Below are 144,179 nucleotides of genomic sequence, written 5' to 3'. Positions count from 1 at the left end.
TGAGTGAGTGTGTGAGTGAGTGAGTGAGTGAGTGAGTGAGTGAGTGAGTGAGTGAGTGAGTGAGTGAGTGAGTGAGTGAGTGAGTGAGTGAGTGAGTGAGTGAGTGAGTGAGTGAGTGAGTGAGTGAGTGAGTGAGTGAGTGAGTGAGTGAGTTACATTTGTATGATTGAACACTACATATGTAACCAATACAAATGATCATTAAAATTTATAATACAAGAAAAATCAAGTATAGTTTAGGAAACATATTATTCACCTTCAGAATATTCAATCTTTCGGAATATCTTTAATAATTGACACTTACACAACATCGTATTGTATCCTTACAGTCTTTCTTATTCCGTATATCGATATTAGCCATAGATAGAAGTCATGTTGATGTTAAATTGTTGGTACTTTGGTGTAAAAATATTTTTACTTTTATTTTTGCTACAGCGTTTATTCCACCGAACATGGTGGGATTGTGTTGACATAACATCAAAGCATACAAATTGTACTTGCAAATATCGATTGATGACTGTATGTATATTTTTTGTATATACACACATTGCATGATTACGAGAGATGATATGCAATACCATACATTTATATAGCTTATTGATGATTGTGTAAGACTAACCCAGAACCTCCGCTCGCAAGAGGAAGTGTGACTCGGTACAGAATAGCAGTATCAAGGTGTGGGGCATCTTGTCAGACAGACAGAGCCCCAGGTGGAACAGAGCCTATCAAATAGCATATCATCACCTTCAACTAGTTTACAAGTACCTGTCTAAGTGACCTTCAGGTTTTTAACAATATATCCACGAGTCAAATATTTCGATTAATTGTCTTGAAAATTTTGTCATTCCGTTTATCGAAAACGTGTCAAAATACATTTACAAAAACCATCATACCTAAAATTATATCTTCATTAGATCTATTTTGTTATATATATATATATATATATATATATATATATATATATATATATATATATTATCCCTTCTAGCGAAGTAGTTTTTTATGACAATACTCCATTAACTGGTCTTTGTTATTCTAAGTACAGGTGATGAGTGATTTTGATTGGGCAAATATATAATATAATCATATCTGTTACGTCAAATAAAATGTATAATAGTTCATTTCTGCAGTATTGGTCAGACAATATGTACGTTTTACTAAAATAAAAGAAGAAAAATTACAACAACCTATTTACCATTTATACACAACAATATACACTCATGTTAAAGGGCAAAGAGGTTACAAGGTACTACATATAGCAGGCGTCCTATCGATTTCTATTCCTTACGTGGCCGTATGGTGTCATCATAACGGCGATCAAGGTAATTGCACAAACGAACAGTCATGCATATACTGACTAGTAATCGGAGAAACGTATCAGCGAGATATACCACTGACACACCAGGTAACCTGTGTCACTACTACGTCCTTCACACGTCCCGAAAAACTAGTTATATAATGAAACCTGTATCAACTAGTTCGTTTGATCCATAGACTAGCTGCCGACAGAAAAATGTAGGAAAAACTCGAGTGTTGCCATTTTCTTTTTTACGTTTTCTCTGTCTGATCTGGACAGACGATGAGCAATATATGTGGTTCGTTAGCTTGACACATCAAAGTTCTCGTAAATAAAATATCATGTACTGAGGTACCTAATTACGATTGTAAGTTCAAGTGCATCTTACCTGTAAGAAACAAAAGCGACACTGTTTGTTTTCTTATCCTATACACAGTAAGAAAATTTCAATTCTTAGTTTCGTTTATTGAATTTTTAATTTTTCTTAATTCATTCAATTTTTTCCCGCAATGACCTACAAGTTTGTGTCCTTGCAAAATATACATGTATTTTTTAGGGGTTCATATCATTCCAATTGTTCTGTTAAAGGGTTCGCAAAAACAAGTCATATTGCTACATTTAATTTGATAATCTAATATCATATTACATGGGGTCTTTAATCAAGATTAGTCAGACTAGCAAGCCATGTACAAAGTTGTTGAAAACATTATTACTATGTTTTCATTGGAATTACCGACTCAAATGTTACAATACCAATGTGGTTTGAAACACAATAAGCTGAGAATGAACCTAACAGTCAGGTTACACCGCATTGGCTGTCATTTTAGTTCTCCCAGTACCCTCAAATGACTTACCGAATTTAAACCATATAAAGCTGTTGGTAGAAAGTTGACACTAATTTTGCCGGTAATAGTAGAGTAAATGTCGTGATGACTAATATATTCACACTTATATTGCTTTTAACCTGCATGGAAACACAAATTGGTCAGGAAGGCCTGTATTACTATGGTAACCAGGGGTTCTTTACAATGTCATGGGTACGATGTATCTGATAAAATAAAAGGGATTTTTTTCAAGATGTGTCACATTAACTGGGAAAAGCAACTCACGTGTTTTTTCCTGGGAATTAATCTTGTGCAGTCGCTCATTTTCACCAAGTTTTATGCTGGTCTCTTGCTCGTTTAGGATGTGTTATATGCAGGTCGTCACTCCCATATCCTAATACAGGAAATACGTTACACAATATCGGCTATGTACACTCATAAAGTACATTTCGATGTTCTTAATAGCAAATTAATTAACCCGACGATGTTTAACGTTCCACGTTTATAACACATAATCGTGCTTATTGATTCATCAAGTAATTTTAACACGATTAATGCCCATCTAAATACTCACTTGATTCAACATGTTTTACACTCGGTTTAAACTAATGCCCTATCATTTTATTTATTTTATTACTAATTGTGTGTTAGTATTATTATTAGCATAACTCATTAAATGTTTTAGAGTTATATCTGAGTTCAAAACAAAACAATCCTGATCGGTCAGTCAGAGTATGAAAAATGATTTAGAATAAATTTAAATAATTTCATTCCATGCCTTGCCTTGTCTTGATTATGAGGTTTTTTTTATACTGATCAAGAAGAAAACATATTTCTTCACTAAATATCAGAAGATGTAGTCAATTGAAGATAATCAGTCACGAATTTAAAGAGCAAGTACATAGCTGCTGCCTTTTGTATGTATTCGACCAATTTAAGGGTTATGAATGTATACAAGTATAGGGTATCACCTTCCAGGAAAACGTTCTGTTTACAATAAGTGACAGATGCCATGTTGCCGTTCTACAATGGTGTCCAAGGTTTGTATGAGACATGGTTGTTTAAGTGTAAATATAAACCTGAGCAAGTAATCGCAAAAGATGTATTAGCCTCATAAAACGTAATTAGTTTGTTTATAGCCAATACAGCATATTCCTCAGAAACTGAAGTGTAATTATTCAATCACATCCGTTAACATTTGAACGTGTCTACATGCAAGGATACACAAAACGTAATATGGAAAATTACAAACAAACAACACGCCTCAAAAAAATGTAGTTCACTTTTTCTTTGTTTGAAAAGGTGGAGAGGAGAAAATTCTACACTAAAATGTAAAATAAAATGAATTGCTGTCAAACAGTGACTGCATATTGAATTCAACGTGATCTTTCAAGTACAAAGGCAGCAATAAATTGTTCTCATCCAGCCATGTATCAAACCATTCTTTGTCTCATAAACACATTTGTAAACGACATTCCCGTTCACCAATTTATTTCTTGAAAACTCCATTGAAATGCAGAAGGTGGATTAGCGTCACTTAAACACACAATGAAGCAGCCAAAAAGCTGTTATGACAGTAAAAAAGTAGTTTAAGACACCATGTGTTACGATTACATTTCTAGCAAACTCAGCCTAAATATGATGTCTACTAATTATATCATACAATATGATACTTTTGTAATAGCTGGAGGAATGCTAGCTAATGGTAATAATCATTTTAGGCAAATGAAACAAAATTCCTTGAATGAAGCTTCTGTCTGTAAGCTATTCCTATTATTGCTAAACAACAGAAATATAACTACCTTACAGGCGGCACAAATTTTCAAAGCACATACAAATATCAACGCAATCAATTTAAACTGTTGGAGACTGGGGAATCATTGAAATGTGAAGCTGCAGATCATGGTTAAAGCTCTAAAGAGAGGCAGAATCCAGGCAACAGCTTGCAAGACTATTATTTTACACCGGATTTGTTTTAGATGATACCAAAAACTATACTAATAACATTACCGCGCTGGTTTTAAAGAAGAAACTAGTTGAAGCAACGCCGATGACTGATACATAAATCTTATAATAAAGTATGACAATATAATAATTAATACAATTATTCACTCTATACTTCACAAGTTAAAAAATTCGTAAGGATTGAAATTCAGACAGAATTTTTTAAATAATTATTTTTCACTTGGTAGCGAATTTATTTCACACTGTTCACACACCGATCATCACGTCATTAACGAGTCGATACTCTACAGGTTTCTTTGAGACAAGCTCATCTACCACAAATAGCACGATAATTAAATAGATATTTCGAAATGGAATTTCTTCCTTTTTTATAAATACAATGTTGGTTTCGATATCTTCTCCATGAAGTATTGTACTATTGTCACGCACGTCTAAAGAACTGAACAATATGACGGAAACTAACCGGAGAAGTAACGACCTCTATCAGGAACGTGTTGACAATTACTTAAATTCGGAATCATGTGATTCTAAGCATTAACGGAACAAAATCTTATTGAATTAATCGTTATTTCATGCTAAAATGCCATTGTACCGCGAAATTTAACGGATTTCATTTTTATAGTAAAATCAATTTAGCACAATATGTTTTCAATAACATTGTATAGATATTGCTTGTTAATTCTCTTGGCAGGGCGGATGAATCCTTGTAAGCTCCCTGCTGCCTGATATGACAATGCTGATAGCCTGTAATCCTTTCGTTCTGTACGATGAGTTCAGAAACACCGCTTATCTGAACATACAATAATTTGCTTGGAGCAGCATATAAAGCCGTATTTGTCATATCCTTGATATAGCGAAGTTATTCTGTTAAACCAATACACTGCCTATACTAACTGTGCCCGACGTGGTATTGGCAAGTGTCGAGATGTTAGCTAAGGATATTATTTATTGAGGAAATTGTTGTTGTTTCACTGCATCAAGTATCGCACATCAGGATTTTGCGAGAGTTATGGAGTAATTGCCAATTTCGGAGATAATTTGCACCAAGTTGGCTATTCATCCAATCTCAATTCTGTCAGCAAGATGGAGTATGTTCCCAATATCAGATCCCTATCATCTCGCAGCATCTTTCTTGTTGCTGAAGTACACACAAGTTTCATTTCCGAGTCAGTATAAACGCTAAACTATCGAAGTGTATTGTAAATAATGACGGATGAGTACGCTTGTCCCATTATTTAAGCAAGAAAACTTACTTTTGAATTGTTTCGTAATATTTGAATAAATCATCTTAATCAATTAAGTGGCTGTCATTCGTCTATGAAAATGATTACTCTCCCCAGTGGAAGATCCATCACACCACTAGTGACTTTTATTGGAAGTAAAATTGTGTTAGATGAATTGAAATCGTATAATAACGATGATAAGTGTTAAATGGTACTCAGTTTTGAACAACAAAGGTTTCGAATTATAACAACTTTTAGATTTTATCATATGCAAGCTATGCTTTCTAAAGCACAAATAGTTAGGTTTAAGGCACCTGTGGGAAAATAATCGAAAGAACGCTCTAGATCTCATTTAGGGTCCAGCCAGCGATCAGCTTTCGGTGACGGTATTAATACACCGTCACATATAAACAAATCAATTGCCTCTATATGGTTAAGATTATGTGGGGAAACTAGGACAAGATGTAAACAAAACAAAAACCAAACAGTACATTATTGAAATAACATATTAAACGAATCCGTATTTTAGACAAAAACAATATATTAGCAAACAAAATCCTCCTTCTCGAGGGCAAAGATGAAAAGGCAAGTGTCTTCGTCTTCATCGACGATGCCCACTAGGTGAATTTAGGTAAATTCAACTAATATCACGTTGATAACATGAGAATCATGTCAAACAAACTATAAGATTAGTCATACTTACGAGCATTCTCCACAACCAACTTTCTGTCTCACAAAAAGAGGTGGCATTTCTACATCTATAAGAAAATTAGTGATATTAGGAACATGCTGATATCGAATACCAGTTACAATGTTAGGCATAGATCGCTTGTTTTTTGTTGATGAGAAATAAATCTTAAATGTATAAAGCGAGGATGATACCGAGAAAAATTCAGATAAGTCAAAACAACGAGAGGAACATGGTATACATTTGTCCATAACAACGGAAAAGAAACAAATAGAGGACACAGTCTTAAAATCGATAATGATTTGAAAATAAAACAGAACTATCTAAACCTTAAGTCGCATAGGAAAGACTTGAATAAGAACCATAACCACTACTTTCGAATCAGAAGCAATTTTGGTTGTTCGATAACTATATTGTTATAAGGTTGTTGCGGAAATTGAAATAGCAGGCAATTGATGAAGGCAGTCAGTTCAAGGCACCACTCTGTCATTATTGCTACTGTCTTGTTGCTGTCTTTCATCTGTAGTATAGTAAGTTCTTGTAAGACATTTCTGTATTGCTCCTCTTCTCATACATATTCTAAATCATCCGAGGCCTTGACCTAAGTTGTGGTTCTCCTCAGACCGTTTTTCTGACCTTCTTTAACAAAGATAGACAAGTATTTCTTTCTTTTAACTGGAAGTATATCCAGATGGCGTTAATCAATTTTCTTTTTCTTATCTATAATAACCAAGAATGTAGAAAATATATATTGGAGTAAGCCGCGTGGTTTAAAAAGTGACATTCATTTAATATTTTGAGCAATATGCCTCTTTTCCTTTATTATTTACCAGGTGACCTATTTAGAACATCAGAGCCTGTTATTACTTAAAAAGGAGCAAAACAGCATTCATAAGTGGCAATGCCGACATGTTTGTCTCTGCCTGAAGAAATGAAGTCATATAAATGAGATCAATCTTTAGTACAATCAATCGTACTTTCAGTGGTACTGGTGAAATCAATAATAGTTGATATGAAATCAAATGTACTGAAGAAAGGCGTTAAAGAATCACTTGTTGTCACTTCCAGCGAACATATTCTTATTGTGCTATATCCTCTTGTTTTGTTAACATGTACTGAATTAATTAAAACATTATAGTAACATTAGGAACAATATATATCGCTATAGAACAATCTTGAATACAATTTCTAGACAAATCAATTCGCTGTTCTTACGTCATCGAATTCAGCCCCTTTTATTGGACAAAAATGTAATACTGTTAAATGATATTTAGATGTCTGGTTGTCTCAGAGCTCCTTAGCCCTGACACGAGTGAGTGTTTGAAGTGAAAGGATCTTTAAATTAAATTCAACAATTATCACACATCCTCCACGTAATGTACTATTATCACACATTGTCGATAACGTTAATTTCACTAAAAACATTGGTTTCAGCAGTTCGACAGTTTTATTCATTTTCAAAACAATAAATTAATGGCATTGTCATAATCAATGTTAAGAATAGAAATGGAAACTTGCCAAACACTACAGACTTTACTAAGCGTTCAAATAATTATCAAATTTAAAGAAAGAACCTCAATTAAACCAAAGCCAGCTAGCGTTATTTGTGAATTTACAACGTCACAACATATTAGCTATATCCAAAACACGGACATAGTTCACGTAGTGGACGTAGTGGTTCACCTTTCTACTCAAGGCTTTTCTTAAGAGGGTTCGTTGGTTGTAACAATATTTCCTTTCTAATATACTGTTTATAGTTCAATATTTATAGAATACAATGTTAATGATCTGGTCATGAGAGTAGGCTCCCAAAGGTCTCCGTGGTTCGCTGTAACCTGCACGCTACGTTTTAATTCACTCGGTTCAGAATACACACATAAACTTGACATTCTTCTGAAATTATCAGACGTACGAATTTTACTAAATTTACTGAATTATGGGGCTAGTGTAACTTCCCGTCGAGATTTTGATATTTCGTTTGGTCACTTTGGGTTTTCCTCAGTCATCCACTAGGTTTACCATTTAGGCCCTTAGCATCACTGACGAGTCTCAGAAGGACGAAACAGCTGTATGATGCAGTTTACTTCATCAATAGGCTCTACTGTACCTAACTCTAAGTGCAATTCACTTTTGTACACTCATCTTGTAGTAAGTTATCTCACATAGCCATTTATTTCATGACTAGTTAATTCATCACTCCAGCACTGCATGTTTACATTACTTTCTACTTCTAACATGTAATAAATAACCATACGTTTTATATTAGGTTAGAAGAAGGGTACAGCAATATATGTAATGAATGTTAGTTTGGTGTCATAGTCGTTAATTATTCCATCAGCTAAACCAGCAATGCAAAACCATTATAATATCTGAACGTTTATCTAGCCTAGCTTGGACCTCCAAAAGATAAAGTAATTATGATATTATTTCCTGTTATTTCAAACATAGAAATGTATTAAACGGGGAAAGTGCTGTTAGTCTCATGTGTTTCGGTTTATTAAAGTTGTTAAATTTCGATTTATTATGTATGTGAAATATGTAAAAATTGTACTGAAGGAGGCTTTGATGCCCATTTCCCTCAAACATTTCAGTTCCATTTTTACAATAACTAATCAGATCAAACGTGATATATGTGTTTATAATTGTACAAAAGACACATAAATGATTTACACCTTCTACTAGACTTAAAATTTAACACAACACAGCCGAACAATGAAATAAATTGAATGTTACAGCTGTTTGTCCAGCCAAGACTCATTAGTAATATAAAAGGCCTGAATCCTGAACCCAAAGAGATAAATGAGAATAGTTGAAATAGACGATACCACAATATACATACATAAATATCCCGTTACCTTCCAACTAGGTCACTACATGGGTCTAAAATTTCCAGTTGAAATGATATTCCTCTGGTTTGCTCTTGTTCTCATTTAAATACAAACAATCGTTTATTGCCACATGACATTTGAGCACAAATCAATTATAATAGTTATTTAATTTGTACTGCGTGTTACATTATCGACATTACTACGGAATTGATAATGTTTTGTCTTAAAGCAGTTAAAAGAAATGTGATACCCCCTCGTCTAATATCCGCGGGTGTTGAACTATCTTTTTACATTCATCATTCTACTGAAACATGACTTTCCTTTTCAGAGCGGAGGAAACGGCCGTTAATATTCAATTGTTTTATTGATACGCAGAGCGAAAAAAAAAAGAAAACCCGAGGGAGCTATCTTCGTTCCTTTTGTCAATTTACTCAAATTCACTCAATTTTCAATTTCCCTTTTTTCCATTTTGACTATTTGAATAATTAATTACAGAGGTTGATTTATTCTCATTTTTTCCCCTTATAATTGATGATCACTTCACTATCTTGGTTTCGTTAAGCTATTCATTTTCTCTAGACATACAAAAGGCTTAACAAAGAAAGTATTCAAGGCTGATATGTTTAATGAGATGTTCTAAAATTAACTATACGTGTAATTAATGATTTCACGTCATCAAAACACTAGCTAAAGTCAATAAAGAAAATTGCATAGATGGGAGCGAAGGTTATAATTTGCACTTATACACTGTACAAATGATTTGATACACAATTTCATCAATGTTAGGGTATGTAGGTATACCGTGGTAATGATTAGCCAGAATAGGAAATATGAATCTTGGTTATGCGAACCAAAGTTCCTTATCTAAATCAAATCATTGCCGGAACGTTATTAAATGAAATTTCAAAAACGTTCCTTTGGAAATAACATGTATTGAATAAATCAAACCGCGCTCCAATTTTGACCCAGACGTCTTGAAAAAACAACTCTGATGACGTCAGAGTAGTTTTATACATTTTCACAAAAAAAAAAAAAAAAAAAAATTTTTCAAAATACCATTTGATCTTTTTTCATTTGATACAAATAAATATAATTATGCCTTCAGATATTCTATAAATGATCAGAATATTGGATTAGCAATTCTATTATGGGAAGGCATTCTCCGCACATAAGGTGATCGTGAGAGGATCGGTCACCAGCAGAGCGTCCTTTCACAGACTGGAGGTTAGAGTTCGATTCCCCTTTTAGAATGATATTTACTTCCTACTTCTGTGCTAGTATAATGACCGCCGTGACTTCACAGACCACAACACTTATGCTATTTCGTCATTAAGTTTACGTGCTTCACATCTTTCGACATTGTCTACATTTCGTCAAGCACTTGAATTGATATGACTAATGCACAGTTAATTTGATATGTTATAACTGCTGTAACCGTCATATTACAGATTAGTTTCGCCACGTTTCACTCCATTCGAACACCGAAAATACCTACGAAATGATAATAAAAACAAAAATTCGATGAAATAAGAGCAAAATATGAACAAAAGAAAAGATACATGGAAACCTTCTGAATTGTATGAGAATAAGACCAGGTGTCCCGGAGCAGTAACCGTTTTCTGCTTCAGCGACGAAACCCTCGTATAGGTATAATAGCGAGTATCAAACACCTCCAGCTTCAAATCGCACAAAAATAGAATATGACATCATCATCAACCTGCATCTCTCGAAACTCTGTTTGTTTGTGTTTGTCAATTGCCAACATTTTACACGAAATTAGTGATAATGGGATCAAACCCTATAATATCGAATCAATTGTGACATGAAAATACTATAGTCTTCGGGTACATAGATGTTGCTATCAAGAGATTGAAAATTAACAATAGGGATATATTCAGGCATATCATAGCTTGGTGAAAAGCTGTTCTTGTTAGTCGAGGTAAGCGACTGATATAGAAAAGTCTGCCTTGAATTCATATTATGTTGGGTTATAATGAACAAGATGTCATCAACATATCTGAAAGTGACATTGAAGTACTTGGCAAGTCCTTTGTGACCTATTATGATATCATATTTGTTAAAATAAGCTTCATGTCAGCCAAGAATGTGGCAGAGTATGTCTGGCGGAAGATCTTATCACCAAACTCGACGAAGATCAACCAGGATCTCGATCTTTTGTATGATTACGTCCTTTGTATACTTTTTCAATGTTTGGACGTGTTTGTACACGAAATCATTTCAGTATAGTTACCACCATTCAGCTTTCTTAGAAGAAATCGCACATAGACCAAGAGAACGAAATGTGTTCCTTTAGTTTAGAATGGGGTATGCTGGTGTACAAAATAGAAAAATAAAATTGCTATTCATGAAATCTATTGAAAACAGTGTCTATCATGACAAATTTTGATTTCCCTCTTATAAAGGAAAATAAACAGGCGAATAATGCAGTATATACTTCATTATACGGCTACGTTTTATCAAAATGTGGTATGCACTTACACTGTACATTTCTTTTGTAAAATGTAGACTTTTGTAATTCCACACAATATTTTTTATAAGGAGTAAATTAAGATTTGGCCTGTTGCTAGCATTCTATCTTTAGAAATATTTAATATTTAACAGGCAAAAATGTAGTTGTATTCATGTACACTTCCACAGCTTACTGCAGAGTTGAACCAGACCAATGCATACTGAGCCCCAACAGAAATGCAAGTCCGACTTAAGATGTTTTTGAAAGAAATCAAAAACAGGGACTGATTTTTTTTACTGATTTATTCAATAAATTCTTAAAATTGCAATTAAACAAAATGTGGGTAAATTTCATTTCATAAAATTTACAATTTCTATTGTCTATCTAATAAAGGTACCACTATGAAAGGAAAATTTTTGTTTCGGTTGAGCCAACGTTAACGGAGCTCCACCAGCAGCGATTTTTCTCTCAATTTCATCCCACGTATATTCTGTCAGTGCCATAACCAGTGAAAGAGACGGCCAGGGGAGGACTTTCGCATTTTCTGTGCAAGAAAAAAACCATAGGTACTCGAGCAGTTTGGGGACGGCGTTGTCCTGGTAGTAAAAATGTGGATGCGGCTGTGCAGCAAACAAGGGAACGACATAAGGCCTGAGAACGTCTCCTGTTACACGTTAACGGCAGATGTGAAGGGTTGTCTGATGGTGCTAACTGAAGGCTTCCCATACCATCACGTTGCCGCCAGCTCATCTGTTAGCCTGCAGAACACAACAAACGGCGTAACGTTCGTTTCGTCGACGCCACACACGCAATCGGCCATCAGCATGGAAAAGATGGAAAAGAGACTCGTTTGAGAAGAGAGCTTGTCTTCAGTCAACAAGATGCCGTCGTAAATGATGCCTTGTCCATTGAAGACGTTGCTGTTAGAATAAGCCTTATGTAATGACGTTGACAGTTAATGAAATGTTCACGTAGGCGACGCCGGATGGTCTCGGTGGACACTCGGCGTCTTCATGAGCATTTATTTTCGCGCTACCTTCACTGAATAAATATTTCTTGGACGGACCACTTTATAAAGACACGTCTCGGTGAAAACTCACCTGTATTGGCAACACCCGTGATTGAACATTGCGCATGTGTCGATGTGAACATTGTCGGGAGTGGACATAAAGCACGCTATATCATCATTTGCAATGACAACTTTATAAAATTGATATTAACAGTAGTATACAAAAGATCATAATTAAACATTTAACTTTTTCTGTTTTTATGGGAATCAGTACATAATACCATATATCAGTGATATAGTCATATACTTTTTGTATTTATCACAACCGCTGGATTACACCCACACGTACAAAAAAAATCCTTTACGTTAAATGTGCAAAATAACTAGTATATTTACACAGCTATTTCGGGGAATTGGTAACAAATAAATTTGAAAAAAGACAACATTTTGACCTGGTTTAATTTGTCCACTTGGATATCAAAATATGATCAGAATATGCGCTTGCAGTGCTGAAAAACCTATATAAAGGCGTTTCAGACGCCGATGTAAAAGCAACTCCTTAGGCAGCTGACACTTCCTTGCCGAGATAAAACTAAAATGTACATTAGTATTTGAAATATCGATTTCAGTCTATCAGAGTTGATTCGCTCAGATGAGTTAGAAATTACTTTAAGTGTTTAACACTCACGACGATAGCGTTAACATAACTCAATTTAATTAATTTAACGTGGTTTAAATACGTGCTTAATATCCTGTATAACTTTACTTGCTTGAATTTTATAAATGTACGTCAAGCGTGAGATTGGTCTGACATGCTGAGTGATATCGCGTCACGAAAAGATTACTTTCCTGTGCTATTCGCTGACTGATTCAGCTTTCTTTGTAGCTTCTGATCCGTCAGCATTCTCGGGATTTCTATAAATCTTTGCCGCTTAAGGCAATTTCTCTAAAAGGCTTTTGTCAAGAAGCCGTTGAAGATTTCATTTTGTAAATTAGCTGACAAGATTTTATTAGTTAATGAACCTTCTTGGAACATCTTAGGATGTACCATAACATTGCAATACAGCATATTTACTGACTGAAGGGCAGATGATAAGTTTCACACCCTAGGGACTCGTACAATGAATAAGCATGAATCAAGAGACACTAAAGATTTTACTGTATTTATATCCCTAGAGACAGAATTACATATGTCTATCGTTTGATTAGGACACTTGCACAAAAGTTGTTACAAATGCATTGTCATAAATTGACTTCTTCATGCACAACTTCATTGATGCAGTGAAAATTACAAAGAAGGATACTCCCCGCATCAGCGTTTTAACTACAATTTTGAACCTCAATAATCAATCCCCTTTTCAATGGAATTTTCACATTATCACCCAGCGGAAATCTTTAGTTTAATGATTTGAGATTTTGGAGATAAGGAAAATATCTAAGATATTATAGGTTGCAAATCGTTATTGTTATCTTTCTTGTTTTTTTTTTTTTTGGCATTTATAATAGCTGGCGTCCGGATTATCATGTTTACCTGTTAAGCACCAACATGTATTTGGTATGAATATCATCATTACAGGCTACGTGATTGTTGTATTCATCAGTTAAATACGAAAACAATATTAAAAGAAGGCAGCTGAGCTTTGAAATCTTGAGTCGTAACCGGTTATATCTTCCATGCCATTTCAAAGTTCGTCATTTATATCTGAATTTTGCGATAACCTGACTTTGTCATTGATGTACGTGAAACTCAAAGTCAATATAACTAGGACGAAATATGACAAAACAGAAGACTTAAACAAAGGTTCTTAATACAAGGAGAATAAGACCGGGATTCCGGAAGAGTAAACGCCTTCTGTTTCATCGCCGACACCCGCCATAGAAATCTTTGTCAATCTAGGTAAGTAATGTCACCTTCTCAAATGGGAATAATGTGTACAATGATGGAACCAAAAGGAAAACGTACCAGCATCAAACACATCCAACTTCATATAACACAAAGAAACATAGAATATTTCTCAATGAATTAACTACTATCAACAACTACTTGTAAACACCATAGATTGGGGATACAGGTGTGTTACTTTCTAGAAATGAGAAATTCATAAAAGGGAAATTGAAATAATTAAGTATATCATACAGCCAGATGGAAAGCTCTCAGTTTTGATTTCGTTATAGGAAAATATCATTATTTTCCCTAAATAGTGTTTTTTTGTATATAAAAATATCCGTTTTTTTGTTTTGTGTTTGTGGAAGAATTTAATGAAATGAAAGAGCACAATAAACAGTAGTTAACAATCGATAAAAGAGTTTATCTTCTAAATATGATCGTTTAGAAGCTTTGCAAAACTGACTCTTTCAAACGTTAAAATGGCGATGAAAGGAACTAGACGATAAATAAATTGGACCTGAAAAAACGTATGTTCAGCAGGTAAACTTTGTGCTATTTCCCCGTATGATCATATAATGATAGTTGCTCATGGTGTACTCAGATCAGTTGTTGTTTAGTCGCTATGGTCATTGACATAAAAATTTGAATTATTATATATATATATATAAGTATTCAATAATAATATTATTATATTTGTTGTTCTTATTCAATCTGCTGCTGTTGTTGTTTTTGTTGTTGTTGTTGTATTGTGATCCTGTCTGTGGATTTGGTTTTGCTAATATCTCCGTATTTCATAATTTTTACTTTTTTACACTTCTACCTATGCTATTTCCACTGACATATGTTTCAGTAAAAGTAAATTTATCGAGCTAGGTCTTCCTTCCGAAATCAAATGTGCACGAAAATGTAAGTTTTGAAAACAAACTGTAAAATAAGAAAACTCGAAAATTCAGGCTCGCGGAGATCCTTTACCTCACAGCATATTACTTCTAGCTATGTTGGCTTCGTCTAAAATAATCGTGTTTTAATAAATAATTTCAGGGTTCAGGCAAAGTGCATTTTTGTATCAAAAGCGAATTATTGTCCTAACGGGTAAAAAAAATTTCGTCATTTTTTACCCGTTAGGACAATAATTCGCTTTCGTCATTTTTTTAACTGTCAAGAAAATATAACCAAACTCAAAATATGCTGTCAATAACTAGTAGCTCCCAGGGTAAACCAATCGGAGGCAAAACTAAAATAAAATGACCAGGAATTTCTGCGACAAGATGGACCCTATACTTATCTTCTGAAAATAAATCACTGTCCATTCTGCGTTTTTGTAACCCATCATAGCGTATCCCGAAGACAAATTGGAAATATATGTTTAATAATACAACACAGTCAAGTCATCAAGTTATGTCGTCTATGCTGCTAAGGAGAATTGGCTACATTATACAGACGACATTCATGCTGTTAATATAGCTGTAGGCTTTGTTGTACCCATGCATGTCTTCAATCGCTGCACCTAAATCAATCATCTGTTCACGTCATTTCTTATTTTAATGAAAATTGTACAAATCGGAACAAAATTACGTCAAATGTGATAAGTGTACAGAATGATAGAGTTGTGTGTGTCTTATTTTGACAAACGGCCAATGTATCTTGCATGCACGAACAGATTTGGCTTCAAAAAGATGAATTAAAGACAGATGCAAATTGAACGCCGAAACCATTGCATTGGCGATATTATCAATATGCATGCAAACAGTGCAATACATGAGTAAGTTCTGTCAATTCTGTTGAGAAATGTATGACTTACTCAGCTCGAAGTAATAACTATAAATTTGTGTGATTTGACTAGTCGGAAAAAATACTAGTATTCAGTCTGGGGAAACATGATTATATCTCAATAGGAGCCAATCATTCCGACAATGCCCTAAGCTTGTGGTAGGAGTAGGAGATGCGACCGTGTGCAATGATTATTGGTTGTATTCTTTTTTCAGTTAAAATCTGCGTTTTTGTAATCTGTTTGTATCCTTAACGATCTTCTTCAAATCATTGTGCTGATTTTTTGTTAATTTTCTTCTATGAATTAAGGAAGTGGGCATTGTTACCCATCTGAGCTATTGCCACACAAACAACAATATATATTTCTATGTTATAATAGATTACATAATATAAGTGTATTTTTTGGTATTTTTTGGTATTATTCATTGGTATAAGATCCGACAGTCTTTGTAGCCTTACTAAGGTTTATTACAGATGGATTGCCACGGTTGGAATTTGATAACTTCGTCAGTGTGTGTCCGTAAGGTTCTCACAAGGTAAATGACTGTTGGGTGAATACTTCAAACTGTCTACTGTCTCGTTGGGATTGTACTTTCCAGCGCTAGTAGCTTCGGTGCGTAAGAATGAGACCTCTCGGTCATCTTGATAATATGTCAACCACACGACATGATAGCCGTAATGGCTACCCTCTTAGTTTCCTCTACCTCTCACAATCACCATTTCCGCAATGGAGAAAGATTATCAACGCGTGATGCTACAAAATATGAAAATAACCCTACAACACAATTATCCGACTTTTAAATCATCATATATTACGTATTGGCATAATAACAAGTGTTACTTAACATCATTATAAGATATACAGGTAACAGGCTATACGAACAGTTCACGGTGTGTTCCACAAACACAATTACAAGTCTAGCGAATTATATACATATGGAGAAAGAAATAAAAGATCGTTGACTGTTATTCACGCTTATTCACAATAATGGCACCTGCATGTCCATGCCATGTCTATCCATTTTACAAAGCCGGGTGGACTCTTCACTATGAAAGCCCTGAACATCCAATCGGACAATCACAAACGCAAATGTACATATTATACGTAAAATATGTGATCGCTCACTGCACAGATACTTACCCGTAAAATAGAGTCGGATTGTGACACACATAATCAGACGTGTTTTAACGATGTCACTTTACCTTAAACAGTCATAGGCTTATATACTTTACGATTGCTTATTGTGTTTTACATTCTATTTTCAACCAGGGTCATTTAAGGACATTCAAAGTTTGGGTGGTGGAGGAAACCCGGAAATCCCGGAGATAACACTGATCCTACTTAGGGTTCGAACCAGCGATCCAGGAGTGGAGGGTTAATAATAAAGACGATCAGACGTTTTAATCACTCGGGAACCGCGGTCCATTCTTTTACCTAAGAATGATTTGTTGAAGGTTCGAACATCAAGATATCTACGATATGTTTCTGGATATAATCAAGACCAGAATTGGTCCATATCAATATTTTTTGTTTAAATAAATGCTGTAATGATCATATTGAATTATTTCCCTAATAAAAGTTACATTGTCGTTTATTTCTACAGACGAGAATAAATATGAACAAAGTCATCACATCAACTATGAAGGGACGGCTTTCATATTTCATTTTACTAAAACGTGTTAAATTTACTACAGATGAATTGCACACCACTGTACATGTACACTGTGTCATTAAGAAATAGTCCTTTCCATCTTATATGTAGAAAGGTGACTTTAAAAACAATCAACATGTCATTGTGTCATATTTGTCGTTCAGTTACTACTGCAAAAATGTTTTTACAAAAGCCACATATGTCCGCATCAACAGTAACCGGATTTATGACCGATGTATTTTGTAGTAAGGATGAATATCTCTATGTATCCTTAGGTGACGAGGTTGTAAAGTTTGATCGGAGGACCCCACCACAAAGAAAAATATAAAATATAAATACATACAAAAAGAGAAAGAAAACAAATTAATACTGGTCTAGAAAAAGCTGTTAAAATGGAATAAGACAAACGAAAAAAGGAAGCGTCAATGTCTTTGACAAGCAAATAATATAATAAGACATACCAGATTTATTGAAGATCAAAAAATATTTCTAAATTATCGAGAAAAAAATTAGCTGTTCCGCTTTATACATGTGATTTCAATGTAATTGGGTGTTACAATCTAGCTTAGACCTCACATCATACACTTAAAACTACGGTCATTCGGGTACAAATCAGTACTATTCCATAGTGACATTTGCGTGACATTTATCGATAGACACTAATAAGAATTGTGATGATGTATCTTTAATGCAGGCATTGATGTCTATTCCAAGGGGAGGTCATAACACCGTTACAATAACGCTGTATAAATATAATATTCATCAAAGTAAATCTCTCGATTCTAGGTGACTGTTTCATACTATGTACTATGTATGTAGAGCATAAAATAAATACATTCCCGTTTGACAGTTACGATGAATTCCGTAAAACCGAGGTAAATGATATGGTTGGACTAAGTACCTGTATAGATTCAGAAACAAACCAACAGAGTTGAAGTTGCCGACGTTTGCTAATTAAGAGAACTGTCTCACCAACTGATAATCGTAAATCTTATATTTAACGTGAAGAATCGACCTGCATATTTTAAAATTTAATTAATAACTGTATTTCAAGCAAAAGATAAGAGGTGGTCGTATGGAATTTTAGTATTCAGTATTCAACGTGACATCCACTAGACCAAAATGAAAGCATTGCACACAAACATGTTTGTGCATACAATGTAGGGGTATATATTCCATACGACTCACATAATCAAATTTTAAACGGTCAAAAGACTATCGGTATGTGTTACAGACATGATAACATATCTAACATATGTCTGTTATCTGTTATAATGAATAGAGACATATTGGAACAAGAAAGCAGAAAGTTTTCTCCATAAAACACTATTGATGTGAAGGACTCAAAGTACAAGACGCAAAAGCCGTTTTTTTTTTTTTTTATTTTTGAATTCAGATCAAAGTAACGATAAAACACGACCTCATTAACAGCGGTATACACTTATGTCACAATGACAGCATGATTCAAACACAGCTCTATCTGATAGTCAAGGGCGTATCTTATAGATTTATTGACTAACAAAGAAAGAAAATACCGATATGTCAACAGAATCTTAATTCAAACTACACTTCGATGAAAATAGGGCAAAATATGAATAAAGGAATGATTTACATTAAGACTCCTAAACAGTAGCAAGAAGACTTAAGTCTTCCAGAAGACAATGTATTGTCTGCTTCATAACGACTCTCGCTTTGTAAATGTTGGTCAATATCGGAACCACCAAGAAAAATATGAATATGTTCTCAATATATTTGAAGTTCTCATTTAGCTACCAGTAAAACTTAAAAGAAATCGGTCATGTCTTTAAATTTAGTAAATTGTTTTACGGGTATGTCAAGAAGCGTACATTTTTGTATAAGGACAAAAATAAAGAAATACCAAAAGTAACGGCAAAAATGTGATAGTTTACAGAATGTTTGCATTACACAGAGCATGCCATACACTGATATTTTAGATCCTAGCTTGTGAATTCTCGATGAGATGACTGCTGCTCAAGCTCCTGTCTGATGTTCCATGTATGCTTTACACAGCAAGCCTCGCAGCGGATTACCGTCTGATATGTTCTTCCTTTTCCTCATTAAATTTCAATCAGACTTTATAACCCCTTTTATTATCATCTTTGCCTCTTAAACTAACACAAAATCTATCATAAACAAAATTCCAAACCTGCAGAAGATGAATTAAATCTTCGATATTGTCTCGGATCTTAGAATTCAACCATGGGACTAAAACTGAGGTTACGGCGCCCACAGTCCCGCGGAACGAGAAATAATCTAGTTAGACATAATGAGATAGGAAAGTATTTTGCAGGATTTGTCCGGGACATGGCAAAATGTATTCAATCTTTGGCAGCAATGTGATCGTTTGTCAAATTGTCTTGGCCACCAAATTCTGCAAGTGACAGTTGTTATTGCGGTGACTAATACAAGTCCCTTCCGAAATGATCAATTTGCAAGGCAAAATATACGGCATGTGAAAGTGCGCCGAGAATTCTTTCTTCCTATGTCTCCTTCATGACTATACGCTTGGGCGATAACGGAAGTGGCCGGTCACTCTGTAAGTCGAGAGGTCTTCTAACTCCACTGACAGTCTCAGAAACAGCTGATGCTTAACAGAAGGGCAATTCCTGTCTCCATTACGAGTCAACTTGTAAGCATTATACGATGTCACCAATGGATACGGATGTCAATTACATCTTTATAGACTCATCCAAATGTACACCTAGAATTACTGTGTTATGGACTTGCTGCAGCTCTGCCAATAGTGCGATACGTTACCCTGCTTTCCTTTATGTAACTCATATATAATCAATAGGCTATTAACAAGTTTTTATAGCCTAATGAATGATCTGTATGATAGGATTCCTTGCTTTTCTTATTAAACGTTCGCAGCGGCCAAGAGGCTACTGACATTTGATCAAAGTTAATCCAGCCGTGTCTACAATACGAAAACTCGGGAAAATGGTACAATTCTGCTTTGTATTCTACAGGTTTGGGTCAGTTATAATAGGTTGTTGAATCATGTTTGTGGTATCATAGGGTGATTGCTATTAAGGAAAGCTTAAAATGTCTAAACAGTAAAATCTTCTGTATATATAAGTATTTATTTTTGTCTGAGATGATTTGTTGTTAATAGACATTTTGACCCAAAACGACATGTAGAATATCCAAATTCAAAATATTTTCATCCACTTGACATCAAAAGTATAACGTGAATGTGCACATTAAGAATACTTGTTAATGAGAGTTAAGGACCAATGGCAAAAGTAGCTATAATTAGAAATATATTGATTATCGCTAATGCTTATCATTCGCGTTTTTATTTTATTTTTTCTATAATAATACACAAATGTATACATACATATTTATTGGCATTTCGTTAAACTGGAATCTGGATTATATCATTTCTATCAGCAGTTTTCATCTCGTCATACTTCAGATACTGTTTACCAGTAGTCTTTTTTAAAGGGGGTGGGGGGGATGACTGAAAAAAAACTAAATGACATGGAAATCGAACACATCGGGCTAAGACATTTGGGTTTTTACCATTGATATGTGTAAAAATATTGTGCTGGAAAAATAAACATATTGCATTATTACTACTCCTCCTTAAATGTGATTGTGTAAAGTTCACAACATACTTCTTTAAATCGAAGTGTTATTGTTGTGACGCAGTTTTCTCCACGGACAAAGCCAATGGTGTTAACTGCCAAAAATGGCGTGGAGCTACAGAGTGCAATTGTATTGGGTTTTCTTTCCCCTATCCCTGTCCTCGTGTCAACAGAAATTTCCCATTGAAAGTCTCCCTTTATTGTGTCTTTCGGGGTTTTAAACGGTAATAGTCATGCCGTGGAACGTCTTACATTTTCTAGGAGTGGCCCGTATATCGTGGCTGCTGTGGTTTTAGGTCATTATAGGGGTCTTAATACTCGTATTTACATAATCCACAGTCTAAGAAGTGTGTTGTATAACCTTGACTCCAGTCATTAAATGCATATTGCTATTTTAAAAATATTCCATCAACACAAGCATTAAGTCTTCACTAAAAAGAATTGTAGTTGAATAATGCATCTCCGGGGATAAGATATCCATTTCAAAATGAAATAAACAACGTAGAGTGATTCAACAACGGAAACTATATCTTAATATGTTTGAGTCTAATTTCATTAATAGATTATTTTAATTAAATACCATTGGATTTAATTTTCCTTGTTCAAATTTCGTTTCGTTTTATTTCCCTACGCATGTCAATTATCTCAAAACACTCCGATTTTGAATTACGTTTTGCTTCTGACAGCCTTTTAACATATTTTTCCTTTATCCAGATTAGATAAACCAGGATTTCACTATACATATAAAATTGCCTTTTTCTGAATTTCTCCATTTTTTCTTTTGTGTTGTTACTGAAGGTAGTGTTTATTACAGCTCTGAGTAAAGAGTAAAAGAAAACTTTCTGTTTCAGCACAGGTCAAAATATCTGAAATATGACATAGATCTATTTAGTTAGAATGCCAGGTTCTAAGATCTATTTAGTTAGAATGCCTGGTTCTAAGATCTATTTAGTTAGAATGCCTGGTTCTAAGATCTATTTTGTTAGAATGGCTGGTTCTAAGATCTATTTTGTTAGAATGCCTGGTTCTAAGATCTATTTAGTTAGAATGCCTGGTTCTAAGATCTATTTTGTTAAAATGCCTGGTTCTAAGATCTATTTAGTTAGAATGCCTGGTTCTAAGATCTATTTTGTTAAAATGCCTGGTTCTTAGATCTATTTTGTTAGAATGTCTGGTTCTAAGATCTATTTAGTTAGAATGCCTGGTTCTAAGATCTATTTTGTTAGAATGCCTGGTTCTAAGATCTATTTAGTTAGAATGTCTGGTTCTAAGATCTATTTAGTTAGAATACCTGGTTCTAAGATCTATTTAGTTAGAATGCCTGGTTCTAAGATCTATTTAGTTAGAATGCCTGGTTCTAAGATCTATTTTGTTAGAATGCCTGGTTCTAAGTTCTATTTAGCTAGAATGCCAGGGTCTAAGATCTATTTTGTTAGAATTCCTGGTTCTAAGATCTATTTTGTTAGAATGCCTGGTTCTAAGATCTATTTAGTTAGAATGTCTGGTTCTAAGATCTATTTAGTTAGAATGCCTGGTTCTAAGATCTATTTAGTTAGAATGCCTGGTTCTAAGATCTATTTAGTTAGAATGCCTGGTTCTAAGATCTATTTTGTTAGAATGCCTGGTTCTAAGATCTATTTTGTTAGAATGTCTGGTTCTAAAATCTATTTAGTTAGAATGTCTGGTTCTAAGATCTAATTTGTTAGAATGCCTGGTTCTAAGATCTATTTAGTTAGAATGTTTGGTGCCTGGTTCTAAGATCTATTTAGTTAGAATGCCTGGTTCTAAGATCTATTTTGTTAGAATGCCTGGTTCTAAGATCTATTTTGTTAGAATGCCTGGTTCTAAGATCTATTTAGTTAGAATGTCTGGTTCTAAGATCTATTTAGTTAGAATGCCTGGTTCTAAGATCTATTTAGTTAGAATGCCTGGTTCTAAGATCTATTTAGTTAGAATGCCTGGTTCTAAGATCTATTTTGTTAGAATGCCTGGTTCTAAGATCTATTTTGTTAGAATGCCTGGTTCTATTGGTGTTGATCTTCTTCTCATTCGATAACAAGAAATTGCGGACTTGGATTCACCATGATTACATAGCTGGTATCGTCGACGATATAGAAGGCGATAGCTCTTCCGGAACAACTGGTCTTATTCTCTGTTCAGTTATTTTCAAAATCTCTTTTATTTTGTCATGATTTCATCGAATTCTTATAACATGTCGGTATTGTTTTGTTTTGTTTTGGGTTTTATCTATGGATTATACATATATATATGGAAATATTGGTTATGATGAAAGGTAGTACTTTAACCTTCTATCAAATCTTCTGAACAATATCGATAACTGTCTACTGACTTATTTAACACAGTTAACGAATATTGCACTAATAATAAGCTAATAATTGCCGTAAATAGTTTTTGAACTTTCTGTAGAGTCTATATATTGAATGAAAAAGTAATATTTATATATGATGTTTATTGGGTTTGTGCCTTAGTCTTTAAAGGTGTGTAGTTTCAGAAAACGCAAAAAAAATGCTAATGAAGTTTAAGAGATTAGTTGTATTGTGAAATGTTAAGTGTACTTGTTCTGAGGTTAATAGCCTGAGGTGTGACCAGAACAGTGTAGGAATTGTCTAGACTAAACTATAAGGGTATGCTGTAACAACAAGCCTTTATATAACTGTCACACATCATTGTCACATTCTACGACATCTGGTATACACATTAAACTTGTCACAAGCAGACGCAATGCAGTTGAAACTACCAGCATATGTTTACGTTTGGCTAGACTTTACGATATCTGGGTCCAGTTATGGGATATCCCGCGGTGCCTAAACAATATATGTCTGTTCGTAGACTTTCATAATCGCTCAGCGGTCTTCGAGGTCCACGCCTTCCCTTCATTGACTGAAGAAAGAAAATGTACATATAGAGGTATCCCTTGTTACTGGTTGTACCAGCAGACGATCATTAATTATTAAAGAAATTTCGATTCGTCGAAAAGTAATGACCCACGTTTGTCTAGGTTTATAAAGTTCGGTCATTATTATCAACTTGTGCGCGAGACGTCTCTGCTGGGTGTCGTCTGCCGACCTATACCACATTCATTGTCTGTAATAATAGGCGTTCTACAAGTTTTTTTCAGAACCCAATGGCTTCATATGTAAGGTTTATGTATGTCTGTTTTATTTCCCAGGTTTAATCCATCATGCTTTGTCCTAGATGCCCCAGAATAAAACATGAAAAGCGAACAAAGCCAGACTGAAAAGAACAAGAAATATGGTAGTATTTTGGAGTAGAAAAATTAAATTCTGATATTGTTCCTCTGTGATTAATGTACACTGAAAGAGATATTGTCACGTAGATCTTGCTGGCAATGCCTGGCACAATACACGCGTAAATTGAAATCTGTGAAATACGTCAGGGAAATTTTTTTTTTCAAAACTTTCATTGTTGCACAACTGTGTTGATTTATTTTATTTGATATACGCTGTGTAATCATTTTTGAGCAAATATCGTCAGGATCACCAAACCATTACAGAAAGGATAACATGAATCAAACAATAATCACAAGACAGAGACATTTCTAGTTGTCACACTGTCTTCCATACAATATTTAATCTTCATAAAACAAAATCAATTTTGTATCATACATAATTCTTTCCGGCAATGGGGATTATTGTACAAATAAATCAAATACAGATGAAATTGTCACCAATTTTGTATCGTTGAAACGTCAGCCCATTACAAAATACATCAGCTGTCGTGTCTTTTATCAATAGTGATAAATGTCATTGACTTCGAAATAAACTAATATCACTTATACCATAGGTAGAAAGAAAGTCATTTTTAAATGTTGTCTTTCTTTTCACTTTGATGTTTATTTTAAACACTGCATGTATCATTTTTCATCGTACATATTCCTCGACAAGGGATATGATAAACACTATATCTATATACTTCTCCAGTCCTCTTCAAAGCAGTTGGTGTATGAGACGATCTTGTTTCCGCAAAGTACATTGTATCGAAATAATTCGATTGATATCTCTTGTGTATTGTCAAACATTATCTATTTTACATGTGCTTCGTGCTTTCAGCTGATAAGTAGATGAACTCAATACCAAATATACTGTCATTCTGTAAACTTTACTGAAACCCTAACGTCTGTTTCATGCTACAATGTTCTGTTGCGCATGGGCAATTTACAACAGGGTTAGATTTCAATTAGTTTCAAGTTTTAAATGTATCGCAGGCGCGTTCCGCCATCTCTCACTGTGCTAGTTAAATTACCTGTATTGAACGTCACAAACTATCGCTCGTCTTTGGTTACCGTTGGTACCGAATGGAACCCGGTTCGATCACGATAATTTTGAGAAGATGACTTGACATGCTCAATTACGTTTCGCCAATTATGAAATCGATTGTTAAAGGATGGATTCGGTTATAGCCGGGAGATAATTACAGTCACAGTATCTTCTGTGTTAATATGTTACTCTGTATAATATCACCCAAGCAAGGCTTTTTCATAGGTTTCCGTTGCGGGTGATGATATAATTAACAATTTAAATGTAATCTGAGCAGTGAACACTGATTATCATATAGTGACAAAGCATTGAATGAAAGCCTATATTTGTTATCCAATACATGTGTCAATATATTAATGTTGAGCACAGCCAGAAGATACCAAACAGTTGGGAAAACACCATGTGCAGGTTAAAAACACACGGAACCGAAGTTCGTCAAAAGAGAATGCATTTTCTAAGTTACACGCTACATAATTGTATATAAATTCAGGTACGGAGAACCGAGTCGACTTAATCAATTCGCTGATGTTGATTTGTCTATTGGAGATGACCTATGATACCTATAGCACAGTTAATGCCCAAAATTTCAACAAAGCAGGCTACATTCGAGAATATTTTTGTCTTTGTATTTTATCGACAATGACGACGTGTTGGTACTAAAACTCAACGTCTCGTTTATTACTGTCGTGTATGTGTGGTGTCGACCTTGATCTCCAATATTCCCCTGAGCGTCAATGTTCTGTTGTAAGTTCACTTTTATATGATAGGGTTTTGTTGAAGACGGCGTCCTGAGGAAGAAACAAAATCAATACATAAAGAATATACGCGTAATTTAAATCTCAGGGTAGTATATTTCAACTGGTTGGAAATATGTTAAATATTTTAATTTGATTTATCAGTTAACGGTACCCTAGATATGATTTCGTAGACATACTGAATGTACAATAAAACATACCAGTACCCATTAAGTAAACAGGCCCTGCAAATTTACCATTATAATATTCATGTATGGGCCTCACAGCTGCTGAACTTTCAGGGATTCTCAATCTCCTGATGCCAATAGAATCGTAATAATGTATTCTGACATCTTATTTTGTTGCGAAGCAAGTCCATATCCACATCTATAAATACCTACTCTTTAAGTACGATCTTTATAACGACGCCGATTATGCGCACCTTCTCTGACTTAAGTCTACCAACACGGTTGAAGTATGAAAGGCAGCAGGTCCAATATATCTCACTTAGGCTTATCTCGCTAATTCTTTAAAGTTGTGTTCCATTTTATCAAAAAGGGCAAGAATCTTACCATAGAAAACGTGAACCATCCTTTCTGTATCGCCATCACTACGGTGTTATGTCATTACCGAATGTCTAAGAAATTTAGTGTTGTTTAGGGCATGTTTTCATAACACGGGTGTTTGCTTTGCTGACAATTTAAAGCTGGATTTTCACATTATCATCATCTACTTTTAGCTTCAATATTCTGCTGTATCCCCATATCTTAGAAACACAGTTGTTTATCTTTTTCATAATGTAATTGCGATCTCCCTAGGCTCTAGTTAACATATTCTATAAATGTTCTTGTCATCAGTCATGCAATTTAACTAAAACAGTGCTGTCTTCTTTAGCTGCAGTAGCTGGTGCTTATTAACCGAAATAATTCACAATAAATAAAATAATAAACGACACCGAGTTTCATCATTTCTTTTATGCATCTCAGAGGAATGTATTTTACGGTACAGTCTGTTAAAAATCTAGTATTACCCTAAACTGTCAATATTTGTTTGTACATGATAGCAGTCGGAAGATTTCTTTCTCCTTGGATGCCCACTTCATTCTTGATCCCCATTGTCCCAAATTCTGTTTCTCTTTTATTCGAATAATATAAGTACTGTCTCTCTTTATCCCAATATATCAGTTGTCTCCCTTTACGTCAGTGTAAGAGTTGTCTACCTTTATCCTAACAGCGTTTTAATGGTCTCTTAGCCTTAGTTTAGCTGTCTGTCATTATTCTAATATTTCATATCCTTCCACTTATCCCTGAATTATCGCCAGGAATAATTTCCTAGATTTACAGTTGTATTTCGTTACATTCAACGTTACCAGAGTTCCATTCGAGCTACTTAAACAAATTAGGAAACTTATCCTTAAATAAGACTTAGTTTGACTGACGTCCTATTAACTGCTAAAGTCGTTTAAGCCTGTGTGTGGAAACCTATGCTTTTCAACAGTGATAATCATACTTTTTTTCTTTTTTTTTTTTTACATATTTCTAACAAATCATTATTTGTTTTCTCCATTTTAGATATGAGTAATGTCTTTCTGTATTTTTGGCAAAATGCATTTAAAAGTCACCATACGGTCACTATATTGATTCCAATCATTCTGATGGTTGTTTATGTGACAAGATGAAAGATGTATAAAGTCGGTTAAGGTCAATAGTATAAAGGGTGGTACAAAGTTTTCAGCGTGTCATTATAGCCGGGTTCAGCAGCAGAATCTGTGACCACCTGGTTATATTTTCCAGAGTAATACCAACAATTTCAGAATGCCTGTTCCTTCCCGATTTGATATTTGTCAATGCAATTCGAGATAACGAATATAAAAAAATAACATTGTCCATGTACCACCATATGGTTCGCATAATCACTTCCACACAAAGTATATTTAAAGCGTCCATTAATTGCCAGTACTATGTAATGCAGGGAAAGGCACTTTTCATTATGACAAAGACTTTCATTACCTTTTTGATTTAACACTTATAGTTTGGAGACCCCATTGTTAAAATTCTCATTCTTTTAATTAGAACACTAAAAAGGCAATGTTTATTATCTTTTTACAGCTTAAATGACACGAAAGCAGGTTTTAGATGAAGATCTCTATGCGCGATAGCAGAGATAAGTATAAGCCTAAATTTAATATAATTTTACAGCCTATGAAGTACGCAAGTCTGGAAAGAAATCACTTCGGTTTTGGTGGTGCCTGGTATCTAACACTTCGCTAATAATGTGTTCTAAATAAAAGACGTAAGCTGTGATGATGTCATTTTGAATGAGACATCAAATATCGCCTTACATGACTGTTTATGTGATTTGGATTTCATGACACATGTTCAATAGCGTGATAGTAATGATCTTAGTGCCTAATTACCTAGCCAAGTATTGTATCTATTGATTGTAAAATATGACATAATACTCTCACATGAAAGTAATTTATAGGTGCGATATAAAGCTGGACGTGTTTGATGCTTGTTAGTATACCTGTTGTTTCAGTCGTTGTTTACAGAGTCCTCATTACGAAATGTGTTATAACTAACTTGGATTCACCAAGACTTCCATGGCAGGTGTCGCCGATGAAGCAGTAGGCGCTAACTATTCTGCAACACCTCTTTTTATTATCCCCTCGCGCGACCGAGGAGGGATATAGCGTTCCGTTCGTACGTACGTATATATGTTTACTTTTTGTTCATCACGCTATCAACTTCATTTCCATACCGATTTTGATCAACCTTCATATATTGATCAAGTGTCTTGAACGAGTTCGTGTTTCAGTGTGCCTAATTCAACTTTAAGGTCACCGTTACTATTTAAAGAAATCTTTGTCTTCGCTCAATCAACTTCATTTTTCAATGGATTTTGATCAACCTTCACATATTGGTTAATTATCATAATACCTCGAACTAGTTGATGTTTCCGTTTGCCAGGTTTAACATCAAGGTCACCGTTACTATTTATAGCCTACGTGTGCATTGATAACATATGAACACAATTATTTTAATTATTAGAGGACGAAATTGCTAATGTGTTATTTAACTAGACAGTGTTTGATACAACACAAGGGATGTGTTCTTTAACTTCATTATAAAAAGGAGTGAGGGGTTTTGTTTCGTTTCCGATGCCTTGTTATTATTCCATTCTACACACTCCCGTTTTATCTTAATTTTGTTCAAACTTTGCATTAGTTTTGAGGAATTTCTCTTTGGATTAAAATTCTGTTGACATTTTGGTATGGTCATTGTCTATATCACTGTATACACAACGTGTCTCCAATACATGTCAATATAAAGTAAAATGTCTTTAAAGATAGTAGAAAAGACACACCTGTGATTAAAAACAGCACAGACAAGAACTGTATCAATCTGCGTTATACCTTGTTTCTTCCTTCTCGTCAGAACCGCTAACGGCTTAACATTTTTCATACACGAGAGATGATATTCCTTTCGACCGGTAAATGTCTCACTATGTTTGTTCACGTTGTTACAGGATAACTATTACACATGTTTTGTTCTTGTCTGATCAGGCGTGAAACGAATACAATTGATATTTCAATCAAATATCTTCTGTGAAATGATCTAATTATTATAATATGGATATCTCTTTACCAACATCGTCATCGTCTGTCGTTATGAAGCTGTTTTGTAGAGTATTATAACTGGATACGCTATTTCATGATACGTACGTAGTAGGCGACCTGGTTTGGGAATCTAATCTTTTCTCATTATGTCTCACAGTTTCACTTTTTAGTACTTGACAGTTAGCATGTGTAAAGAAAGCTTTGTGGCGGGTTTCCTGGCCGCGCAATACCAAAAATGGTAGTTTTTACTTCCTGCTTCGTGCTCAGCACCATGCCAGTTTAACGACTTGTTCGTCGGTTGTCAGTATAATGTGGACGGATGGGGTGTCCTGCTGGATGTATTCGGCAGGAATAGCTTTGTTGCACTATAATGTCGGCACCAGTTCCGCACCTTCATAAGGAAGTTTTTACATACATGCATTGTATAACGAACCTCCTCCAGTCAACACGATCTCGTTTGGTATACACAGGGCAGGACACCTTTAATGACAATAGCTGTGAAATTGGACATTAGCTTTAACATATACTTTAACATATTGCAATTATAGGATTTTTACTGATTTAAACTCGCTGATTTGTGTACACTCAAAAATGTCTTCAAGTTAAAACTGAAAATAATTTCATTTATAATTTTGCTATTTGATAAGCTACATGTAAATCGCTATGAATATAATATCTAATCTATAGGTATCGGTTACTGTTATTTTTGTTATTATCGTTTATTGTTTATTGTTTTTTTTTTGTGTGTGAAATCGCTGGCTTTTTGTCCAAGTATATGTCTACATGTATATTTGATTACAAATTCGCTTCCATTCATGTCTTACAAAGAGAGAATCTCCAGAACTCTGTTTACAAAAGCACCCAAAACAGTCAAAAATACCTTTCAACCACACTATATTTTCCCAACCCAAACCTCTCCCCATATCAAAGAAAGAGATATACACAATCATGTATATTACGTACTTACAGTATCCTATTGTAAAGTGTACTAGAGAACTCAATTCACCTGTGTGACTTTTGTAAATAGACAATATGACAGCTAGTGTCACTCTATTATCAGTGTTATCTATCTCTACATTTCTTACCTTTAGAGTCTCGTGACATATTTGAAAGTTATCGACTTTCGAGCACTTTATAGAACAAAACGCATCTGTATATCGTTCGATGCTTGATAGAAGTCGATCCAATTATTGATAAACCTTTTAACGGTATTAATTTTTAAAGAAAACATACGAGGTTTGTTTGAGTATGACACATATTGGCAGAGTTGAAAATTGACTTTGTTGAAACCGGTTGAGATTAAAACCTGGTTGCAATAGCATCTGAGATGAAATAAGATTAGAAAGAAATGTTGTTAAAGATCTTTTTTAATTTTCACAAAATGACATAGAAATTGTGGCAAAAAATCGAAGGTTCAAAATCCAACTTGTTTCAATAGGATGGATTATTACCAACTATGAATTACAACGACTTAGTTTTCATGCAGAAAAGAAGAGAAAAAAAACGGAATCAAGTTTGGCCTGTGCAGTCTCTGCTCTTTTTTGATTGACAGAAAGAAAATGTCTTTCTTGTCTTGAAAAAGCTGAATATCTCTACTGAGCGTCCCATTTAAATTAAGTTTTACTAGTTATTGATAAAATCAGTCAGACTACAAAACATGACAATCATGTCCTTGATTTCACAGTAACAAAATATTCCGGGGGAATAATATTTTTACGACAATTGCAAAGCGGTCATGTGGTTTCTGTCACCAGATGACATATAGACCCGATGCTGTCCGAAGAGGCGTATAAATTGCTACAATTTAAAATCTTGTTTCGTATTTAATCGATTCAATTTTAGTAATTTGTTTTATAAAGTTTCTCTTGTCAAATTAGGTATGCAGTTCCAAAGACCAATATGGCAGTTGGACGAACACAGACCGTCAATAAAATGTAATAGAAAAAAAGGATTATTATGGTCTGGATTTGAGTTGTATTTATTTGCCCTACAATGACAATTTGTATGCTGTTTTCTGTTTGATGAATTCAGGGAGATGTAATTTATTTTGAACAGAAAAAAAATTATTTCATTAGAATAACCATCGGAAATGGCCGTAAAAACGGCAAATATTCATTCTGGTTAATGTCATAATGTCAAGTCTGAAATAGAATTAAATAGATAGCCAAGAAATGTCACAGGCATGTCCATGGTGTAGAGCTACAAATACAGAATATCCGGAAATCAAACCGATCCCGTTATTATATTTACGTAGCCCGTTGAGATATTAGCTAAATGTTGGTGAGTTAGGAACTCATTATACAGGATTTAATAGAATAGATTCAATGTAAAACCCACACAAAGATCTTAGACAATAAACATCTTATATCTTATCTCTTTCTTTCATTTCCAATACAGCTTTACCTTTTTAATGACTGATCAGTTTTGTGATGGTGATACGATCTCTTTAGTAATGCTGGTAACCTAGTAAATTCTATATACAACAAATGTCAAAAGTCTTATAAGTTTGAAAAGATAGATAAATATTTCTTTTATTACTTTCCATATAACATGTATATGACAGAATTCTGTTCTTCTTAAAAGGTTACCATGGAACCATTTGACGACATCAGAATTTATAAGAACCATGTGTAAGGTTCTGATATAAGGTGTATGATGTGATAATATGATTTTCACAAACATTTAGAAATAAAACTTTCAAACAGTGTAAGCGAACGTTTTCATTTCAAGTTAAAACCCTACTTTTGGGATAAACCACTGCAGTGTTTGTTCAGGTAGAAAAAAAAAACGTGTCATCAACTGTAGCCATGAACATGAAAACATCGATATAACCAACCATAAATTATTCTAGATCTCGAAGTTTTTTGGTAGTTACTTTAACTTCGAAACATCGGAGATTGATTTATACATGTATAGACATTGTGTGAATCATTCCATATCAGACTAAACTGGCGACCGACAATGTCTCTCTATCCGATATATATAATGTATATTTCTAAACAGTCTCATTGAAAGACAGACAATGTCTTTAAATCCGATATATATAATGAAGATTTGTAAAGACAGACAATGTCTTTAAATCCGATATATATAATGAAGATTTGTAAAGACAGACAATGTCTTTCAATCCGATATATATAATGAAGATTTGTAAAGACAGACAATGTCTCTGTATCCGATATATATAAGGAAAAGTTGTAAACAGTCTCATTGAATAAAAACATGCTAATGATGATAAATTGAATTTACAAAACGTTCTCCATCAGAGTAATCAATGATGTGATCATTGCTTGTTGGCAAGCCTGTCGGTTTCGTTGTTATATACAAAGTTAATTTTCATTTGAGAACAACAAGGCATAGTTTATATTTGAATTGACCACGGTTAGCTGATGTAATCGATACAGTAGAAGAACGAAAATGAAGAGACTTTCTGAAGTCACTGAGGAGCAAATGAGTGAAAATACTATCAAATGTCTCTTCTTCAGGAGTAAATATATTTATATCGACCAATGAAAGATGGCATTATCAGTCGTTTTACACTGTTACCAAATACATAAATAGTAGTAGTTGTAGTGTGAGTATATACTTTTTATACATGTTTATGTAGTTAGGAGGAATTACATGTAATTTGTTGTATATTGCAATGATCTCTCAAGTTCCTCGTGTAGATAATCTATTAGAAATAACATGACAAAAACAAATGTGCATTTCCATAAAAGTGATTCCTAAAAATGTGTCATTCTGCAGTACAACACTTGAAATAATATTCCTTACTAACTAGATCCACAAATACAACCCTAAACGTTGAAAACGAAGGTACAGTTAGACATACGTGTTGTGGGGAGACGTCACCGTTGTTTATTCCGTGATATTTTTATTTCTGTTTACTGGTGGTGACCTTAAGGTTTTGTGGGCCAATGACATCCATCGTGTTGTTATAGAGCCTAGCAAAGTATCGACTATTTTATATATCTGTAAGAGGTAAAAGGGGAGACAACCCATACTTGTACATGTGTCTTATCAATCAGCAACACGTTAATGTCAAAAGTAAGTTGCCAACTTGAATCACCGTCTTCGAACATTCAACGTCAAAAAGCATATCAAATGCATCATATTAACAAGGAAAAGCTGATGACGCTTCTGAAATAAATACATTGCAATTATATGATGTTTACTGATTTAAACACGTTGAGTTGTGTACACTCAAAAATGTCTTCAAGTTAAAACTGAAAATGATTTTATTTATATTTTTGCTATTTAATAAGCTACGTGTAAATCGTTATGAACATAATGACGTCTATCCTATAGGTATCGGTTACTGTTAAAAACGATGTTTGTTTTGCTTTGTTATTTCATTTTTTTGTTTGTTTGTTTGTTTGTTTATTTTTTTGTTTGTGACACCGCTAGCTTTTTGTCCGAGTATATGTTTTGGACTTGTATTCGATTTTGTTCAATTTCTCATCGTCAAATTCACCATGTTTATTTTACTGTGTTTCCAAATTGATCTATCTACGAGGGGTCCTAACAACGAAATGTTCTATTACTTTTATAACAATTCAGTAGAAAATCGGTACTCGTATAGATTCCAAGTAAGACAAGCGTCAGTCTAAAGGTGTACATTTATTCACCTATCTTATGTTGGTTGGTTGGCAGGTTTTTTGCGTCTCCTTGCCTCCTGTGTTCCTGTATGTTAAGTGTCTATGTCAATATTTTATGATACTCAAAATAGAGTAAAAACAGAGTATCCATCTTGTGAGTGATCATACTTTGCGTACTGGCGATAAAATCATTTCCATCAATGCGTTGTGTTGCTATTTACCTGAGAATATATTACTTCTTTATCAATTACAGGTGATGTAAATATTCCAAACGGTCCAATGGATCAAATTTAGTCACTTAAAAAGTAACAACAGTGAGATAATGCAACACGTTTTATCTAAAGTAAAGCGGCATTTAAACAAACAATATTAATCAAGTATGGATGAAAAAGTAGACCGTACGTCCTTCTTTGAAACAATCAAGTTGTCAATCATAATAAATCATATTTTGATTGCATTTATACAAAAACTAATGTGTAATTACCACCATGTGATCGTTTTAAAATCTATTTTTAAAACTGCCTGTAACTGGATATGCTGAGGATGCTAATGGTGATAATAGGCACAGAGGGCCTATTCGTTATGGAGTTATTCCTTAATCTATATTGGTTACATACACGAAAGAAACATCATAACTTTCCAAATAAAACAGACCGAAGTTTTGTTTGCGAAGATCATACAATTTTCTTTACTATTCTTAAAACGAAACAATACCGAATATAATATAGTTATAATAATCTATCGAATATGATGTCTTTCTCAGTGAACCAGCCTTTGTGTTACCAGTCCGTAACGGAGCCCAATATCATGAAGATAAAACACTGACGACAACTAAGACATAGTCGTAATACAGTCCATGCATGATAAAACACACACCTTTGCCTAATTTCTGCGTCGATCAGACTACAGTCAGACATGAGATGGTGACAATTCCAGTAGTATCTTCGCCGCCATTATCAAAATCAGTCATGTTCAATTTTCAATATCTGTTTCCTTTTGAGATCTTTCTGATACCAGTACAGTAACGATCTCGTCAACTTTCCGAGACTTTCCATGTCACCACTTCCGTCTTTATCGCCACCTTCAATAATGCCCGCATCAATCCTACTGTATGCTCGTAACCGTGCCTGTAAAACATTTATTTCAATAGATGTAGATAATTCAATGTAATTTGCATTTTAAATATCTAAACCGACGTCAATAGTGTTCGAGCAGTGGATCATGGTTTCGAGGAGAATGGAGAGGTCAAATATTAGCTCGTAATCAATCCTCAATCCGTGTTTCCATGTTAAAATATTAAGCTCGAAATCCGATGTTTTAATACACATTAATCATACTGTTAAAATAATGAAGACGTGAACACTTCATGGTAATCATATTGTTTCTTAATATATATAGAGAATATTTGCATGCATTTAGTTTGATACAATTTTTGTTTTATTTCTAATGTAATTAGAAAACTGTTCACTTCAATCATAATACGAATTAGGAGTATGATATAACTCTGAAAAAAATAATGCAATATTTTTATCATCCTATTAAACTCACCCGATCCAAGGTGACAATGACTGAGTCCTCGTTCAAACGATTATGGCTCAAGTTTCGTTTATGTAGAAAACTAAGGTGTTCTGCAAGGTCTCTCACGATCTCGTACATACGTCTGGCAGAAGGCGTAGCAGTTTTGATGTAATCCCTTAGAGTCAGGTGAGACGGAATTCTGGCTCCAATAACAAAATGGTTGCAATCACAGATGTCAATCCACTTCGCGTATTGTGTAGTAAACGCTAGAATGCAGAGGAATATATCTAAGTGAGCAAACAAGTAGAACATATGCCCTTACCAGTTGTACATTTCTGAATAATTGATTGGTTCAAATGAAAGCAAATACTTACATGACGAAGTTCGATAGAACAGGTTCTTTGTGCTGCGTTGCAGGATTCTCTGAAGATAAAATTTCATACAACAGATACAACAGATAATAATTTTACAAACCCTACTCTTCTCGTGAAACTTTTCATAACCAGCATGTACAAACGTCACCTCTCCCAAATCTATGTCTAATACACGTATCTCGTGTGCAAAAACCAAAGTGGGATAACGCGGTCCAACTTGCATGTATGTGCGAAGTTATGGATGCATTCAGTGACATTTGCCATTATGAGGTCTCTATTTCGTTAATAAAATGAATTATTACATAAGCTCCTGATGAAGAGATTGCAGTTTTATTTAAGAAGTATATCGTGATTTTTCAGATGTTATATGACTTAAGTTTATTTGTTCAACATTGCAGTTGCTTCATCAATATTGCAGATACCAAATGTTGATGTAAGAGATAGGGAACTATTCAATCATAAGTACGTAGGTGGGATAATGGAAATTCTACCCTCGCGAATGAAATTTGGGTTCAGAGCCTCGGCAATGTCGTGAAATGCTATGTAGGTGGTCAGGTGGCGAAGTGGTAACGCACTCGCCTTTCACTCGTGGTACGGAGCTCGATCTACATGAAAAGTTATTGGATCAATTGCGCGATTCCCGGGTGCTCCGTTCTCATCCCACTATCAGACCTCTCGCGCGCTGCCATCCGGGCCATTGATATAATGATATAAGCTTAAAGCTTGTTTCACAATAATTGTAAAATACCTAAAGTTTATATTATATCAATTTTACATATTCGGATAGATTATCCATATCTCACATACATGCAGATATTTAACACTATTTGTAAAAGTGTTATGGCCAGTATAGACAGAATGACAAGACATTGGGAAGAAGAAAGTAGAATCTAAAATGATGATTTCGCTCTATAGAAAGTTCACCAAACATGTCCTGCTTACCTTTTGTCGTCCAACACCTGAATACGTATACAGCACGGGATTGAGGGCCGAGTTGACTGGTAATATAAATACGGCAGTCCAGGCGTAGACCTCAGAGGAAATCCGATTTCCAGAAAATGCCAAAAGTCCTATAAATAAATGATATTTACGTATTTACACACCCGTTTATGAATTTTAGATATTCAAAATGTTTCAACAGACGTTATCGATATAATCAATTTACTAGGATATCCCACACCGATCAGTCATTGGTCGTAGTAACTATCTCGGGGACAAGTGATGCCCTCTACCGGACAAACTATTACATTGTGTTGTTGATGTGGATGTTACCCTTTCGTGTTAAAGTAGAAATGTCCGTTTAATTTGAAACATATTTCAATATGTTTTATATTATAACGACGTCCTTATTCAAAATTGTAGTATTCGACTGGGTTACTATCCATTAAAAACAGAAATCGAAAATTTCTAAAATTCGAAAAGGCCATAACTCTCGGTATGGATGGAAGTGAAAGAACATTTACACTTGATTTGTGTCACATGTTGCTAACAAAACTCCAGCTCTGTTTCTTCAAGCATGAAAAACAACTCGGAAAAAAATCCAAAATTGTTTTGAATTTCAAAGGGCCGCAAAATTGTCAAACTTTATTCAATGGTATACCCTATCGCTATGAAAAATTCGCACAGACAAAAATCCCTAAACTTCAAATATACAAGAGATCCTAGAATCTTGGTGTCCACCTTCGTTTGATTACAATTTTTGTTTTTAAAAAAAGTTGGATTTTTTCTCTTTATATTTCTTCTTTCTTGTTGTTGCTCATTTTTATATGTGAAATTCTTCTTAAGATATAGCAACAATAATCTTCCACTGCCAAATTCAAGATGGTCGCCTGTCGGCCATTTTTGTATTTTAATCAGTCCAAATTAAGTAAGGCACACCTAGGAACCAAAAGAATCCCCAAATGAAATTTGACAAAGATCCATTCGGTACATTGGTAAGAATCTGTTATTGTCAAACTCCAAGGTATCAAACCAAATCAAAAGGGTACAACAAGGGACCAAAGAGAACTAACACACGGATTAAGAAAGATGAATGTAATAATTCTCAAGAAAAAGAGATAACAAGTATTGTTGACGGACGGACCAGGGATGAGGGAGATTTGAAATTACCACCATCTAATGATAATGGGTTACAACGAGCCGTAACGGTGGTTAAAGAGGCGATACAGAATTAAGTACGTGTAATACTATATAAAAATTATATCTGTAACTTACTATCATAAGGAGACCTAACACAGGTCATATTATAATCAGAAAGCGAAAAAGACATCAAACGTGCCATAACTCTGCCAAAATGGCATAAAATTTAAACTTGGTCTTGAAGTTTAAAAAAAGCTGTAGATACAATACAGCTCTAAGGTGGCAACACAAAATAAATCAGACGAGATTGACAAACGGACGGACAGGGAGAAAGTCCCCATGCACAACCGCTAAAGAACTACTCAATCGGGGAGCAAATTTTAATGGTTTCTATTTCGTCAGTATTGGCAGAAGAGAAATATCGATTTTGCAAATATAGTAGTATTGATATCAAAATCGACAATCATTATTTATAGAATTTAAGATAAGAAAATATCTTGACAAAACTCGTATAATGACCATTAGGAAAACAAATACGAAAATCAATTTGACACGTCATCAATTAACTGATGGTTGATTCACTTGATGCCAATAAATTTAAAACAAAACTAATGTAACAGATCAATAAATCACCATTATCGTGGAGTAAACATCTTAATGTTTGTGTGTAATACTGTTATATCTCATCAATCTGAATGCATTTGAATTGCATTGTTAAGAGCATGTAGTATCTTCACATAATGATTGTAAAAACTGAAATTAACGCAAACCATATCAAAACTATTATAAATAAACATTACGCAACCAATGAGGCCAACATTTATCAAGAGAAATGCTCGACGCCGTCAAATATTCAACCGTTTTGACCGTCTTTTATAGCTGTACTTTGAGGATTGTGCACTTGAATTAGCTTATATTCCCTGCGACAAATAGATAAGTCAAATAATCATTACATACTGGTAATCATTACATGTGATATAAAATACTTTAACTTAAATGCGAGTTACCTCTCTTTGCTAGTGAACCATTTAAAAATGAATATAAACAGAAAACAAAACCCTCCCTGAGTTTTATCGGGTTAATTTTTAAAGCATATTAAAAAAAGATATGCATTTTAGGCATGGGATGAATTAACAATGTCTTTCTGATAAAATAACACATCAAATTAGGACAGATACTTACAAAAATGGTGTAGTGAAAAAAGACGGCTCGGATAATAATATAGTTAATATATTATCTCACGAAATGTTGTCAAATAACACATCGATACACACAAGGATGCTGATATATATTTCTAACAGTAATGCAGTTTGAAACAAACATACATTTTTTTTTCTTAATGCGAATCCGGATCTTGACTTTAAAACTATCAGTGAGTTTATACAATGAGTATTGTTTTGTAGAATAATGTTCGTGAATAATCATTACATATCGTTCACTCATCATGTCAGTTTCATTTTGATATATTTTGTAGCATCTGCACCAAAGATTGTGTTCGTTAAACTAGACATTAAACTATAAAATCTTACCTAATTATTATTTTACGGGTAAAACAAATTACAACGAAACATGACTTTCGTATTCAGCCTAGTTGTAAAGACGATGATAATTATATGAAAACTTTACCCATAACTCCGAGCGGAAACCAGCACATGAAATCAGAGAAGACCACTAGAAATAGACTTCTAGCAATGGCGGCGTCCTGTACGCGTCTCTGAGATTTCAGAACCTTGTCGGTGGTGGATACTTCTTTGTATATCAATACCTGGCCAATAGCGATGCTGATGAAAATGATGAAGTTCAAGAGAATGAAGACTGCCATGCCGTATTCCCATCCATCCGGTTTGTCCCGTGTGAGAGGGAGTGCCAAACACACCGCAGAGCGTGAATAGAACTGACCAGAAAAGTAGGTTATAGGCAACAACGGAATTAGTGCAAGGGTACAACACAGAGACCAAACGGCAAGACAGGAAAAGATAATTTTCCTTTTGCTGAAGTAATATTGCTTCAACATAAATTTTATTGACACAAATCTATCTATTGTTATGAGGAGCAGAAACATAACAGAAGCTTCGCTAGAAATGGTTGCAAGAACACCTGCTAGTTTACATTGGACACTGTTTCTCCAGTAGAGGTCGTTCCAAATGTACTGGCCTCTATAGATGGAATCGGCAATCGCTATTATCAGCAGGTATATACCCATGAGGAAATCTGCAACGGCCAAGTTTAGTATCAAAATCCCATGGCCTTTTACAAGACTGCGCTGGTCGAAGATGATTTTGTATATAACCACACCTGAATTTCCAATAAGTGCACATACCCCGATGATCCAAATAAAAACTCTCAGATGATCTTCTCTCATAAGGTCTGAACACGAAGAAAATTCATCCTGATAGGGTACGCAATTTGCATCGGTCACAGAATTAGGCTTTAAGCAGCAGAACATGTACGCGTCTGTATATAGTTCTCTTAAACTGGCGAGACCATTGAAAATTCCATCCGAAAATTTGGATATCCTGTTTCCTCTGATATCAAGCACAATGAGATCAGTAAGAACAGAAAACGCATCGTTTTGAACGTCGTCTAACAAGTTGTTAGTAAGATTCAAAACCTTCAGGTCCCGTAATCCGCGAAAACTCCCTGCTGAAAGCGTTTTCAATTGCGTTTGTCTTACGTTTAACATCGGAAGCATGACAAGACCAAGCAAAGCGCCAGGAGTAATAGTGTTTAGATATCTATTTCCTTCGAGATTGAGAGAAATAAGTTTGTGGAGATTTTGGAAGGTTTTTGCAACAAGTACAGTAAGAGCGTTGTTACTTAAATCCAGGTGGTAGAGATTATCAAGATTATAGAAAGTGTCTGGAGTTAGACGTGATATTTGGTTAGAAGATAAGTCTAGCTCTGCCAGCATAAACGTTTCAAAAATGGGTACGCCGGCTGAAAAATCGGCATTTCTGATAGAAAATTTCCTGATATGTCCACGGACTGTAACATTACCAGTTAAATAGAATAAAATCCCTATACACGACATCTGAAGATCCTGACAGCTACATCCGGGTAGGCAATCAATGTCACACAGCACTTCATCATCTCCTTCTGTGCAATGTTTTATACCGTCACATACCTGACTTTGGCTAACACATACGTCATTGCCATGGCAACTAAATAAACCAGCGCAAGACCGATCTACAAGAAATCAGGTGAGATATTTCTTTTGACATTCTGTGAAGTACATTTTTGACTACATGAAACACAAATAATTATCAATATCAATGTAAATTTCTTTTCTTTGAACAAAAATTGATAGCTGAGTATTTATCTTAATTGACGAGAACCTTAATGTTATTTTGTCGGGATTTCAAGGTCAAATCTTAGCTTATACCTGTATTCTTCATTATATATGATTATTTATATGAAAACATTGCATACATGGTCGATTAGGTTGTCCTGCATTTTCGGTCTTAAATAGTTTCTTTATGCATATTTGAAATGTACCATGTACATCATTTTTCACGTTATATGGAGACTTTACCATTATAGCCGAATAGGATCAGTGTTCTAGAAGTATATACTTAATACTTATACTTAATTATGGTATTCGGATAACTTCCATTGGAATTTGAATAATTCTATGGGGAAAATTAACTTCGATAATTGTGAACAAAAACCAGGAATGTCAGCAATTAATATACATTCATGAATATCATCATATAAAGTTCAGCATCATTGTAAAAAGTGCGTGAAAATTCAAACCTAATACACACCTATAAACAAATCCAATGATTAGCTTCAAAAGATTTCTAAATTTGAAAATGGCAAAACGTTTATGAAATATATATTCGTTTTAATAGATATTAAAAGTAGGTTAAACAACAACCGCTTGATAACCTACCACAATTTGCCTCATCCTCCCCGCCAGAGCATTGAGATATACCATCACACACATAGCGAACCGGAATGCAGTAACCTCGAGCGCACTTAATGTGGTCTGGTGGACATTCAAATGCATCTAAAACATAGTATTCTTTGTTAGGGACTCTCATCATTGATTTAGGAAGGTTTGTTTAATGTAATCAATATTTGAACCCGCTAAAGATGTAAGAATTAAAATGTAGGTAAATATTTATCATACATCACATCCGTATTCATGTGTGTTTCCGTATGTAATTTCGACTGATATGCAAAGAAATGATGTAAATAGGAGGAATTTGCATATGAAATATTATTCAAACTTGCCCAAAGATTTTTTTCTTTAATTTTCTCTGATTTTAGATTTTTAAGAATACGTAATTGTAGCTATTGAAATGTATACAAATATTCCTATTTCATTGTTTGGGATTTACACTAACGAAAAATATAGAAACGCAAGAAATTCAGGAAAGTATGGTTTGTTGTGATTAGTACATTCCATAGAAACGTTGCATCTCAGAATTTCGAAAAAAAAAAAAAAACATAATCTAGAAATTCTTGGAATTGTAATCTTATATCAACGTGGTTAATACATCGCCTCAATGCTAGGCTAGGTTTCATCAACATACACAGTGTAACTTTGAACATACCACAATCGTCCAGATGTGAGAGGTCACTACAACCTTGTATTTCCCCATACTCGTCATAGTCCAGAATACATATCTGCTGATTGGCTATAGAAATACCACTCCGGCATCGAAAAGTCTTGGAAATGGATGCTTCTTCTGTAAATTTTATATTAGCTTGATTTGCTTTTTAAATGTACTCTTCCAGAGAAATGTTATCAAAGGTTGATACAGACAAAAATAATGTGTTTTTATTATGTGACCGTTAGTTGAAGTTGATTTGATACCTTCTGTGTATATTCTAAATATTTTGTTATTTTAGCAATTTACAGGAAATAATGTATCATTCATAATATAGTGGAAATGTGATTTTTAACACGTGATTTACCATGTTCACAGATAAGGGGTCCGACAGTGAAGGATGTGTATTGTTCCACCCCGGCTCCTAGTTCTACTTCAAAATGTGCTATGGGTAATACTGATGTCGAATATATGATACCGGTGTCACGAAACACATCATTAATGCCAGCTTCATACCAAGCATTCACATCCGATGTGCAATTGCATCTGAAAATTTAGCGAATTTCAATAAATGCTATATTAATCTGCTATCTAATTGAAATCTGTAAAACTGAAGTCGTTTTGTAATATTTTTTCTATTTCACAACATTCAACATCTGAAGTGATCTTATGGTGCTATCGTTTATGAAAAACAAATAACCTATAGGATTTCGTTATCGAATCAAAATAATCGTCTTTACCTTGGCTGCGACATGTCACATTTCTCAAAAAGGGGACAAGAGCAAGTTCCATTGGGTTGACCTTCAATGTTGGCAACACGCCAAACATGATCTCGTCCGTAGAAGCCAAAATTTCTATTAAATGACATGTGACAAGCGTAGCTGATTTCCTGATGACAAATGTTATCCAACTTGATATGGTCGATGTATGACATTGGGATCATGTACGTGATATCTCGCTTCAATTCCTCTTGCCTAATAATGACTTCTTCCTCTTGGTCATGGTGTATAATTGTCCTCACCAATGTGTTATCTTGTCCCATGGCTTGGAATTGGCATTCAACTTTTACTGGACCTGAAAAGGAAAGCCGTTAATTTCAAACATATTCTAGTAATAACAGAAAGGGTCACGGCATCACTTAGCTATATTGAAAGTAAAACGGCAAAACAAGAACATTATTTGTCATATTTTGAATTATCCTCGGCTCTTTCTGTAAGATGTAATTTTGATGAAATTTGATGATTCACGAGCAACGCGTAACGAACCGAATTCATCGGATATGTTATATCACAATCATGAACAGTTCATAAAGTATTTTGTTTCTTGTCTTTCATTTTTTAAAACCAAATGCATTCATCACTTAAGAACAATCCCATCAAATTGCCTGAGTCGACTGGTTTAGAGGTTACAATCAAGTGCTTTTCCATCACCTTTAATTTGTTTTTTCAACTAAAAGGTTGTGTCTATGTAAAAATACCAGTTAAGTCCGGTAACTAAATAAGTTTTGAATTATGGACATGAAATCCAATCTTTGATAATAATTCTGTCGTGAATGACAACCATGTAGACGCATGGATGGGAAGTAAATGGCATACTTTCCATTCCGAAATTAATGAAGTATTCGCCATCGCTGTTGACACCAAGATCCAGCATTGAAGCACATGATGACTGAACACTAAGCTGGCATTGCTGACTCTCATCTTCGTACAGAAGTCCACTGCAATCTATGGTACCGTCACATTGACGAGACTCTCTAATACATGTTTGATCATAGCAAAGGAAGTTAGGATACCTGCAGATATCTACAAAAATAAGCATTTGTTTATTTATTGGCATATAATACATATTATACTATTTGCCTAGTATAAGTCAATATTGTACTACAATACCAAAGATGTTAGGGATTTTTTTGTCGAATAGGAAGTAGCCACATTGATTTTGATGGGCATGTGTAGGTTGCTATGATTCAAATTTGAGACCGTTGATACTTTCAAAAGTACTTCCATGGAACAGGAGCTTTTGAAATATAATTATCGGCTGATCTTTAAATCTAATGTCGAACTACATTCTTTTTTTCACTACCTGGCCTCAACTATTAATCATTTCTTTAAAACTAAAAATCATTATTAGCGACTGAAAATTAAATATCCGCCAGCTAAGATCATACCACAATTGTCTTCGTCAGTTCCATCTAAGCAGTCTTCTTTCAAGTCGCAGAAAAGCTGATCATCTACACACTGGCCGTTGCTACAGCGAATTTCATCTTCCTTACATGACGCATAGACTGTTGTATAAAACAAACACATTCGCTTTCAAGATATTTGGAAATTAACATCTATTTGTTCAGTAGGTGCACATAGTGTCTCATTTATAAAATAATAACAAAATGGAAGATAAAAAAGCGAAAAAACTCTTTGTTCGTTGGGTGAAGAACAGTTTTCAAAAGCAAAAATTCTGAGTGACAATGAAAAAAAAAGTCGCAAATGAATAGAAAGATTATCTGATTATTGGAACTAGATTAAGAAATTATATGAATAAACTAACCGCACGACCTTTCATCCGAACCATCTGTACAGTGATCAATGAAGTCACAATAAAGAGTGAGAGATATGCACTGTCCATCTTCACACCGAAACTGGTTTGACGCACAGGAATTGGCAGTTGAGGCTATATTAAAATCAGCACGTGATAATATGGGCTATTAATAAAATAACCTTTACAACAATTAAGTATCATTGTTATGTTATGTTATCAAACACACAAAAAAAAAAAAAAAAAAACTTCAGTCGCAGAGTATTGCTTCCGCTGCTTTAGTACGTAAAAAATTTAGTCAAAGATATTGGTATTCATACGTTTGTTTCACTACTGACGCAATGTTTATTCTTAAAACTTTTTTTATGTGAGAAACTTTTTATAGGAAGTGTCTGTATGTATGATACACACTTTGGCCGTAACAAAGATTACATGGCAATTTAAGTAGATGTGCTGGTTTTGTAAACGGTATAAACACCAATAGTTTGCCATTTTTCTAACTAGCAATTGAGTTTGTGTGCCATTTCCCCCAAGAATGGTCATGGTACCATGAACAATTATGAACTAGCCACTGAGATTGTGAAAGTCAAAAGTCGAAAATTTTCTCAGAATAACTTTACTTCCAAGTCTTCTTGTTTCCAAAATAAGGGGCCAACATTGGCTGATGTCGTGCCTGTGTATGATAACCATCCAAGTGTGCTGCTTTTACCAATAGATAATAGGTAGTTTAATGTTAGTTTGTAAGGCTTGTTCCCGCAATAAGGGCACACTTCACGTAAATGTCAGGTTGATACTAAGTGTATTCACTGCTGCATCACTGTCTGTAAGACATGTTATAGTTTGAAATTTCACGGTAAAAATTGTCTCGTAAGTGCTGTTATACCTACACAAGTTGTAATACCTATATATCATCTATGTACAGAAAAATGTATGAGTTGTATGATTTGTAAGCTGCAACCACAGACTGTCTATGCTTCATTTTTGAGAATATCCTACAGTATCTTGAGCATTAGATGTAAAATGTAACTCATAACTCCTGAATATTCATGGCGAAAAGTTCTAAAATCGAGACTTTTAATCGTTTAAGTCACGCAGTGCCTTGAAATGATTTGTTTATCATTTTTCTAATTATCGAAAAAAAAAAATATATATATATATATATATATATTGAAATAGTCTGAACATTTCACCACAGTTTACTAATAGCATTTATATCCTTCATATAACACACACAGCTATGACTGATTATAGGCGACCAAGTGCCATCTTAATCAACGATTCACAAATACTTGTTGGACATATATTTCAACATACAGTGGGCAGAAAACGGACCAATATGCCTGAAGTCGAAAGCTCTTTCAAATAACTTGCTCTGGTAATGTAAAATGCCTCTTACCACATCCATATTCATCACTTTTGTCGTGACAATCATTCCGTCCATCACAAATAAATGCCCGCGAAATGAATTCTCCATCAGAACATGGGAACACAGAATAGTTAGACTCCTTGGTCCAGAATATGTTCGGTAAATTCCTAATGTCGATGGATTCTGAGAAATGAAATACATTTTGAGTAAATATATTTGTCTGCATGACATTTTGTTTTAGTCTATACCAAATTGATAAGTACCTGAGAAATATGAGAAACAGAAAAAATGTGTTGGACGAAGTATTCACCTTTTTCGTTACAGTTAATTGGAACAATACATATACTTCTTAAAACCCTACAAAAATCTGATGCATTTGCTAACGCGTTCAAAATTGCCTGTCCATCATATCTTTTACCATATGACATGCATATTTGTTTTCATCATACAGCAAATTTTGTTCAGTGAACATTTTGAAACTGAAATCTTCAGTTAATTGCGGGTGGATGGTCCATTTCTAAAGACATAGGGGGGTTCATATAGAATCAAGTGCCAAGGAAGTAATAAAAAAATTAAGACAGGATAGAACATAAACATGATAAAGATTAGAATAATAATAATAAAGAAAATCATAGTTTATTTATCTTTTAATTAAATTTATTATTATCAAAAATATATTGTTATTGTCAACCTCTTATTAAGTGATTAAAAAAAGATAAACATGTTTATTACAATTGATTTACAGAGTGAGTACTTGAATATTCATATTTCTGGCAAAGAATGCTTTCAGTTTAACATAAGATTGAATTACAAATAAATACATCAAAAGATACAATGGGTCCAATTAAATTATGCCTACGTTATTGCTTTGAAATAATTACTGAAACCAGTATATTGGTGAGAGATTTCCCTGTCAATATTTACCTTTATTGTTGAAAGGAGACTCCATCTCACATATAAAGCTTGGAATCTGGTCGTAGGCACAAGCTATATCATGCCAGTTATCAATAGTTCGAATGCTTCCCAATCGTATGACTGTACATCTCTCACTAGACAAACCATCCGGCTGAGACTTCTGTTCAATGGGATCTTTGTACCTGAAATAGTTTTGTGTATATTGTCCGTTAAATCATACAATTTTAACTTCATTCATAATTTATCTGAATTTGTGTACATAGAGTTATCTTCCCTTTAAAAACGATCGTTTGCGAAGAGTTTCGTTTGGAACGTCATTCATTTAATCGTTTCAACTAAGTTATACCATAACATTCGTCTATTATATTAAATAATTTCACTTAAATTTTAATTTTCATAATATCAGTGATTTGACATCCCTTTAGTTACAGCGTAGAATGTAAGCAGTGAACAAAACCAATTGGTATACAGGCATTATATTAATAATATTTCCACAAAAACAAAAGAAATATCAACAATACCAAGCTGTGTATGTCAACGGCGTGTCATCCAGCCATCTATAGTGTATAGCACCGTCAATCAGCAGCTTCTCTAATCCTGTTTATTACGGAAATGATCAAACATTGATACATTTTTAAAGGAAATTAAAAAGCATCCATTTTGAAGGGTTTGAAATTCTGAAAATAATCATCTTATGGGCATTAGATTTCGTGGATACTCCACGGAAAAACTTCATTTAGGATTTTAGTAATTGGTTGATTCATGGACATGAGAGTAACATCGATAACCACGAAATAGACGAAAAAACATCACTCATTTGATAGTAGTCATCGAAAAAGCTATGACGTCAATATATGATTTCAACTTTAATAACAAAAACATAACATAATGTGTAACATTTTCTCGTGACAGGGAATCGTATTTTCTGTACTATCACCTATATGTATATTATGCCTGAGTATATTTTTTGTACTGCTTGCTACAATCCACTTTGATAAGTGTTACTTTTGCAATTAGAGATTGAATAATACGATATATTTTCACATCTGAAATGAAAAAATATTGGTCGAGGAAATTTAAATTATTGCGTAATAATATTAGAAGTCCTCTTTTACGAATACTCTAAAGATATTATCAGTGTCTGTCAGCATGCATAATGTTCTTCACAAGAAATAACAGTTATACCTATGTACGCCTCCCCGTTGACAGAGTTGCCCCAAATCTTTGTCATCAGATAATGAATGAAAGTCATTTCCTTTTTCGATCCAATCGACGCGAGATATCCGCCAACGTCGTGACATTGGTCTCTTGCCTGTATCCACGTAACACCAGATGTAAGGTTTGTTTCCTTGAAGAGCTTGTAACAACTGGTCCCAAATTTGACCCATTCTGGTAAACAATCTGCAATATTTAAAAAAAAAGATATATTAAAACTTAGTAGGTAGTTCTAATGTTAAAATAGCCTTCTCTTAAAGAAAAATAACAACGTTAATAATACAAATAATGAGTTTGACAGTCATAGGAATCGTGGTGGACATTATACAAACGTATATAGTTATTTAACACCAATAAGACATCGATACCGTCCCAAGTTGAAAAAAGACAGAAGCTAATCAATGTGAGCATCGTTGCCCTATGACGTATGTGATGAACTACTTCTTGACCCATTTGTCTTGACCAACAATAATCAAGTTCTTGTTCTTATAAATACCTATAAATTAAACATTTTCAGATTCGTGAGATATATGGTATGTCGGATTATATTTTTCAAGGTTTTGAAGTGGGACGTTTTGCCCTTAGACTGATAATTACCAATAATGTCAAATAGTATGCCAAGTGTCATCTTCTAATCTTATGGCGTAAATGCGAATTTGAATTGTTGATAAGTTGATGAAATATCATTGTCAAACGATAGTGCTATAATTGGTCAATTAATGTACGCGCTCGTCTATAGTTATCAAACTTTTTTTTATTGTTGTTGTGACTACTGGTAATTTTAATATCAATTTGCTTCTGGATGACATTTCAACGATCTTCATGATGATGAATGAAGCTTCATTAACGCGGCATACTATAAATAATTCCTTTTTCGTTCATTGATTCCGTGGATGCTCTTTAAAAAGTCTTTGAAAACATATGATTTTACAGTGTCGTAAAAGTAATAAACACTTCTCAACGCTTACCTTCACCTGTGATGTTGTATGACGCTTGAATGGAGTCGACCATTTCATATTTGCCGAAGAACCCTCGTCCCGCACCGTCTCCAGCACGGAATTCAATCTGCATGTAATGCCAGCTGGATGTTAGTTCATAATAAACTCGATCACTCCGACACATTTTTGCTAATAAGGATTGCGTCCTGCCGTCAAATTGGATATCGTAAACAGCCAGGAAGGATTTTTCACACGAACCTTGGTCATCTATGACATCGAGATTTAATATTTCTAGACGAATAAAAACTCCAAATATTCCCTCGATCCTCCAGCTACATGAGGTCAATAAAGAAATATCCGATGGGTATCCCGGAGTACCGATGTACGCTGTCGGAAGTGTGCATGTACCAATGCAAATACCTGAGGTCATTCCACATCCGGGTATATCTGGTTAAACATAACGGTAATGACTATAAAACATATTTTAAAGTTTAAATTGCACCAGAAGTGTAAAACAAATTGACATGAAAGTTTTTGTTCAGTAAATCGAATTGCTGCTTACTAATTGAGTGGAGATCACGCTTTTTATGAATTGCATCATCAAAATTGTAGTTGAAAGCGACAAAGATACCAGATTAATCTTAAAATGATAGTCGGCAGAAACCTAGTAGTGAGTTTGTCTGTAGAGTATCAGAAGAGAACCAGAACATCACTCTTACAGTATTACATAATGGCCTATTATATTAAGCTTTTATTGGTATTGTTTAATGTGTCTACTTACCACTTTGTTTCACACGAAATTCAAATGTTCTTTCACCAGCCATTTTATTTAGAATACACGATTTAAGGTCTATGAACAGAGTTGAAACAGACGATACGATTTTCGATTTCTCAAAAAGTTGCAAAGAGAAAGTCTTTTCATCAGAGATAATTATTGGTGTTGCAGGGTCGTCATAAATCTTCAGAACGTCTGAGCAAATGGTTGTATCTCCATTCAAAATATCCTGAATAAGAAAAGGCGTCAAGTACCAAAATAATGATGTCATTAATCACCCGAACTGATGTTTGTTAAGTATAATGTATTAGATGGATGTTCATAGATAAACTGTCAGACTTACTATCTCGTATAGAAATTGTAAGATTGTAAATAATCGATTACTCTTTTTCTGCTTTCATTGTTCCTGATGTTTAGTGAATTTATGACGCACTTTGGTGATAACAAATGTAGTATTCAGCGTTGCAGTTTGGAAGAAAAGATTAATCTTGTACGATTCCTTGATCACAAAAAATAGAATAAAGGGATTAAAACTTTGTTGAAAGTAAGTCATACATAATTCAGAAAATATTTATATCTTAATCAAACTACACACCTGAAGTTTATAGTTCCATTTTACTTGATCAGCTAGTGACAGGAACACAATCTCCAGGTAAGGATACATTCCAGGTAAGGCTTCTATTGTCCACTTACAGTGTGTATTCTGGTTATAACTTAACGGAAATGACGGGGAAAGCATCGTGACGGTTCCCTGGGTAGGTAGGGTTACGTTACCGCCACAGTCGGACATTTTTGAAATGTCTGAAAGAAGTGTATATGAATTATTAATTATAAATCATTATTTGTTACTTGTGTGTATTGTAGCAGGTTTGTAGGTATTCGAAATTGTTGCTTGGCAAAACATGAACGATTAACAAGATGGCCATACGGTAATATTGGTTAACTTGCCAAAGTACTCGCTGTTGAGTCCCATTTTAAGACATCAGCTAATTCATTAGTCTGTTTTTGTTTGAATCACTACTGAAACAACAATCACTTATCGACTTGCATGCTAGAGGATATAGGATGGTTGTGAATGTATTGTTGAGCGAACAGTCAATAATAAAACAAAGCAGTATAGTTTTAGATAAGGAACCTTAAAAACATTAGAAACTTATCGACTACTTTTTCCTTCGCTAAATGTATGTGCCCAGTTACATATAGGCTAACTGCTTATGTACTGTCGATAAAACCATTGTGCCGCAGCTGCATAATTCTCGATATTGTCGACAACGTAAAATGATTTAAAACCAAAGGGAATTAATAACTGCAACACTAAAACAAAACCATATCATCTGAATGAAGTCTCCAAGTGAGATCAGTGAAACGACGGAAATTTGGGTGAAGCTGTATGTATATCAATGATCTTGTATTATTGTGTTACTTAATCCGGCTGGCGGGTTTAATTTCATTACAAACGGAGATTTCACGCATTATGCGTCAATATATAAATACTGATAAATGGTTAGTTGGTAATAATGAAAATAACAAAAATAATCATGTTAAGAGCAAACAAACAAAAGAAAGAAGAACAAACAATTGATATCTGCGTCAGCGTAAGACATCTATATAAAACCTATAGACACGTTCATGATAATGCTCAGAGGTCCATTGATTTCAGCAGCTCATTTTGTTGTATTTGGTTTTTTTATGATTCTCCGAGGTATCAATGTAATAAGTATAAACACCTTGTATACAAAGCCGTTCACCGCTGAATCTCACCGGATCAGTATTTCGAACCCATGAATCAGCAAACTCCCTTAGATATCTATAGGCCCTCTGTACCACGCATGTCTGAAGCTTCTCATCGTAGTAATATGACACTTTCTTTTGATCGATCACAAGTTGTCTGCATTCCTCCAATCGTGTGTGGTTGTATATATCTTTTGTAGATGCAGGAACCCACCACGAGATATACTGCAATTCCGCATGGCCAAAATCAAACGTGTCCGTTCCACAATGTATATCTCGGATAACTGTACAAGACAACAACGTTACTTAGTTGCATAAAATAACTGTAGTATGCTTTAACAAACGTTTTGTAATATGAATAAAACATGTTCATATAACATTAAATTTTATAAACCTTTGCAATGTATATACATCATTAAAATATGTACAATATTGGATCGGATTAATTCTGATATGAAGTTGCTGAATTACATCTTTAAAAATCATAATGTTCTGATGCGTTGATGGAAGTGAAGACGATTCGTTAATGTAGTTGACTTACATCGTTTGGGACGCCCAACTAATTCCAGTTTCAGACAGGCCTGATTTTTAACACTCAGTATGTCTATCTTTATGAAGCGGGCAAGCACCTCATTGCTCAGTATGAAGCGGTGGACTGCTGTACTCTCATAGTGATCCATTGTTTTAAAAATCTTTTTTTTTTGTTTATGCAAGTGTAAAACAAAACACGACCTATCTTGAATAAAACTTTAAAATTGTTCAAAAGACACAAAAGAGTATTACATCTTTCAATATTAAGATATAAATAGATACAGTACAATCACGTAATATAGTCAACTGTATCATATAGCTATTTCTTTAGTGATGATAAAGGCCTCAATAAACCTAAATAAATTTATATATATATGATATTAAGTACACACGTACATTCTGAACCGAGTCATTCGAACGAATGTAATAATTTCCAAATAATGCCTTTCATCGTTACAACAATATTGGCTGCCTTTTAAAGAGTTATTGCAAAAACACCAATTAAATTGATAGATGCAGGAACATATGGACGATTCAAAGAAACTCATCTGTTTACTGGGTACAGTGAATGACAATTACCTTAACAGTTCCTTTCGGATCCTCATATGGATGTAAGCTATGAAAGTCATTTCCGTATTTAAGAATAAATGAGTTAACAAGTTTCCTCTCCCCTTTGTCGTCCCATCCTTGAATAAGTAGCCCTTGGATTACAGTGGGGACGATAAGGTCAACCTGTTAAATAAAACAATAAGAGACGTCCATGTAAAGGAAGATTGAGTTGACAAGATTGTATATATTGTCTTTCTTAGTTTGCGTCCAAAAAAACCCCATTTTTTTCTTGATTCAAAATATTCTAGTTTAGCCAGAGTCATTCCAGGGCGAGGTTATCTTGTAGTTATGGGTGGCTACCTCACCACCAACTTATGAGAGTCCTATCTCATGCAGTCGTGAGCAATAAGGGTAGAGTGCCTTACCCAAGGATACAACGGTAGTAAAGGATAGTCCGTGTATCAGCTTGATGATACACTAACCGTACAGGATAGGGAACTTCGAACCAATCACCTAAGATCTTCAACGGAAGTTGTAAAGGCCAACACTCTACTGATCATCGCGGCCACGTGATAATCGGGGCTTTCATTTCTTAGATATGAAGTAAACACAGTTTTGTTACCGAAAACAAAATTGTGGATTAAACTAAAGGCAAGCAAGATGTTTGCGAACTCGGTTCGATACAGTTTAGCCAGAGGAAAGACCTAAACATCAGAATAGATAAAAAATAAAAAAAAAAAAAAAAAAAACCCTGAATCCGGACAGAAAGATGCAGTAGCCCCAGCATGGAACTTATTTCTTTTTGTATATTCGACGATTTCAAAAGAATATTCAGGGCATATGTTTATATAAAGAGTGACATGAAACACAGTATCGACGGAAATACGTGTATCATAAAAGCAACACAAAAATCAACATGATAACTGCAACGAGAATTGAATTAATCAAACCCATTATGTATAACTAAAATAATATCAATGCTATTTTTAAGATAAATGTATTTCACCAAGCATTAATTCATCAATTTCATTTGAGTTTCCTCAAAGTTTTACTGACCAGAAACCATGGATGTTCATCCTGATCCGAAGGACACCATCCTCCCGTCGGCAGCAGCAGTCGACCGTCGTTGGCGTTAACTGTTAACATGCTATTTGATGAGGAATTTATTTGGTAGTCAAATATGTCTCCTGTGATCATTCCCATTGGCTGTCCATATTGTGTTTCTGTGGAGATGTTCGAATTAACAATTATGCGATAACATTTGGATTCTTTTATCCGTGCATAACTAATCCGCAAAAAGTTATAATTTACATCGTTCTTACCAAATGCATTTGAAGTATTGGAAAACGTCTTAGTGATATTATGATAATGACAAGAATAGTTTGATTATTTTCATGAGGAAGCGTTCTCGGTATTTTTTACGCAATAATACGCAATTTCTGTTACAATCGACGTTCCAAAAATCTGACGTAATACATTAGTTGATATTAAACAAGGACGTTCTAGACATGTTCCAAATCTTTATCGTATTCTTAACTAACAACAAGATGTTTTCTAATGGTTCATCTATGATCGTATACATACTTTTCCCCAGTACTTTGATCTCTGTAATTTCCAGTATGTGAAACGTTCCGTATTTTGTGTATGAATTAGTATCATCGAAATTTCTGACGCTGACAAATTGGCCAATGACGGGACGCTTGCATTGGAATCGAAATATCTTTTTTCTGGCAGGAAACCTCACATCATCACATCGGATTGCTCCATAGTCTAGAAAGTCCCACTGATTCTTACTCACGAATGTCCCAACACTGCGGAAATTTACTGGAAACCATACTACATAAAGAAAATATATTATTTTCTAAATCGAAAGTAATAAAAAAACATTTTAACATCTACATTTCATGACTAATAAACCCATCATGTGTATCTTGAAGCCATGTTGGTAATGTCTCGTTCGTAAATGAACAAGGTATACGATGACGGCGCCAACAGGCATACTAAACCAATCTTCTGTGTTATAAATCGCGATCTCGGTCTACGATTCACCCAATACAATAATGGCAGCTTAACGAAACTGTAATGTCTAACAATACCTGTTCTATAATTTCACACATATGTATACAAACAATAAAACATGCTAAGCGGTAATCTTCTTCTGCAACTTTTCTCATTCGATTCGCGTGAAAGTGAAAATAAGTGGGAACTGCATTAAGTTCAACAAAATGTTATTTAAAGATACTCACTGGCTCCTCGGTATACCTGTATCGCATGTACGTCATACCACTCCTGTAGATCGACCTGTAGGAATGGTTTCGCCTGTGGTCTGAACGTGATGAACGATGATCCAACTGGAAAAATATCTTCAGGTCTTTAACACGATACTAACGAATCTTTCATAAAACGAATATGTTTTTATTTATTAGGTTGACATACAGACACACACCAGACAGACTCACAGACAGACACACAGATGCACAGACAGACACGCCAACAGACAGACAATGAAATCACGTCTTATAATTCTTTCATCAATCATTTGCAACAGTACTCACAATCAATCCCATCAACGGCGAAGAACGGACCATATGAATCGACGAACGTGGAAGTATAAACAGGCTTTCGTGCTTCTATAAACTCTAGTCCGGGTATTTCCTCTTTAAAACACAAAGGTAAATTATCATTCCTTAAACGATCAAGAAACTTCGTAAACACATTATTTGTTCGAAATATTATATTACACACATTATGCTTCTTGTCGTTCAAAATTACATGAAATAATTCAAAACACGTTGTAACTGGTAGAGTTTATATATGTATATATATTTGAATTATCATTGCTTAACCAGGATCAAATTTATACTCCATGAGCATTGCACAATTGGCGGTATATGTCGAAGAAATATAAGAACGGCACATATTTGAAGAACCTGACTGATCTAGAAAACACACATACTGTATAATTAGATTTCCACGTGCTTACCGTTCGCTATATATGAATTACGTTTATGGTACTTCGCAGATATTTCGAATTTCACAGGCAAGTATTAGTCAATAATCAAGGCAGAACCTGGTCATATGTCCCACATTTTATTTTTATGTCTTTGACATGCAGCAGCGGGAATGACACTAAACATGAATGAATCAATTAATTACCGCATATAGGGACATCACAGTATTCTCTGGTCCATTCCATATCAATGAAGCACATAGGTTTCAAAGAATATAACGATAAATCCATATTTTTGCAAAAGTTTTCCTCTAGTTCATAGTGCCATTGAACACTATTATTGAAATAGCCATCGGGAAGCGTCACCCAGTGGAGGCATGCTTGACCACGTGCGGTCACGTTCTGACTTCCGGAATATGACGCACCTTCGTCACTCTCATAGTAACATTCTCTCCGCTCTGTAGACATGAGATATATAACTTTCATCAGCTTGAACTTGTATAAACATAACATATTTCCAATGTACTGGGTTTCTGCATTGTTTTATAACCTAACTCTTTAATACAATTTACTGTTAACCCATCTTCGTGACATTCTTAAATGATCAATTTCATCTAAAAGCAAATCATATTAAAACAAAAGACTAGGTAATATTGGCTAGATATGTTCCCTACAAGAACTGACCGTTCGACGTATAGTAACAGTATGGTATTCCGACATGTCTGTAAGATATGTTGACATCAGGAAAATCGCCGGAAAACTCCCAGTTATTCCTGTCGTTAGTCATAAAGAAAACTTCCTCCTTTGCATCCATTTGATCGACCGCTTGGCAACTGCCCGCAGTATTTCCCTTAAAATAGACATAAACGTTCAAAACAGATTATTTGAGATATTTATTCATGAGGTACATTATTACAGAAGAAATTATGGGAGAAAGGGTGTCTAGAATATTCCTGGTTTGTTGATATCCTCATACGTTGTTTTTGACAAAGAATGTCATGTATTATATTTTGTTGTATTGGTATAAGCCCTTGTGTATTGGTATATCGTGTGGATTATTATGTTGAATTGTTATGTCCAGTAGGGGTGCTCTGTGGACTCTAGGCCCAGTAGAGGTATATCATGTGGATTATTATGTCGAATTGTTATGTCCAGTAGGGGTGCTCTGTGGACTCTAGGCCCAGTAGAGGTATATCATGTGGATGATTATGTCGTATTGTTAAGACCAATAAGGCTGTGATCTGTGCAATAGCTTTAGTAAAGGTATATCTTGTGGATTAAATGAATGTCACTAATAAATATTTTCAATGAAAGCAAACATTCGACATATTGTGACAATCATATTAGTCGAATGTAACCAGAATGTTGAACAAAGATTCAAAATGAATTGACCTGAATGGGCGCCCTTCCGCGGGTTAAATATAACAGCATTTTTTTTAAATTCTGTGGATACCGATGATCATATTTGGTCTTGTTTTACAGAGCAAATTCAACCGTGAATGTACTTTCTTTGGGAAAACAAGCTACAGGAGCCCAAACCCAACTTGATAATAATATTGAAATTGCAAATGGCATTTCTGGTAAATCATTGGATTAATTGCCTTCCATTCGAAGTTCCAGTACTGTTATCACCTTCTTTATCCCCGTCACTAGTGATGTTATACAAGTTATTTACCATAATGTTCACTTTCACAGCTTGAAACAACCAGTATAAGTCCCTGGTACTCAGTCTTCCTTCTAGTATTATACTCAGTTATATTTGGTAAAAAAATAATTTCTGCTGCGCTTTATTTGTATATGTCATCATTAAGTGTTGCACTAATTGAAGAAAATTGAAGACCTTACTCATAGCGTCATTATTTCAAAAACATCAAATGTGTTAATAACATCAAAAGTCAATCAGGCTCAAGATTGGCATTCACTCTATAAATATTGAAAAAGATCATTCTACAATAACGATAATTACATCAAACGAAAAAAGACATGTGTGACATTCGACGTTCTTGATGGACCCGGACCTCCTTTGACAGTAATAGATACGCCATTCATGTACCAGACATTGATTATTAATAATGATAAAAACAGAATTAAAACTCATCCAACAATAGCATAGGTACGTTTTCTGTCAACATAAAGCTGTTATTTCAAAAACTGCAATCACAGGAAATTAGTTTTGCAAATATTTATCACAACATAGTTCTGTAAAGAAAATCGGAAATTAGTGAATTTCATATATAGATTGATATCCATTCTTTATTCCCATGTTTTTAATGCATAACGTGATCCCATTAATTTATGACATTTGGGAAACTGTTTGGCCAGTAAACATCCTGAAAAAACGAAGGTGGTTTTCATTTTACATATGATGTCTTTTGTGAGTATAATAATGTTAGAAATTTGATTAAATAAGAATAAGGATATTGCTTCATGAAATAGGATTTCCAATGTCATCGACATTATTTTCTCGTGAATACACAATGCTCTGATAAAAAATTTATTAATTGCATATCATCTTGCAGTATTTTTCATAAAAGCCGCTTTTTTTTCAATCATAATAAATGGAATCACAATGTATAAAGATATCCTACTCATCATCAGTAATAAAACAAGGTTTTCAGAGCGAAGATTTACCTTCAGTAGAATGAATGGAAACGTGTTTGGTAGGGAGATGGAATTCTCTGTTTCCCCATCTTTTCTACAGCAGAAATGAAGCTGAAGTGACGAGTTTCCTGTGCCGAGAGTAATATTCGGCAAGACTCCCCCAAGGTCTGTGTCGTCAAACAAATACCCGTGTACCGTAATTGATCCTTCAGTGAAGTCTGTGTATTTCCCGTTCCGAAAATGTGATGGAGAAAATCAAACAGAATTTTATCTAATTTTCGAAAGGTATTGACCAATAAAACCAATAACATATACATTAGAGTAAAGGGATAACATTATACTGAATCAGGAGAGTATGCGGTAAAAATGACAATTACTCCGTTTCTGTAAGTAAATATTTAGTTTTCCATCATCGCTAATTTAAAGGGTTCATTTGACTAACAGGAACATGGCGTTGTTTGTAAATAGTGGGAAGTCATTTTAAAATTTCCAGTCAATTATCAATTTCTTTTCAATTAGTTTTAAACGAACATCTCTGTTTCCTGTTGTGATATAATAATTATATCAATGAACAGTGTAGTGGCTTAATAGAGTTGCTTCTCTTTGTCAAAATGTCTTAATTTTCTTTCATTAGCACACCCAAATCAGTTGTCAACACTACCATTATCTATGTTTCCTTTTGTATTTTTTTTATTTCATTTACATTTATATATTCAATGTTGATATTTAAAATGGTGACATGGGATCATGGAGCGCCCGGCTTTGTGTAGTATTTACACGCTATGTGTATGCAGAAAACGGAGAATTTATATCCTAGTTATGTAAACTTTAAAAATCTACAATCTTTATGTAGTGATTTTCTGTAGAATGAATCTATTTTATAAAAAAAAGTTCCAAGTCAAACACTTATCAGAGAAGTCACACACAGTCTTTGGCACAAAATCGTTTTGTTTTGAATTAAAATAAATTTAGTCGCATTCATCATTGTTTCTTTTTTGTTTGGTACAAGATGTCAGAGTATCACTGACCTAAACTATTAAGCGTTGTAGTATACGTTTGTGTCATTGCGCTAAAAACTATAATACTCTAATATTTTGGTTTTCTTATATTACTTTTACTACAAAATGACGGAATAAACTCGGCAGCAGTATAAAACTATGATAAATATATTCGACATAACTCATTTATAGATATATAAAATACATATACAATAAATGAACTGTACCTTTTCTATCAACATCATGTTTGACAAAATTAAAGTAACAACGCATATACCTTCCGTTGGGCATGTATTTCCAACTTTGTAAAGGCAGTATTTGCCTTGAGGCCAATTTTTATCGGAGTCATTGGTCAAGGAAATCTTTTGCTTCAAACAAAAGTTCAATTGCATGATATGTTCGTGGAATGGTCCCATGATGTGTGGTTCAACGGTGACGTCATCCAAATCGTTCCATAGCTGTTTACTTGACAATTCTGGCAACGTTAGATTGGCGTATCCACTATTCCAGCCAAAACTGTCTTCCTCGGGACAGCCGAAGGCGGACATAGGGAGCCCATATTCTCCTTTTGGCCATTTGGAATTGCCAACGGCTTAAAAAAAATTCAAAGGAAATACTTTAAATACAGATATTTTAGCTGTAGTCTTATTTAAACGCTTTTGAAGTGTTATCACTATCATTTTCTCGAGAAGTTTTCTGTCAGACTATATTTATTGTCTGCAATGCAAGCATCTTAGAAACGTAGATTTTATCATTGCGGTGATACTAATACCAAAACGTTATTTGGTCATAGCTTTGAAAGTAAGCAAAATGTAGACCTCGTTCTTGGCATCCTTGGCATCAAAGTGTATTCTTATGTATATGTGATGCAACTCTTAAGGTAATAACGGCGCTTAATGTAATAATTATTACAATAAGCGTTGCAACGGCTACGCTTAATGTAATTAAGTTATTTTTATTACATTAAGCGGGGCAACTGTTACGTTTAATGTAATAATAACTTTTTTATTACATTAAGCGCCGAAACTGAACTATTGACAAATTTAAGAAGGTCCTCAGTGTAATAAAGTCCGAAATGAAGGGGGACATATTGAGTCTTCTGTTTTGTATTGTTATGTAATTTTGGGTATTGTTAGAGCCCCACATTGAGATGCAGAAGCCCTATAGGAATCACCATGTCCGTCTGTTCGTTCGTCCGTCTGTCCATCCAGACAGGCGGATGTACGGACGTCAGCATTTTTTTTTCCGTTGATAGCTTCAGTTATGATTAGATTAATGATTAGAATGTCATCAAACCTGGCATGTGGCTAAAATGCCAGTTACCTCACTTTTTGTATGCATACCCATTATGATGATCCCCGTCAGCCGTGTCGTATCAAAGACGTTTAAAATGGCACTTGAAGCCTCCCCGCCTTGAAACATTAATACTGCAATGAGCAAGGAATTGAACGGCCTGGGGTCAGTATAACGGTCAGTATTGACGAGGGGAATTAATTGGTTGATTGTCCGATCAACACATTGCAGGTCAATTACGAATATGCCGGTTTAAGTTGCAGAGGAAGATCCAAGAATATCTGCATAGAACCACCGACCTCCAGCAAGTAATTGCCAAATTTCGACCACAAGGAAAGGGAATCCCTAAAAATTATTATCTTCTCTGAACGGGTTTCGAATTAAAAACCTAAGAGGTGATAGGCTGCAACGATCACGGGGCGCAACGACCTAGACCGTTCGGCCACCGACACCCAGGCCCCTCCAAACCTTGACGGTAACATACACCATTATATATTCTTGTAATCGACACGCAGTGTACTTCCGTAACAGTATAAAAATTGTTACATTAGCGGTAATTTAAATACAACTATAACGCTTAGTGTAATAATTTATATTGTATTACTCTAAGCGTAACAATTGCAACTATTGCGTCAATATGTGTGTAGTGTGTAATTATGCTATGCCACCAAATAATACAATGATCATGTCTAATACTCTTTAAGACGCCTAAGTACAGAATTGACAGCCGAATATCTATTCGAAATGTCTTTGAATGATTTATTTAAAAGTTAGCGAGAAAATGCAAAAATAACACAGAAAATGTCAACAGATATATAAGCTCAAATTCTACTTCCATGAAAGAAGGGTAAAATATGAAAATATTTACACGGACACTCTTAAAAATTAACAAAAAGTATAAAGTCAGGCGTTTTGAAAGAGTAAGCGTTTTGTACTTCTTCGACTATACCTAATAGGTTCACTTTTGGTTTTCTTATTTCGTCCTCCTTTTTTCCCTTTTTCCTTTTTTTATAATTTTCACAACACAAATCTGAGTATAGTTCACCACTATAGATCTGTATCGCCGTTCCTTCAGTGTAGAATAGAGTATGGTTTTGTACAATAAGGATGTTAATGTGATTGATAATTAGTATATTATTACTTCAAATATAATAAGTTGAGAGCTTTATTGTACCCAGGAAATGGAACTATGTTATCCGTAGGATTAATGGTGAAAAGGCAGATAAATAGACATAGGGACTCTTTTTCAACCTTGCATCGACAAAAGGTGACACATAATGTTATAAATGGAATACCTCTTTATTTTCTCATGAATTAAAATAGGGGTGTGAACGTTTGATGTCTTTCACCTGCGGAATGCTGTCCAACCTATCGTATGAAATATGACCGTTATTCACCAAGAAACAAGAATGCTTCTCTTTAATTGAATTTAATAGAATACCATTTCATAAGACGAATGCAAAGTGTTCATGAATTCATGTGCATTTCTAAAATATTGTGAAGTTTAAACACACCAACCTGTTTCACATAGAAGACCGATGAAAAATTCAGTACAAACACACTGGCACGTATTGTTCAATAGGTGTCCACCATTCTGACATTCCACTGATAAACATACTGAAATAGCAACGGATAATATTCATTATTGTTTTTCTAAGTTTATCGCTTTGTGAACAGTCAGGGTCATTCTTGCAAATGGTGGTTACATGATTGTGCATCATGCGGGAAGTATGCCTTATACTTTCCAAAGCAACATGGATAAACTTTCTTGACTAATGAGTCGCCAAGAACAGCACTGTCTTCCCGTGACACAGCATCAAAGAAACCGAGTAGCGATTGAACAACACACTTTGGTCTTGAAGTGCTGAAAGTCTACAGTTCTAACTACACATCAGTTTTCAGAATACTTAGTTCCATTGCCTTTCATCTTCACTAGATTAACAGAGAACCTACCTCAGTAGAGACGTAAACTGCGTATCGATGATTTACTGACGGTGACTACTGTGAAATCGTATTTCTTCGTTGAGACTTGATTTCGTGGATAAAAGGATAGCTCAAATAAATGTACAGAACGTGGATACGTAAGATCGTGAATTCAGAATACCCACGAAAATAGTAATGTATGATTATCATGAAATTGGAAATTAATTATGTAAAACATAACGAACACGACATAAAAATTCTACATATACATAAAAAAACAAAAGGCACATACCTGGTTCTTTGCCACTTGGAACAATGTATGCATTGCAACAATACCACGCCAAAAGCAGAAGTACAAAACGACTGCGGCACATCGTCGGTTTCCACTACGTCGTAATTGTACGACACGTTTATATATGTTCGCGTTGTTGGCGGACCAATAGAGATCGAGAATTATAAAAGGGCATTGAATCTTAAATGAACAGATTCTGCCAATCTCAAGAGACATTGCTTAGATCAGCCTGTGTGTGAATAATGCATCAATGTTAGTCAGTGATGCTGCAGTTTATCACATTGATCAGCATTAACGGCCATTAACTTACTCACAAATCAAGGCAAACTTTGAATCAGGTTTTATATAGATATGATTATTGAAAACAAATTAGGCTTGCAAAGGGATTCAAAAATATCGATACTGAGCCAAAATAAAAACATACCAATCCTTTTTTTATTTGTATATTAATCTTAATTTTAACTATGCGAGGTCAATATCTACAGCTATGTATATATATATATGTATATATATATGTGTGTGTGTTTGTTAGGAAAACCTGAAGACTGTCTTTGTAGTCAAGCTGCTCCTATTATTATATTTAACATCCTGTTGGAGAAGATAAAACATGTGTTAAGATTTGTGCGGCCATTTGTCCGCGTATGTTACACACCAATTACATTTTTCTATAACGAGTCTTATTTATTTAAAAGCTTGATGACCTGTTTTTGAACTAACGGTTACTATGGCAAAGGTATTTCTTTTGGACTGATTTAGTTATCCATCAATGCCAGCTCCGACGTCAATGCTTGATTCAAATATAACTATAAGACCTTTACGTGACTTCATAAATAGGTTAATGTCGTCCACACACTCATGTAAATATACCTTTACATAGCATCGCACACTTAACAGAATATCCACACAACACAAACAAGCTATGCTAAATGAATTTACAGTAGTGACATATTTTAGAGTGCGGTCACCTTAAGGTTACCTCCCTTTGACCTCATGCCGGAAGGTATGCACCCCATACTGATGAAGAGCATGGTGCTGAAAAGTTATGGCCAACAACCACTTGCGAACATGACTTGGAAGTTTGACGGATCGGAAGCTAATTTATACCATAACTTGGTCGCTCGGGAGTAAATCATTATACTCCATTAGAAGTTCATTTAGAGGCGATGTATGCTGTCAATATACTGTTTGTTCAAGGGTTGGACTGACCGATGTCGGGTTTATGACAGCAGGCTGTTAATGACCAATGTTATCCAATGCTGCCAGTTTACTGCCATAGACCCAGAGAAATTTCTCGAAATAAATAGACAGTTTGCACGCAGTCTTTGTGCCCCGTTACATACAGGAGGGGTCCTGTTATAAGGTTTGCTTAGTCCCTGGATGGTTTTGCGTACAAGTTTGAAAAACTCTTACAGGTTCAAATGTATCAATGCAAATGTGTACTTGACTATGAATAAATTAACATTAACCATAACACCATATAGATAATACATCGAAAGTGTCTCAAAATACAAGCTGTATATTGGCGAAGGTGAAATCAGCAGTGGCGACAGTTTTTCTATTCCAGCAGTTTGTTAGGGTTATCAATCTTTGTTTCCTTTACATTGATGTTATGCTGAATCGTGCCTGAGAAATATATGTGCCAGGTGTATTCTGACAATGGCAGCGCAAGTGCAGTATAAAAAAGCATTAAAAAAACAAAATGTATATCGTTTTTTGTGCATGTTATACAAAACAGAAATACTTATTACTGAATTGAAAATGAAAGCTCTATATGAACTAGTATTCGGACCTTCTTGTGTGGTTTACAGTCATATAGATATAAATATCAAAATAAATATAAATATAGCATGTCTTTTGTTTCATGAGAGGCAAGATCATTTAAGTCAAACTAAGAACAAGGGACGACACACAAGTTATTTCAACTTAATATCTACTCCTACTCCCAATATATGTTTAGGCGTAGGAAACAATTACTACCATAAAAACCTGAATATATCAACAATTATTACGACTATTACAATCACAATCTGTTTAAGGATATAATGAAAAATTACATTGGATGTTTCAGGTCTCGAGTAAGATGACGATTTCCAAACAGAATTGTGTCTAAACTGAATGCAACATTCAAAGTAGTAATAAACTTTTGTATTAGAATATTCATTCAATGTGTTTTAAAAATGACACTCTTGAAAGAAAAGTGAACGACTTTCCGACAACAATTACCGATCCGAATTAAAGGAACCACGATGATGTCTAACGTGTGCAGAAACTAGGGACCACCGACACCATAAAACAAGGACCTAAGGAATATAGTTTTAGTACATCTGACTTCAAACATGATTTGGATGAATCTAACGAAAGTAGTGAACGAACTTCTTTTGGAACACTTTTAAGTATCTGGTAAGGTAGGCACTAACTTGAGGTACGCTATAATTTGTGATGTATCTTATAATAATTATAACAGTTGAAGATTTCTTTGTTATATTTCGGTTAAATCGTTTCTCAAGGCCAGATTCAAAGTATAGAACATTGATATTGGTAGATTAATGAAGACCTGTAATACTATGGAAAGAATATCTATTCGTTTTCTCTGTATCTTTTCATATTCAAACCTAGTACATCCCATAAGTTACAAGCCTATTCGAGGACTTATAAGATGTACGTTGTATAAAAAAGATCATCAAGAATAGGTAAGTGTTCAAGTTTCCTTAAAACATTTAATTATACGTAACAGATGTAAACATGACCTTTTGCAGAAACAATGGTATTTTACCCATGAACCACCTTAACTGAAGGCTGTCTGTAGAATCTTAAGGGGCAACATATTAAATGTGTTTTAAAATACAAAAGGTCCCTTGGACCTGTGATATGACATATTTAGAATAGCAAATAATGGGTGTAAAACAGAGGTCACTATTTAATATATATAGAAAAGGAAAAACAATTATCAAAACAGCAGTGGACAGTATGAAATTCTACTAGATTTGAATAAGTCAGATTTGCTGCTAACTTTGACCTCAAACATCGAAATCAAAATAATGCAATATCAAAAAACTTTAAAACAAGGCACATTTTTTGGACACGAAAAATTTAAAGGAAGGGATGCAACTACTTCCGGTTATCGTTCATCAACGGGCTCTTAGACACCCTCTGAGGGATGAAAAGGAGAAAATTGAGCCTTGTGTATAGAATAGATGAAAATGAACACCAGATTATCTCTATTCACTTTTGCCTTCTAAAATCGACGATACTTATAACTACGTTCCAAGAACATAGATGAAGCCAATTGAAGTATGACTTTTTTCCGGTTCCTCTCATCAATAGTCAACATTACATTTGTGGAAATCGTTGGATAGATAGATAGATAGATATTCTTTATTTCCTCATTCATTTGAGATTACAAACAATTTAACATAGTGCAGTGCATAGAATTATAGTATGTGACAAAAGAATGACCTTAATATTTAAAGATGAAAGGAAAGTTTTTTTCCCAGTTCAATATTTCGTCAGTTCATGGTTTAAGTGTTATGATATCATTTCATTTTCTTTTCATGTACATTTTAGGAATCACCTTTGCGATGCATTTCATCATATCAGCCCAATGATTGTTCGATATATCAATGTCACTTGAACGTTTTCCAAGAATGAGGTCTGTTTGTTGTCTTTCACTCATTTCTGAGAATTGTATATAGTCGTTTACCTGTAGGAAGTTCAAAACTATTTCTAGAATCAAATCTCTTTCATCGAACAGGATGTGACATTCTATGATAAAATGTACAGCTATGTCAGCGACAGTTTTACCACACAGTTTACAAACATCAGGATCATTTGAGCTCTTCTTTCGTCTTTATAACTCGTTTCACAATTTTTTTCCATGAAGATTCAACCGGGATTTCGTCTTCAGGGTGATATAATCTAAAGAATGTTTCTATATTGTAGTTTTTCATAATTTTTTGAATGTCCGGTATGAAACCTAGATATTTGACTTTGTTATATATTCGTATTCTCTAAACCTTACAATGAATAATTGTTTCCACAGAAATAGATCGTCTCCTAAACAAAGCTTATTCCAAAGAAGCCGTTTTGCTTTATGGATCTCTCCGCTTATTTCTTTGAAAGACGTTGAAAGACTTCCATGTCATTCAACGTAGTGTTGGAAAAGTTACTCCAAAGTTCACATCCAAAAAGAAGAGACGGTACTATTACTTTACACCATATTGACACACTGGCAACAGGATTCATTCCATTATAATGAACACCAATTGATATAAGGCTATTCAATTTCTTTCGATTTTTGTCAATGGCTTCGCACATCGCTAAGTCGCTTTTCAAGTTCTCGTTGAATAATGTACCGGCGTAAATTTTGGAAGTGTGAGCTGGAATTATGTCTTGTCCGAGGGAGATATTGCATTTTCCATAGTCAGTCCTTCTGCTGCCTCCTTTACGAAATAATATAGCTGCACTTTTGCTAGAGTTGTATTTTAGTCTACATTTACACGACTAATCATATACAATATCTAAGAGCCTTGGAGTGCTGCATTGCTTCCGGATATGACACAGGTATCATCTGCTAACAGTATGCAAGGAACATGTGTTTCCGATTAGTATTCCATTTTGAGCCTCATCTAATTCTTGCGCGAGACCGTCTATCATTACCAGAAACATCCAGGCGGATTGAATTCGGCCTTGACCGACCCCCTGTGTGACGTCATAGGGTTCCGACATTTCCCGTCATAGAGTACCCTAGATTTTACTCCTTGGTGTACAAAAGTCTCCATGTTTTCGAATTTATTCCTAGCTGATAGAGTTTGTGAAATAGCCTTGCGATCCGGACGCTATTGAATGCTTTCTTGTTGTCTAAAAAGGCTACACATATGGGGGAGGAAGTCTCAATATAGCGATCTATGCATTTTTGTAGGATAAATCCCGCTGTAATACTGCCGCAACTCGGACGAAACCCTTGTTAGAATTTTGAAGGAAAATCAATCATCTCCGAGAACAAACGTAGTCGTCTATAAATCACTTTCTCAAACAGTTTTTGGATAACTGACATCAGAGTTATGTCTCTATAACTGTTAATATCAAGTCTGTTTTTATTATGTTGTGACACCATAGTGATCTGGACCCAATCTCAGATCTATTCAACATGGTAGCGTGTAGGCTGTCACAATATATATATAGAACTAAACCCAATAAATGATTAGATAATTAACGATTAAATTCTTCATCAGGATTTTATGTTCATTCCATCTGCATTCAGGACTAAGTGATGTTTCATCTCCGTAGTTTCCGAGTACTCCAACTGTTATACCTTTAATTCACACTGATCATGACATTACTTTGACCTGGACTTGACCTTTTGTTGTCATCCAATTCAGTATAATCAGATAACTAAGTAATCACTTATGAAAAATGTTCCAATAGCATCAGACTATCCTGTGGTTATTTGAGCAAATCATGTTTCTAGATATGTAGCTCAGTTGTACAGAAAACCAGAAGATTGCAATAAAGTTTAATATTTAATTAGGCAATGAATCTCATATTTGAAAATAAGTTGCATTAATAATTCTATCAGACTCACACAATCTTCCACACTAGTAGTTAATTTCTACAACTGCATATTCGAGTAAAATGGACAAAATTATTAATATTATATTAGCTTTCCTGGCATAAAATTAACACATTACTAGAAGGCCTAAGCTTACATTAAAATGGACAAAATCTTAACATACGCAAGTTAGGAAATTACACATCCATTCTAGGTCTGGTCTCTACACACTTCCAAAACATTTACATCCTTAGATAAAATAAGGGAAAAACTAACATTCATATATTCCAGACTTCTATCACTTCTCACAAAAATAATAGACTTCTTACTTCTTAATAACAAAAATGCTCTTTCAGTTCGATCGTGTATTTATAAAGTTAAATTCAACTATTCTATCATCATGCTTAACTCTCAATATTTCTTTCTCACTACTAAGCCTAGTACAAAATAGATTTACATACCCCTGTCAAGCACTTGATAAGGTAACCACAGACCGGGAACTTAGAAATTACCCAGTGATAAAAATACCGCCCGTCCATCCCTATAAGAACGAGTAGTCTGACTACGGCCCTAGTACGTTTACCATAACTATTATTATAAAATATTAAATAATTACAAAAGAACTTCTCAAAAGACCCTTAATAATAACTTCCTATTAGTAATACCACCCCCGACATTTCACAGGACAAAACACAGGCCGCATCGGGACTAGGTATTCACCAAGTTACCCGGCGGATAGAACAAACACAGTACACAGACAACACACACCTGTACTAGCTGACAGCTACTGTCAAACTGAATCCGGTCGGAAAAGAGCAACAGACGCTCGTCGGTTTTCACGTGCTGATGTTCTACCGTCGGTTTATCCGTCGGAATCCCGAGATCTCATAACTACGATAAATATTAATACATTAATAACTACATTACTTATAATTCTATAATTTATACTTGCTAGACTTACAAAAGTTTTCCCGTAAACACAGTGAAAATACTGCAGTCATATTAATTCTATAAATAACTTCTACAAGTGTGCACAGTTAATACGTCACTTCCGGTCAAAACAAAGCATGGCACAGCAGAAATACTCCACATGGTGCTGATAATATTTCACCACTTTCCTTGATCACGATGAATAACAACTATCCAGAACATTTACACATCTCTAAGAAAGATTAAGGTATTAAATACATTTGTCATTTATTGCAAAATTAATATTTAAAAGCATAATATAAAGTGATACTGGGTCACATCACCATTCTGTCACAATGTCCTTTATACGATGTAACAACTGTTCCTAATTTAAAATGTTCCGGACAGACTTCATTTTGTACGATACTATTAAAGATTTTAACTAGTAATTCGATTATAATATCAGCCACACATTGAAGATGTTCAACCGTTATTCTGTCGTGCCCAGCCGCCTTACCTTTGCTCATCAGTTTGAGTTCAAACAAAATGTCGTCTTTAGTTATTTGTGTATCTAGAATTGTTTCAACATGCGTAAACGACCGTACGCGGATATCGTCTACTTCCGTTTCGATTCGATTTTTAAATGCTTCATCAAAATGTTCCATTTGTGCAGGATAACTTAGAGTTTTGTAGTGTTGGTACCATACATTCCTTAGTGCATCGGGGTCACGTACAATTTTGCCATTTACGCGCAGTTCACGGCATGATTCTTTCGGAGACTTTTTTGCACGAATTGCCTTAAAGAATGTCCCAGTGTCTATTTCTGCGGCAGACATAAGATCATCATATTGCTTATTTATGTATAGATATCTGGCATTATCCAACTCTCTTCTGAAGAGGCGCTTTGATTTTTTATATCCCGCAAATGTTATGTAGCAAAATCCTCGCGGCCGTCCATCTGCGATCCATATAGCTCGCTTCTCTCTCTTTATGTGCTGATTTGACATTTCCATATTTCCAATAGGGTTTCAGGTAGAGCTTGAATTTTTTGTGGGGTAGATAATCCTTTGCAGCTCGTTAAGCAGAGAACAAAACCTTGTCAAAAGCATATCAATGTCGTTACAATTTACAGAAGTAATATTGTCAAGTTCTGTAATGCCCTTTTCAACTTCTGATCGTAAGGTGTTCAGATGGTCCCGAGTAACTCTTTTCCAATTTATTGTAAAACCCTCGGTGCGGCGCGTAGTCGAGTCTAGCCTATGGTATGTGACTGTAAATGATACGCTGATCGGTAGATGGTCGGATGTATTTGTAGCACACTCGTCTATAACTCCACTTCTTTGCAGCATATCCATTTTGTATTTCGGAAATACAATATGATCTATAAATATTCTATGTATTCCATTTTTTTGTTGAATACGTATATGCAGGACCAAAAGACCAGTCTTGGCTATTTACCGAGCAAAGTTGACGTTGTTGCATAAACAATTATAGAGCAGTTCCCTTTTCGTTTGCAGTTTCGTGGTCCTACATCCGAAGTCTTTGGCTAAATGAGCGTTAAAGTCTCCAGTTATTACTACCATACTGTCGGTGGTGTATTTGTCATAAAGACTTTTCAACGTTTCGAGAGTGTTTACGTAACCCGCTTTGCTGCAGATGGATGAAGGCATCAACACGCCGATTATGTATATAGACATATTATTGCATAGTAACCTAGCGCTTATTATTCGAGATGTGCAATCTACTGATATGATTGTAATACTTAGGGTTTTTTTTCAACATTATACCGATACCACCGTATCCTGATGCGAGAGATCTCTCCTCAATCTCCATTGGTATTCGACTGTCAGTCAAATTGTAGCTACTGAAATGTTCATCGATGATATTCAAAAAGTCTGTCTGCTCAGGAAGTAACCAAGTTTCTGTAATAATTACCATGTCATTCGAAGATAGAAGTTCATCCAAGTATGGGGCACCATACATAACACCTCGCGCATTCCAGGCAACTAGATTTAAGCTTGTAACCATCAGAAGTGTTATTGATATAGACATCAGAAGTGTTATTAATATAGACATAGTAGAAGTGTGGTCCATTTTACGAGAATCCATCATTTTTCCTGCTTGTTGCAGTTTCCCAAGCACGAGCTCTTATGCAAGACGGCCAGAAGTTTACTGAGAGGGATCGCTCATAGCAATCAGAGCGTGTATTTAAGTGTAACGTGTAGTTTGGTGGTACCCAGCGATTTTCTTCCCACTTTTTCAATACACGAACGAACGTAACAATAACTCCCCGGGACAAGGCATATTCTTTTATGCTTTGACTGACTGCCTTTTACACGAGATAGCACTCTACGTTTTATTCGCGGAGCTGTCCTAACTCCACAAAATTCATATATCAACGAAATTTTGGTAGGTATGGCCTGACCAACTTCATGATCAACGTCTGCTGAGAAAGCATTCGAAATAAGTTTTGTAGAATCGCTGCCTTTGTCGCGGTCTTCCCGAGACTGTCACATGCAGGTACTGAGATAGTGATCTGGTTCTTTCGCTGTTGGTAGAGAAGAATGATCTGTTCCTGGTGTGGTAGACATCACATTTGGATTCGAAACATCGTTTTGTCTTGGTAAGGTTAGATTAGTAGCGGGTGTGTCCGGTTCTGAGTCCGAGTGTACCTCACTATACCGATCAGTACTGTCAGCACTTTGATGTTTCGTTGATTGACTATCACCGAGAGCGCTTTTCCGTTCGGTTAATTCTTTTTCGTTATTTTCCCTGTAATCTTTCCTGTTTGTTTTCATTTCACATACGATAGTTTTGTCAATTTTGGTTTCCATTGCATTTAGTCTTTTGTGCAATTTTTCGAGAGTGTACATTACTTTGTCGTTTGACGCGTTTAAGGACGCATTGATGGAGACATCAGTGATTTTGTTTTGTTCTCGTACCATTTTTAGTTCATTCCTCAACATCACCTTCTCATTTTTCTCTCTCTCGTTCTCTATTTGTAGTATGCTAATGATCGATTCTTTCTCTACAATTTCGTGTTTACAGCGTTTTATTTCGTTTTCTAGTTTGCTTGTTTGTTTCAACAATTCATCCTTAATTCCATCCATCCCTTTATGAAATGCAGTCTGAATATTTAAAAAAAAAAGTGTTTGGTTGCAATTACACATACATTTACACGTTTGCCCGGGTGTGCCGCTGCACGGACTGTCCGTACCGTCTACCTGTGTGTTTACCTGTATTTGGTTATCGATACCCGTGGCTCCCAACGTTGGACCACTGCCGTGTGAGTTAGCGCGATCTTTCATCCGAAACAGATTGTTGATATCAGTGTTGTTAACTATTGTTCCATCAATGAAGTGAAAAAGCACATATATGTCATCTAACAGTTGATCACTTGCTTGTGAATTACCCACAGTCTTTCTACGTATTAGCTGACCTTTACGTGTGTCGGGCCTTCTCTCCAGTGCGAGTTCATATAGACTGGTCCGTATTCTACAGAGTTCAGTCAAATTACCATCGTAGAAAGGTGGCTAAAAATTTCAGTGTTGCTTTGCGAGAACACCAATTCGTCGTCACTCTCTGAGCTACCACCTCTGACGGGCTCCTCGATAGCCTCACCAGGTGTGCACGTAATACTGCTCATAGCGACTATACGTTTCGAATCAATATAGTAAAGTACACAATTCACGTTTTCAAATTTTCATGGAAATTGAGTTTCAGTATCATTACAACATTATCATCACTCACATCGTTTTTGTAGCATCTCAGTTGCCGAGAATTGCCTTGTTTTCATTGAAACTTTCAAAGCCGATGTAGATAACGTCCGTCCAGTCAGTAACCGGAAGTTATAGTTATATCATTCAATCTAAAAGATTTGTCTAGTTAATTCTTTTCATATATACAATGATCCTTTACATCCACCTACTTACCTCTCTTCAAATTGTATTTTGACACAGCAACTCCCCCCCCCCCCCCCCCCATCACTTCTCGTCTTAGTTTACTGAAAAATCTAATGAAATAACTGTCTATATTTGAATCCCATATAATTCACCAATCACGCAATCATGCTTGATTTAGTTTAGATATTCAATGGAAAAGGATTTATATAAGTTGTTTAACTTGTTTTCAATTCCAATTCCTCTGTATACTTTGCTATGTATTATTCGCATGTTGTTATGCAATAAAAATAAAGTTTATATTAAACTAAGACCAAGGGACGACACACAAGTTATTTCAACTTATCTACTCCTACTCCCAATATATGTTTAGGAGTTGGAAACAATTACTACCATAAAAACCTGAATATATCAACAATTATTACGACTATTACAATCACAATCTGTTTAAGGATATAATGAAAGATTACATTGGATGTTTCAGGTCTCGAGTAAGATGACGATTTCTAAACAGAATTGTGTCTAAACTGAATGTAATATTTAAGATAGTAGTAAACTTTCGGATCAGAATATTCATTTAATGTGTTTGATAAATGACACTCTTGAAAGAAAAGTGAACGACTTTCCGACAACGATTACCGATCCGAATTAAAGGAACCACGATGATGTCTAACGTGTGCAGAAACTAGGGACCACCGACACCATAAAACAAGGACCTAAGGAATATAGTTTTAGTACATCTGACTTCAAACATGATATGAATGAATCTAACGAAAGTAGTGAACGAACTTCTTTTGGAACACTTTTAAGTATCTGGTAAGGTAGGCACTAACTTGAGGTACGCTATAATTGTTATCTTATTGTTACGCAAAATTAATTTGTGATGTATCTTATAATAATTATAACCGCTGAAGATTTCTTTGTTATATTTCGGTTAAATCGTTTCTCAAGGCCAGATTCAAAGTATAGAACATTGATATTGGTAGATGAGTGAAGACCTGTAATACTATGGAAAGAATATCTATTCGTTTTCTCTGCATCTTTTCATATTCAAACCTAGTACATCCCATAAGTTACAAGCCTATTCGAGGACTTATAAGATGTACGTTGTATATAAAAAAGATCATCAAGCATAGGTAAGTGTTCAAGTTTCCTTAAAACATTCAATTATACGTAAGAGAAGTATACATGGCCTTTTGCAGGAACAATGGTATTTTACCCATGAACCACCTTAACTGAAGGCTGTCTGTAGAATCTTAAGGGGCAACATATGAAATGGGTTTTAAAATACAAAATGTCCCTTGAACCATATTTAGAATAGCAAATCATAGGTGTACGACAGAGGTCACTATTATATATATATTTAAAACAATTATCAAAACAACAGTGAACACTACGAAATTAGATTTGAATAAGTCGGAACTGCTTTTAACTATGACCTCAAACATTAAAATCAAAATAATGCAAAATCAAAAAACTTTAAAACAAGGCATTTTTTTTTTTTTTTTTTTGACACGAAAATGTTAAAGGAAGGGATGCAACTACTTCCGGTTATCCGGTCTTCCGGGCTGTAAGACACCCTCTGAGAGATGAAAAGGAGAACATTGAGCCTTGTGTATAGAATAGATGAAAATAAACACCAGATTATCTCTATTCACTTTTACCTTCTAAAATCGGCAATACTTATAACTACGTTCCAGGAACATTGATGTAGCCATTTGAAGTATGACTTGTTTCCGGTTCCTCTCATCAATAGTCAACATTACATTTGTGGAAATTGTTATGAGAATGCTTATCGTTATTTCTTTACTTCATGTATATATTTAACTGTACAAGGGCAATAACTATATTTAGATTCGGAAACATGTTTCCAACTTATATTAATCCTTCTCCGTTTCTGAAAAGAAGCTTTAAATCTTAGATATTTTGAACAAAGAAAAATATGCAAATTTCTTCATCTGTAAATTAATTGTTACCGAAGTATGATATTTCAGTTGAGATAGGATAATCTAACAGAGTAAAACAACGTATACGATGGTCGCAAAAGAGCCGACATTTTGATCTCATCTTCTTCATTACATGAGCATACAGGACTATTGACAAGGTTTCTACTGAATAGATAGAAATTTAGAGAACTACATTCCAACCACAATCTGGCATAATGAATATGACCCAGTCTACTGCCACTATAGAAATAGGGTAGAACTTTGTGACCTAGTACATTTATGTGATTTTTCAGTTTAATTACTGACGGGTCATTCTTTTATTCTATCCGGCAATGCATTACAGAGATTAACAACGGAAAAGATGTCATGATAAGGTACAAAAGTTATCACTAACAAGAGTATTGTTATCATGGATATTATATTTGCGATGTAGAAGAATTTTTTGGAGGTACTGTGAAAGAAGAACATGAACCATTCTATGAAAATTTAGACGGCAGTTTTGGTATTTTCATACGTTCCAGCCAATCAGAGCCGAGGATTGACTGTGACATATTCCTGTAGAAACTGATCCTCATACTGAAGATAGGTCTTCGTGGTGATGAGGATTTCATAAGATGACGTAACTAAAGCTCTGATTGGCTGATGGCCGATCACAAATGTACGAGTCTTCCGATATGTTGCAATCGCCAACCAGTCATTCTATATCGAAACACACCACTAAGGGTTAGTCCTTATTTTTTTTCGGAATCCTTTCCATATGTGTCTTTGCGACATCGTCTGACGTAAGAGCGGAACCAAATCTTGTAGAATTTTGTTTTGTTTCATTTCCAATGCCGACAACGACTGTGTCGGAATAGAATATTCCAACTGTGTCAAAGAAATGTTTTCACATTCTGTTTTCAAAATATCGTTAAAATCGTCCCTAAAAATGTCCGAAAGGGGTATCTCAGCTTACCGTTCCCCTTGCTGTATGAGATCAGTCACAATATTAAAATCTGCCTCGCTCACATAATCCGCTTACACCGGAATAATTTTCTTAAAGATGAACGATATGATCGGCAACAAATAGAAAATACTGCCCTTTTTCAGCCTCTTTCAATCAACACATTGCCTTACATCGGTCAACCAATCATGTGCAAGTATACCCTTAATTGGACCATAATTGACTCCGCCTTGTACCTTTCAATCAGAACACCGGAGCTGACACCTGCAAGGGTGGTGGGAGAAGGGCCAAAGGTTAAATGCATGTAGCCGTCTTAATCGGTTAGATGTATTAAGTGAAACCTTCAGGGTTTTGAAAGGGCTACGCTTTGTTCCGCCCCTTTCAAAACCCTGAATATTTCACTTAATACAATTACAAAGAATACAATTACAGTCGGTATCAAAATTTGGAAGCGTTTAAATCTTCAATAGTTGACTGGACACAGAAAAAAATCATTGAACGAAGACGCTTTATTGAAATCATCTGAGATAACAGTGTCAGTGTGGAGAAGTGGTGTTTTCCCTATTATTGTGTAATAAAGAGTACACAGTTTCCCACCATTTCTTCACACTGAGATTAGAAGGTTTTCTAAGGGATTTGTGGTATACTTGGCTTCAGCCTGTTTGTGTTAAAGCGGCTATTACCTTGGATTTCAACATCGAGAAATGGAAAATTCGGCTTATGAATAATAAAATATATCCATAATAAAGCTAAACACGCGCCTATCGGAAAAGAAAAAAACTCATTGTGCAGAAATGCACAGGAATTGATACTTTATCTGTACACATTAATAGATATTGTTTACCATTCAACATGTGTCTATGTGTTTATTATGAAGGTTATGTTTATCACCACGGTCATTATTCTCACAGTAACACCAACAGTACCGTCATATTTTTACACTTCGAACGAAAGCCCCCAACTGGGCCTCACTTTGCAGTCAACAACAAACACACGTTTTCGGTAGTAAATTCAAGCGAATAACACTGCTATTTTCATTCAACATTTATCAGATAACACTTTTAGTAGTGTTGTTCATAACATGTTCATGCGTCAAACACTGGATATTGGATTTTAATCAATGACAGGCGGATGCGTTATAATTATAGGGCTGACGTTAAGCTAACCAGTCAAGCAGCAGCTTCGCAAATTCCGAATCCGTATTCAGTCCAAGATCTATCGATATCCTGTCTAATATAGATTCTTGCCTGTCCTCTTTTCTGGTCTGACTCCTTCCTCTTACGCTTTCTGGCACTTTCTGTATGGTAACTTTTAGGTTCTCGCGGTAATGTATAAATTAGATCAAGACCGCAATGTTAACATTCTTCATTTTTTAGATATCAATAAAAAAATGGTTGCAGTGACTTTTAATTTTAGTAATGAACAGAAAGTCTTAGTTTTGTAATATATTATTGAAAAGAGAGCGTTTTATCTCGTTTTCTAGTTGTGTTTTTTTAACATTATAGTCGCTCTAATATATTTGTTACGAATTAGACGAAATTTTGTCCAGTAATAGTGGACGTTAGTTTGGCATTTTTATGAACACGTTTACGTTTCTGAATAAACCTATGAATTTTATTTGACTTTCAAGGTGCTTCGTTAAGAATCTAGCAGTTACTGTTTTATTTGGAATACTAGCAATGTCAAGCAGTTTAACTTTACAGGTTTTTACTGGATTAGCTATATCATCAACATCAACCAATGTTTTCCAGTCAACAGCTCATAATTTCAAATATCAAAGAGCCAAAAGTAGCGCTTGAAACTTTGCTGCTCCGTCTTAGTGATATCAATAGAGCAGTAAATTGGACAGTGGTACCTTACTTGTTGATCAACAAAATTATCACCGATAATATGTTTGCTGATCATATTAGTGTTGTTAGTGCAGACTATATTCATTAATGAGGTAGAAACTTCAGTATAGAATTTTAGAGAATCTACTAAATCTGACAGATCAAATAATACAAAAATATCACTCAAGTGAGAACAAAGGTTATCGACTAGTAGATCAGCATTGAAATCACCTATCATTACGATATTAGAAATACCAGTGTTAAAACATGTTCGACTGATTTTGAGATCTGATACCACATGGTAACTTGATAGTTAGGAGGCCTGTAAAACCTACCGTATTAAAAATTAAAGAACTATTTCCAGTCATACACATTCTACAGTTGGTAATTCTAGATCTCGCCTTTTTTGCAGAAATATGATCGTTACCATACACAGATATATCACAACCAATACTATTGGGCCTACAGTGACAGAATTGATCATGATAACCAGGCAAGTTGAAATCAGGAGAAATACCATTCTCATTCAGTCACGTCTCAGTTAAGGAGTAAATATAGAAATATAGTAAACTTATTAAGTTCGGTTTAAAGTTAATCGAGCTTTTGTTTCAAACTTTGAACATTTAGATGAACGACAGAATATTCACTATCAGAAACAATATATGAAATAATTACCCATTGTTTAATGTGAAACAAGAACATATGTAAGTAATTAAGAATGGTGAATTAGCATCCAGTATTCATCAGCCAATGTAAAACTCAGTAGACCACATTTCAAAATTTTATCAAAATACCTGAACAAGCAACATTTCACGGCCTTGGTCATATGTTCTGTATAAGTACTATGATATAGGCAGACCTTGGTCATGTGTTCTGTATATGTCCTGTGACATAGGCAGTCCTTGGTGATATGTTCTGTATATCTAATGTGATATAGGCCGTCCGTGGCCATATGTTCTGTATAAATTATGTGATATAGGCCGTCCTTGGTCATATGTTCTGTATATGTATGTGATATAGGCAGTCCTTGGTCGTATGATCTGTATAAGTCCTGTGATATAGACATTGCTTGGTCATATGTTCTGTATAAGTCCGGTGATATAGGCAGGCCTTGGTCAAATGTTCTGTATAAGTCCGGTGATATAGGCAGGGCTTGGTCAAATTTTCTGTATATCTCATGTGATATAGGAAGGCCTTGGTCATATGTTCTGTATATGTCCTGTGATATAGGCAGTCCTTGGTCATATGCTCTGTATAAGTCCTGTGATATAGGCTTTAATTGGTCATATGTTCTGTATATATCCTGTGATACAGGCAGGCCTTGGTCAGATGTTCTGTATATCTCATGTGATATAGGAAGGCCTTGGTCATATGTTCTGTATATGTCCTGTGATATAGGCCGTCCTTGGTTATATGATCTGTATAAGTCCTGTGGTATAGGCCGTCCTTGGTTATATGATCTGTATATGTCCTGTGATATAGGCCATCCTTGGTCAGATGTTCTGTATATCTCCTCTGATATAGGCCGTCCTTGGTCAGATATTCTGTATATCTCATGTGATATAGGAAGGCCTTGGTCATATGTTCTCTATATGTCCTGTGATACAGGCACGCCTTAGTCAGATGTTCTGTATATCTCATGTGATATAGGAAGGCCTTGGTCATATGTTCTGTATATATCCTGTGATATAGGCCGTCCTTGCTTATATGTTCTGTAGATGTCCTCTAATATAGGCAGACCTTGGTCATATGTTCTCTATATCTCCTGTGATATAGGCAGTCCTTGGTGATATGATCTGTATATCTCCCGTGATATAGGCCTTCCTTGATCATATGTTCTGTATAAGTCCTGTGATTTAGGCAGTCCTTGGTCATATGTTCTGTATATCTCCTGTGATATAGGCCGTCCTTCGCCATATGCTCTGTATAAGTCCTGTAATATAGGCAGGCCTTGGTCATAGGTTCTGTATATCTCATGTGATATAGGCCGTCCTTGGTCATATGTTCTGTATATATCCTGTGATATAGGAAGGCCTTGGTCATATGTTCTCTATATGTCCTGTGATACAGGCACGCCTTAGTCAGATGTTCTGTATATCTCATGTGATATAGGAAGGCATTGGTCATATATTCTGTATAAGTCCTGTGATATAGGAAGGCCTTGGTCACATGTTCTGTATAAGTCCTGTAATATAGGCAGGCCTTGGTCAGATGTTCTGTATATCTTCGGTGATATAGGCCGTCCTTGGTCATATGTTCCGTATATATCCTGTAATATAGGCAGGCCTGGGCCATATGCTCTGTATAAGTTCTGAGATATAGGCTTTAATTAGTCATATGTTCTGTATATAACCTGTGATACAGGCAGGCCTTGGTCAGATGTTCTGTATATCTCATGTGATATAGGAAGGCCTTGGTCATATGTTCTGTATATGTCCTGTGATATAGGCCGTCCTTGCTTATATGTTCTGTATATGTCATCTAATATAGGCAGGCCTTGGTCATATGTTCTGTATATCTCCTGTGATATAGGCCGTCCTTGGTTATATGTTCTGTATATGTCCTGTAATATCGGCAGGCCTTGGTCATATGTTCTGTATATGTCCTGTGATATAGGCCGTCCTTGGTCAGATGTTCTATATATCTCATGTGATATAGGAAGGCCTTGGTCATATGTTCTGTATATGTCCTGTGATACAGGCAGGCCTTGGTCAGATGTTCTGTATATCTCATGTGATATAGGAAGGCCTTGGTCATATGTTCTGTATATGTCCTGTGATATAGGCCGTCCTTGGTCATATGTTCTGTATATGTCCTGTGATATAGGCAGTCCTTGGTCATATGATCTGTATATGTCCTGTGATATAGACATTGCTTGGTCATATGTTCTGTATAGAGTGATATAGGCAGGCCTTGGTCATATGTTCTGTATATCTCCTGTGATATAGGCCGTCCTTGGTCATATGTTCTGTATATGTCATGTGAAATAGGAAGTCATTGGTCATATGTTCTGTATATGTCCTGTGATATAGGCAGTCCTTGGTCATATGTTCTGTATATCATATAGTTGGTCTATGTATATCTCCTGTGATATAGGCAGGCCTTGGTCATATATTCTGTATATATCCTGTGATATAGGCTTTAATTTGTCATATGTTCTGTATATGTCCTGTGATATAGGCAGGCCTTGGTCATATGTTCTGTATATGTCCTGTAATATAGGCAGTCCTTGGTCATATGTTCTGTATATCTCCTGTGATATAGGCCGTCCTTGGTCATATGTTCTGTATATGTCCTGTAACATAGGCAGGCATTGGTCATATGTTCTGTATATGTCCTGTAATATAGGCAGGCCTTGGTCATGTGTTCTGTATATGTCCTGTGATATAGGCAGTCCTTGGTCATATGCTCTGTATAAGTCCTGTGATATCGGCTTTAATTGGTCCTATCTTCTGTATATCTCCTGTGATATAGGAAGGCCTTGGTGATATATTCTATATAAGTCCTGTGATATAGGCCGTCCTTCGTTATATGTTCTGTATAAGTCATGTAATATAGGCAGGCCTTGGTCATATGTTCTGTATATAGGCTCCTTGGTCATGTGATATAGTGATATAGGCCTTTGGTCATGTGTTCTGTATATGTCCTGTGATATAGGCAGTCCTTGGTCATATGCTCTGTATAAGTCCTGTGATATAGGCAGGCCTTGGTCATATGTTCTGTATATGTCCTGTGATATAGGCAGTCCTTGGTCATATGCTCTGTATAAGTCCTGTGATATCGGCTTTAATTGGTCCTATGGTATATTAATCTGGTATATGTTCTGTATATCTCCTGTGATATAGGTCGTCCTTGGTTATATGTTCTGTATATGTCCTGTAATATAGGCAGGCCTTGGTCATATGTTCTGTATATCGCCGGTGATATAGGCCGTCCTTGGTCATATGTTCTGTATATCTCCTGTGATATAGGTCGTCCTTGGTCATATGTTCTGTATATGTCCTGTGATATAGGCAGTCCTTGGTCATATGCTCTGTATAAGTCCTGTGATATAGGCAGTCCTTGGTCATATATTCTGTATAAGTCCTGTGATATAGGCAGTCCTTGGTCATATGCTCTGTATAAGTCCTGTGATATCGGCAGGCCTTGGTCATATGTGATCTGTATATGTCCTGTCTGTATATATCCTGTGATATAGGCAATGTCCTTGGTCATATGTTCTGTATATGTCCTGTATATAGGCAGGCCTTGGTCATATGTATATCTCCTGTGATATAGGCCGTATTGGTCATATGTTCTGTATATATCCAGTGATATAGACAGGCCTTGGTCATATGTTCTGTATATGTCCTGTTCTGTATATAGGCCGGCCTTGGTCATATGTTCTGTATATCTAATGTCGATATAGGCAGGCCTTGGTCATATGTTCTGTATATCTCCTGTGATATAGGCCGTCCTTGGTCATATGTTCTGTATATGTCCTGTGATATAGGCTTTAATTGGTTATATATTCTGTATATATCCTGTGATATAGGCTTTAATTGGTCATATGTTCTGTATATCTAATTCGATATAGGCAGGCCTTGGTCATATGTTCTGTATATATCCTGTGATATAGGCAGTATATTGGTCATAGGTTCTGTATATCTCATGTGATATAGGCCGTCCTTGGTCATATGTTCTGTATATGTCCTGCAATATAGGCAGGCCTTCGCCATATGCTCTGTATAAGTCCTGTGATATAGGCTTTAATTGGTTATATGCTCTGTATAAGTCCTGTGATATAGGCTTTAATTGGTCAGATGTTCTGTATATATCCTGTGATACAGGCAGGCCTTGGTCAGATGTTCTGTATATCTCATGTGATATAGGAAGGCCTTGGTCATATGTTCTGTATATATCCTGTGATACAGGCAGGCCTTGGTCATATGTTCTGTATATATCCTGTGATATACGCCGTCCTTGCTTATATGTTCTGTATATGTCCTGTAATATAGGCAGGCCTTGGTCGTGTGTTCTGTATATCTCCTGTGAGATAGGCCGTCCTTGATTATATGTTCTGTATATGTCCTGTAATATAGGCAGGTCTTTGTCATATGTTCTGTATATATCCTGTGATATAGGCCGTCCTTGGTCATATGTTCTGTATATGTCCTGTGATATAGGCTTTAATTGGTCATATATTCTGTATATATCCTGTGATATAGGCTTTAATTGGTCATATGTTCTGTATACGTCCTGTGATATAGGCCGTCCTTGGTGATATGTTCTGTATATATCCTGTGATAAAGGCACGCCTTGGTCAAATGTTCTGTATATCTCATGTGATATAGGTCGTCCTTGGTTATATGCTCTGTATAAGTCCTGTGATATCGACTTTAATTGGTCCTATGTTCTGTATATGTCTTGTGATATAGGCCGTCCTTGGTGATATGTTCTTTATATATCCTGTGATAAACGCACGCCTAGGTCAGATGTTCTGTATATCTCATGTGATATAGGAAGGCCTTGGTCATATATTCTGTATAAGTCCTGTAATATAGGTAGGCCTTGGTCATATGTTCTGTATATCTCCTGTGATATAGGCCGTCCTTGGTCATATGTTCCGTATATGTCCTGTAATATAGGCAGGCCTTGGCCATATGCTCTGTATAAGTCCAGAGATATAGGCTTTAATTGGTCATATGCTCTGTATAAGTCCTGTGATATTGGCTTTAATTGGTCATCTGTTCTGTATATATCCTGTGATACAAGCAGGCCTTGGTCAGATGTTCTGTATATCTTCTGTGATATAGACCGTCCTTGGTTATATGTTCTGTATTTGTCCTGTAATATAGGCAGGCCTTGGTCATATGTTCTGTATATCGCCGTCGATATAGGCCGTCCTTGGTCATATGTTATGTATATGTCCTGTGATATAGGCCGTCCTTGGTCATATGCTCTGTATAAGTCCTGTGATATAGGCTTTAATTGGTCATATGTTCTGTATATATCCTGTGATATAGGCCGTCCTTGGTCATATGTTCTGTATATGTCCGGTGATATAGGCCGTCCTTGGTGATATGTTCTCTATATGACCTGTGATATAGGCAGTCCTTGGTCATATGTTCTGTATAAGTATGTGATATAGGCAGACCTTGGTGATATGTTCTGTATATATCCTGTGATAAAGGCACGCCTTGGTCAGATGTTCTGTATATCTCATGTGATATAGGAAGGCCTTGGTCATATATTCTGTATAAGTCCTGTGATATAGGCCGTCCTTCGTTATATGTTCTGTATAAGTCCTGTAATATAGGCAGGCCTTGGTCATATGTTCCGTATATGTCCTGTAATATAGGCAGGCCTTGGTCATATGCTCTGTATAAATCCTGAGATATAGGCTCTAATTGGTCATATGTTCTGTATATATCCTGTGATATAGGCCGTCCTTGCTTATATGTTCTTTACATCTCCTGTGATATAGGCCGTCCTTGGTTATATGTTCTGTATATGTCCTGTGATACAGGCAGGCCTTGGTCATATGTTCTGTATAAGTATGTGATATAGGCAGACCTTGGTGATATGTTCTGTATAAGTCCTGTGATGTAGGCAGACCTTGGTCATATGTTCTGTATATCTCCTGTGATATAGGCCGTCCTTGGTCATATGTTCTGTATATATCCTGTGATATATAGGCCGTCCTTGGTCATTTGCTCTGTATAAGTCCTGTGATAAAGGCTTTAATTGGTCATATGCTTTGTATATATCCAGTGATATAGGCCGTCCTTGGTCATATATTCTGTATAAGTCCTGTGATATAGGCAGGCCTTGGTTATATGTTCTGTATATCTAATGTGATATAGGCAGGCCTTGGTCATATGTTCTGTATATGTCCTGTGATATAGGCCGTCCTTGGTCATATGTTCTGTATATCTCCTGTGATAAAGGCCGTCCTTGGTTATATGTTCTGTATATGTCCTGTAATATAGGCAGGCCTTGATCATATGTTCTGTATATCTAATGTGATATTGGCAGGCCTTGGTCATATGTTCCGTATATGTCCTGTAATATAGGCAGGCCTTTTTTATATGTTCTGTATATGTCCTGTGATATAGGCAGGCCTGGTCATATGTTCTGTATATCTAATGTGATATAGGCAGGCCTTGGTCATATGTTCTGTATATCTAATGTGATATAGGCAGGCATTGGTCATATGTTCTGTATATCTAATGTGATATAGGCAGGCCTTGGTCATATGTTCTGTATATCTAATGTGATATAGGCAGTCCTTGGTCATATGTTCTGTATATCTAATTCGATATAGGCAGGCCTTGGTCATATGTTCTGTATATCTAATTCGATATAGGCAGGCCTTGGTCATATGTTCTGTATAAGTCCTGTGATATAGGCAGGCCTTGGTTATATGTTCTCTATATCTAATGTGATATAGGCAGGCCTTGGTCATATGTTCTGTATATCTAATGTGATATAGGCAGGCCTTGGTCATATGTTCTGTATATGTAATGTGATATAGGCAGGCCTTGGTCATATGTTCTGTATATCTCCTGTGATATAGGCAGGCCTTGGTCATATGTTCTGTATATATCCTGTGATATAGGCAGGCCTTGGTCATAAGTTCTGTATATCTAATGTGATATAGGCAGGCCTTGTTCATATGTTCATCAGATGAATTAAGACGTATGATATTAGGTAAATATGACGTCAAAACAGATGAATTCAGGCGAATGACATTAGGTAAATATGACGTCAAAACAGATGAATTAAGGCGTATGATATTAGGTAAATATGACGTCAAAACAGATGAATTCATGCGAATGACATTAGGTAAATATGACGTCAAAACAGATGAATTAAGGCGTATGATATTAGGTGAATATGACGTCAAAACAGATGAATTCAGGCGAATGACATTAGGTAAATATGACGTCAAAACAGATGAATTAAGGCGTATGATATTAGGTAAATATGACGTCACAACAGATGAAATAAGGCGTATGATATAAGGTAAATATGACATCAAAACAGATGAATTAAAGCGTATGATATAAGTTAACTATGACGTCATAACATGAATTCAGGCTTATGATATTAGGTAAATATGACGTCACAACAGATGAATTCTTAGCCTTGACGAGAAAATTCACACTTAAAACGACACGAGACTCATAAACACATGTGAAATCAAAACAAATTTAACATACTTTTTATTTCCTGAAACCGTTCAAGATGATTACTCTAAAGCATGTACAGTTCTCGTGCTAATAATGTAGCTGTGTAATTTTGCTTTGGTAACCACTCCAATAAAACACTTTTTTTGTTCTCATGGAAACAGAGAGTGCAAATCACAAATTTCTGTTTTTCCATCTCAGTTCTCTTAGACAGTTTTAGGTAATAACCTTTTACAAATATGAAGCTGATACTCTAGTAGAAGATCTTCATCGCAATACTTTCAATTGGATGGAACTATTAAATAGAAATGTGCGATATTGAAGTAAAAGCGACATTTTCTTTCCACAATTATGGTTTGAATGCCGCCCTAGGCGCGGGTCACTTATTTCCCTCACTATATAAAGGGACAGAGTTCTGACGTTATTCAGTAAAGGAAAGGAAGGACGCGATAACTTTCCCTGCACCACGAAGAGGACTAATACGAGACTAGAGAGCTTTGCCTGCACCACGAAGACGACTAATATGAGACGAGAGAACTTTGCCTGCACCACGAAGATGACTAAAATGAGACTAGAGAACTTTGCCTGCACCACGAAGATGACTAATATGAGACTAGAGAACTTTGCCTACACCACGAAGATGATTAATATGAGACGCGAGAACTTTTCTTGCACCAGGAAAATTACTAATTTGAGACGTGAAAACTTTGCCTGCACCACGAAGATGACTAATATGAGACGAGAGAACTTTTCCTGCGCCACGGAGATGACTAATATAAGACGAGAGAACTTTGTCTGCGGCACGAAGATGACTAATATGAGACGAGAGAACTTTTCCTGCGCCACGGAGATGACTAATATAAGACGAGAGAACTTTGTCTGCGGCACGAAGATGACTAATATGAGACGAGAGAACTTCACCTGCACCACAAAGATGACTAATATGAGACAAGAGAGCTTTGCCTGCACCACGAAGATGACTAATATGAGACTAGAGAACTTCACCTGCACCACAAAGATGACTAATATGAGACCAGAGAGCTTTGCCTGCACCACGAAGATGACTAATATGAGACTAGAGAGCTTTGCCTACACCACGAAGATGACTAATATGAGACGAGAGAACTTCACCTGCACCACAAAGATGACTAATATGAGACCAGAGAGCTTTGCCTGCACCACGAAGATGACTAATATGAGACTAGAGAACTTTGCCTGCACCACGAAGATGACTAGTATGAGACTAGAGACATTTGCCTACACCACGAAGATGATTAATATGAGACGAGAGAACTTTTCTTGCACCAGGAAAATTACTAATTTGAGACGTGAAAACTTTGCCTGCACCACGAAGATGACTAATATGAGACGAGAGAACTTTTCCTGCGCCACGGAGATGACTAATATAAGACGAGAGAACTTTGTCTGCGGCACGAAGATGACTAATATGAGACGAGAGAACTTCACCTGCACCACAAAGATGACTAATATGAGACAAGAGAGCTTTGCCTGCACCACGAAGATGACTAATATGAGACTAGAGAACTTCACCTGCACCACAAAGATGACTAATATGAGACCAGAGAGCTTTGCCTGCACCACGAAGATGACTAATATGAGACTAGAATGCTTTGCCTACACCACGAAGATGACTAATATGAGACTAGAGAACTTCACCTGCACCACAAAGATGACTAATATGAGACCAGAGAGCTTTGCCTGCACCACGAAGATGACTAATATGAGACTAGAGAACTTTGCCTGCACCACGAAGATGACTAATATGAGACTAGAGAACTTTGCCTACACCACGAAGATGATTAATATGGGACGCGAGAACTTTTCTTGCACCAGGAAAATTACTAATTTGAGACGTGAAAACTTTGCCTGCACCACGAAGATGACTAATATGAGACGAGAGAACTTTTCCTGCGCCACGGAGATGACTAATATAAGACGAGAGAACTTTGTCTGCGGCACGAAGATGACTAATATGAGACGAGAGAACTTCACCTGCACCACAAAGATGACTAATATGAGACAAGAGAGCTTTGCCTGCACCACGAAGATGACTAATATGAGACTAGAGAACTTCACCTGCACCACAAAGATGACTAATATGAGACCAGAGAGCTTTGCCTGCACCACGAAGATGACTAATATGAGACTAGAGAGCTTTGCCTACACCACGAAGATGACTAATATGAGACTAGAGAACTTTGCCTACACCACGAAGATGATTAATATGGGACGAGAGAACTTTTCTTGCACCAGGAAAATTACTAATTTGAGACGTGAAAACTTTGCCTGCACCACGAAGATGACTAATATGAGACCAGAGAATCAGTAATTTTATTATATTGGTTTTTCAAAGACACATGTGTATATCATTAAACCTTTCCTCGCTCAAATGACTGCTTCAGATATGTAGAAGCTTACAATTTCGTTCATTTCTACCCCTAGTGTTGATGATTCATGACGATTATGTTTAGAACATGCGATCTGTATATAACTACATGCGATGTTTGCACGACAAGTGTATTTTGTGACAATCTTCAAATGATCCGGGGTACACTTTTCCAAGCATATAAGAGTTCTCTGGTAGTGCGTATTATATATATTGAATAATAATAATATAAAAAAATATGTATTCCCTTTTCATTTCGGCCATATTTTGAAAAGTCCTATTCGATAATCATCAACCATTAAAGGCCGCAACTATATACGGAAGAAAAGAAATGACAAAATTCCAATGCATGCAAAGGTCGCTGCTTTTATTCAAATAAGGTGCAATCAAAATGTCTATTTCACATTTTAAAACTTAATACATGACTGAATATCAATAACGAACAAAATTTTAAATATATTTTTCAAAACTGTTTTGATAGATATCCACATTGTTTAATAAAAGCCGTCATTTCATGCGGAAGAATGATATTAAATTTTCACAATATATGTAAAGGCCGCTACGTTCATTCAAACATAGTGCAATTGATATCTTCATGTATATTTCAAATTTTAAAAATCCTTTCCTGTTGACACAATATCACGGTTATAAAAGATGCATATAAATGTTAAAAACTATCCGAGTATCACCACAATCAACAACATGTTTTTATTTATCCATTTTTCAATACAGGTTAATTTCACTATGACATGAAAACTTGCACTCACCTCACATGCACATGAAAGACCATAGCAGTTGAAAGGACGTTAGCCAATATAAACCCGAATAAATGTTGAAACCTAACAACCGAAGAAACTGGATGTAAAAGTCTATAGCACGTACATACGTGACTCTAAAAAAGTATCAAATACACAGACTGTAGACTAAGCTTTTCATGTGTGTTGGTTTCCGGAGCAATGCTTCATAACATGTTTGACTGTAAGAGGTTGATCACATAAAACCGTGTGTGGTTGTAGTACGACCAATGCGATTTGGTCTGCTGGTAGTTCAACTTCTCCACATCAGGTTAAATTCCATAGAGATTGTCAATGTTCTGAACCTTTCTTGGTGATTTAGAAGATATTACACGTTTTCATGATTAGATAAGCAATCTTTGAACTGACATTGCAAAACCGTTCAAAACATTCTAACACACCCCAGACTTCTTCGAGCAGTGCACTGACTACACTGCCCCCAAAAAAAGTACTGCATTTTTCCTATGGTGAAATAGATAAATGCACTTCACAAGCGGCATCTGCTTTATATACATTGCACTGAATATTATTCCATTCCATGTTTGTCTGTTGAACAAGAACACAATTCTCATAAGGAAAGTTAGGCTCACCAGGAATCCATTTCGGATTTAATACAGGAATACCAGGCGCCCAAACCCAATCCCAATCAACCATTCTGTCGTTTGCAGCAAGAATGAGTTGTTGTATACCTGTGAATACAAATGTATGAACACTTGACTCGACGTGTTGGTAGTTGGCCATGTATAATATAAAGACTATTTTTTCGATCGTTTTACAGAACCTCAATACACAATATTTGTAGATAACACAAAAAGTATTGTTGTTTTCCCTGATCATTTCATTTTCAATGATTCTCGTTTTCGCACTTAATTCCATCCTCCTTGAAAATATAGTAAAGTAAACAAAACAACATTCACAATACATTGGTTTTCTGTAGGCTATGAATACAATCATATGGTCATCACTCACAGTTACGCAAGTGTCAGTGTATGGTAACTTGGTGATAAAACGTGCGGTAAAATGCTTTCAGTGGAAATTAGCCTAATAGAATTGTAGAAATTAGCTTAAAGGGTTTTAATTTTTTTTAATCTTACCTCAGAACAGAATCTACATATACTATCGGACAGTTCACGTGATATGGGTATCAATATGGCCGCTGACGTTACTATAAAAATGGATCACTTGAAGATTTTGAACGTCCCCAAGAGTTTCATTTTATCGCAATAAAGTTTTACTTAGTAAGTTACAGTCATTCTATTAAAATTTAGCGTGTCAATCGAATTGATGAGAGGATAAACACTTCTGACAGAATGACATATGATTCAATATGTCACACCACGTGGAATAGTCAACTTAACAAAATATCAATATTACACATTATGAATGCTTTTACAACTAACTAGTTTATCAGAACAAGAATGAAATAGACTGTATCATACAGCTGCTTCGTCCTTCCGGGAGTACCAATGGTGCGACTTGTGAAATTAAAAAAACTAGTGGAAAAAAAAGGCGAATCTAAATATACTTAGATATATAATGTTAGTGGCTCCTCAAACGTATTTTCATTAATTTTGATGCTCCCAATATTGGTACTGGAAAGTAGAGTTAGCGAGAACATAACTTATTTGTTTTCTTAGAGAATTTAGTTTGAATTGATTTTTTATGTTCACACCAAACCATGGGAACTGAAAAATGAATGAGCAGTTTTTATTCCCTAATTTTTAGACGGATGACGGTACTGTTGAAAACACGTATGGAGTTTATAAAAGAGATGGTATATAAAAGCCATGACTATTTATATTTTCATGTCGTATAACCAGTATTCAGATTAGAAGTGCAAGTCTAGTTTTCGTACAATTAAACAAAATTATTGTTTTATGTCAATGTGTTTGTGTCAAGACAAAAGTGTTCAATGCACCATCTGAAAAGTTATCTTCTCTTGTTTGGTCCAAGACATTCTATTAGAGTGTTGTTAAATAAGTTTCATTAATCCTACCTCTTGTTGTCATTTCCGACTGGAGGAAGGTATTCACCTCGTCGTCATCGATCCCTAACATGGAAGAATTCATTGCTTCACAAAGCTCCTGTGTAATTTCAATAAGCTAAATACAATAAATTATATATCATCTTAAAACAACTTATTTATTACATTTAAGAGTATATATAAATTGCATTGGGTGGTAAAGATTGTTATGAAACATTAAAGTTAAAATCAATGATAATGGGGATTGATGTTTGTTAATCTTTTCTCTCATTAAAAATTAATCGGTAGAAAATGTTAGTATTAAATGGTTATATGACAATCACACTTCATACCTTTTTAATCAATAACGATTAAATATCATATGGTTTTAATATCATTCACATTTTATGTTGAAAGTCCTAGATATTGAGGATGACTGGATTGAATATTCAGTGCCTAATGTCGACATGACATTGTTCCGTTTCTCTTAAATATGTTATTGTGAAAACGTTTTCGTATTTGATCTTTAGTCCTATAAGGGAGATGTATTGTACTTTGTCTTAGCCTTGAAATGAAAAGACGCACTTGATACTTAATACTCAGCACTGAAATCACACATGTTTGTATATTGTCTTGATAATGAGATTTGGCCTGTTAGAAGGACTTAATATACAGAGTAAAATAACTTTACCATGTTCTGATCGGCAGTTGTTCGCTTCCCCAGAAAGAGGTAACATTTGTGATTAAAACGCACCCAGTCCGCAGTGGGGCATACTTCTGAAATAAATCAACAACAGTAATGAATGAGATACTACTACCTGGATAGCAGCTTGATCTTATTTACTTTATATCCATAAATTCTACAAATGAGTAAAATATTACAAGTATTCGTCTCAGAAATTCAAATTTAATTGCCTAGATAAAGAAATAATTTAGAGCTTCAACAGACTAATACAATAATGGCGTTTGGAGCATTTTAATTATCTCCCACTCATGATATGGGATACACATGTCGCATGTGAAACATGCATTTTTGTACACTCAATTACCTTTATGACGGCACAATAACACACTCGTCCAAGCACTACATGTCTGTTAATGACAATCTTGCAGGCGATGAATAAGTGAAATATTGCTATTGAAATTTTTGTCCACATTTGTTATAAAGTGTTCTTTAGGTTTGAGATATAAACATATCATAATGTTATTCCCCAATGTGGCTTATAGCTATATTTTATTTTATTCTAAAAGGAACATGAAAACATCAGCGGAAATTGACATCAGATACTTCTTAGAAGCAAATGACCAAAAACATGAACTGAGAAAATGACTGAGATATACCTTGTTCAAGACAAACATGGCTGCCATCTTCTGTGTCGACGCAAACTTCAATTTCAGAACTGTCGCTATTCATACTGTTAGAACTGCTTACCTGTAATATGATTATGGAGGCTAAATCAAAAGCAGTTCAATTGTTAAGAATACATTGGCATAGATAAATTATGGTGTTGTTCAATGAAAATAATGGGAAAGTCTTAGGGTCGTCGTAGTAATCTCATTGAGAAATATTACATTTCTTTTTGCATTACGAAGCAGGAAGTGTTTGATGCTCATTAGTTTGCCTGTTGATTCGGTATGCATGGCGGATGCCGTCGATGAAGCTTTCTCTTCAGAAACATCTGGTCTTATTATCCTTGTACTTTTTCAGATGTCTTCGTGTCAATCTTTCTTTTATTATTCATATTTTGCCCTTTCGGATGACATTTATCCTTTTCTTGTTTTTTTTTTTTTTTTTTATAAAATTGAATTTTAGAAAATAATAACTATTTTGAAACCGGCCAGGTATTGACAAAATATTAAGTCTACATAAATGTTTTATAGAAGTTTAAGATATAACTGTATTTCTTGGAGAAGCCAGAGATAAGTTTAATTCTGCTTTACATATAGATTCACTATGGCCTGAAATTGTGCACTGACATAATGATTTATGTTCATTTATTTCATTTTACCGATTTTATACAGTAACGCTAAATGATATTTATCATTAATACTATCACTGGATAGTATGGATAAAATATCAAATTAATTGTTTGTTTTGATAACTAATTAGTATGGAAGCATCACCATTTATATAGTATAAAATATAAACAAGTAAATGTATTCATAACCTCTTATCTATATTCTCCTATGTAAATAATTTGTTAAGAATGCATTACTGAGCATCATCACTCTTAAGTTACTTTATTGTTTTAAGTAATAACGCGGGTTGTTATTTTTGCGCTTTTAAAATCAAGCATCTGGACATAATAAAACGGTATTTCCCCAATTAACTTACCGTATTGTTAAAAATAATTACCTCCATATCCACAAGCACCTGTGACCTTTAGAAGGGCTCTGAGCACAGTTACTTTTTAATTACTTAGAATCGTCTAAATTGGGAAATAGTATATCTTTTTTATACAGGTTTTCATATAATAATTTTGCTAAACTGTCCCTTTCAAATAGAGACTCTACTGCATTATAATGCTAAGGATTACTATAAAAACAACAATTTATTTAATTTCGTTGATGTCATGGGTACTTTTAAACAACGAATTAATCTGTCGTTGAATTATTGAAGTCAGTTTAAGAAAATTATTTGATCTATATTTACATCACAAAATCAAGTTGCCACAAAAAGATAAAATTATGGGAAAAACCATTAATATAAAGTCCAACTACGAAAATTTAAGGTTTTATAATTATGCAATATTTTTTTAAACGGTGAGCGTTATTATATAACAATGATATTAGCATGAAATCAATTAACCATATCGCATTTTAATCTACCCCTGAAATGATTGTCATTTAGAGAATACAAAGGAGCTCACAACAACATTGATTTAGACATCCCTATGGATACCAAATCAATGTTCATGCGGAATTTCTTTTTGGATGGGAAATAATTGTAATGTTAATAAAAAGAAATAGTAAAGTGAATGTCGACAAAATATCTTCGGGATGTTATTAGAGTCATGAAATGAATTTGTAATCATTTCCATCACAATTATCGCAAGGAACAATACCCTAAAATATCGTATGAGTAAGGTAATTTATATCACTAGTTCAAATCCTTGTATTTCAGCAAAAGTGCAATGTATGTTTGGTGCAGTGCATTCATATACCAAGTACATTATCAGCCCACGGTTGTGGAGAAGGTTTCCTTGGAGTTTTGATCATTAACATTTTAGGTTAAAGTCATAAATTATATTACACCATGATAAGAACCCTATCCCTAAGCTCCCTGGAAGCCATGTCCTTTCTTCTTCTGATCCCGGAGGAACAAGGTTAATTATTTTTAACGCCGATGAGATAAAATAGACCAGTCAGTTCCAAAAAGGGTGTCCAGTGATAAAATTCTTCTGCACTGTTGGTAATGTTCCTTCAAATACGAGACAATATGTATCAAAATTAAAGAGTGTGTGTTCCCAAATCAGTAATTGCCTTACATCTGCCCATCACGATTAGATCATGTCTTTATCATTTTCTTCATTCGCATCCTAGATTTCAAAATTTAGGCCCTTAACATTACTTATGAATCCTAGAAGGACGAAAAAACTGCATAGTCCAGATTAATGGTTTGACTCTACTCTAATTAATTCTAAATTTGTATTGAAAGTTGTAATTAACATGTTAGTCATGTACTAGTTTACAATCTGCCTTTTTTCGACATCTGCATATATGCAAATGGCGATTAGATTGACGAGTAGGAAAAAAGAAAATTCAAAGCATGGACAATTATCAAAGCACAAAAGGCTATTTCATTGTAACACATTTACGTGGTTCTTAAGTTTATTTTTTTACTCCATATCTGATTTTATTCTTCTGTTTATCTAGAGCGATTGATTTCAAAATTATCTATTGCGATTTTTCAGTCTTGATCCGTCATGAAGTCGGATTTCACAACGGGCATAAAGACTGAGTTCCAGAATATTTTTTTATAAATATACCTGTACACATTGTATTGACATTAACATCAAGTTCAGTTTTTTACTTAACAAATCCTGACAAAACATTATTTACATTTATTTTTTTTTGACACGATCATCATTTACTGCAGTGTCCAAAATGTTTCCTACAAAAGCAACCGCAGTAAACTGCGAGTACAATTGCACAAAATGATCTGTCAACAACCTGGATTTATTTGGATAACCAACGGTTGTGGAGAAGGTTTCCTTGCCTAACAAATTGAATGGGTTTTTTTTTCTCTCTTTTTAATCTTTTAATTGCACACCCTATGTTGCCCCGGAGGTTTCTGTTAATTCTGTCAGAAATGTCCGGCACTTGCCCACCAACACTCGCACAGCTTCTGTCACTAAGATGTCAGGTAGAAGTACTCCTTTTTTTTCCGATTGCAGTTCGATATATTCTGTCGGGTTGTTTTATTATTTCATTTTGTTTTGTTTTGTTTTATATTCATGTAATAACATACATTCATTTTGTATTTGTTCACCTTCACACACTATTAATGCGTATAAACACATTAGAACAATCGATCCTCACTTTATCAATAATAAGTTGGTTGTTATAATTAGTAAATATTTTAGTGTCTGATGCTAATTTACTTAATTACCAATAGGTATAACTAGAGGTGGTTTGAGCGGTTGTGCCAATCTCCACCAACAAAAACTTCCTCCGGTTATATCTATTGACGATACAATCCAACTATAATCCATAATGTATATTCATACAATAACATCCATTCTGTATTTTTACACCTTCACACACTATTAATGCCTATAAAAACCATCTGATCACTATATACATTTTTAAATACCTTATTCTCTTAATTGATTAATGACATTTTGTGCTACATGTAGCGGAAATGTTTTCTTTTGCTTTGAGTTAATATATAAATATAGATTATCTTTTAATGAATTACAATTTTTTTTTACCTGTTTCTGCTATTGTTTAAACCCGATTTTGGTATTTCAATTCGTTCCTAGCTGACAACACATATTAATAATGTTTTGCACATGTCACATCCATAAAGAGATGGTAAATATGTTCGACGCAAACTTTATAAAAATGACATTTCCCATTAGAGTTCCCAAACTTGCTTATTTTATAGATTCTTTATATATTATATTATGAAAGCATTTTCTTTGAAATTCTTTCATTTTCTTGGTAATAATCGATAAACCAATATTATTCCAAATCTGGTTCCAAATTGAAAATGTTTTCAAAAATTCGAATTCCCATTTAATTTGACATTTTGGCTTGTTATTTAACTTCATCATCAAGGTTTTCAATTTAACTTTTTAAAACGGGATTTTTCGATGGCTCTTATCAATTAAATCACAGTCAACATCAATTTTAGGATATGCACATTGCTCCATTTGATTTGAGTTCCAGAATAATTGTATATAATTCTTTGAAAAACAAACTCATTGTATCACGTCTTTTTTTAATACCAGCTTCGTGTCGCAAGATTTTTTTTTTATAAAATTTGGAAAAAAATATTGAAAAGAAGACAATCTCACCTGTTGTGTTTGAACGTCCAAAAGGGAAGACATAATACCAGTTTCTGCGGTTGTCATCATGAGGTCACATGTCAAATGATCCCGATCATGATGAATTTTCTCACAAAGTTTGTATCGTTTACACACTTTTAGACACTGCAATACTCCAATGGTATCTAAGTGCATGAAGGCCTTGTAGTGGGAGCTCGATTCCTTGTGTAAACTGCTGGCACACAGACCGTGTCCGTCAACGTGTAAAAACGTTCCTAAGGCGAATATCGATATTAGTATAAGATGCTGAAGTGAAACATTGCTCATGTCGATGTCATTAAAATTCACAACTCCTTAAGCATTACAGAATTTAATATAGCAGAGAAGTAATTCTAAAGATATTTCAATGTTATCTCTGTACATGTATTTACAGCTTCATGTCTATCAATCGACGCAGATAACAAATATATTTGTTAGGTGTCCATTCAGCATGGTAATAAACACATCTACAATATGACAGGCTTTATTGTAAGCAGTCATTGGTTAAAATTTATATGAATGGGTTGGTGGAGAATTATACCGATCCAGTGAGTGAACACTCAGGGGCGACCAGGTTTTAAACATTATGGCCATTGCAAGGGAGATAAATCCACGAGATCTGCCACTGAAACAAAAACAAAATTGTAATAAAGGTGTTTTGTTCACCTCTTTATCCATACCATGCAATATTTTATACATTTTTTGTCAAGTTTAAGAATACCTATGCAGTACTTCTCAAGAAATAACAATAACAAGAGTATCCACGAAAAGACGATCTGACGATTGAGTGAAGACTAAGTAATGAATCACAGACACAAAATCAACTTACAAATCAATTTAAAAATCTGAATTTCTTGCAATGTGTTTCAAAATAATGCAAATATCAATTGGTGTCCAATAAGTATCACCAAACCAAATTTGTGACTAATTAATACGGCATCTTTTTTAAAAACATCATTCTAACTTTTCAGTTTCGAAAGGACAAACACAAATAAAACAGTGTCACTCTAATTCTGCATAACCCTAGTTGGAATAGTCTTCTTCACTTCATAATCAAACCCTTCATGTTGTACAAAATCGACTATTGTCTCATTAAGTCAATCTCGATACTCTTGGGGTTACGATAACATATCCTGGTAAACATTAAAGGCATAAGCGAAATAAGTGGATTGGTCTAGAGTGGGTTTCAGGAGAAACAGACTGATCAATCGTTGATATTCATTTGATGTACATCGATGGATCAAACTAGTCTTCTCATTTTATCCATATAGAGTCTTACATGGAACCTTCAGTTTTCCCGTATAATGTTCCATGGGTGCAGAGAGAAACAGAGTGATAGTCATCGTGACCTTTGCAGTATCTAATATGTCATTTAGGAAGCAGTATGCCAACGGTGACCACAGGGCATTTTTTTCATTGCTAGTGCTTGCACGTCAAAGCACAACAGAAATTGTAATTGTGGCCTAATATTTGATGAAGAACATTAATAGTGTGTGAAGGTGTAAAAATACAGAATGGATGTTGTTGTATGAATATACATTATGGATTATAGTTGGATTGTATCGTCAATAGATATAACCGGAGGAAGTTTTTGTTGGTGGAGATTGGCACAACCGCTCAAACCACCTCTAGTTATACCTAATTAGGTAAATTAACATCAGACACTAAAACATTTACATATTATTACAACCAATACAGAATGAATGTATGTTATTGCATGAATATAAAACAAAAACTAAAAACAAAAACAAAAACAAAACAACAAAAAAAGACCCAACAGAATATATCGAACTGCATTCGGAAAAAAACAGGAGTACTTTCACCTGACATCTTAGTGACAGAAGCTGTGCGAGTGTTGGTGGGCAAGTGCCGGACATTTCTGACAGAATTAACAGAAACCTCCGGGGCAACATAGGGTCAATAGAATGATGATTTATATGTGTGCAATTAAAAGATTAAAAAGAGAGAAAAAAAAAAATTTTTTTCCAAGTTGTTAGGCAAATTGAAATGTAAACAGTGATCGAAACTAAATAACGTACAACATAAGTTGAAATACTATTGTTTGGTCATGTGTTCACCAGATGGCGTGACTTTGTGTATAGTTTTGAACACTGCAATGTATGATTATCGTGTTGGGTATCCAAATAAATCCAGGTTGTTGACAGATCATTTTGTGCAATTGTACTCGCAGTTTACTGCAGTTGCTTTTGTAGGAAACATTTTGGACACTGCAGTAAATGTGATCGTGTCAAAAAAAATTTACTTGTAAATAATGTTTTGTCAGGATTTGTTAAGTAGAAAAACTGAACTTGATGTCAATGTCAATAAAATGTGTACAGGTGAAAAAAAAAGAATAATTGATGGCTTGGACAAGAAAATAAAGGACAATAACTTTGTTTAACCTAGGAATTGAAGGACATTAGTTTAGTCTACTCTGCTTTGACATAGCAAATAACATGTGTCTTATATTTGATTCTAGATCAAGAACTAGACAAGTCGATAGCTCAGATGACAAAAATGAAGAGTAAGTGTATTATATTTGTATAGCACTTCAATATCTCACGACATATACTGACAGCCAAAGGAAAAAGAAAAATTGTCTAGACCGCACCACAGTACATTTTAACCTATGCCTATGACACAAAAAACACTTCAAAGTCAGGCAGTGTAAATAGCCTCTACAAGTTGACACAAGATATTGATCAAATTATACATGTTTTGTTCAGTGAAAAGTGTGATATTGGCATCAAAATTTTACACTTTGACACTTGACAAACACAGAATAAAAAGTAAGTTTAAAAACAGGATATTTTACAAAAACTTTGTATTATACATTTATGTATTAATGTAATATTCATCCTTACCAGAAGCTGCCTGTTATAAACACGAAATTATCTTGTTTTCTTTCGCTATATCTTGGATAAAGTGAATACAAGATAGATTGATATTAATTCAGAATGTGTGTTCAATCTTTTCAGTAGACTATATAAGAGTCAGGGGTCCAGAAAAGCACTCGTCCGGTCGTCATGGACGAGTGAAAGTTGTCTCGGACAACCAGATTTATCTTTGTCAGTCGTCCGTCGGACGAGTACTCGAATGATATCAATGTTACAACTTAAATTTTAAAAAAAAATGTAAAGAAAATTTAAAACAAAGAAAGGTATTCATGGTAAAATATCCCAGTCTGCACTCTAACTTTTGATTACATCGGAACTCACATGACGTCAAATATAGCATTCGGTATACCTTAGTCATTTTCCCGCGGTCATACTGATGTCAGGTGCTCTCGTTCTCAACAGCTCCTAGACCGCGCACAATGTCTGACACAAAGCAGCCATCACTACATAGTTTTTGACACTAAAACTTCAAATGAAAATAAAAAAAGTCACATGTCTCATCCTCGCTGATTAAGTCGCCATTTCATAGCTGAATTTGGACAAGTAAATTTCCAATCGGGACGAGGAATTTTTTCATTCCACCAGTCCTGTACCTAATGGTTTAAAATATTTTTCCAGACTCCAGATTGTGCATAAGATCATTTATCAATATTGTTTGTCAAATTTGTAACAGCAGCAGTGGCAACGATTTAAAAAATTAAACTCCAGTAAATACATAGTTAATAACGTTCCTAATAATACTTATTCCTACATGTGTAGAATTATTACTGACCAATAAAACAAATACAAGTAGTACCAGGAATATAACTCCTCATAAAAGCATTGAAATTATAAATTTCCAACGTGATATATGAGGATTTTTTCAGTAATGGTTTCAATTCAAACACCAAAAGAAATACCGATATTTGTCAAAAATCACAAAAACTGACAAACTATAAATCAGAAGTGAAAATGTAATGTGTTTTACTTTTAAATGTAAATCTTGCTGAAATTGCTATTTTTTTAAAATTTGTTCTTATTATAGTTCTGGTAGTGTGACAAGTTGTCAATTTTTCTTACCCTACACTGGAAAATTTATGTTAGTGTACTGCAACAAGCAAACCAAGAATGTTAAACCACACAACTCAAAAAACGTTCTACTTGTAGGGTTGCATATAGCACAATCCATCCTCAGCAATATAAATGCTCTTCTGTTTTTAATATAGAATCTGCAACTGGAGCCTTTTCACGTTGGGCATTATATTTTACCACAACAGCATGATTGGCAGAAGTCTCAACTGACAGAGGACATTGAAATTTAAGTAATCCTTCTCATTTTCTAAAAAAAATTGTAAAGAACAATGAAAGCAACAATTGCCATCAAATCAATCTAAAACAGGGAAAGAGAAAACAGAGTTCACCTGAGCTGTGAGCTGTCAATCTCTCGGCAAGAAGTAAGACAGCCTGCATGCACAAGACATGCTAAACTGGTAGTTGTTAATTAGAGACAAGCCTGATTGATAGTGACAATTTAAGATAGGTTTCATATTAATGTATGATAGTAGATGATCATCTATGATTATTCAAATCAATTTAAAATTCGTTGCCAATAATTTATCATTGCGATTGTCTTTGTACAGCGTATAGTGTTGATTACATATCAGTGAAAACAAAAAAAAATTGCTGTTTGCACAATTTCTGTCGAGTGTTCCGACCCTGGTTTCGTGATAATCGACCAGCTCTACCAACTGAGTTAAAGTTGTATTCAACTCTTTATACAAGCCACACCAACCCGCTCCTATTGCGCCACTCCTGTGTTTTTTCTTCAGATTGCTTAAATCTCAACCTGAGACTCCAAATACCGCAACTCGTGAAATTTCATTGGGCGCCAATGTGAAAGAACAGGAAAAATACACATTTCCGTCGAGTGCCCGGACCAGGAATCGAACCCAGTTCTCTGGCATAATAATCGAACGGCTCTACCAACTGAGCCAGAGAAGCATGCTCTTTCAGCTGAGTGACAGAGACCATATTTAACACTATACAAGTCACACCAACCCACTCCTATTACATTGATCAGCATATGTTTGTCTCGGTTTTTTCTATTTCTATTATAATGGAGATATGGGGTAAATAAGTATCAATCCGTACAGTAGTTTGGAGGTAGGACAGGGAAATATCTACCCTCGGATGCTCGGTCAAGCCTCGTGTTAGAGAGCAATGAATCTCCTCGATTAGAAATCTCAACCTACTCTCAAGTTGTGGAAAGATTCTTTTAACCTCAACCTGAAACTCTTTATACCGCATAGTACAACCCCTGGGATTTTGTTGGGAGCTAACGTATGTGTTCTTTTGATATGTTATTAGGAATTTAAAGACTTTGTCTTGAAAAAGAATTCTAACTATAAAAAAAAAGAACAAAAATTCATTCTTGTGGATTTGGGTCAGATTCTGTGCATCCTTGATTCCAAAATGTGGCACTCTGAAAACCGTTTTTCCTAAGTTAGCCCCATCACATTAACCACTGCAACTGAACTTCTGCTGAGATATCACTTCGTGTTTTTCTGAAGACGACAAAACGTAGTTTTAGCATGACAGCTTCCGCCATTGTGGTTGCACTCAAAACCGGCAGATTAATATGAACTATTTTTTTTTCGCAGATTAAATAACTTATTGTAATAGTATTTGTCGTTTATCTCTGTTGTATACCATTATATATGTAGTTGAGTTGAGGAAATTTGCTAACATTCCTCTTGTAATTTTTTATTTGTATTTATTATTTCTAGGGAAATCTGCACGTGCGGTTTGCCGTAATCTGTCTGTAAAAGCCGTGTAATAGCCCATATGACTCGTTAGAGGTATTCAATATCGTCGTGAATGATAACATGAATCGATAGACATATTTATTCAAATGTTTCATACTGGTAATACGTTAAACAATGAAGGTATTTGAACTGAGATAAGTTGACAATACTTTATACCTATAGTACACTGTTTACTGCCAGGCCTTGATCATATCGCCTTTATTGTTAGATGTTGTGTTTGGAAGTGGTCACGTAATACAAGGTCTTTTTTACTTAATTTGTAGCGACAAGAACATTTCAGGAAGGAACAAACACAATTACATTGGAAACCAAACCTTACATATCCTCCTACCTACATATTCATTATAAGACGGAAAATGCTCTTGTACCTAATAAAGAACAAAGAAAATACATTTACAACTTATGTGTGTTTTTATTAACAATATTCAAGATTGAAAATGGTAGACAGAGCTGACGGATTTTAATCCCTGAGGCTTGAGTAACCTGTGTATCAGTTCATTCGAATTATGGAACGGTTCAGTATATACAAATGTGCAAGTTGACGTTCTTATAAAATTATCAGATTGATAAAAATAAAAATTTATTGAAATATGGGATTACTGCACCTCCCCATCTAGAACGACATTCATTTTGATCACTTTTGGATTTTCTCACCGCCGTTTAGATTTAAAACATTAGACATTTAGCATCTCGAAGGGCGAAACAGATGTATGATGCAGTTATATCTGCAGTTAAGCTCTACTGTATCTAATTCTAACTTCGTATTTAAGGTTGCCTGCACACCTCTCTATCCAGATTCTGCATTAATTTTGATTGTTCTCCATTGCCTCGCATGTTTCAATTTGGACCTTGGGCATCTCTGACGAATCCAAGACAGACAAACAGTTAATCCTATTTCATTTTTAATTTCGATTTAGGGTCATACATTTGGCTAGTTGAAGCAGGTGTTGATATGTTCATATATCAATATTACAATTTTCCATTTCTTACTGTGAAAAACGAAACTGTCATTGACAGTAGTTTCTTTCAATTCTCATATGTAGATCTTTATCTAAATACATGTAAATGTACGTTGTGCTGAGGGAGCGCGATTATTTAAAAGGACAGCATCCTCTTCAACGTTGCAATGACAGCCGGTCACAGCTGCAATCGCTGACGCACAGGTATACTTGAAAAGTCTTAGCAGGACGAAACAGCTGTATGACGAAGTTTAATTCATCATAGTGACTATATGGTATCTAAATATAAATTTGTATTGAAAGTCTTTGTTCGCTGGTTTGTGTTTCTAACACATGATCTGCTAATAAGGAAATGTACTATATCAAAAAGCACTCAAAATTATTGCAATGTAATTAAATTTATTTAGTAATGTAAGCATTATTTTGTAATGGAGGTTACTGTCAATATCGAATACCAATGTGTAAATGTATGCTTCGATGTATCGACCAGAAAACGTCTGGCCATGCTAATTTGTGACGATAACATTGTTTATTAGACATTAGCCTATGAATGATTAATCTTATTCTTTAACCGAGTTTCCTGATCACATGCATAGTTTACGCGACAAATAACATGACTGCTATTTCATAGAAATACAAAAAATATTGACAAATCGATATATATATTGATATACGTTTTTGTCATGGTTACATAGATCACTGTAATTGAATGATTGAATATACAGCAACTTGTATTTTGATGTGCTTCTATAATCACTTACTTAATGTCAGTAATTGTCAAGTAAATAACGACGAATAAAAGCGAATTTGTGTTTTTCACCCCTTCTCCCTTTTTCAGCTTCCTCCTTTTTCTTTAACAATCCAGTACCGAATTTCTGTCTGATGGTTATGTTTGTTGTGACATTTTATAATCAAGAGTCGGTAATTTTCTCATCATTGATGATTGCTTTACCTGCTTTGTGGAGCTCGATTAAAAAACAAATGTCCTTCCTCGTCTTTGTTAAAAAGAAATCCATTATACCCGTTATTGAGATAATGATATAGCTGTATTTCACCAAACGATTTTTTATATGAGGAGAATGTCGGAAAAACATTTTAGAGAGTAAGATATTGTCTTGTGTCCCACTTGTTGCGCGACACAAATTAGATTATACACACTCAAGTGCCTTATTGGACATTGCATATTTTTGTGTTTTCTTTCGAGCAACTGTCACTCGTGGGGTACAAGTGTTGTTTCCTGATTAAGATAAATCAAACTATGTATATGTTTTTACAAGTATAACACTTTTCTGTATGACGCTGAGCGCTAAAGCCTGGCGTCATTGTAATACGATCGGGTGGAGTGTCGTGTTACTGTGTTTAGATTATGACAGTTCAGTATGACAACATTACGACGTGACCGTTTGGTGTTCCTTGGGTACTATCATTAGACAAACACAGATAATAAGAAGAGGTATAACATCAAGCACACGTTTTCCCATGAATAACTTATCAAAATTTTACTCAAGTTAAGCGGTAATGGCGACCGATGATTAGGTAAGGATAGGATTATAAAAATGTAGCAAATGTCACGAGTATAAATACAGTTGTTGTTAATTATTACAAATCATCACAAACCAGCAAAAGAAGATATATATTATGTTTACCTTCTACGTCTACGTGTATGAAGTTACTACTAAATTCAAGTCTGTTACATGAACATTTTTAGAATGTTGGCATGTTGATGCAGAAAAAATAAGCTCGCTATTGCCGGGGGTTTCATCTGATAATGTTTTTCCTTGACATGTTGGTTGGTTGGTTAATTTACAGGTTTTTCGTCTCCGCGACTCCTCCCGCGTATGGGTATCGTTACACCGAGAGCGTCACTGTTCTGACGTGGGGGTGTCCTACACCTCTCTTATACGAGTGGAACCGGTGATCGTTTGATTATACTAGTTTAAGAAGACAGCTGCATGGCCTAAAGATGCCTTATCTTACCTCCAGCTGTTTGAAACATGTCTCCAGCAGTGAAAGGGTCAGCATATACTTGGTTTAGGTAAGAGTAATTTTGGAGTCCGTCTAATGCCTTGAAATGTTTTTCCGTGATAAAGCTCTACTTATAATTTGATTTATCCTTCGATGTATAAGACCATTCCGATTAAAAGAATTAGTTGAAGCGATAGAAGATCTGTATAACTCCATTGTTGCTAAGACATGTATAAATAGGATGGATTCTATTTCTATTATTAAAAAGCCCATGAGTTTCTGCGTGGCCTGTTTGAACGACTGGAGACAATTCTAATGTTTCACCACTCTGCTGCTTTAACAGACCATTTTTATTTTTTATTTTAAATTCCTTGGATCAAAGGAGGCAGGAACGACTTCTTCAAATATCTCTCCCGTTATTTATTAATCGCAAACCAGATTTACCTATCTTTGCTTTTAAAGTAGTTTATAAGATCGACAGCGTGTTAAAAAGGAGTTTTCCACGAGATATTCATGTAACAATATGTCCATGCATATCATTTATATTATTTGAAATAAGGTAACTTCATGCCTAAAAGAATACTTTCCAAACACAATCATATTGGCAACCGCAAACTTCCTTAGTGTCTGCATATCTCAATCAATTTTCTTCAAGAAAATGAAGGGTTGATTTTTCAAAAACGCAGATTCATGTGATTTCTAATAATTGTTTTCTTTATTATGTCGATTAATAAATTTTACTAGCATATTCTTGTATGAACTATATTCTTGTCATTTCCAAAATATGTTGGAATGATGATGAATATGAATAGATACTGTAACTGATCTATATGTACATCCATTAGATGGAATTTGACACGATACAATATGTAGTAGTGGGATAAACACGTTAGACCATATGTGCGTCATGTAGCAATTGCATACCTATTGACCATTACCAACAAAGGTCAGCTTGGTTTCATTTACATTATCAACGTAATTCCTGAAGCTGTGTTAATTGTCCTCACCAACATCTGTCTCCTAACCAATTTCATATATATCAACATTATTACATAGCCCCTGAAGCCATATTCGGGGGCAGAGAGCCACACATGATCATCTCCAGTTAGCAGTATATAATGCACATATAAGGTACAGTTGTCCGGAAATGCACTGCATATTTGGACCAAAGGATTAGAGGTAACACATTTTTGCGGTAATATGCGTGTTCGTTATATTTGCTTGCTTTGTTTCTGGAACATAGCCTGCGATATATTTCTACAGTTATCTATAATTACGTTCCTTTATATATTTTGTAATTTTATGCAATTTTCATTATCATGTTTTACTTATCCTGCAAGGATGTTCAGGAATATTGATTTAAATGTTTATCATTTATTCATATAAACCTACATCTGTACGTGTTTACAAAATCAAATATTCGTTTCCCTTTTCAAGATATATAAAGTAGACATTCCAGTCCTTCATTGCAAGAATGGAAATGAAGTGTTTGATCTTCGCATGTTTGACATTAGCTGCAATCTTTGTTCAACAAACACTTTCCTGCTCCTGTTATCCGGCACCTAACTTTCCTGATCGTTATTGCAGTTCAGGATTCGGTAAGTAAGCAGTAGCACTGCACAACCGTACCTATATTTTCAGTGTAAACATCATAGAAAATATAAAACATTCTTTACAGTTGTACTTTTTGTAACTCACATATAACTAATAAATGTGTGACAATCCTTGTATTATTATACAACGATTTTATAAAAAAGGTAAAATTTAGTTTAAAAAAAAGCTAATCAGCAATTGCATTATGCAACACTAAAGTCTTTGTCATCCTTCTAGGATTCCTCAGTGATGCTATGTACCTGTATAGATATATTACCATGCCAGGCATAAGAAAGGATCATACAGACATGCACATTGTAATACTGTTTTTGTTTTATACAGTTTTTCGAGGAAAAGTTGAAAATGAAACACTCGATCGGAAAGGTTATTTAGGATTTCAAGACAAATACGTATACACAGTGAAAGTTGAGAAGGTGTACAAATCTACGGAGGTAAGTACACAATCGGAAAGAATTTGGTCAGAAATCATTATTTAAAAACGTTTACCTTAGTTCCATGTCAATGTTAAGTGACTCTTCTAACTTAGAGATGTCATCTTTAAATACTTCTATCATATTCTTATCTTTATGGTATCAATTAGCGATTATTTATTTTCTTGGTGAGATTTTTTTATACAGAATAGTGATAAACAGAAAAGGCTTAGAGGTAGTGTTTTATAGCGATTATTTAGTTTCTTTGCGAGAATGTTTAAATGTTTAAACGGAATAGGCTCAGGGGTGGTGCATTATAACTACAATAACTATGCATTACTATCAGAATGCTCTTTTATGAAAAGTCATTTTCCTCTTTCAATGAACTGTAATAAAATGATACATGAATAACAAGCTATAAAACATGTGAAAAACTCATTTTCACTGGATTCAATGAGATTAAATCTGCATACCAACCAAGAAATGAAAAAAAAATGGAATAGGTCCTAAATCATTTATTTAACAGAGTTCTGAGTTTTACCTTTTTATTTGGTACTTTGATAAAGAAATCTTCAATGATCCGTTCATGGTTAAATCAGAGGAGTATTTTTGCTTTAATTTTGCAATTATCGCCCAAATAGCGGTTTTCCCCGAAGATAAAGAAACAAGATGAAATATTTGTTTCGGGTCCTACAAATGAAAGAAAATGGTTCACCGAGTCACAACTCACGAATTTAAAGTCTGTAATTTGTAACGATAAACTATGTAAAATTTATCTGACCTCTACCCAAGATTTCCAGAATTATATTCTATAGAATTACCTTAGCAACGCAAAACGTTAAAATTGTTGACGCTATTAACTGAATCACGCAAATAACGCTTTAAGGTTCAACTATAGTTAGCAAAGTATAAATGATAAAAAGTACCTCCTAAATTTTAAGTTATTATACATTAGAATTTATCTTATATCCAATCATGACATACTTTCGTTCAAACATGAGTTTCACTTCTCCTCAAAGCCCACTTGTAATAATATTATATGAGATCAACATTGAAAAGAAAAAAGGAAAAATACCTTTATTCAACTAATTAAAGAAATTCATATTTTAATTTACTGAAATTTGCAGCTGGCAAAAGATAAAGTGAATGGAAAGGGCATGGTGCATCTTGAAACCCCAAAATTCGGCTCTCTGTGTGGACGACCTCTCAAGCCTGGCGCAGAGTACCTTATTTCAGGTAATTGTTTCATCGCCGATATAGTTTAGTTCATAGTTTGAATAGCAACATTAACACAAATAATATATACACTTTTGAAACCGATAAGAATGTTCCATAAGAATTTGTCAGTTGATTTAATCAATATATTTGTGCATTTTATTCAGCAACACCAACTAATTTCAGCAGCAGACCGATATACAAAATGTATTGTAAGATATATTTACTGAACATGACAAACCCAATAAATTATATAAATTTAATAGAAGATCGAAATATCACAATTTGTATTTCAAATAGTTCTTGACAAAGTAATATAGATAGCAGTATCATTATATCAGTTTGAAAGGCATTTAGATCTAACTAGGTATTTGTGTAGTTATCACATCGAATACATTAGTGTCATATCATAAAATGTAGTTCTACAAATCTACTTGTACGTAAAGAAATTTTTTTTTTAAATGAAGAAAAAAAGATATGTAGTGTGCGACCAAATTTTAAATTCGTATCACAAAAGCGATGAGTAATGTTGTGAGGTTGTGATATTTAGCGTTTGATCTATCGTATTTCAGTCACCCCATACATGATTGCTCGTAATTCTGACGTCATGGGTATCAATATGTGTGAATGGATCGAGGAATATAGCCGGATATCTCCTGCAGACCTACAAGCACTTGACGATGAGTTTGAATGCATACTCGACTAAATCAGCATAAACATCAGTATGTTTTAAAGTTGATTTCCTTTTGCATGTTAACTGTTAAATCCAAAATTGTTAAAGCATTGTTCTGAGAAAAATATATTTTTTCAAATAGTCTTGAATTCGCCTTTCGTAAGGTCATTAAAGTACAACGAAAATCAAAGCATGGCGAACATGTCTTGGTCTACAGTATTGATCGTTAAATCATGCATGGTGATGAATATGAAATCTAATATTTCTAATTGTTATTCAAACTATCACAGCACAGAGGAATATCAGTTACTTTTTGCACTTGTTCGAAGGATGACAACCTTAATTTCAAACTGTAATTTTCATCCACCTTATGTTTCACTTGTCACTGATCAATCATGTGAAGATATCAAATATGTAAGTTAATTAAATGAGAATTAATTCCTTCCTTTCTATTGACTGTTTAATTAAGATTTTTACTTGAAACCATGGAATATTTAACTTTTCACTTTTTGTTTCAGATTACATTTTGAATGAAAGGAGGTCATTACAGTTCAACAGAGCAGACGGAATATATATAACCTTTCTTGTCATCTTGTCAAATAGTGACATTCAGTGTATGATATCTGATTCATAGATCTTGAAAAATTATCTATCAAAACTTCCATTTCTAAATAAACAATTATTTTTTGTTTTTATGTCTTTTGTATCGTTTGTTCGAAAATCTAAAGCGAACTTTTAGTTTTTATTGAGAAAGTCATGACAAAGAATTTCGAATGGTGTTTTTCTTTATACGAATATATTTTGAATTTTGAATTATAAATACTGAATAACAAATATCACACCTTATAAAAGATACAACTTTGAATAAAAGATAGTATTAATCAATTATTATGGAAATATGAGACAAGTTTCATATACATCATATAAAATGGAAACGATGTTGGATATTTTTTATCTCATATTAATTGATTTATGAAAAAGCTCTTGAAATATACCATTTTATTGCCATCCATGAAGCCAACTTGGTTCTAGATGAAAACCAGCGCTATCGTAATACTACTGACTACGTTTAACAAAAACATAAAAAAAAACTTTATTAAGTTGCTTTTAGGGAGAAAATTGCCAGAACCCTGAACTCCTTTACCGAATATCTATCTCTTTGAGTACTTTGTTAAGTAGTCATAATATACAAGAATTAAAATTTCAGAGCGATTATGATCTGGTGATTGGAGTGTTAATTGGTAAAGACTTAGGATTCACCAATGCTAAATAATCTAATTCCTGCTTTTGGTCAATCGAATATATCAATATATTTTTAGTGAAATAACAATGACAATTACGTGATCAAACATTGACTTTTAATTTCAAAAGGCAAGGTAATACACCGCCTGTCATCGTCACAGAATTGGAGAGGCACTGAAAAAAGTAGTCCCGTATTGCCGTTACGTTTCTTTCGTTTACATTCCTGTAAATGAAATCGGGTAAACGTCAATGGAAAATGGTTTTAAAAAACGAAGTGTAATTGTTTTATGATTACAACAACAACAACAACAATAATAATACAAAACAAAAAACAAACCAACAAATGAGTGCGGTCATTGTTCTATTATTTAATAAACATGAACTGGAAAATTGAATAAATTATATGTGTTTAAGTAACCTACCATCAGAATGAAAGAATAATGCAATTCGTCATTAACAGTGTTAGTAGAGTGAAATACTCACAATTACATCCAAAACCTCCAGAAATGCCTTCAATCTCTTCAGCTGATAGATTTTCATAACGATCAATCAGGTCGCAAGCGTTTGTTTGGTACTTTTCAAAGTTTGATGGGAAATAAGATCCTGCAAAGTAAATATGTATTGATTCCAAATGATTTGTTTTTCAAATTTGCATTCAATGGTGCTCCTCACGTGTGACATTTATAATAATTGATTTAGATGATAATATTGACATATCCAGTGAAACTAGTTGTAATATTTGTGATGTCATGATATATATTGATTAAGGTATTTATCTGTAAATGTGGTATCTAGTTTGAAAGTATATGCGATAGAAAGCTGGTTTCACTGTGATACCATGATAATGGGTAAAGTTTTTGCATTTTCATATACTAAATCATTCTGAGGGTCACACAAGTACACAAAACATGCCATAAGAAAACGAGAATAAGAAGATTGTTGAGTATAACAACTTTTGGGGTAATCATAAATATGAAACGCGACTTATCAATTATTATCTACAAGCACATCAAGGAATTTTATTTCTAAATTCTAAATCATAACATTTTACAATTCTGAAACAAAATGTACATATTTTCATGTAAAATGGGGCATTCCAGGAGATATAAGCTAGAGGTACATAATGTTTATTGTCATCATAGTAGTATGCAGAAACAAAGTCAATTAGAGAAACCAATTATATATGAATGTCATGTAGCCCTGTTGCACGTTGCCGTCGGCTAACTTATAGCGACAGGGTGACACCATACCGATATTTACCGGATGCTTTTACGTAATAAATACTTGTATATCTCGCCGAATGACAGATAAATAATTCATAGTACCATATGTCCATATATTTATAGCATAATGAATCAAAACCTATATGAACTGATCACTGCTGATATCTATATAATTCAAACTGTCATCTTCGCGTATTGGTGTATCAATCATTTAATTACAAAATAGGTTTTAGGTTCACTTCTTTTCAAATCCTCTCCTATATGATATCAAAAGAGCATTACAAAAATAACAGAATGACAAACAACACGTAGCTTCAAGGAAAACCAATCAATCTTTCAAATATACAAATATTATAAATATTTTCATCATATCAATATATTCCATGGTTTGTATATTTCATTTATTGATTTCTCACCAATCATGTCAATAATATATTTTTAAAAAGTATTTTGTTCTTTCTGTTATATATAACATAAATTTCGCGGATATTCCACCTCCAATATCTATTGATGGCAGCGTGATTAAACCAAATTCCTCGATGAAAGTATTTAAGACCGCGAATGAAATGAACCTATTGTGCCAACTGGACCAGCAACAAATTAAAATTCAGATAGAATAACTCATTATAACTTCAATTTATACCTGAATTCCGCAAAAGGCTTTTTTCCTATATTGTACATCTATATATATAATCCTTGCCAACAAAGATACTAGTACCGTGATCTTAATGTGTTCTATTCCAACAGCGAAATGTTTAAAAGATAGCTTTATAATCGAACTGAAAGAAGCATTGTGTATCATTTCACTAGGGAAAACAACTGTCGCTGGTTTTTGCTACTGTTCCTAATTTGTTTCCTAACATTTCGGCGAAAAAACACAAGCTTAAATATATGCAATTATTTTGTTCGTGTTTTTTTAATGCAATCATCAGAAGTACCAGTACCTGAGGCCAATTCACATAGACCCTTGACATATTTATACCGACCAATCTCAAATATTCTTTAGACACCTTTCTTGGAAGATAGCGGTCGTTTCACTATTAAATTAAAAGACAAGAAAATTGGAAAACATCATGAAGTTGCACATGATTTAAAGGAGAGATCAAACGTTCCGGACAAGTATGCATCTCTAAGCTTCTGCATCTTTTCGGAATGCGACAACTCCGCGTTGCTGCGACAGATACCAAACTTCTAATTGTTCTCTTTTTTTCACTTCTTTTTATACCTCTCCAATCCTCCAATAGCGAACATTTTGAAAAATCAAACAAGATAAATGTTCCGACAGATTGTGTGATCATATCATTTAACACACATGCGACAACCAAACGTAACAGAAACAGGGGTATCGAGCATTCTCTAATAAATATGTACACATGTACATTTCGTTTACCTTATAAGGCGTAGAAGATACAAATAGTTTAATACCTCAAATTACGAATAGCATAGAATAAATGATTTATAATTGTATAATATATATAATATGTTAGACAAACCCGTCAGCAGATAACTTTGACCTTCCGATAATGTCGCCCCACACATAGACGGCTGATACGGCACTGAAATGACAATCTTTTCTCCAAACATCTCGCTTGCTGGCTTCTACAATGTCACAGAAATGAATCTTAGTGCTTTGTCAAACATTGGTATCTATTCAGTCCCCGAACTGGATATTCTCATATGGGGAGATGTTGTAGCATAGTAACATAGTAACATAGTACTTGCTGTACAGTCATTTATAAAATCAAGTTCGAAGTTTGATACTAACTAGTGGACAGCTACTGTAACCAGAACACCCACCCACCCATCTTCCTGTCCCCTTCTGTCACCTCCCTCGCCACTCTTTCTTTCTCTTCTTACTTTTCATGTTATTTAGTAGTTTATATATATGTTGAACCTCTTTGCCATCACGTTATATCTTTAGTTATGTCTTGTGTTTTCTGGAGAGTGCCAAGTAAGCTGTCAGAACTAGTGTCCAATCGCTTTGAATTTTTTAATCAGTAAAATATGTTTGAACCAAAGAAACGAATAATATAATAATAATGTATATACGGATAAATACTTACATTACATATATAAAAAATAGTATAAATGTACTGATGTTTAACCTATGTTTTATTGTGTTCTCTTTAGAACAGCTGTTATTCCACTTTTTGTATTAGAAGCTTGATTTAACTTAACTGCAATCACTTCTTAAACGATAAACTTCTATGTCTTTCTTACCTTGAACACGTGGTCAATTTTGACCACGTAACGAGTATACTCTCTTCTGAATCCATACCATACCGGCTCCCCTGATTCTACGAACCCCTTTATTGCTAAAGAAATCACACAATTTAATATGGTGGAACAATAAACTATTACAAAATAGTTATAAATCAGTAACTGATGTTGTAAAACGGATATGAATGGCTAGGAGATGACTGAGGAATACACAAGTTCGAAAAAGCACACGGGGAGGTGCACTAAGCCCGCATTATCAAACAGATCTAATAATTTTCAATATTGTCTGATTTCAAGAGAACATAAATACTTGACTGATTATTCTAAATCAAACGAACTTAAACATTGCATGCAGGTTACGACAAACTTCTTCAAAATACTTTACTTTAATTTACTTTAATTTACGTCAATTACATCATAACAATTTTTTTCCTAAAAGCGAGTCAATTTGTTCAGTCATGCTTGATAATTTGCATATTTTCATGAAGGTAATACATTAACTATCAACAGAACATTTGTAATGTATCCAATTGTCCTGAATGGATGCTTAATAATAGCCACACGCTTATATAGAAACCATTTTGTAGTTATACGTACGCAGATCGATTTTAAAATTACATATTTTTACCTTTCTTGCGTTTAAATGGGAGCTTTACCTAAGGGGGAGTTGCAGAATTGATCCTGAAAAGGCATCGGTGGGCAGTAACAGCTGGTTATACCATCCACAAGTAGCACCAACACTACCAGTGTGGTCCACGTCATAACCCTCAGCGGTTCCATTGCATCTATGCTTTCCTCTGATTGGGTATAAATAGGAAGAATTAAGCTTTCTCAATCTCAGTCATTTCTTCTGAAGCTATGTGAATTTTAACAAAGCGTGGATCCTAAATGATGACAATAATAATCTTGAGTGTTAATGTATTAAAGGTACGATTTTGTTCCGGGATAACATCAGTAATACTTAATTTCACCTCAAAAATATTAATTTCCCACATTAACATATACATCTAAATGGATATTTTTTCAATGACAGTATCTATACAAATTGAATAAAATTCAATACTGAGCACATGAAAATAAACAAAGAAATATTTTCATTCAGAAAATGTACTGAATATAAGTGGTGACTTATTCTAGATAGCTATATCTAGTTGTTACATGTATTTATAAGACTGCTACACTTCAAGAGATACCTTTGTCTCGTTCTGTTCCTATCTGCCGTCTGAATCTGGTAGGAATATAAAAATGAGTGTTTTTTTATTTGAAGTTTTATCCTCTACTGTAAAATTAATTTATTGCGTAGATAAACTATTGGTGACAAGTGGTTATCAATTATAAAATGTGTGCTAATAAAGTATGTAACATGTGGTTTGAAACGATCCTAGTTTTCATTTCAAATTATCTATATATGCAAGAGACTAAAAAATGTTCGCACTCACATTTTGGTTAAAGATTCTTCATTTTTATAATTCAAATCATCAAAAATTTGTTTCTTTTTATAATGCATTACCCATTAATGGAAAATATTTTTCCCTCTGTCTAACTTCCATTTGTTAGCATTTTTATTACTTTTTTCTCAATATTCTTGTTCCATGCTAGCTTTGAATATTTAGATTATCTACGATGCTTCTCTAACGAATTGCAATCTCATCTTTGACAAAATGATTTAAAGAAGCTCTCTCGACAATGCGGACTCCATTCAAATGATCTCTTAACTAAATAATACCCTGACCTTAACTGCTAATATCTCAATCTCCTGAAGCTAGCTTCCGGCGTATTTACACGCGATGTCATAAGAATCATTGTTTGTTGCATTTCCCCCCATTGATAAAGTGATTAGCTGGATACATGTGTAAAATATTCGTTTAAACAGGTTCGTTACGATGTCATAACTTTGTAAATACTTGGTCAGTTTTGTTCAACAATCACTCATGATATATTTCTCTTAAATGAAATATATGTTTTATTTAAATACACGGTTCTTAGAATGTATGTAAAACAAATAAGTATTAAATTATCTAAAAACAAATGTTTAGTTTACGGATGTTACAACTCCTGGCACCGTTATACATATGAATGGGCCATGGATTGGACGTTCATGCCAAGTCCCTGTGGTTTAATTAAATGTATATTAATTGTTGTTTTTGAAGCTGTATGTTTACCAACAGATGTTACTGATTTACATAAATGCCAGTGGTTGTAACAAATATAGGTGTCATGTAGTAACAGCCATAATGTATCAACACAGTCAATATTTACATATTGCTCTCCGAATATGTAACCTGAGACATACAGGGCTCTGAGCTAATCAATATTTTTTGTGTGTACGTTTTCGTGATATAGAATTGATTTGAAATATTAATTTCATGTTGTTATAGTTACAGAGCAGGTCCTTGTGATGCAGTAAGCATTTAGTTACTATTCTAGTTTAATCATCAACAGGTAGTTCAATTTTTATTTGAGGGAAGGAGAAAGGGGACGGCAGCAATTTCATTTGCATCACAACTATAAAATGAAGTGAAGACATCAAAAACAACATAATGTTAAATCCTTACCTTTTTTCGAGAAAATTCTCAATGAAATTCTTCACAGAAAGACAGGTTTCTCCCCCCCCCCCTCTCTCTCTCTCTCTCTCTCTCTCTCTCTCTCTCTCTCTCTCTCTCTCTCTCTCTCTCTCTCTCTCTCTCTCTCTCTCTCTCTCTCTCTCTCTCTCTAATCATCTTTTACATTACAATCCGCTTGTCCCGTAACTTTGTTGTTTTGACTGCAGTGTACACTCAATCATTGACATTATCATTTAGATTTTAGATATTATGGGGAGTATCTGACCAGAAGTTTTACATTTCTACCATCTCTGGTTTGTCGAGGAGTTGTTTCCCCTAGACTACGAAATAACTCAGTACCTCTACCACCACCAGACTCATTACATTCACTCTCATTCCCAGAATCTGAATTTACATCAGCCCAGGCCTGAGGCGTTTTTTTCTATCAAAGTATGAGCAATAATGACTACTGTGTATAGAATGGTCATAATATATTTCTACTTGCTAGCGACTCCCTCTAATTTCCTATGTACAAACTCAGGTACACTTTTCAAGGCCTCCGGTACTCATGGCACATACTGTATTTGGCACCTTTGTTCTGAGCCTGAGGGTAAACCCATTACAATGTCTAATGGACAAGGCACTTCACAGCCTAACATAACTAAGTATTAGCTGCACTCTGCTGCTTTGCCTTGTGGCTCGGTTCGCCATCATTACATAAGGTAGATGATCATCGCAGTCATTTTAATTTTCATTTACAAAAACTGATTACATTTGTAATACTGTTTTTATCTAATCTCTCCAGTAGTCCATTAGACTGGGATCTGTAGGGAGTAGTTATGTTTTTTTCTATCCCTAACTTTCCACGAATAGCCTTAAAGAGGTCAGATTCGAACTCTCGACCCTGGTCTGTGTTACTGGATATTGGGGTTCCGTTACGATAATCTAACGGCTGAACAGATTGAAAGCATTTCTGGAGGTTTTGGATGTAATTGTGAGTATTTCATCTAGTGGCACTGCTAGTGACGCATTTCATAATTCGTTCATACTGATAGTAGTTTAATTAAATGCATGTAATTTAGAAATATTTAGCATTGGTGAATCCTAAGTTTTCACTAATTTATACCCCAATCACGATATCATTGGCTCAATATGTCGGTGTCACTTGGAAGGCAGATGGACGGACGAGTTATTTGAATGTATATTGCTCCCGGCGGGTTTGATGTCTTTACCAACCAACTAAACATGATATAAAAACTATGTGTATTGTCTAATGGAGTTACAAAATTTATAAGCTCTACTGAGTATCAATTAGATCATGATCGTTCTGAAAAAAATAATTCGTGTATATTATGTCGTCTTAACAAAGTACTCAAAGAGATAGATATTCCGTAATGGAGTTCGGGGTTCTGGCAATTTTCTGCCTAAAAGGTTTGCAAAGTCATAAAGTTTTTTATGTTTTTGTTAAACGTAGTCTATAATATTAAGATAGCGCTGGTTTTCATCTAGAACCAAGTTGGCTTCATGGAATAAAATGGTATCTTTCAAGAGCGTTTTCATTAATTTATGAATATGGGATAAACTATATCAAACATCGTTTCCATTTTATACGATATATATGAGACTTGTCTGATATTTTCATATATCCCATAAAATATAGTACAACTTAATTTACACGATCCTTTATTTAAAGGTGGATATTTTATAAGGTTTTGTAATTGTAATTCAGTATTTATGAATCAAAATTAAAAAAATTAACGTGTAATGAAAACCACCATTTGAAATTCTTTGTCTTGACTTTCTTAATAAAAACTACAAATTTGCTTGATATTTGTATGGAATTTCTTTTCAAACAACTATACAAAAGACACACTAACAAAAAATTGTTTATTTAGAAAAGGAACCTTTGATAGATATTTTTTCAAGATCTTTGAATCAGATATTCTACGCAAAATGTCACTATCTTTTACACGATGACAAGAAAGGTTTTTTTATAATCCGTCTGCTTTGTTGAACTGTAATGGCCTCCTTTCATTCAAAATGTAATCTGAAACAGAAAGTGGAAGGTTAAACATTTCATGGTTTCAAGTAAAAAATCTTAATTAAACAGCCCATAGAAAGGAAGGAATTAATTCTCATTTAGTTAACCTACAGACTTGATATCTTCACATAATTGATCAGTGACTGGTAAAACTTGAGGCGTGTGAAAATGATGGTTTGAAATTAAGGTTGTCTCCCTTTGAACCAGTGCAAAACATAACTGATATTCATCTGTGTTGTGATAGTATGAATAACAATTAAAATTAGATTGGACAAATATCAAAACATGTGATATATATCAAATTGGTTAGAGAGATGTATACAGGATAATTCCGCTCTGAAAAAGTGCTTAACAAACCTCTCGACGAATACTTGCAAGGAAAATGCATTCATTACAAAGCCTGATTTAACAGTTAGTACTGTATAACAAGACATGATTGCCATGCTTTGATTTTCGTTGTAGTTTAAGGACGTTACAAGGCCGAATTCAAGACTTTTTGAAAAATATGTTTTTCTCAAAACAATGCTTTAACAATTTTGGATTTAACAGTTAACATGCAAAAGGAAATCAACTTTAAAACATACTGATGTTTATGCTGATTTAGTCGAGTATGCATTCAAACTCATCGTCAAGTGCTTGTAGGTCTGCAGGAGATATCCGGCTATATTCCTCGATCCATTCACACATATTGATACCCATGACGTCAGAATTACGAGCGATCATGTATGGGGTGACTGAAATACAGATAGATCAAACGCTAAATATCACAACCTCACAACATTACTCATCGCTTTTGTAATACGAATTTAAAATTTGGTTGCACACTACATATCCTTTTTTCTTCATTTTTTAAAAATTTTCTTTAAGTACAAGTAGATTTGTAGAACTAAATTTTTGCACGAAAACAAGTGTCCATAAGATAATTTTGTTTAACCACGAAAATTTAGTTCCACTAAATATATGATAAGACATGTGCATTTGGTATGAGAACTACACAAAGACCTAGTTAGATCTAAATGCCTGACAATCTGAAATATTGATACTGCTCTTTATATTAATTTGTCAAGAACTATTTGAAATGCAAATTGTGATATTTCGAATTTCTATTAAATTAACATCATTTTTTGTCTTTGCCACGTTCAGTAAATGTATATTACAATACATTTTTGTATATCGTTTTACTGCTGAAATTAGTTGGTGTTGCCGAATAAAATGCACAAAGATATTGATTAAATTGACAAATTCTTATGGAATATTATTATCAGTTTCAAAAGTCTATATCTTATTTGTGTAATTGCTGCTATTCAAACTATGAACTAAACTATATCGGCAATGGAACAATTACCTGAAATAAGGTACTCTGCGCCAGGCATGAGAGGTCGTCCACACAGAGACCCAAATTTTGGGGTTTCAAGCTGCACCATACTATTTCCATCGACTTTCTCTTTTGCCAGCTGCAATTTCATTAAATTGATTTAATTCTTATTTGGTTGAATAAAGATATTTGCCCTTTTTTCTTTTCAATGTTTATCTCATATTAAATTATTAGTAGTGGGCATTTTACAACGTTCTCTAACTTATACATATTGAGGAGAAATGAAACTCATGTTTGACCGAAAGTATGTCATGATTTGATAGAAATAAATTCTAATGTATAATATCTTCGATTTTGGAGGTTTTTGTTATCTTTTGTACCTTGCTTACTATTAGTTGAACCTTAAAGCGACATTTGCGTCATTCAGTTAATAGCGTCAACAATTTCCACGTTTTTTTAGTTGCTAAAGTAATTCTGTAGAGTATAACACTGGAAATCATCGGTAGAGGTCAGATAAATTTTACAGTTTATCATTACAAATTACACACCTTGATGTCGTGCGTAGTAACTCGGTGGGCCATTTTCCTACAGTTGTAGGACCGAAACAAAATATTTCAGCTTTTTCTTGATTTAGAGGGAAACCCGCTATTTGGGTAATAATTGCAAAATTAAAGCAAAAATACTCCCTCCGATTTAACCATGAAATAGACCACTGAAGATTTCTTTATCAAAGTACCCAGTAAAAAGGTAAAATTTAGAACTCTGTTAAATAAATGATTGAGGACCAATTCATTTTTTTCATTTTTTGGATGGTATGCAGATTTAACCTCATTAAATCCAGTGAAATTAGCTTTTCACATGTTTTTATAGCTTGTTATTCATGTATCATTCTATTACAGTTCAATGAAAGAGGAAAATGACTTTTCCTAAAAAAAAGTATTCTTATATTAATGTATAGCTATTTTAGTTATAAAACACTACCTCTGAGCCTTTTCTATTTATCACTATTCTGTATAAAAAAATCTCACCAAGAAAATAAATAATCGCTAATTGATACCATAAAGATAAGAATATGATAGAAGTATTTAAAGATGACATCTCTAAGTTAGAAGAGTCACTTAACATTGACATGGAACTAAGGTAAACGTTTTTAAATAATGATTTCTGACCAAATTCTTTCCGATTGTGTACTTACCTCCGTAGATTTGTACACCTTCTCAACTTTCACTGTGTATACGTATTTGTCTTGAAATCCTAAATAACCTTTCCGATCGAGTGTTTCATTTTCAACTTTTCCTCGAAAAACTGTATAAAACAAAAACAGTATTACAATGTGCATGTCTGTATGATCCTTTCTTATGACTGGCATGATAATATATCTATACAGGTACATAACATCACTGAGGAATCCTAGAAGGATGACAAAGACTTTAGTGTTGCTTAATGCAATTTGCTGATTAGCTTTATAGCTGTATAATAATACAAGGATTGTCACACATTTGTTAGTTATATGTGAGTTACAAAAAGTACAACTGTAAAGAATGTTTTATATTTTCTATGGTGTTTACACTGAAAATACAGGTACGGTTGTGCAGTGCTACTGCTTACTTACCGAATCCTGAACTGCAATAACGATCAGGAAAGTTAGGTGCCGGATAACAGGAGCAGGAAAGTGTTTGTTGAACAAAGATTGCAGCTAATGTCAAACATGCGAAGATCAAACACTTCATTTCCATTCTTGCAATGAAGGACTGGAATGTCTACTTTATATATCTAAAAAAGGGAAACGAATATTTGATTTTATAAACACGTACAGATGTAGGTTTATATGAATAAATGATAAACATTTAAATCAATATTCCTGAACATCCTTGCAGGATAAGTAAAACATGATAATGAAAATTGCATAAAATTACAAAATATATAAAGGAACGTAATTATAGATAACTGTAGAAATATATCGCAGGCTATGTTCCAGAAACAAAGCAAGCAAATATAACGAACACGCATATTACCGCAAAAATGTGTTACCTCTAATCCTTTGGTCCAAATATGCAGTGCATTTCCGGACAACTGTACCTTATATGTGCATTATATACTGCTAACGGGAGCTGATCATGTGTGGCTCTCTGCCCCCGAATATGGCTTCAGGGGCTATGTAATAATGTTGATATATATGAAATTGGTTAGGAGACAGATGTTGGTGAGGACAATTAACACAGCTTCAGGAATTACGTTGATGATGTAAATGAAACCAAGCTGACCTTTGTTGGTAATGGGCAATAGGTATGCAATTGCCACATGACGCACATATGGTCTAACGTGTTTATCCCACTACTACATATTGTGTCGTGTCAAATTCCATCTAATGGATGTACATATAGATCAGTTACAGTATCTATTCATATTCATCATCATTCCAACATATTTTGGAAATGTTTTATTAAGCAAATGACAAGGTAATTGCTCATACAAGAATATGCTAGTAAAATGTATTATTCGATATTATAAAGAAAAATTATCCTTAGAAATCACATGAATCTACGTATTTGAAGAATCAATCCTGCATTGTCTTGAAGAAAATTGATTAAGACATGCAGACATTAAGAAAGTGTGTGGTTGCCAATATGATTGTGTTTTGGGAATATCCATTTAGTCATGAAGTTTCATGTTTTTTTAATAATACAAATGATATGCTATAACATTTTCGTACAATGTATTACGTGGAAACCTGCTTGCAGCTTACTGTGGCTCTTATGAACTACTTTTAAAGCGAAGAGTGGTAAATCTGGATTTTGAATGAAGCAAGATTAAAAAATAAAAGAGGAAATATTTGAAGAAGTCTTTCTTGCCTCGTATGATCCATTAAATTAAAACCATAAAAACAAACAATAACAAAAACAGCTAAAATGTGAAAATTGGAATTGTCTGCCGTCGATCACATAGGCCATGCAGAAAGTTGTGGGAGTTTTTGTTATTTCATCTTGTATGTAGAGATACTTAAGGATATACATTTATACTTGTCTGAGCAACATTGGCGTCTATACGGATCCTCTTATCGCTCGAACTAATCCTTTCAATCGGAATGGTCTTATACATCGAAAGATAAATCAAATTGTAAGTAGAGCATTGTCACGGGAAAAAAATTAAGGCATTAGACGAACTTCAAAATCTCCTTAACCTTAACCAAGTCTATGTAGGCCCTCAATTCTCCCCTTTCACTGTTCAAACTGTTTCAAACTGCTGGAGTTAGGATAAGGTATCATTAGGCAATGGAGCTGTCTTCTAAAACTAGCATAGTGCATAATGATCACCACTACAAACAGTTATATCCCTATGAGAGAGATGCAGGTTGTTCCCTCATGTCTTCAGAAAACTGATGTCGTTGAAACGATACTCGGACATAGGAGTTGCGGAGACGAAAACTCAGTCAACCAACCAACCAAGGAAAACCATTATCCGATTTTTAAAACAAACCGGCAATAGCGAGTATGTATTTACATTGCTTATTTTTTCTGCATCAACATACCAAAGGTAAACATAATATATCTTTCTCCTTTTGCTGCGTTTGTGATACTTAACAACAACTGTATTGATACTGATGACATTTTCTACAGTTTTATAATCCTATCCTTACCTAAACATCGGTCTCCATCACCTCTTAACGTGTGTAATATTTTAATAAGTTATTCCTGAGAAAACGTGTGCTTGATGTTATACCTCTTCTTATTATCTGCGTTTGTCTAATGATAGTACCCAAGGAACACCAAACGGTCACGTCGTAATGTTGTCATACTGAACTGTCGTAATCTAAACACAGTAACACGACACTCCACCCGATCGTATTACGATGACGCCAGGCTTTAGCGCTCAGCGTCATACAGAAAAGTGTTATACTTGTAAAAACATATACATAGTTTGATTTATCTTAATCAGGAAACAACACTTGTATCCCACGAGTGACAGTTGCTCGAAAGAAAACACAAAAATATGCAATGTCCAATAAGGCACTTGAGTGTGTATAATCTAATTTGTGTCGCGCAACAAGTGGGACACAAGACAATGTCTTACTCTCTCAATTGTTTTTCCGACATTCTCCTCATATAAAAAATCGTTTGGTGAAATACAGCTATATCATTATCTCAGTAACGGGTATAATGGATTTCATTTTTAACAAGGACGGAGGAAGAACATTTGTATTTTAATCGAGTTCCACAAAGCAAGTAAAGCAATCATCAATGATGAGAAAATTACCGACTCTTTTGATTATAAAATGTCACAACAAACATAACCATTAGACAGAAATTCGGTACTGGATTCTTAAAGAAAAAGGAGGAAGCTGAAAAAGGGAGAAGGGGTGAAAAACACAAATTCGCTTTTATTCGTCGTTATTTACTTGACAATTACTGACATTAAGTAAGTGATTATAGAAACACATCAAAATACAAGTTGCTGTATATTTAACCATTCAATTACAGTGATCTATGTAACCATGACAAAAACGTATATCAATATATATATCGATATGCCAATAGTTATTGTATTTCTATGAAATAGCAGTCATGTTATTTGTCGCGTAAACTATGCATGTGATCAGGAAACTCGGTTAAAGAATACGATTAATCATTCATAGGCTAATGTCTAATAAACAATGTTATCGTCACAAATTTGCATGGCCAGACGTTTTCTGGTCGATACATCGAAGCATACATTTACACATTGGTATTCGATATTGACAGTAACCTCCATTACAAAATAACGCTTACATTACTAAATAAATTTAATTACATTGCAATAATTTTGAGTGCTTTTTGATATAATACATTTCCTTATTAGCAGATCATGTGTTAGAAACACAAACCAGTGAACAACGACTTTCAATACAAATTCATATCTAGATACCATATAGTCACTATGATGAATTAAACTTCGTCATACAGCTGTTTCGTCCTGCTAAGACTTTTCAAGTATACCTGTGCGTCAGCGATTGCAGCTGTGACCGGCTGTCATTGCAACGTTGAAGAGGATGCTGTCCTTTTAAATAATCGCGCTCCCTCAGCACAACGTACATTTACATGTATTTAGATAAAGATCTACATATGAGAATTGAAAGAAACTACTGTCAATGACATTTTCTTTTTTTGCTGTAAGAAATGGAAAATTGTAATATTGATATATGAACATATCAACACCTGCTTCAACTAGCCAAATGTATCCCATGACCCTAAATCGACATTAAACATGAAATACGATTAATTGTTTGTCTTGGATTCGTCAGAGATGCCCAAGGTCCAAATTTTGAAACATGCGAGGCGATGGAGAACAATCAAAATTAATGCAAAATATGGATAGAGAGGTGTGCAAGCAACCTTAAATACGAAGTTAGAATTAGATACAGTAGAGCTTAACTGCAGATATAACTGCATCATACATCTGTTTCGCCCTTCGAGATGCTAAATGTCTAATGTTTTAAATCTAAACGGCGGTGAGAAAATCCAAAAGTGATCAAAATGAATGTCGTTCTAGATGGGGAGGTGCAGTAACCCCATATTTCAATAATTTTTTATTTTAATCAATCTGATAGTTTTATAAGAACGTCAACTTGCACATTTGTATATACTGAACCGTTTCATAATTCGAATGAACTGGTACACAGGTTACTCAAGCCTCAGGGATTAAAATCCGTCAGCTCTGTCTACCATTTTCAATCTTGAATATTGTTAATAAAAACACACATAAGTTGTAAATGTATTTTCTTTGTTCTTTATTAGGTACAAGAGCATTTTCCGTCTTATAATATATATGTAGGTAGGAGGATATGTAAGGTTTGGTTTCCAATGTAATTGCGTTTGTTCCTTCCTGAAATGTTCTTGTCGCTACAAATTAAGTAAAAAGACCTTGTATTACGTGACCACTTCCAAACACAACATCTAACAATAAAGGCGATACAATCATGGCCTGGCAGTAAACAGTGTACCATAGGTATAAAGTATTGTCAACTTTTCTCAGCTCAAATACCTTCATTGTATAACGTATTACCAGTATGAAACATTTGAATAAATATTTCTATCGATTCATGTTATCATTCACGACTTTGATGATATTGAATATCACTAACGAGTCATATTGTCCTTTACACGGTCTTGTAATCACGCTGGATCTGGATTTTTAATAGAAGTTGCTGAATTCCTAAAGATTTTCACAAAGTACTGGAGCTGGAGTGAAAGTCTGTGATCGATCGTAGGAGTAAAAGCTAAATGCGTGCTGGTCTATCTGGGAACACATTCGTCCTACTTTATACACGACATTTTCCAATATCTTGTACGTTTAAGTAGTTTGCTTTATGAGAAATATATATATATGTTAGAAAATTTTACGTTTAAAATGCTTTCGTTCATGATGGATGGATCAAATTTAGAATGTATGATTACTTTACAGGTCATGTACGTTAAATCATGTTATCTACATGTTTATTCTTAAACAAAGGTGTTTTCTATTCCGTTTGGTGTGTCAAGATTTATGTGAACAAGATAAATAACCTCCGTCGACTGTAATACCATATCCATTAGCCTCAGTAGGAAATTGCAGAGGAAGGTATGAAATTTCCATAATTTAAGAAACTTCTACACAGTTTAACAAACAGAGTCCATTAGAAATTATGGAAAATATATATGAGACATTACATGTAATAAGATTATCATCTCTTATTTGACCAATCCTATGTAGTAATGTAGATTGACGGTGTTTGCTAAACATTGTTTCGAAATTGGATAAACTACACTTAATCAAAGTAAATTGACAGTTTAAGTTAGGCTATTATAGTTCTAAAAATGTTCTGCAATTGAAACAAATATCACGACCGACTTTCTTGCTATGTATTTTTACAGATTCCTAAGATATATAATTAGGCAGAAACGACCATTTTCCTTTACCATCATCGTTCCCAGGTGACCACGAGAACTATCTATATCCACCATTCTTCCAGAAATATACCGAAAGTTCATGAATAAGTCCCTTTGATTTGTTCTTTAGTCAAAACAATATATTATGGAAAGAACTAAAGATACACTTTGGTGACGCTATTGGCTTGAGGTTTTCTACAAGTTTATATCGTTACTGCTGTCCTCTCTCAGTTGTTGAGTTGATATGCTTTTTATTGTCTTAATTTGGCTTTGCGTAAGTGTTACTGATCGTTAATTGGATTTTTCTATTAATTCTGAAAGAATGCAACATTTTTGCAAATCATCTTTGTCTTGAAGTCATATCGTCTGTTGGTTTCAGAATTAATTTTTTTTCGTCTAAATGGCAAACTTTCTTTTTCATATTTCCATATTTTCAGGCATCTTTCTGGCGCTAATATTTCTTTGACGCCAAATATAATTCACAATTTCCCGCATTACCCCCAGGTTTTATAACTCTGTTACAATTTTTCATTTTCTCTAATAATGCTGGTATTCCATGGCCTGGGGAAAGCATTCATCACATCAATTGTAAAGTCGGAGTGAGATATCCAATGAATGATTCTAGTAATTAGAAAAGTGATTATCGATGTTTTTTGTTCAAATAAAACTCAATGGTCTTCCCTAAAGTACGCGCATGATTCTCATAAACCCAAATGAGAAAATTACAAGATTTTAAATAGTCTACTATTTTCGATGCCTGTGTATACAACTTGTTGTCGCTTGGTCGCAATAGTTGGTACACTTTAAAATCTCCCATACATTTGAATTATATTTATACTGATTATTGCGTCTCTCTGGTGGACAATAAATCAAATCAGTCTATTGGCTCGTACGTTAACTTCACATTTAACAAAGTGTATTATCTTTAAGTTTGTTGAACTCAAAGACAAGAAACCAGATTTGTATTTTACTGGTCATATATGCATTCTACAAATATTGAGCATGTGTTAATAACGACGATTTATACATTAAACGGAAAGAGTTTGAGAGAATCATAGTACAAAACGGTCGTACAAGTACACATATTCTTCCTGTAGAAGTGTACGTTAATGCGTAATCTTTGTTTTCATATCATTAATATTATAAATAAACTGGATGTTTACCGTTTTTAATCAATGTCTGTCCTATCTCCTATTTACAAAAAAAACCCCAAAACATTGTAAAAAAAAGCACAAAAAAAAAAAACACAAAAAAGCAAGTTGTTGTTGAAACAATACCACAAAGGTAAGTGAGGAAACACTATGGAAAACATCAACCCCACGAAAAATCAAAGTCATACTGATATTGTTGTTAAATGAATTCAAAAATGCATCTGAAAGAGAAAGAAAATACAAAGCATACAAAAATTATATGAAAGTTTAATTCAATTGATTTTTCAGTTGAATATAAGACCAACGTTGAGTTAGCGTTACACTCCTATCTAATGAATTATGTAGATAGTATTACTGGCACAATACTAAAACCAAAATCATCGTCATTGCTAAACTATGTCATTTAATCAAACAGAACTCTTGTAAAATATCTAATAAAATAATTAAGATGTTACTAAGAAGGTATTTCATGTGGTCAATTGGTTCAAACTTTATCGCTCACTACGTGGTATTTGAACTATTGCATAATGAACATTCTATGATGCAAAACGAAACCATTTGAACGTCTGGAGAATGTAATAACAGTAATTGTTCCGAACTCTTCATCCCGCCAATGTGACAATAAATCCGACGGTTATTCAGATTGATTTCGATTCGTGTAGTAAATGTTTGGATTAATTTGGATGTCGCTGTGACCGCTGTACGTCTGGCACTGATAACTGCTGGTTCGATACTGTAGGTTCCTTAGTCAGACAACGATTTGACAAGACACATACCTATATACACGAGAAAAGCTTTCCTGTTCCAGACTTTACAATCAATATCTATACTGTTCAATGTAAGTCTTGAACGTTTGTTGTTGCATGTTTGGTATTTTCTTGTTATTTAGTACCCTTCATCAATAATCAGGTACTTTATTCTAATTTTCCCTTTAGCATCGATTGTTGTGTTATTAGAACCATGAATAACGGTTATTTATTGACATAAGACTTTTTTGCAGTTATTTGACTTAACTACCGTCATTTATCGTATGTATGATTAAAAAGAAAAAAAAGTGACTGATTCGTGTATTCAATTTTAAAAATGTTTGTAGTAAGTATTGTCACTGCTATCAACAGATGCTGTGGTACATCTGTACAAACATTACCCTGCGATTAATCATTTATTGAGCAAATTCATTTCAGTTTCGAAGTCTATATTTATTGACAGCATTCAGCTGGTTGTGTTTATAGGTAACTCTCAAAGAAAATACTAATAATACAACATACAATCAATCTGTTAAAACTAAACAAAACGAAAATAAAACGAAAATAGATCATTTAAAAATAATATATCTAATGACAGATGTTTTCCCGATACAAGGATTTGATCAAAATATTCATTTTAACGCATTGGATGTCGGTGTGACATGCGTATCTGTATTGTGTTATCACGTTTGTATCTATAGTACATCAATGTGGATAATCATGTCTTCTCGCTATACAGTGTTAACATTCTGCAAACTGTATTGTGAAAAGTTTGCTTTGTCACTCTAGTATATATTTTTCTCCACGACGACTATATGTATAACCGATATATCTCCATAACGATTTTTGGTTGGTTATAAATAAAACATGTTGCTTCTAAATATATGTCATTTCAATTGAATATTTAGATATATATAAAAAAAACTAATTTTTAAGACTGATTATTCTGTCATGTCTATATGAAGACAGATATTCTGCAACATCATACGGAACTTCCGTTTAAGTTCTATTGCACAACAAGCTATTATCGAGCAGAAGTCTGCTGCAGTACAGGGTTGGTTTTATTACGCTTGATAAAGCTCTACTGTAAATCAAACAGAAATTCAATTTTAATTAAAGTCACTTGGGGATCCATGAATGCAGTTGTTGAGTTATAACTCTGCCGTATTTACGTAGTCTTGGATACGAACAATTCCTGATTGCAAAGCTTTCTACCGTTGGAGTCTGCTATCTCCCATACATAGAACACGTGTGCATCATTCATGATTATCTGAACTATTTTTCTTATCGCTATATAATATTATGTTTGATAATGCTACTCAGTTGTGTGTTTTCGTGAGGCTACCATTTCAGTTGTCCCGTTTTACTCTTGATGCATGTCTTTATTGTGACAAACATTTTCAAGACAAAAACATTGATTCACTGTCAAATGTCTTCGAGGCATTTAATTTTTCTCGTTATCTTTGAGGACCGTGAATAAACTGGAACTATGCCTAATAGTTTTTATATGAACAAAGCTATTATAAGAACACGATATTCAATATTTAGATATTATTCAAAGGTTTCCACAAAGATCTTTCCTCTACTTTGTTTGTTGAGGTCTTTTCTTCTCATTCTAACTAACTGTTATGAATTTGGTCAATTGCAAGAGTTAAAAACATTTTGGATATATATTGGAAATTTCTCTGGACTGAATTTTTAAGTAAATTCTGAAAAATGGCAGGATAAATATTTTACGATATCGATGTAAAAGAAATAAATAAAACCGCGAATGTCGAGAAATTTACAACCACACAAAAATAGCTATATATTTCAAATATACAAAATACTTACTCTTCTCCTTACACACTAAATGTTGATTTCTAAAAACCTGTGCTCAGACCTAGTCTCAAACTAAGTCATATTGACACAATTCAATTACATACCGAATCCATACCTTTCACACTGAGTATACACACCGTAAATGTGTTTATCTCCATACTTTACAGACCCGGACAATATATACGCCTGAATGCAAAAGTCGTTATTCTTCCCGATCTACAAGTCGATTCCAATATCAATTCATACCGCCTGAGACCATTCTGTTTATGTAAAATGCCTTGCTTCGAACAAATATATATGATGATACAACATTGGTATCAGTCGTTGGCATCCATCTCATTTAGTCTGTTTAACCCGTATTGCCCTAGCGTTTTATCATCGTGCTCTGTTCAGTCCTATCTCCTGCAATCAATCGCCATTTCCGTCCATCAATATACTTGCAAAACCCGTTTATAATAGATACCACTCACTATGTATTTTTATACCATGTAACGTCTTTCAAACACGTTGGCGACCGTCACGACGAGAGATGACGTGTTTCTTGATGACCATTCAAGGTCAAGGTCAAATACCAGAGGGCTGACATCGATTTTCTTCAGCTGACCCATCTTTCAAGATGTTTTTTTATTGAGATGCGAGGAACTCTTGCCCTGAAATAACACCAATCACATGGTGTCTATTACCTTGTTATCCCAGCTCCATCAACCAATCTCGCATCTCTTATCGGTCTTTTATGCACTCATGAATCAAGTATTCACAGGGGTGTGACAATCGTTGAATTATCTATCATTGGTTACGAGGTTTCCGAGTCCAATATAGAGAGTTGGCTGCCAAAACTGATATACATGTCGGCTGAAAATAGAAGGCGCTGTAATTCGGATTTAACTGATTATTTATAGGCAAATATTGCCTGAATGATCGTTTTGTTACTTGAGAAATCTCCGCAAACGTAACTTTATTTCTTTTGATATTCCATCTACATTTCCTGTATGTATCGCTTTTAAATATTCACAACATTTTAGATACAAGTTCTCTGAATTAAACATCAATTTCCGTCTCAACTGCCTCTACTAAGGGAGGTCAAATAAATGTTTTCCTCGTGTATATATTACATCGAACGCGTTTAACATAAACCATGCTTATTATGATACCAGAAGTGATATTATTCCTTCATAATGAATTAAAGATCAAATAGTAGTACTTGTCTAAAACTACTTAGAAAGTGTTGCAGTTTTATATGTCTGGAGCCACAAGATAATACCAACAATCGTCAATAAATAATTCAAAATTTGAAGCGATAAAACGAAGGCTCCACAAGAACAAATGGTAGTTTACGCAAAGATACTTTAAAATTACAAGGAGAATTTGAGTCTGCGGAAGATTAATGATAATTTTATTCATCGACGACATCCGCCCTAGAAAACTAACCAACCCAAGAATAGCACGTCTTCCAAGTGACAACCGGGATTATAACAAACAAATCACTAGGCACACAAAACGATCACCACAGGAATACAATGTTTCCCAGTGAGATCATGTTAACATAATCATCATGAACAACTTAAAACCCTACGCTACAACTTCAACGGTCAGCTTTCGACACTAGAAGTAATATTATCATGCAAAGACATTAATAGTTGCCTTGCAACCCATGAAAGCAAATTTTATTTTCTGTGAAATATCACAAATACCATCCTATAAGACGACTCATAATCCAAATTCGATAAAACTAGGGCAAGATATGAACAAACGAAAACCAATAGCCATCAATGACATATATAGATTATTTAAAGTAAACATTCATGTCAATAACATAATGTTATTATTTTAGTGATGAAATATTCACAGCATAGTTAAATTAATCACTGATGTCAATATTGCTACCGCTTTAAACGTAAAAAAGTAAATGTGGGTTTTAATCGTAAGAAATACTATTTCAAATTAGTTTGCATTACAACGAAACTGTCATTGAACCTCACGTAGGTACCTACCTGCAGCACATATTTATTTTTCATTTCAAAACTAAGTTAAGAGGTATTTAAAATTCCTGAGGGGTTGCTCTGAAAGGAAACGATCAGGAAATTGAAAGCAGCTTGATGTATGAAAATATAATCAATTAAAATACGGTTTTACTTTTTCCAGTTAAAAGCTTCTATTGATGATTGGTATGGACGCTTCCGAAGGCATCCATTTTGTCAATAAGCCTCCAGGAAGATACTAAATCATGATCAGGATGTTAGTTTTTATCTTAAATCCCTCAGATTACTGTTTGGAAAGTTATTGAGATGGTCATATTGATCACTGATAAAACCATAATTAACCGGTTGCAAGCTAGGTGACTATAAATAGATAGAGTAAATTGCAACTTTTACTCATTTGTTCTAACATATAATGATCCTTTAAACATTGCCTGAGCTGTTAATTGTATCTTATATAACAGTATCTAGTCAACAGCTCAATTCATTATCTTCCTACATCAGATGCGAGTACCTTGTCGTAACCATGATGCCTGTCTGCAATCTCAGATTTAAGAAGACAAAGGAATATAATATTTTGCCATGATCGATGTTAAGATAGATCCGAATAAGAATTTTGGCGCGCATACTGTTTTTGAAAGAAATCTTCAATATTCTTTATTACGATTACTACTTATGACACACGTTGAGGACTCAGGCAATGATCTAGCAGAAACAAATGGTTAACATTAAATGCCTCGCCGACTTATTACTACCATAGGAGTAGGAATAACCCATCCATATGTTCAAACAGTTAGTAAACAAACACATCAAAGAAGATATCGACATGATAATTGGATCGTAATTCAACTCGAAATTTGATGCAACCAGAGCAAAATATTTTTTAAAAAAAAATAAAAGATTTTAACAGAAACTTACAAGGTGCTCCAAAAGGATTTACGTCTTCTGATTTATCGAAGACAACCGCCATGTCAAGCTTATAAATCCAAGAGAGAGTGCCAGGTACTGAAATAAAAATAAAACGAAGAAATGATGTCATTATGATTAGAGGAATCATTTCTTTGAGAAATGATTTTCAAATGCACACCAAGGTCCACGTTAGCTAATTGTATTAAACATGTGTAACGGACACGACATCTTGTGCTAGTTATTTAGAACATGGATATGCCATCATGGTTAAGAGGAAAAACATTAGTCACTTGAACGTAGTTTGATGCGGTTATCAACTTCTCCTATTGCGTCTACGAAAAATGTGGATTTCATTGACTGCACTATTACAATATTAGGTACACCACAATAGTGTAAAACAGTAGTGATCAACGTTTTTCAGTCCGAAAAACAGAGTCTTACAATCTCAAAGAAGAAGGCCGTGAAATTTCTATGTTGATTTTGACATATCATTCAGAGATTTATTAGCAATGGCAGTTATCTGACACATAATGTGCATAATTGTACAAAGGCACACAAATCAATAGCGTACATATATAGAGTTACATATAGTAGGCCCCAACAAGGAATTAGACTGCATCATACAGATGTTTCGTTCTACTTGGATTCATCAGTAACGTAAAATACCTAAATTATGAAGCCTTGGAGACGACTAAGGACAATTCAAGTGGTCGAAAGGAAACTTAGGTGGGAAGGTGCAATAATCACATAATAACGTCAAGCACATGAGTATATTCTGAACCGAGCCGATATTCGAATGATTTAATCCGTGGCATACAGGTTATAACAAAGTAAAGGACAAATTATGTCTGTCAGTCAAACGTTAAGATATAAGATTTGACAAGTTCTGGAATTGTTATCCCTTACCTTCATCATTTATTCAATGGTAATTGTTGTCCCGTTGATTTTAAACTGACATGTGAATTCGTTTTGGAGCGCTACCAAGTATCGCCTTTATGAAAGACCCTCAAAGCCTTTCGTATGTTGGAACTATGTCATAGCACATATCTAGTTCAGAATGACAGCTTTGTACCGGTTTTACCTTTTCATTGGAATGTTCAATATTAGTATCTAGTATATTGGAAAATATTACTCGGTAAGGAGAATGCGTGCTATGATTGAATATCTAATGTAGGTTCATTCAACAATACGAGGCACACAACCACAGGCGTGGTCTTTTCCCCAAGTTGTATCGGCTGTTGTCTATCTAATGTATTTGTGATTTAAAGCGTGTAGAATGGGACAAACCTTACACATTCAGTCAGTTATCAACTCGGAATTTAGGGCATTGGTCTTTTTAAGAGTTTATACCTGACAGACATGACTATATAAGTTAATTCAAGTGAACATCATAGACGTTAGCGATTTTTTTTTACTTTATTATCTCTAGTCGTACATATAGCTAAAAGTGAAGCGCTTATCATGACGTTTTCTGATTATTTGGAAAACTACGAAAACCATCTCAGACTTACACAAGTTTTTCCTGTGTGTTTGACTGTCATACTGATATACTAAAACAGAACCCTTTATCACGATTTCGTTCACTACTCTGCTATGTCCCGAGTCCCATAGGAGTATTTGTCTATACGCTTTGCAGTTGGGAGACTTGTATCAATCCATAATTAGCCCAATCAACGTCTTAACATTGCCAAGATAAAGGCAATGATAACAGGGAGAGAAGTTCGACATATCAGCAAAGTCAGTAAGTTTTACGTGAAGACACTTGAGAAAATGCCAAAAAGACCAATAAAGATCAGGCAGGTCATATATCATCCACGACACCTCATCCAAGTCAGGCAAAGTATGAAGGTATTGTTAAATCTGGTCAGTATACTTTCTGAATGAAGACATTTTTTTCCTATACTTCTGACGAAATACCAAATGTTTTCGTATGAAGCTGTTTCGTCTCTCAAAGTAAAAATGCAAAAACAATACAACTCTTGAAGACCACTGACACAACTTGTCTTCACTATGCAATGCCTGCGTTAGGCGTTATCGTTGTTTTTTCTGCTCATTACGGTTGAAACCTGCATAAAGAATTTGAACCTAACAGTTAATTTGGCACCAACCTGTCTATCGCATATTCCTCTACCAAAATGTTATCGACGGTTATTTGTTCTTGTATCCTTTGTACAACGATTTAGAATTCCTCTCTGTCGTGGTTGTGCCCTTGGTTAGTTACGGTTGCTCTGAATGAAATTGGAAAGTTTTTCAATATGTTTTGTTTAGTGAGATAGCCACCACTTTCTATAGGGAAGTCTCGTCTCAAAATGACACTACTTGTTAACGAGGCAATGCACCAGCAAACAGAAATGTGGAGACTTTCTAGTCTAGATCTTAACTTCGGTCCTTTCCCTCTGTATTTGTCACATCTGAGAACCATAATGGTGGCGTAATTGTAAAGCTGATACATTTGGTAAATTGCGATTCCTGAAGACTAAGGATCAGGTGCCGATTTGATTGTGATATATTGTTACATATCCTGCATTTTAATCATAACTATGATTGTATGCTATGCCCCATGCTGACCATTGACCGGACCAGAACAAGGAAAATCAGTACGACACCGAGTCCTTTTTATTGGTCTAATATTAAGTTTAGCATGAGTTAGGTTGTTAACATTGTATTCATCAAGATAATGTGTTTTAATGTTCACACACTACTGTAGTAGAAAATAACAGGATATGATTATAAATATCTAATATCAAGGAAAAGCAGCGAAAAAATGACAATGTTTCAACATAATCATAATCCAAACTATTGTTCAATAAAAGTAGGGCAACATTTTAACAGAAGAAACGTTAACACGGAGACTCCTGAAAAGGCACAAAGAGAAAATGACCATGTGTTCCGAAAGAGTAACCGTTTTCTGCTTCATTGGCGACACCGCCATGTAAATTTTTATCTATCCAAAAAGTAATGACACGTTCGCAAATGAGAACAAGGTTTACGACAACGGAGCCAATTCATAATTAAATCGCACGAGAAAAAACGTCGCCCTAAAATAAATCAGCTGTTGTATTTGTTTCATTGGAGAACTTCTAACTCACTTTCGGATCAAGGCAGATCTAACAAAACACTAACACGTGTAGTATATAAGTATTGAAGAATTGTTTAACTTAGATTTAGACTTACCTGGATTTAGATTGTTTTGCATTGTTCCAAAAGACTTGACATATTTATTCGTCCTGTGTATTAGTAAAGGATTAGCTGTTATTTATGTATCATCAGATATATATGTTTTTTTCATTCAAATACTTCACTTTCGGTAACACTGCCTTAGAAGTGATGCATAATATGTGTCATTGATTGTTTGTCCCTTATGCAGATAATCTACCATCCGCATCCCAGAAAACCAAGACCCTAACTTTTCCAGCTGTTGGAATAGTCTTCGCCTTCTTTGGCAGGATGTACCAGAGCGCTTCCAGTGTTTAGACTGTTGTTTGGCCGCTGGGGTGAAATGATGAACCCATTTTACATCTTAAGTCACAAATCACTGCAGAAAGCAGGATCTGTCTCTAAAAGGTTCAGATAAGCACGCGACAATGTCCGCCTGGTGTGCGTCTGATCAATTGTCAGAAGTCTTTGTACCCAACGGGCTGAGAGCTTCCTCATTGCAAACTCTTCTATAAGGATGGAATGCACTCTTTCCTTTGAAATTTCAACAGTGCTGGCTATATATCTCTCTGTAACTCGCTTATCAGCCATAACAATTTTGATGGATTTTTTTACCATTTATGGAGTTGCAACAGTGACAGGCCTTCCAGGACGGGCATCATCCCCATGGCTCTTCCTGCGACTGTAGTATATGAAAGGGCATCATTCCTTCCCTGGTGTTGCTACCATATCAATACGGATATCCTTAAGTGCTAGACCATTCTTATGCAAATATCATATCACTGCTATTTTATGTTGCAACAGTCAAACTTTGTGCTATTCACTTGTGTGTCTTTTGTAAAATTATCTCTCTATGAATGTTTTATCTGTAAATGTGTATATGTAATATACTATCTACTATGGACAGACAATGCAGTCTTACGTCATATGCTTCCTATTAAAATAATCATGATAAACGTTATTTCTACATACGTAAACAAAACATTGAAAGATTGTGCAGTGTATGTCAAGTTTTATCACAATAATTCCATTCTACGTAGCAAACACAGCTTGAATAGCAATCCAAAGAAGTTAGTTAAAAGGTACAAAATTGCCACCTTACTGTTACAGCACCAGGGCGGCCCTACGTCATGCTGTCTTTACGACATGATACAGATGACTCTCTCCTGGGGGGTTCGGGATATTAGAACATCCGGATCGTAGAGAAGGCCTTCACTAAATCAATACGAATAGAAATGTATGGGACCTAATTGTGACCTTCTCTTAATCTCACACTGCCCTCTATTTCATCTACCAGGCAATATAGTAATACCTCTCTTGAATCCTTTGACATACAACATCCGATCTAGGATAAAGTATGCCTAATTTTGATATGCAATACACAATTTTTGCGACGAAATGTTAGCATTTCAAATAATTTCGCTCTCTGAAGATTAAAAACTTACCTTTATCTTAAAGTCTGCAGGCCTGTCAATTGACGAAAAAAGTGAAGATTAAACTGCGTCAAAAAATTAAGCGGTATTCAGTGTTTGTTTTATTTTTATCATTCCTATTAATTTAACTTTGTTGGCTCATTTATTCCTTTATTAATACCGTTTCTCATTTTCATTGTTGACACTTTGCTAATCAACAATATCCTTCAGTTTGTTTTAAACAGTCGTCACTTTTGAAGGACATTGAAAATATTTTGATTTTCTGTATGGTTATTGTATATTTCTGAACTTCAAACTTCTTAAATCTAGCAAATGTAAGAACAATAATAAAAATTAGTTTCTTAAGAAAACGATTGTTAAAATACGTATCAGTACAACCAAACCTTTGTGAATCTTCACTACACTCTCTTCAACCGCTTTTCAGGAAGCGGTGCTTGGAGATTGCCTCGTAAACAATTATCTATCGCCGGAGTAATTAACCGTTGAGTCAAGGATATTGTATCTACCCTACATGACATTTTCCTATGCAATCAATCTGTGTAACTTAACGGCTGTAGACAGTTTACTGTTGTCGAATATTGAGTGACAGCGATATCGATCTCATCGTCAAGCATGCATGGTAGATACTTGTGATTAGCACTACTAATTTGTAAGATTGGAAAAAATTCTCTTATCTTTTAGCAAATTAAAGTAATTTATTATTGCTGTAAACATTTTACAAAACATGAACTAGAATAATCCATTCAGAGTTTCATACGCAAATGTGGCTAGAAACTAATTGTCGATGTAAAGCCAATAAGTTGACATAAATCCGAGATTTAGCAGAATGTATATCAAAAAGAAACATGTCCTGTTCTTATTTTCAATCCACTATTCAGTTCATCTTAAATATATTTCTTCTTTCCCTTTAAAAAATACCTGTGTATCAACAAAATCTTCTCACATTTCTTCAAATTTGCAAGGAAGTTAATGTCAATGAATATTGTTGAATAAGTGAATAAGATGTTGAGCGTTCATATTTACAAACGTTACAGAATGATACACTAATTCTAATTTTGAAGTCAGTGTTAAAAATAGATTAAGCTGACCTGTAACGATGCTATGGTTACCATTGCGACCGTACAAACTCCAGAATAAAAATACATTTACAACATCTAATAGTTAAGGTTCTATACAAATCGGGAAAATGTCGTGTTGTTTTACAGTAGATCTTGAGGCACACCTGATCAGAGGTTTCTAATGCTACGCCGGTGGCCCAGATTCTCGCGTGAAAATGCAACAATAAAAAGATATTAAATGAGATAAAGCAGGCTTTATTAATGCAATATGATACGATTATTGTTGGACAGACACGTTCGCCCAATGTATTAAACACTGATTTTGTAATTAACGAGTTATATCATTTCCTTGCCAACGTTATTGAACGATGTCGGATTTTTTTTCTCGTATTTCATCAATAAACACATCCACTAAGCGTGTATAATCGGATGTATACGTCACTAGAATATCCGGCTGCATTACAAGTCAGGATAGTTTCATTGATACTTTGTTGATCATAAAAGGTTCAAATGTCATGATGTCATTCAGTGTATTCAAGAGACTCCATTTCTAACAACTTTAGTTGGGACAGATACACCAGGCTATCGAATAATGTTTTTAGTCTATTGCAACTATTTCTGCATACATGAATTCGTTGTACATAAATTTCGATTCATACTCTAGTATTGTTTACATATATATATTTTTTAATATTTGATATAGATATACGAACGTTTCATGATAACAAAAAGATTTACAAGAGATATACAACCGAGCATTATAATGAGATAGAATAAATGAAAATGAGCCATACAGCTGTTTTGCCCTTCTAAGACTCGTCAATGATGAGAAGGGCATACTTTTGACTGAGGAAATTCGAAAATGATTGAAAAAGTATCGGACAATCTAGAGTGGATGGCATATTAGCCCCGTAATTCAATTCATTTCATGGATATGTGCGAGAGCAATTTTAATTTCGATGTGAATGAATAAATATCAGTACCATTAATAGGAGACCGTGCAATTCATGCAGTCTGTTAAAAAAGCGCAACTTTTGCAGCAATATTTGTGATATATATTTAGCTCAAAAAGACTCGCCCTTTATATCTAACATAATTTTGTTATCAAAAGTGCTATTCTCTTGTGTCTGTTGTGCCTTTTTTGAAAATTTTAAATTCTTATAATAAAGTGATAATTTAATTGATTTTCTTTTAATCTGTTACCAATTCCTGTTTACATGCAATCACTTATTGATGTATTTTTTAACTAATATACATGATACGGATATTGTAAAACGACTACGTGAAAGCAGATTGTAAATAAAAATGTTTGCAAATAACCTTTATGTGCAACTTATCAAGAGTTTCTTTTAGTATTTCTCTAAGGAGAGAATGTTAATTCCCATCTACAAATAATATATTAAGAACGAACCGTTGGTATAAGTCTATACTTCCTTTAAGCCATCAGTGCTGGCAGCTACTCTCCCATATGTGCCCCGTATGTATTATGATATATTGACTTTTGAAAGATGGAGTCGTTTACAGAGATGTTTCATAGTGATCTCTTTAACGTGAGCGTAGCAGTTACGATTTATCAGACTCTGTACTTTACACTATAGACCACCAGTTGTGGTCCTGTCCATTCTGAGATATGAAAGAGAAGATATGGTTTATGTCGTTGTGATAACATTATTGATTTTTAACATTATTCGTGACTCTACGAGAATTTTGCATGGAGTTAGGGAATAAAAGAGAAAGGTAGCAGTGTTTCTGTCTACAACAAGCTTGCATGCTGACAAGGTGTTTGTAGATATGTCGGAAGTTATATGATTCTAAAGTAGACTTGCACGGATCCTCAAGGGACCAATGAAAAGTCGTCATAAAAATGGCAAAATCGACAATGAAAGAAAATGGAAAATTTGCCTGGAGTCCTAATGTTAATAATGAATTACAGATATTAATCTTTATGAAGCATTACAACTGATAGTTACTTATCCAGTCTCATACTGACTTTTATGGATGAAATCACGCAATTGTGTTCGCCAGTTACTTAGATATACGTAAGTTTAGAGGAAGAAGACTAATGAGTTGTTTATTATTGATGAAGGCATCAGGTAACTACATGTTATTCTCCTGGACCACTGACTTATATGTGCACATACGTCATCGGCGGAGTATTCCAGGTGCAGACGTAGAGGTGTTTTATCGTGCGGAATGATTTTGTATGACTATTGAATCCGTGGTTCATTTTGTAATTACGTAACAATCAGGAATTTGAACCTTTGCTATGTACCCTATGTGCATTCAGTCTTCTGTTTGGAAAGCTCTCTCCGTTGTGAACTAGATATGAATGATAACAGGAACGACTGATCATTACTATCAGGACAACCATTGATTGTTTGTTACATATTTACGTACAACCATACAACACCAGTTCATGCGGATTTCTTTTCAACGAATTTCAGATGCCGTTTATTTGTTTCTCGTTAGTACAATTTGCTAAATTGCTTTGGCATTTGTAATAGGAAATTTGCAGAAAAATAATCATCCTGCCAGTCGTGGCTTTGGTGTTCTCGACAATTCCCGCCAGTTATCAATATCGGAATTAAAAAAAAATAAAAAATGGAAATGCAATTCCGTGAACAAACCTAATTGGACGAAGATTTCAAACGGAGTGAGCAAAATATTTTTTCTCAGACTCATTCCATGTCAAGATGTGTTAAAACTGAAAGTGACATTTTATCTGCTGTCTCTGATTGTGACGAAGTTCTCGATATGAATACTAATGACTTTACGACGGACGGTAATTGGCTGATGCTGCATTTCTCATTCCAAGATTCAATTTAGGAAATCGAAATGGAATCGAGCGCTGAATGGCTACATCCTGTTAGATTTGATTATCATCGAGTTGAAAAGAAAATCACGTGCACACGTCGATTATAGATCGAATAGAACAGAAAAAGATCACATTTTTCGCTTTTGCTTTTCTCCTAGAAAAATGGTTATTAACGTAAATAAATATTAATGTCAGCTTCAAACAATATTTCCGCACACGTATGTAATACCTAGTACAATAAGCCAAGCAGTAGACTATGAGCTGACATTGTGAATACAATCGAGATTACGTCTGTAACAACGAGAAAACTATACACTGAAATTTCATTAGACAAAATTGTTACTATAACACTCATGGGACACAATAAGTACACTCAAGTATTCCACACTTAGACAGCCAATCGATGCTGTGATCTTCATCGTAATTCACGTGTGTATTCTTGGAAACAATACTTGACTTTTAAATTAAAATGTTGTAAAAACTTCTTCTGAAACGTCTCAGTGTTTCAAACTGAACGTGCACTTTCAAGTGAATATGTACTCAAATATTCCGTTTGTAACAGTCAAATGGTTATATTCCTCCGTTGTGGTGTGGCGGCGCTCAACCTTTGCATAAAACAAACAGTTATCTCTAGCAATCGACATTTCCTAAGAGAATGTCAAGCCGTGAAATGTACAACAGCATGACATGTAAACACGGAAACAAACAACCCCTATCCTGTTTATGAAGCGAATTTTTCTAGGATTTGAAATATTGTAATTTATTGCCTTCCAATCAGTTGTGTTGGTAACAGAAAACAAAATTGAAAACAAGGCATTAGTGCCCCTGCAATACGTTTTTTATGGCTTCTAGAACAGAGGTGGGCTGTATTGATGTGGATTGGCCCGCTATTTACAAGGCTGCTCATCATCAGAGCAGACTTGGTATCACAGTCGCCCGCGTGCGTGCCGTTCATCAGCGCTCATGAATGAAAATAGAAAACAGGAATAGAAAATACGGAAAACTCATCATTTTCTTACCCTCTTATTCTGTCTTGCAGCTATGGAAAACTTCCACATTTCTGGTCATTGTCACGCATTTGGACCTTAAAGTGTCACAAAAAAAGTGTTCATAGACCCGTACAAATGGTGGCTGCCGTTCTGACTGGCAGAGGTCTTGAAGCTGTCGCTATGTGAAGGTTGGAGTACGTAAAAGTAGTGGGAGGAAACATTGCACTGGAGTTGTCTGATACAACACCATGCACTGACAATGGGAACTATTTAGCATTGGTGTTGCTCGGCTCTCTGGAGATGGCATACTTTAAATTACTTCATCAACGGGAAATGTGAAAACGGGAGAATATATTGATGTCATTACAGGTATGTTATCATAAAATCCGATTTATGAATAGAGATTTTATATCGTGATAAAAGTTATGAAACTGGTACTGACTTGAAGGATTGAAAAAATATCAACTGACGAAAATGTGAACTATATAGATGGAAATGCTACATTCGTTCAACAATTACACAAGGTATATATGCAAAAGCATTCATTTACCT

At 34.6% G+C, this 144,179-nt stretch overlaps 6 protein-coding genes across 6 annotated transcripts; 2 read left to right on the top strand and 4 right to left on the bottom strand.

Annotated features, from left to right (window-relative positions):
• Positions 1–35,436: 35,436 nt before the first annotated feature.
• Positions 35,437–71,080, bottom strand: LOC132563668 (uncharacterized). Its single transcript, XM_060228408.1, has 30 exons — positions 70,585–71,080; positions 60,380–60,694; positions 59,135–59,322; positions 57,188–57,353; positions 56,710–56,961; positions 56,109–56,210; positions 55,800–55,904; positions 55,138–55,389; positions 54,610–54,776; positions 53,584–53,736; positions 53,015–53,165; positions 52,504–52,757; positions 50,749–50,971; positions 49,998–50,414; positions 49,000–49,215; positions 48,336–48,411; positions 47,824–47,996; positions 46,930–47,082; positions 45,546–45,668; positions 45,136–45,285; positions 44,597–44,803; positions 43,742–44,075; positions 43,369–43,547; positions 43,005–43,139; positions 42,338–42,454; positions 40,072–41,631; positions 37,309–37,436; positions 36,367–36,415; positions 36,023–36,258; positions 35,437–35,601 (listed from the first exon to the last, which is right to left on the bottom strand). Exons 1-30 carry the CDS (start codon positions 71,078–71,080, stop codon positions 35,437–35,439), a joined length of 7,242 nt encoding a protein of 2,413 aa, XP_060084391.1.
• A 16,298-nt stretch (positions 71,081–87,378) lies between these two features.
• LOC132563667 (Kruppel-like factor 18) lies at positions 87,379–89,205 on the top strand. Its single transcript, XM_060228407.1, has one exon. The coding sequence runs from the start codon at positions 87,379–87,381 to the stop codon at positions 89,203–89,205; it is 1,827 nt and encodes a 608-aa protein (XP_060084390.1).
• Positions 89,206–90,518: 1,313 nt separating this feature from the next.
• On the bottom strand, positions 90,519–97,838 carry LOC132563666 (CD209 antigen-like protein D). The gene is made up of 5 exons (XM_060228406.1): positions 97,542–97,838; positions 93,361–93,451; positions 92,711–92,796; positions 92,053–92,140; positions 90,519–90,745 (listed from the first exon to the last, which is right to left on the bottom strand). Exons 1-5 carry the CDS (start codon positions 97,836–97,838, stop codon positions 90,519–90,521), a joined length of 789 nt encoding a protein of 262 aa, XP_060084389.1.
• Positions 97,839–107,649: 9,811 nt separating this feature from the next.
• LOC132563664 (uncharacterized) lies at positions 107,650–110,120 on the top strand. Its single transcript, XM_060228404.1, has 4 exons — positions 107,650–107,773; positions 108,111–108,220; positions 109,327–109,435; positions 109,987–110,120. The coding sequence occupies exons 1-4, from the start codon at positions 107,650–107,652 to the stop codon at positions 110,118–110,120; spliced, it is 477 nt and encodes a 158-aa protein (XP_060084387.1).
• Positions 110,121–110,133: 13 nt separating this feature from the next.
• On the bottom strand, positions 110,134–115,552 carry LOC132563663 (metalloproteinase inhibitor 3-like). Its single transcript, XM_060228403.1, has 5 exons — positions 115,429–115,552; positions 114,773–114,867; positions 114,046–114,151; positions 111,813–111,932; positions 110,134–110,171 (listed from the first exon to the last, which is right to left on the bottom strand). Exons 1-5 carry the CDS (start codon positions 115,550–115,552, stop codon positions 110,134–110,136), a joined length of 483 nt encoding a protein of 160 aa, XP_060084386.1.
• A 4,404-nt stretch (positions 115,553–119,956) lies between these two features.
• On the bottom strand, positions 119,957–122,407 carry LOC132563662 (uncharacterized). The gene is made up of 4 exons (XM_060228402.1): positions 122,284–122,407; positions 121,867–121,976; positions 120,702–120,810; positions 119,957–120,090 (listed from the first exon to the last, which is right to left on the bottom strand). Exons 1-4 carry the CDS (start codon positions 122,405–122,407, stop codon positions 119,957–119,959), a joined length of 477 nt encoding a protein of 158 aa, XP_060084385.1.
• Between the last annotated feature and the right edge of the window lie 21,772 nt (positions 122,408–144,179).

The sequence above is a fragment of the Ylistrum balloti genome, unplaced genomic scaffold, assembly GCF_031769215.1.
Source record: "Ylistrum balloti isolate Yb309-2 unplaced genomic scaffold, AGI_CSIRO_Ybal_v1 Utg371816, whole genome shotgun sequence".
In the NCBI taxonomy this organism is placed as follows: Eukaryota; Metazoa; Mollusca; class Bivalvia; order Pectinida; family Pectinidae; genus Ylistrum; species Ylistrum balloti.
This window is presented reverse-complemented; position numbering and strand designations above follow the sequence as displayed.

What these genes read in the sequence shown, in the direction of transcription:
- LOC132563668 (XM_060228408.1), bottom strand. Translation starts at nt 71,080, where the DNA reads ATGGAAATGTCAAATCAGCACATAAAGAGAGAGAAGCGAGCTATATGG. An exon ending in CTGTTACTATACGTCGAACG is followed by an intron (nt 56,962 to 57,187) that starts GTCAGTTCTTGT and finishes TCATGTCTACAG; the next exon opens with AGCGGAGAGAATGTTACTAT. An exon ending in GGAGGATGAGGCAAATTGTG is followed by an intron (nt 41,632 to 42,337) that starts GTAGGTTATCAA and finishes GATTTCTTGTAG; the next exon opens with ATCGGTCTTGCGCTGGTTTA.
- LOC132563667 (XM_060228407.1), top strand. Translation starts at nt 87,379, where the DNA reads ATGAGACGAGAGAACTTTGCCTGCACCACGAAGATGACTAAAATGAGA.
- LOC132563666 (XM_060228406.1), bottom strand. Translation starts at nt 97,838, where the DNA reads ATGAGCAATGTTTCACTTCAGCATCTTATACTAATATCGATATTCGCC. An exon ending in CAACTGCCGATCAGAACATG is followed by an intron (nt 92,141 to 92,710) that starts GTAAAGTTATTT and finishes GAAATTACACAG; the next exon opens with GAGCTTTGTGAAGCAATGAA. An exon ending in GTCGGAAATGACAACAAGAG is followed by an intron (nt 90,746 to 92,052) that starts GTAGGATTAATG and finishes TTGTATTCACAG; the next exon opens with GTATACAACAACTCATTCTT.
- LOC132563664 (XM_060228404.1), top strand. Translation starts at nt 107,650, where the DNA reads ATGGAAATGAAGTGTTTGATCTTCGCATGTTTGACATTAGCTGCAATC. An exon ending in AGGTGTACAAATCTACGGAG is followed by an intron (nt 108,221 to 109,326) that starts GTAAGTACACAA and finishes TGAAATTTGCAG; the next exon opens with CTGGCAAAAGATAAAGTGAA. An exon ending in CGCAGAGTACCTTATTTCAG is followed by an intron (nt 109,436 to 109,986) that starts GTAATTGTTTCA and finishes ATCGTATTTCAG; the next exon opens with TCACCCCATACATGATTGCT.
- LOC132563663 (XM_060228403.1), bottom strand. Translation starts at nt 115,552, where the DNA reads ATGGAACCGCTGAGGGTTATGACGTGGACCACACTGGTAGTGTTGGTG. An exon ending in ATTCTGCAACTCCCCCTTAG is followed by an intron (nt 114,868 to 115,428) that starts GTAAAGCTCCCA and finishes TGATTTCTTTAG; the next exon opens with CAATAAAGGGGTTCGTAGAA. An exon ending in AAATTGACCACGTGTTCAAG is followed by an intron (nt 114,152 to 114,772) that starts GTAAGAAAGACA and finishes GTGACATTGTAG; the next exon opens with AAGCCAGCAAGCGAGATGTT.
- LOC132563662 (XM_060228402.1), bottom strand. Translation starts at nt 122,407, where the DNA reads ATGGAAATGAAGTGTTTGATCTTCGCATGTTTGACATTAGCTGCAATC. An exon ending in TTATTGCAGTTCAGGATTCG is followed by an intron (nt 121,977 to 122,283) that starts GTAAGTAAGCAG and finishes TGTTTTATACAG; the next exon opens with TTTTTCGAGGAAAAGTTGAA. An exon ending in CGCAGAGTACCTTATTTCAG is followed by an intron (nt 120,091 to 120,701) that starts GTAATTGTTCCA and finishes TCTGTATTTCAG; the next exon opens with TCACCCCATACATGATCGCT.